The sequence below is a fragment of the Dysidea avara genome, chromosome 5, assembly GCF_963678975.1.
Source record: "Dysidea avara chromosome 5, odDysAvar1.4, whole genome shotgun sequence".
Taxonomy (NCBI): Eukaryota; Metazoa; Porifera; class Demospongiae; order Dictyoceratida; family Dysideidae; genus Dysidea; species Dysidea avara.
The window spans coordinates 8,447,738-8,591,916 of record NC_089276.1 but is presented as its reverse complement, the minus strand read 5'-3'; the positions used below and the strand labels follow the sequence as shown (position 1 = coordinate 8,591,916).

General features: G+C 38.3%; 6 protein-coding genes and 3 long non-coding RNA genes across 10 annotated transcripts in view; 3 read left to right on the top strand and 6 right to left on the bottom strand.

Annotated features, from left to right (window-relative positions):
* Positions 1 to 2,887, bottom strand: part of LOC136255649 (uncharacterized) — a 10,863-nt gene extending 7,976 nt beyond the window's left edge. The window contains exon 1 of the long non-coding RNA XR_010701028.1: positions 2,754 to 2,887. This is a non-coding gene — a long non-coding RNA (uncharacterized lncRNA). The remainder of the gene's footprint in view (positions 1 to 2,753) is intronic.
* Positions 2,888 to 7,017: 4,130 nt separating this feature from the next.
* LOC136254972 (uncharacterized) lies at positions 7,018 to 8,664 on the bottom strand. Its single transcript, XM_066047692.1, has 3 exons — positions 8,518 to 8,664; positions 8,378 to 8,463; positions 7,018 to 8,218 (listed from the first exon to the last, which is right to left on the bottom strand). Exons 1-3 carry the CDS (start codon positions 8,662 to 8,664, stop codon positions 7,018 to 7,020), a joined length of 1,434 nt encoding a protein of 477 aa, XP_065903764.1.
* A 4,159-nt stretch (positions 8,665 to 12,823) lies between these two features.
* On the bottom strand, positions 12,824 to 15,026 carry LOC136255635 (uncharacterized). The gene is made up of 5 exons (XM_066048452.1): positions 14,916 to 15,026; positions 14,716 to 14,842; positions 13,390 to 13,447; positions 13,002 to 13,057; positions 12,824 to 12,946 (listed from the first exon to the last, which is right to left on the bottom strand). Exons 1-5 carry the CDS (start codon positions 14,978 to 14,980, stop codon positions 12,851 to 12,853), a joined length of 402 nt encoding a protein of 133 aa, XP_065904524.1. The 5' UTR covers positions 14,981 to 15,026; the 3' UTR covers positions 12,824 to 12,850.
* Positions 15,027 to 31,821: 16,795 nt separating this feature from the next.
* Positions 31,822 to 50,139, bottom strand: LOC136254971 (protein sidekick-1-like). Its single transcript, XM_066047690.1, has 14 exons — positions 50,015 to 50,139; positions 44,341 to 44,640; positions 43,993 to 44,289; positions 41,137 to 41,421; positions 40,798 to 41,085; positions 39,582 to 39,971; positions 39,247 to 39,528; positions 38,846 to 39,196; positions 38,682 to 38,788; positions 35,948 to 36,173; positions 35,303 to 35,402; positions 33,962 to 34,250; positions 32,186 to 32,225; positions 31,822 to 31,886 (listed from the first exon to the last, which is right to left on the bottom strand). The coding sequence occupies exons 1-14, from the start codon at positions 50,067 to 50,069 to the stop codon at positions 31,822 to 31,824; spliced, it is 3,075 nt and encodes a 1,024-aa protein (XP_065903762.1). The 5' UTR covers positions 50,070 to 50,139.
* Positions 50,140 to 73,838: 23,699 nt separating this feature from the next.
* On the top strand, positions 73,839 to 75,653 carry LOC136255614 (uncharacterized). The gene is made up of 7 exons (XM_066048419.1): positions 73,839 to 74,009; positions 74,055 to 74,139; positions 74,207 to 74,341; positions 74,393 to 74,550; positions 74,595 to 74,703; positions 74,768 to 75,011; positions 75,062 to 75,653. The coding sequence occupies exons 1-7, from the start codon at positions 73,887 to 73,889 to the stop codon at positions 75,540 to 75,542; spliced, it is 1,335 nt and encodes a 444-aa protein (XP_065904491.1). The 5' UTR covers positions 73,839 to 73,886; the 3' UTR covers positions 75,543 to 75,653.
* Positions 75,654 to 77,793: 2,140 nt separating this feature from the next.
* LOC136255616 (phosphatidylinositol phosphatase PTPRQ-like) lies at positions 77,794 to 101,027 on the bottom strand. 2 transcript variants are annotated; one of them, XM_066048423.1, is made up of 9 exons: positions 100,777 to 101,027; positions 100,154 to 100,375; positions 98,944 to 99,294; positions 98,789 to 98,895; positions 98,496 to 98,721; positions 95,930 to 96,026; positions 94,421 to 94,709; positions 82,481 to 82,517; positions 77,794 to 78,023 (listed from the first exon to the last, which is right to left on the bottom strand). In XM_066048423.1, exons 2-9 carry the CDS (start codon positions 100,161 to 100,163, stop codon positions 77,914 to 77,916), a joined length of 1,227 nt encoding a protein of 408 aa, XP_065904495.1. In that variant the 5' UTR covers positions 100,164 to 100,375; positions 100,777 to 101,027; the 3' UTR covers positions 77,794 to 77,913. The 2 variants fall into 2 exon arrangements, with proteins under 2 accessions (XP_065904495.1, XP_065904494.1); XM_066048422.1 differs by lacking the exons at positions 100,154 to 100,375; positions 100,777 to 101,027 and having other exon boundaries at positions 98,944 to 99,390.
* LOC136255642 (uncharacterized) lies at positions 84,367 to 87,617 on the bottom strand. The gene is made up of 3 exons (XR_010701016.1): positions 86,533 to 87,617; positions 85,185 to 85,256; positions 84,367 to 84,670 (listed from the first exon to the last, which is right to left on the bottom strand). It is a non-coding gene; the product is annotated as an uncharacterized lncRNA (long non-coding RNA).
* A 21,503-nt stretch (positions 101,028 to 122,530) lies between the features above and the next one.
* LOC136255639 (uncharacterized) lies at positions 122,531 to 122,885 on the top strand. The gene is made up of 2 exons (XR_010701011.1): positions 122,531 to 122,664; positions 122,718 to 122,885. It is a non-coding gene; the product is annotated as an uncharacterized lncRNA (long non-coding RNA).
* Positions 122,886 to 133,904: 11,019 nt separating this feature from the next.
* LOC136254970 (uncharacterized) lies at positions 133,905 to 134,691 on the top strand. Its single transcript, XM_066047689.1, has 2 exons — positions 133,905 to 134,252; positions 134,329 to 134,691. The coding sequence occupies exons 1-2, from the start codon at positions 133,905 to 133,907 to the stop codon at positions 134,689 to 134,691; spliced, it is 711 nt and encodes a 236-aa protein (XP_065903761.1).
* The last annotated feature ends 9,488 nt before the right edge of the window (positions 134,692 to 144,179 follow it).

Sequence of the window (144,179 nt, the reverse complement as noted above, 5' to 3'; positions counted from 1 at the left end):
CCATCAAAACTGCTGAAAGACATCTAGTTAAGGAGTAGTGTGACTATTACAAGAAACAATGCTAGGACAGCAGAACCAAAATAAAGGCATTATTCATGGATAGAGAAGAATTCAGACCAACACCTGTCATCATGCAATCTCTTCCTATGTCAAGAAGCCTAACAGCTCACTACAACTTTGACATAGCCCAGCAAGTAAGGAAAACTTAATGCCGTCATATCTATGCTGAATTCGGAAGACAAATTTGGACAGGCATGTTCCATTACAATGTTTTTCATTTTTAAGGTTTGTCTTATACATGTAAATGATGACATCACTTAGTCTCACATGGCCAGACCACCTTTCACCTTCACAGTGCATATCGATTGAGTTCCTACTCTGAAAAAAAGGTCTGGGGAAACTCAATGTAAAAAAAAAACATCACTCGAATTTGAGTGCCACCGATCAAATTGCTTCATGCCAAATAGATGATAATATTGATGCCAACCAATATGAATGATTCTATGTGTTTGTCACTTGTTTACAATGAAATACATTGTTCCAGAGTTCTTAAATTGATTGTCCGAGAACTAGAATATAACCAGTGACTTCCATATGCCAACAAACCGCCGTGGTCCAGCGGCTGTACCAGAGTAGAATTTGCTTTCTGGCACAAGAGAAGTGTTAAGTTGAAGAACAAGATGTTGAAGAACAAGATGATAATAGGCATTAAGTTGAAGAACAAGATGCTTTACAGGCTTTTAAGTCTTTCACAGGCTCTTCACCTTCTTAGTATTCTTCACATATTTACAATCGATAATAAGTATATGTTGGTGTGAGGTCACTGATTACATTCCAGTGTGCATCTTACTGCATTGAGTTTTCCCACACCTTTAAAGTTGGGCACTAAGAGACTAGGTCTGCAAATACAGTGTACTGCAAGGCACACTGAATACACTTACGAAGATAATGGCATGTGTGGAAATCTATACCATTGTTTGTATTGCGCCTTGCAGTACATGGTAGTGAAGCAACCCCAACCTGCATGGAACTGCACCCTAAACATTAAGCTATAAGACCTGGCTTTGAAAACACTCAGAAGATGAATATTGAATGTTTGTGGGCTCAGTTGTGAGTGTTTGTGGGTTCAGCTATCATCTCCTAAATTAAGTGGCCTTTGTAGGGTCGGGATCGATCGACACGCTTGAGTATGTGTGTGTGTGTGTGTGTGTGTGTGTGTGTGTGTGTGTGTGTGTGTGTGTGTGTGTGAGTGTGTGTGTGTGTGTGTGTGTGTGTGTGTGTGTGTGTGTGTGTGTGTGTGTGTGTGTGTGTGTGTGTGTGTGTGTGTGTGTGTGTGAGTGTGTGTGTGTGTGTGTGTGTGTGTGTGTGTGTGTGTGTGTGTGTGTGTGTGTGTGTGTGTGTGTGTGTGTGTGTGTGTGTGTGTGTGTGTGTGTGTGTGTGTGTGTGCAGGTGACAAGCTATTTGCTGTTGTTGGGATTTTATGCGTTGCCTAACAAAAAAATATATATCCCTTTACAATTCTGGTTTGGAGATGATAGCTAGGCAAGTCAGCATTTAATTTAAAAAAATAAAGCACTCTGTTATTATCTTTCATTCCATTGTTTAGGTTAACTGACAGTTACAAGGGCTCTATAATTTGGGATTTCCTATAGGGCTGCAGTACAGTTGCTAATGAATCTGTTAACACTGGTGCAGTCAAAGGTTAGCTTTGACTTTATGGGCTTTACCATGTGGGTTTTTCTTTTGTCATCTTTCTGGTCAGCAAATGTATAATTATACCAACATCAAATGGCTTAGATCAGCCTGTACTAACACACTCACAAGTACACTATATGTAAAAATCAGGGGAATCGTGCCTTAAGTTGGTAATGACACTTCAGGCAGCTCTTATCAGGCTAACTGAGGTTGCCCACTGGCTACCTGAAAATGGACAGCTACCACCTAAAAGATAATACGCCCATGTCTAGCAGTGTGCATTTCAAGCTGCATCATAAAATTATGAACAGACCTGTTAAGTAGCTATAGCTTATTTGTCTGCTGTCAAACCGTTTTCACTACCAGAGAAACTGGCCATGGAATAAGCATGGTTATTCCATGAATTTCTAAATGACCCACGGAAATGTGCAATGGAAATCATGACAGTTTCATGGCATGGCCCATGGAAATTGCTATGAAATGCCCATGAAAAAAATGATTATATAAAACCATGAAAATTCCATTCTACGGGATAAGTAAAATTTTCATGGCCCATTTACACTGTTGGTTTAGAAATTCATGAAATACCCATGCATATCCATGTCTTTGGTAGCTTTGATATTGTATAAAACACACACACACAAATCAAAAAATAAAATAAAAAATAGCAAAGCCTTTGGCTGCCATGTTGCCACAATCATGCCTACCCAGTGACTAGCAATGGGACACCTGTGCGCTACTCAGGCACTAGAGACGGCGCTGGAAAATCTTCCTGGGGTATGACTAGTAACCCACAGAAAGCTGTACCATGCCTCACAGGTGAGGGTGTGAGCACACAAAGTCCCACATGAGCCTTCACCTGTTATGTGAGTCATGGACAGTTGGCATTTGCTTCCCCAGTAAACACCATGCAGGTACCCATTGATGTTACAGCTGCTGCTTGCCCAGTTGACACCAGGTCACAAGGCTCCTATTTAACAGCTGGGTATACTGGAGCAATGTGAGTAAAGCTTCTTGCTCAAGGAAGCAACAACATCACCAAAATAATTGGGCCTTACCCGGCATTGAAACTGAAACCTTTTGATTACTAGGCCAACGCTCTAGTCCATTTTCAGGTAGTCAGTCGGCGACCTAAGACAACATTGATAAGAGCAGTCTGAAGTGTCATTACAAACTTAAGGCATGATTCCCCTGGTTCTTACATATAGTGTACTTATGAGTGTGTTAGTGCAGGCTGATCTAAGCCATTTGATGTTGGTATAATTATGTATTTGCTGACCAAATAGATGACAAAAGAAAAAACCCACATGGTAAAGCCCATAATGTCAAAACTAACCTTTGACTGCACCATTGTTAACAGATTAGTTACCAACTGTACTGCAGCCCTATAGGAAATCTCAAATTATAGAGCCCTTGTAACTGTCAGTTAACCTAAACAATGGAATGAAAGTAAACAATGCAATGGTCAGATCTTTACTAAACACTAACCTAGTTATAATCTCCAATCCTGAATTGTGCAATTAAGAATTCTATAATTTGGGATTTCCTATGGGGCTGCAGTACAGTTGCTAATGAACCTGTTAAGACTGGTACAGTCTCAAAGGTTATAGCTTTCACATTACAGACTTTACATGTGGTTAAGTTTTTTTTCTCTACCTAGCATAAGATTGGCTTATTCTGCATGCACACACACACACAAGAAGTAAACAGCACTAGGGAATCATTTCATACGAGTAGTGATGATGATTTTGTGTGTTTATATGTGTAACTGCATATTTGAGGTCAGTCAGATTCTGCGGTGGCTAACTGAAAGACAGATGAAAGTTTTATGTGCTGTCTATCTTTCGCTGTAGATATACAACCATTTCATAATGATGTTAACATAGATCATCAACCTGCCAGTATGTTGACCCTAAAAAGGTGGAAACTGTCTCTAATTACCTTATCCCAAAAGACTTGAAGGAACTCAATCACTTTCTTGGCTTTACTAGCTATCGCCGTTTTATAAAAGGTTATGGAAAAATTGCAATTCCATTGCATAAGCTAAGACAAAAAGACAACAACTTTTGTTGGAATGACAATTGTAAATAGAAGTTGAAACAGTGATTAGTGAGCTCCCCAATTCTGTCTTATCCAGACATTTCACTACCATTTATCATATCAGCTGATGCATCGGATGCAGCTGTAGGTGCAGTTTTAAGCCAAGTCAAGGATGGTAGAGAGTGCATAGTAGCCTACTGGAGTCACCAGCTTCAAAAAGTAGAATGTAATTGTTCAACCACTGAAAGAGAAGTGTTAGCTATAGTAAGTGCAATCAAGGAATTTTACCCTTATTTATACAGGTTCCGTTTTACCCTGGTTACAGATCACAACCCCTTGACAACTTTAAAAGGTGTAAAGACTATGGAGGTAGGCTAACACGTTGGATGTGATTCTTACAACAATTCAACTATGATATTGTGTACAGACCTGGTAAAGCTCACAGCAATGCAGACACTTTATCTCATATCCCTGCACCATAGCTGTAGTTCAAGATGTGTGTCCACTAGACAAAATTCAGCAAGAACAAGCTAAGGACAAACAGCTGCAACCACTATTACTTGCTCTGGAGAATCAACAGCCTTTGCCTGCTTCTCTGGCCCCTGGGTTGAAACAGGTATTCCTCCTTAATAGAGTAATTTTCCACCACTTTGGTAATTCAAGTGCATCATCCATTCGAGAAAATTTCTTTGGACATAATGGGTCTCCTACCAGTTACTAATGATGGTAACAAGTATATTTTAGTTGCTACAGACGTGTTCACAAAATGAGTTGAAGCATTTCCACTAAAAGAAACATTGACTGTCACTTTGTCTAATGTTATGTATGGTTGATGAAGTTGTGTGCTGTTTTGGAGTTCCAACAAGCATCCATAGTGACCAGGATGCAAACTTCTGCAGTGAAATCATACCATGTGTAAAAGTTGGGTATTGAATGCTCACAAACATCCGCCTATCACCCTCAAGGGAATGGACAGGTGGAGAGGTATAATAGAACCACGGAAGCAATGTTAGGAAAAGTTGTGCAGGCTAATAGTCAGAAGAACTAGGATAAACAATTGCCAAAAGTACAAATTGCTTACATAACAGCAGTTCATGAATCAACTAAATTCACACCGTTGCACCTAATCTATGATCACACTCCCAAATTACGTTTACATGGAAAACAATCAAGTTTAAATGCTGGATCTAGTATTAGACCACTACAAAGCCTGCAGCTGCGACATGATAGCCCATTACAATGTCACGTGTGTAACGGAGCCTCCATAACTAACAATATTCATATTGTATTTTAACCAATCATATTATATCTTGTGTAGAATTTACTGGTAACTTGAAGGCACTCCTATTAAATTTTATATTAGGAGGCATTACTGAGATATTAGAGGAAATAAAGATTATATTGGAGTGTCGGACAATGTTTGCCTTGACATTTTCCCTACATGGAGTGGTTTGACAAAGGGAACAGCAACTGGGAGGCAAGCAGTAAAGCAAGCTCAACGGAGGAGCTACTTGTGGAGGAGGAATTCCCTGAGGGAAGGACTTACCCCCTAAATTCGAAGCGACTAGCAGTTGCAGGTGCTGGCAAAGAAACTGGCAGTGAAGTTACCAAGTGGAGCATCAATAGAAGAGACACAGAAGTTGATAGAAGGGAGGCTCCGTTGGAGCGGGAGCCTCGGAACGTCCAAGTGGTAGTTGGCGACAATGAACGAATCTTCCTTGTTGGTGGCAAGGGAGTAATTGTCTCTACAGAGCATGTGAGCAATAAATGTACATCGCACTTGCATGTGAGAGATATTGTTGAAGATCCCATGGGTAATAATTTTAATAATAATTTAATATTGAGTCAGAACGTTACCGGTAACAAGGTCTCAAATAAAGTAGAAAGCTTATGCAGTGCACAGCACGAGTCGCACCTAGAGAATAAGCACTTGAGTCAAAGTTAGACAAGCAGTCTGTATTGCTGCACCAATGCACTGAACAGCTAGAACTGATGAAGTTTGCTAATGAACAATTTCAGCGGTGACTTTTAGAACTGCAGGTGAGAACTGTAGATGGTGCTCACGTGAAGAAATTGGAAGAGCGGTTAAGAGCAGGAGCTAGCAAATTGAAATGCTTGTGGTTCCAGAAGTGTAAGCAGCTACTTAGATACAAGATGGAGATAGAAAAGAGAGACACGAAAATCACTAGACTGCAAAAGAAATTAGGAGAGGTAACTGAGCACAGCGCTGAGACAAGACAGATAGCGAAGCTGAGCCAATGGCAATTAGATCCACCCGTTCAGATTTGGTCCGAGGTTACCTGTAGAATCCCGGAGCTCATCTGCACAGTCAAGCGTCAACTTTGTAAGAAGACATCATGGCAAAGCACCACCTATTGACTATTTCACTGGAGAAGACCCAGGAATCATGTTGAGGGAGTGGCTACCATCACTGCGACGAGCTGCTGATTGGAATGAATGGAGTAATGAAGAAACTTTTATTCAGTTGGCAAGGCACCTTAAGGGTAGAGTGCTACAAGAGTGGGAGCTACTAGATGATGAGTATAGCCATGACTGGCGTGAGGCAGTGAAGATACTGCAGAACAGATTGGAACATGGTCAGACTCCATGGCAGCACAGGAATTTTGACATTTAAGACAAGGAATAAATGAGAGTGTAAGTGAATTTATTGTTAAACTAGAAATAACCTTGCTTACGGCAAGAGTGGAATGTCCTTGGAGAGTAAAGAAGAACTGTTACATGGACAAATGCAAGAAGACCTATTGCTAAAGCTCGTGGAGAATCCTGCAGTATCTGCTGCGTTAGACATATATATTATCACCAATAGACAGAGCAACTGGAGTTCTAAACTGTTTCAAATGAAACTTAACTGTTCCGGCTAACAAATATGAGCTACAGATAATCCCAAACGGAACACGGCAAAATCTGTACACATCATATTCTGACACTCTCACATCATCATCTTCAAACCATAAGAACCTTGTCACATCTCTGTCTGGTCCCTGAATGCCCACTTGCAAAAAAGCCTTCTCGATATCTGCAAGTACTGCTATGGGATGAAGTCGTAGTTGAATAAAATTCCACAAAGATCTGGTAGAAGTACTGGTCTACGATACAAACACTCATTGAGGCTTTTAGCTCCTTTCTTGGACTTCACTGATGTATCACACACCACACGTAATTTCGTAGTGTTCTTAGTAGGTGTCAAAATTGGGTGGTGAGGCAGATAATGTTTTAAAGTTTCTTTCTTATCTTCAACTGCTCTTTCCACCACTCCTTGTTCTATCTGACTTTGAATAACTTCATTAAAAGATCTTTATCCCTTTCAAAACATTTTGCTAAAGACCTCATCCTACTCATAGCAACATAAAAATTTTCTGGAAGATCAGGATACTCGCACTTCCAAGGCCAAGTAACATAGTATCTTCCATTTTCACAACAAATTGACTTGTTAAACTGTTCCAGGGCTCTATCATCATTGGTAATATCCAACAACTCTACAATACCAATTGTTTCCAAGTTCCAGAGATCCTCAACATTAGGATTCCCAGTGACTGGGCTATCAGCAGATGACAAAAAATTCATTGCTGGTACAACACAGTTAACTTGTGTCATAACAAGACATGATGATACAGGTATCCCCTTCTGACAGCTCATGGGATCCAGGTAACTTCCAGTTAAAATATAGCCAATCTTAGATGATATAAGGAACAGCCCTGATGGTAACACTATCTTCTCCATACCAACAACTGACCAACAATAATCCAAACCTATCAATAGATCCACAGCATATTGTTCTGAGTTTCCTACAGTAGGAATAGAATCAGCTAATCTATCAGTTGAAATGGACCTCAGAAAATCCATGTCTGCAGGTTGTAGAGGTCCTCTTTGAATTGGTCCTGTTATTTGTTCAATGACATTGGCGTGAAAATGCATACAACATTTGTCCTTTGTTATTACATTAAACTCAACAACATATGTACTCACATCTTGTGGCTTTCTAGCAGCAAAGGTTGAAACTGATAATGACTCCTTGTACTGTGGGATTAACTGTATTTGTTTTGTAAACTCTTCAGTCATAAAGGAGCGATGGCTGGCACTATCAAAAAGTACCTTGACTAAGATAGTCTTCCTTTTATCACTTGACTGCACTAGGACTATAGCAGTCTGAAGTAAAACCCGCTCACCAGAAATGACCAATGTCTGGGTTTGAACACTTGTGGAGATTAAGACTTCCACTTTCTCTGTTTCATCATCGTCCAGTTGAGTAGGTGTTACAACTACATTTTCACTCTTTGGTTGAGGTTGAGCCGAATTTCCAAACCTCTGCGGGCAAATAGCCCGATTGTGATGTCTCTTCTTCCCACAGTAATAACATCCACTCTTCTGGACAAATGAACAATCTCTAAACACATGGCCAGTCTTCAAACAAAGAAAACATTGTCCTTGGCTGAGCAATCTTTGCTTACGATCAGGCAACTCTCTATATTGATCACACTCATCATTAAAATGCTCACCTTGACAAAATACACAAGGATTATACACAAATTTACCTCTCCTTTGAACATTAGCTGCAAAGGTTCCCACAGAAACTGAGGATGGTTTTATACCCCTGTTATGATCATTCGGGTATCAATTATACCTCTGATGATAACCTTGACGACTTTCACCATCCCTTACTCCAGTTACATATCCTTTAACGTTAGCAAAGTGTCTCTGAGCATTCTCCTGTGTTTCCACATACTGACTTAGTAACTTTTGCAACAGTTCCATTGTTCACACTTGGCCAAATGTTTTGGTATCCTCTAACTTCAAAATAACATCAAGAGGAAACTTAATAAGAATCTGATGAATCAATATCTTCTGGCCATTAACATTCTCTCCCTGTGATTCCAATTGCCAAAGAAGCCTCTCAATATTTTCATACATTCTCTTAATATCATTTTATCTCTGTGACGCTGTTGATATATGCTGAAGCTTAGAATAAAGCATCTCAATAATAGAATCCGGTCTTCCAAACTTTTGCTTCAATAGAGTAACAACCACATCATAATTATCATTAGTGAATGTAATTTCCAAAATAGCTGTAAAGGCTGCTCCACATCCCCTCAAATAACTAAACATTGACACTTTGGCAATATTTTGCCTGTCCACGGACGATTCAAAAACATCCCAAAACTCAGGCCATTTCAAAATATTTCCATCAAGGTTTGGCAGGTGAAGTTTCGGAAGACGCATTGCTGTATCAGCTGATAAGGATGTATCTAAAGTTCGAGGGGTCAACTGTGTTAATGACAAACTCTCTTGAACTGCTGCACATGATGCTTGTACTGCTATGTGTTCAATCATGCCTGCCTGAGAAGAGGTCAAGGTCGATACACGACTGGCTTCCAGGTTAACCTTGTCACGTCTTCAAGAAATAAATGTTATTCTAGCTTTCAGTCTGGCAACTACTTCATTTCCAGTGATGATAGCTTCAATAAATCCTTCATCTCCTTCAGCAGCACACGCATATTCCTTTTCATTGGTAGCTTTTGCTTCGCCTTTCAAGTCCTTCATTATTCTGGTCCAGTCTTTGTTGCATCTCTCCAGCATTGATACGTTAAGTGTCAACCTGTTCATTAAGGTTTCTGCGTCCATTTCGCCCTTATCCAGGTCTTCTCCATCAAGTCCAGTTTGTAGAAGAATGTTTGCTTCTTCAATAGCTCGTTGTGCCTGGGACTTCAATGGTCCTGTAAGCTTTCAAATGGGTCCTGACATCGTGAATGTACCCCGCTCGCAGCGCCACTTTGTCACAAAGACAAGCCAAAAGTTCACTGTAACAACTGTGATTATTATTGTCGGGACCAAAGAATTGTACAGAGACACAACTTTTATAGGGTACATCACATGAGCTTAATTACATTACATCATTACAATTATAATTAGCTGATACAATAAAATAATCAAATAGTTAAGTCCAGCTTAGTGCAGAATCTTGATGACAATTTATGTACCTGAATTTTATTTTTTTTCATATTGGGATTGCGAACCTAATAAAATTTACTGAATTTAGCGGAATTCCGCATATCTACAGACATGGTAAGGTCAAAACGCACAAGAAACCCACTAAATATTGGCTTGGGAAACATGGTGTCTGTTTATATATGCCTACAGAAACTAAAACAAAGCCATTCTAAACTAAGTTACTCATGCAGCACTATTCTCGAAGCGGCTCTCCTTAACTCTTGTCTTTAAACTGAATGGCCCGCTCTAGGGTAACAACTCTTCGTACAACTCCCTCGAATTACTGAAGTATTATTCATGTACACAATGTTCCAGACCATTTTTTGTGTTTAAACTAATTAGTTTAAGGTGAATTCCCATAGTCTTGGTAACAGGTGAATCCCACAACACATTACACACTGGGCAAAATGACAAACCGGGTTCAGAAACTGTGCTGGGCCCACGTATCCGCTGCAGCTACAGCCATGAAAATAAATACGGTGGAGTATTCCTTAGAGGTATGTAATTAGCAGATCGCTTTTAGTGGGTACCACTACGTAATATTGTCAGTGGGCGCTTCAAAAATACACGAACATCACTGTTTTTACACCATTTTAAGCATTTTACGTACTATTGGGACGTGTCTCTTAGATGACTTAGTATAAAGTTTGGAAATATTATAGTCAGTAGCTAACCGAACAGCAACTTACGTTTGAGGCTCCACACCAGAAGCCCCAATATGAGGTAGCCTGAGTGCAGTTTCATCCCTCTGAATTTGTCTAGCTCTCGAGTGTCTTGCTGCTTCCTCTTAGTAGGCGAACGAAGTGTACGTGATTAGTAATAACCGCAGCATGCGTCGGTACCACCCAGAGGTAGTCTCGCGTGGCCAGACCGCTTTTTTTTCCTTTTTTGAGTGATGGTCCGCCAGACCGCTTTTTTTCCTTTTTTGAGTGATGGTCCGCCGACCATCACTCAAAAAAGGAAAAAAAGCGGTCTGGCCACGCGAGACTAGGAAGGGATAACGTTTCGAGATGTTCCACGTGAAGAAAGCATGAGAAAACTCTGGTGAGGCTTATTAACTATCTTACTATGTAGGGGCACGAATTTTCGTACTTCTCGAGTAGTCCTAAGGTCTGCTTTTGGTTTCTTCCCAATGGCTCTCTGTACAAAAGGCTCCCACACTTTTCGCCATTTTTGCGTCGTGACGTAATTGCGATAAGGCTCATTGCTTGTGTTTTGTAGACTAAAGTTTGAATTTGCAGAAATTTCTGCTGTAGACTATTTACTGAGATTTTATATGAACTCGCAAATCAAGACACACGGTAGTGTGTCGTGCAGTGGCGTAGCCAGACTTTTCACCATGCCTGGGCAATGGGTGGGCAAGCCATTTCCCATGCAACACACGTACACATGCCCATCTTCATATGGACATCAATATAACATTTTTAAAATGCATTATGTATCATCCTACACTACTGTATGCAAGATGACTAATATCAACCTAATAGAAGCGAACGCCTAGCTAGCTATTGGCCTTCTAACATATTACATACATCTAGCTACATGTGTCTTAATACCACACTACAAAGATTCTTGAATTAAAGCACGAGGCGCTCTATCACGTGATGACTATGCTCTGCCACTACAGTTGTTAGCCTAGAAAAGTGGAAACAAAAAGAAAAGAATTGCTGACTGAACAAGTACTCCATACCGTTTGAACTGAGCAGTATCCACACGGATAGATGGGTGCTAATTTCACAAATATCTCTAGACTGCTTTGCCTCCCGAGTTTTGACCACACCAATAGCTACCGTGATCACTTAATCCAAATGTAAACCGTCCAGCCCACTATAGTGAAACCAATTCTTTGTCCTTCACTCCTTGCCACAATGCTGCGCGGTTTTTTGTAATCATGTGATCTTGCTTCTATTTATTGCCTCCTCTATTTGTGCACAATCACATTACTCGTAGGGAAAATCCCTTGGATAACCCCATCTCTGTTTAGCCAAAAAGAAGGAAACTATTGGCGAAAATGGCACGGTGAGTATTGTATAAGTTGTGCAGTGACTATAGTTAAGTAACTTTAGCAAAATCTCGAGCTATCCAGCCCACGTCTTTATAATTACTCTAGGAGCTGATGGTGGGGCAAAGAAGTCTGACGCCCGGGCAATGCCCTGGCTTGCCCGGGTTTGGCTACGCCACTGGTGTCGTGCGGCCCAAGAAGCTGGCGCGTAACACCCGTGAGTATATTGACAGGAAGAAAGAAAACGCAATTTTCGCACCTCCGTAGCTCTGTACTGCCTTGATGAAACAAGACGATTTTTGCTGTGAACACTTCCTCCACCTTCAGCACTCCACATTCCAAATTAGAGCGAAATCGCTTCAAGCGTTCCCGAGATATGCGACTTTAACAATTGGCTTAGTTTCTTCGTTTTTTTTCTTCCTCTTTTCGCACACTTACAAAAACTGCTATAAAACGCGAACGCTATATCCGATTTCCTTGAAATTTGGCCGTCACTAAAATGCGGACTGGACTGGACCAGCGGACTGGACTGGCGACCAAGTCCATTCGGACCTGCGGACTGATCATCAGGATGACTTGATGGCTCAGAGGACTTTTCGGCTGGTTTACACGCCTGACACAGCTATAGGAATCGGCCATTCAGGCTACTAATCGAGAGTATGCTTTAGCGAGATGCCTACATCTATAGTCTTGTGTGCTATACATGAATCAATTGCATGGTCTGTCATCATAGCAAGTTATTTCGGCTAGCTGTAGTCATCAAGACCCATCTGGGAAGTAAAAACCATAGATATTAAAGAATCCCAACTGCATCGGTAGCTACTTTCAACTATGTAATAGAAAGTTCTGAAACTTTTTCAGAATGAAACCACATACATTAGAGCCTATATGGTCCTGTAGGCTCTAATATCTATGATGGAACATGTTAGCTACGTATATGTCAGTCTTAGCTAGCTGGTTGTTTATGTGTACTTTTGTCATATAACTATACATGCAATTATTATAATATAATACTGCACTTCCTTATTTGTTTAACTTGAAAAACGACAATCTTACAATGTATAAGGGAGAGTATATACTATCACAAGTCAAATAACATGGCATCCACTAGAGACGGGTGCAGGTACAACAGAGGAAGTTGTCAGATATGACTTCATTTACACATTCAGTGTGTTGCCAGCATTGGCATTGTGTACACTTGACCTGTAAGTGGTTTACACATGTACAAATTAAGAATGTGATATTACATTTGACCTACCCAATTATCATACAAATCGGCAGACCCACACATCACACACAGGTCAGAAAGATCCACTAAAAAAACAAATGTATTTGTGACTGGGCCTGCAAAAATAGGGCATGTGGACACATGAATTTTGCCTACGTTTTCAAACTTCCAACACTCTTCATGCCACCATTCTATGGCAATGCAATTTTCAGCTCTTAGAGTAAGCATTTAATTGGCTTTATGATACAAGTTGCAGAATGAAAATATTCTGTTCCAGTACTGCAATATTACTTGTTGTGTGACAGGGTGTAGTTTGTGCCCACATTCCCTGTTTTCGCAGGCCAGGTCACATTTTGACACCACAAGGGCACCATAAACTGGCTATACATGGAACACTATGAAGTGAATATATTCTAACCTGACTGTTGAAGCAACTCTATTCCAATTTCACTACGGGTCTCCTTCAAATTCAGTTTCTTTAATAAAGATTCATTGATTGTGTTGGTAAAGCATAACTGTTCTGCTAACTAGAGAAAATACAGGTATATAATAATAGATATACCACTTTGACACCTCAGATCAAAGGAAATCACAGGGTTATATATCACATATTTCCCTGACCACAGGACAATATCTAGATATTGCCCTGTGGTTAGGGCAATATCATGATATAGCCCTGACCACAACTGCCTTTGATGCTGAGGCAGCTACAAAGCATCAGTTCCCTTTGATTATTTATATAGAGATGCTTAAAGTTTTGCATTGTGGGTTTGAATTAGAGCTGCTTAAAGTTTTGCATTGTGGGTTTGAATTAAACATGTTGATTTAGTCAGGGGCATTGTTGTGAAGTAAAAAGAAATGAGTGAGTCAGCATTGCATAGTTCAGTTACTAAGCATCACTAAATAATCATTTTTGCAATGTGGATTGTTTTTCTACAGAGTACATTTCAACTGTACGAAAAGATGCCTCAAACATTCACAACCTATATGTCTAAGTGTTTATTTTAGTACCTTAGGTAACTTTATTCATCCACAAAGTGATTATTTGGTTTAAAATGGTATCACTACAACCAGTGAAACCCACAATCATTTCTTTTTTGTGCCCACAATTTAAACCCACAATCGATTTTTGCAAACCTCTGTATAAAAGTAATGTGGTGAATGCAGGTTTTTCTTCCTTCACCTATTAGGTGAGCATGCCAGAGTGGTATATATTACTTATACCATGGCCACTCTGGATTTGCCTGATATATATGCCCGTGCCCTTGGGCCCTCGGGCTTGGGCATATATATCAGGCAAATCCCTCTTGGCCATGGTATAACTATTAAATTTATACCATGGCTGTGAGAGATTTTGCTGATATATACATCCAAAGCATGAAGGCCTGTGGCCCTCATGCTTTGCAAATGACCAAACCTAAATATAAATCTTTCATTGCTTTGACTTTTATCAAGTTATAAATGTTGTTTATTTATACATTAAGTAGCAACTAGGAACTTTACTTGTTCACTTCCTATCAATGTATTACTACATGCGTTATGCCTATACTGACCACTTTGGCGTGGGCGTTCAAAGGCGCCGCTTAGGGTTTAACTCACTTATTACCTGGGTAATATCATGCAGGAATGTGGCTTGCTCTTGGCTTTGATGCCTGCTTTGTTTACCACAAAATAATATATATCACTTATACCATGACTGCGTCAGGTAAGCACTGTTTCTTTGCAGTATGTGTAGCATGTATACCTTCAGTGAAAGAACTCCACAATTATAATCATCATATTGTATCCTGGACTTGATCTGAATTATCTTGTAATCATCAAGGAGCAAGCTATCATCAATTCCCTTTTCTTGGCGCAAAACAAAATAATCTCTGCAGGTTATACATACACAAACATTTATAATAAAAGCCGGTGACAATAAGCTATGGTAACACCACTTCTCACCTAAAGCTAGCAAGTGCGTTACTTGCTAAATCAGAATGTTTCAAAGGATCCAGAAAGTAAAACATCTTATTTGGTATATCAATTGCCTACATAACAAATCATGTATATCCTTATATAATATAAATCTGTGAAAACAGGGCATGCATGTGGGCACAAACTCCACCCCATACACACAACAGGACAGTACCGAAACACACCATTTGTATTCTGTAACGTTTACGTATCATGTAGTCTATTAAATGCTTAATTATTTGTGAACTTGCATGACTATACGTAGCACAGTGGCATAAAAAGTTATGAGTCATGAAAGTTTGAAAAATTTGTCAAATTTTGTGTGCTCATATGCCCTGTTTCGCAGGTCTTGTCTCAAATGACTACTTTGTTTACCACAAATATCCAGTGCTCGAAGTGTACAACTTGATTGTACATTCCAATAAGTAAACTTTGAGAGGCAAATTTAACCTGCAATCACTAGATTTCATTACACATGATGATCATGAAAATTATTACTTTGCAGAAGAGATTTCTTGGGACTCGATCTGTTCTGTCAATAATGGCTGTTGTGAGTTGGGACGATATGACAAACGTGTCATTCCTTGTTTTGTTCCTAGTTTCTGCTAGGACACTTAAGAATCCATTAACAATCTATAAACATATATGAAGGTAACAGCAAACAAATAACCAGATAGATATACGTAGCTGTACTCCACTTACTTCATCATTCAGATACTGAACTCCCTTCAACGTATGGAAACTGCTTTCATGTATCTTATATTCCACATATTTTTCATCTTGCGCTGTAAGAATGTCGTAGGCTGCTTCCCACGTTAATTCCTCTGCTTGGTTCAGTATGATAGGATGAGCTGTTAAGGACATTCTCGCCTAGCTATAGCTGCAGCTGCTATCCATAGTAACGAAATTAGGCATCATGCATCGTAATTTCTCCGTGTTTCGGCCTTCCCCAGCAATGTAAGGAGAAACAATAACAAAAACTTCTAATTACAAGCTTCACAGGTTAGCCTGCCTAAATGTTAATTAAGAAATCAATAGCCAAGTATTAAGGCGATATATCAGTCGCGCTGTGGTTAGTCCGCAAATTAGTCACAAGCTTCTAAAATGCGGACTGGACTCCATGGAGTGCGCTGGAGTATTGGTCCACTGGTCCAGTCCAGTCCGCAAATTAGTGACTACCTCTAAAATGCGGACTGGACTCCGTGGAGTGCGCTGGAGTATTGGTCCAGTCCAGTCCGCAAATTAGTGACTACCTGAAATTTGGCTCACAGAAGGGGGGTATAAAGGCGCATCTCTGTACCAACTTTGGCTGGAATTCGATAAACAGGAAAAGAGTTATGATCGATTATTCACGAAAAATAACACCAATATGTTGTCACGCCTACAGGGTAAACCGCGTATGGGAAGAAGCTAAAAATCGGTGGATGAATAGGTTAACTATTGAACCTCAAACCTTTTGTGGTTTGAAAGAAATCGAGCTAAAAACCAGGAAGATACAGCGAAAAAACCAACAGTGTGTAACAATTATGCAATCGAGATTAGCTAATAAAAAACGACTACTTGGCACGCCTACCAGATAAACCGCTAGGGGGAATGCTTTGACAATCGCTGTATAGAAGGAGCAAACATCTTAGAAAGGCTCTTCAATGGTGTAGAAGAATCAGACTTAAAGCCACGGAGTTATAACACGAAATCCAACTTGGAGCAGCAAGTGCGAGATCGAGATACTCTAATAGAGCAGTCATCCTAATAGAGCAGTCATCCTGAAGAGAATTCAAGAGATCAGCTAGAAACAAGTAACCTGTATAGAGATAAGCTAGAAACAATTCACCCTGTAGAAAGATCAGCTAGAAGAAATTACCTTGTAGAGAGTTCAGCTGCAAAGAAACCATCATGTAGAGAGTTCAGCTGCAAACAAAACACCTGTAGAGAGTTCAGCTACAAACAAATCTCCCTGTAGAGAGATCAGCTAGAAGAAGTTTCCTTGTAGAGAGTTCTGCTACAAACAAATCACCCTGTAGAAAGATAAGCTAGAAGGAGTCACCTTGTAGAGAGTTCAGTTACAAAGAAACCATCATGTAGAGAATTCAGCTGCAAACAAATCTCCCTGTAGAAAGATCAGCTAGAAGAAATCACCTTGTAGAGAGTTTAGTTACAAAGAAACCATCATGTAGAGAGTTCAGCTGCAAACAAATCTCCCTGTAGAAAGATCAGCTAGAAGAAGTCACCTTGTAGAGAGTTCAGCTACAAAGAACCATCATGTAGAGAGTTCAACTGCAAACAAATCTCCCTGTAGAAAGATCAGCTAGAAGAAGTTACCTTGTAGAGAGTTCAGCTACAAAGAACCATCATGTAGAGAGTTCAACTGCAAACAAATCACCTGTAGAGAGTTCAGCTACAAATAAATCTCCCTGTAGAGAGATCAGCTAGAAGAAGTATCCTTGTAGAGGGTTCAGCTACAAACAAATCTCCCTGTAGAAAGATCAGCTAGAAGAAGTTACCTTGTAGAGAGTTCAGCTACAAAGAACCATCATGTAGAGAGTTCAGCTGCAAACAGATCACCTGTAGAGAGTTAAGCTACAAACAAATCTCCCTGTAGAGAGATCAGATAGAAGAAGTTACCTTGTGGAGAGTTCAGCTACAAAGAAACCATCATGTAGAGAGTTCAGCTGCAACGAAATCACCTGTAAAGAGTTCAGCTACAAACAAATCACCCTGTAGAGAGATCAGCCAGAAGAAATTACCTTGTAGAGAGTTCAGTTACAAAGAAACCACCATGTGGAGAGTTCAGCTTCAAAGAAATCACCCTGTAGAAAATTCAGCCACAAACAAATTGCCCTGTAGAAAGATCAGTTAGAAGAAGTTACCTTGTAGAGAGTTCAGCTACAAAGAAACCATTCTGTAAAGAGCTCAACTGCAAACAAATCACCTGCACAGAATTCAGCTACAAGCAAATCACCCTGTAGAGAGATCAGCTAGAAGAAATTACCTTGTAGATAGTTCAACTACAAACAAATCACCCTGTAGAGAGATCAGCTAGAAGAAGTTACCTTGTAGATTGTTCAGCTACTAACAATTCACCCTGTAGAGAGGGCAGCAAGAAGAAGTCACCTTGTAGAGTGATCAGTTACAAAGAAACCACCATGGAGAGTTCTGTAATAAATATATGTATTATATATATAATTTGTACATTTACTGATAAAATCAGAAATATTTAAAGTACATCTGCTTCATCTTTTCTTCTTCCTGTGGTAGAGAAAAAAAAGACAGGTTAAAAAAGTCCCAAAGCCGGTCTATTTGTGCATGGTATACAAATACAAAAAGAAATGAAATCTAATCCAAAACAGCCAAGCTGTAAAAAAAGAGTGCGGCCCTGAGAAAGGCTATGGTGAAAAAAGATGTGAAATCCAAGGTGGCGGCCAAGAAATGGCTGTGATGGTAGGTTAATGGTAAAAATTTTAATAACGGCAATTTAGGTGAATTTTTTGCCAAGACCAAGCAGCACAAAAATTCAGCTGAATTGTCGTTATTAAAATTTTTACCATTAACCTACCATCACAGCCCTTTCTTGGCCACCACCTTGGATTTCACATCTTTTTTCACCATAGCCTTTTTGAGGGCCACACTGTTTTTTTACAGCTTGGCTGTTTTGGATTAGATATATAGTATCACTAATGTTTAGTATCTATCACTGAAGGATATTTGAAACCACCCTATACAATAGCAACTCCGTATATTAGTGCATATCATACTAGCATTGTTCTTATTATATTTTTAAAGCTACTACTGTGAAACCTCTAATTCAACACCTGTTTCTAATCCAGAATATCTCTGTAATCAGACACCGTTTGCTGAATCTGACTTTGTCTGTTTGATATTGCTTGATAATCCAACATCCCCACACAGGTTTTTGAGCAAAATAATGGGTGATATGGTAACTGATATATAGCTAATAGGAAAATTCTACACCGGTAACTAAACTAAGTAGAATTGATTTATTGCTCATACATACCAGCGTTGAAACCGGGTCACTACTGCTGACCCGGATGACCCACTGACCCGCATGTTTTATTTATTTATTTATTTATTTATTTATGCTTTATAGTACACACATACAAGCATGAGCTTAGGTACACACACAGATACAAGAATTGACAATACACATGGTGTACTAAAGGTCTGTAGGCTTGTTCCTACAGCCAAAAGTAGTAATTATAAAATAATAAAAGAACACATGATAAATTGTCTAAAACAGTGTGTAGTTAATCGAGAAATGATCAGTAACACACCGACTACAGGGACAGTGGTAGTGCAGTGTATGGGGGTTGAGGGGGTCAAAGTTATGAATGAAATGATTCCAGAAGTGGGACTTGACTCTGTTCCTGATAGTGTCAATAGACAGATTAATGTCAATTAATGGAAGCGCATTCCATAAGCGACAGATCCTTACAAAGTAAAAGTGTCGTTGCTTGTTAGTGGTGGAGGGATTGTGATGTAATTTGAAGCCTCCTGATCTGGCACTGGTAGAGAAGAAAATGAAATGGTGAATGTTGAAACTACTGGTTGGATTTTTGATAGATTTGATGAAAAACATGATGTCTGAAAGTTCATAGCTGTACATTAATGGGAGAAGCTCTAGTTTGAGAAGTCTAGTTTTATAGTCGGAAATGTAATCGTTCAAAATATACTTTGTGGCTCGTCTCTGAAGATGTTCTAGGTTACTGATGTCTTTCACTAAATATGGATGCCAGATAGGGGAGCAGTACATGAGCTGATTATGATTATGATTATGATTAAATACGGGTAAAGGCACAGCCTGCATACCTGATCAATGCAGTAATTATACAAAAATAACTCTTGAATCAATTAAATAACTTCTACAAAAATAAATCTTGAATCAATTAAATGACTATCTAATAATGATTTAAAAGTGTTAATCGAAGAACTATGTACAACATAATTAGGCAAACTATTCCAATTGTTGGTGACTCTATTGATAAAGTAATTAGATCTACACAATAGTCTTGAGCGTTCCTTAAACAATTTGAATTGATGCCCCCTGGTAATAGATCTTGAGTACGTATATATATCAGTAAAATCGGTGGTGAAATAATTGTTAAGAATTTTGAAAAGAAATATTAGATCACCTCTCAATCGTCTATAATGAAAAGATGGCAAATCTAGTTGTGTCAACCTCTCTGAGTAAGATTTGTCTTGAAGTTGTGGGATGAGACGAGTAGCCCTTCGTTGTATCTTCTCTACCTTTCTGTTGTCTAGAATGTAATGAGGCCCCCAAATAGGATTATTGTATTCCAAGATAGGTCGAACTAATGTATTGGACAAACAAGTTAGCATGGTAGAGTCAAGGTATTCAAATGATTTGAGACCTGATTAGAGATACGTATAGCTTAACTTTAGTCAGTGGTGGTATAGATGAACTGAAGGTTCTTCATACAAGACCCAATGTCTTATAAGCTTTACTTAAAATAATGTCATGATGAGTTTTCCATTCAAGATTATCACTTAATGTAACTCCGAGATCTTTATGTGATTGTTTAGTAATGATTATGTTACCACTAATAGTATATGATGTAGGAGACTTCCGATAAATGGCAGCTTTTAGATGAGTTAAAATGTAAATTAGAGGATGTACTCCAGCTAAAGAGGTTGTCAATGTCACGTTGTAACAGTTGTTCGCCAGGAGGTGTCTTAATGTGCCTGAAACATCTGACCGGTCACCCGGATTAATTAAAGCCGAGGCGTGCGATAAGAGATATGTTTCGGCTAGTCTCGAGCGAGCGAGACTACGTTTTGAGCGTTTGATTCGTGTTGAGTAAACAGGGGCGGATCCAGACTTTTAGAATTACAACTTCGGCCTAGCAAAGACCAAAAAAAAAAAAAAAAAGGTCATCACCTACTAACAATAGCTAACCATCACCATAAATACCCTCAGTTTCGTGCTACATACTGCAATTACTAATAAATGGGCGTGGTTGAGCGTATGTTTGTAATGCGATAAGTGGGCGTGACTGACGAAAGAGCTACGCGATAGCATTTATAAGTTTCCACATCGTCAAACGAACAATTTCGTTTCTCACGTGATCCAATCCGGGTCAGACCAGGATAAATTATAAACCGGGTCAGACCCGGATGACCCGGATGACCCGACCCGGTTTCAACGCTGCTACTTATGCCTGCTAAATTAATAAAATGGTTAAACCTTTACACAGTGATAGGGTTTCCACTCAAAATACGAAAGTGCTCATTTATATTATTTGTAGCGATTTTCACATAGGCCAACATTTAAGATATAACAAACAAGTGTTAATTTGTTGTTAAAATATCTTTAGCGCTTGGTAACAGCATAGTTTTAGAATGCGTAAATGCTCAAAAAGTGGTCACGTGACCAAAGATCCCACAATAGTTCGAGTTACACACTTTGTGCATGCTACGGAACTACAAGATGTAGAAAATGTTACTGAGGTAAGAAACATGACAATTGTGTCCTAGTTCACCCTATGAACTGGCTTTAGCCATAATTATTGTTTTAATATCGCCTATTGAATTGCTGGTCACGTGACCACTTTTTGAGTATTTACGCATGCTAAAAACTACACTAATACCAAGTGCTAAAGCATTTTAACAACAAATAAATGGTTGTTTGTTATATCTTAAAGGTCAGCCTGTGTGAAAATCGCCAAAAACAACAAAAAGAGACACTTTCATATTTTGAGTTGGAAACCCTAACAGTGTGATACTATTGTGATGGATGAAACAGTCTGTATCAACTCTTGGTACTGCCAATGATTGTAGATAGCTAGCTCAGTACACGTAATTTTGCACGAAGCGCTAAATATGGACAACATAAGCTTTCATTTTTTGCGACTAGCTAAATGCGATTGAAGTGATACAGTTTCCTGGTTGCCACTATATTCCCCATCAAAAAAGTTATGTCTAATGAATCAGTAGCTAGAGTTGATGTTACAAATTCAGCGTAAAATACAAATCTGTACATAATTATACACAACACATGATCCTAGCTAGCTACATATTTATGTTTCATCCGTGAGATACTTCATTACCATTGTAGCAATAACTTCCATTCTCAATCACAGTTTTACTGGACCTTCTGCACCAAATGACAGTAGAAAAGTATGCACGTATGTATTGACTGGAGTCACTGGACCCTATAAGGGTAGACTGCATGTGAATAATTATACGTAATACAGGAGCCAGCAGTCCTTGGGTATTGTGTGGCAATTGATGTTCACAAATGTGGAGATTTTACAGTGAACTTACTTCAGAACAGATTCCACATCAAGTATAAACCTCAAGGTTAAGATGACTCAGATCTCAGAAACAGGTCCTATACCATCTTCTGATCCACATGCATGCAATACAAGCATATCAGTGTGGGACTGTGGGACACACATTTCTAGTTTGTATGAGCTACCCTGTACTGATAATCTAACAACAGCTAATAGCTATACCTACAGATTTCATTGTGAGGGACTTTAAAATTGAAATTGGCAATTGACAAAAGAACAAAGTTTCTTTAGAGCACACCTTTGTGTAAAGCATAACATAATATTTCATTGTGAGGGACTTTAAAATTGAAATTGGCAATTGACAAAAGAACAAAGTTTCTTTAGAGCACACCTTTGTGCAAAGCATAACATAATAACATAACAATTAGCTGGGTAAAATGTAGTCAAATAGCCATTATATAGCTACTGTATATATTTGTTATTAAATCAGCTGTATATATTTGTTATTAAATCAGATAAATTTAAATTTGCTTTTTCAAAATACCACTACATATGGTCAAAGGTAGTTAGCTTATTTCACACAACCTGAATGAGGTGGTTTACCTGTTATTAAGCAAAGAATCCGTACAACCCAAAATAATATTGGACAGCTGTCAGTTTAAGTCTAGCTAGCTACATCTTATGAAATAAATCAAATACACATACATCAAGACACACGGTAGTGTGTCGTGCGGCCCAAGAAGTCGGCGCGCCACACCGTGAGTATATTGACAGGAAGAACGAAAACGTCATTTTCACACCATTGTATCTCGGTGATCACCTATCCGATTGGAACCAAATTTGCTACACAGTTGCCCGCCAGCCAGGGGAGTCTATATACATTCCAAATTTGAAGGAAATCGCTCCAGCCATTTCCGAGATACAAGCTGCCAAAGTTTCGTTTTTTTTTCTTCGTGTTTTCGCACACTTGCAATAATTACTATAAAAAAAATAAAAAAATAAAAAAATTACTATAACAAGCAAACGCATACTCCGATCGCCTTGAAATTTGGCACACAGAAAGGGAGTCCAAAGGCGAATCCTAGCATCAAATTTAGTGCAACTCCGATGAATGGTTCAGGAGTTATGACCGATTATTCGCGTAAAACAAGATCGATATGTTGTCACGCCTACAGGGTAAACCGCTTCATGGAATGAGTTGAAAATTGCTATGTAGATGGAGTAACCATCGTAGGAGTGCCTTTTGGTGGTTTGAAAGGAATCGAGATAAAGACCATGGAGATATGACACAAAACCCAACCTGTGTCACAATTACGCAATCGATTTTTATGAATTTAAAAAGTATTAGTTTTCACGCCTACTAGGCAAACCGCTTAGAGCAATGAGCTGAAAATCGGTGTATTGCTGGAATAATCTTCATAGAAAGTCCTTGCAGTAGTACAGAAGAATCGGATTACAAACCACTGAGTTATGATTCGAAAGCCAACTCCGTGTAGCAAATACGAGATTGAGATACTCTAATAGAACAGTCACCCTAATAGAGCATTCGGCTAATTTATTTACTCCATTATAGAATTTTATTACATTAAAAGTTATTCTGTAGGGAGTTCAGCTGCAAACAGTTAATCTTATAGACAGTTCAGCAAGAAGCAAGTCACCATGTGGAGAGTTAAGCAAATATATTACTACAGAGATTCAAAACATTACAAGTCACACTGAAGAAAGTTCAGCTATAAACAATTCATGCACCCTGTAGAGATTCAGCTACAATTAAGTCACTCTCTAGAGAATTCAGCTACACAGAATTCAGCTACACACAAGTCACTGTGGAGAGAGTTCAGCTACAAACAAATTACCCTGTAGAGAGATCAACTACAAACAAAACACTTTGCAAAGTGTTCAGTTACAACAAATCAACCTTTAGAGCGATCAGCAATGAACAAATCAACACAAATCTACCTGTAGAGAGATAAGCTAGAAACAAATCACCCTGTAGAGAGTTCAGCTACAAAAAATCACCCTGTAGAGACACCAGCTAGAAACTAGACACAATGTAAGGAGTTCAGCTACAAGCAATCACCCTGTAGAGAGTTCAGCTAAAACAAATCAACCTGCAGAGAGATCAGCTACAAACAAATCACCTTATAGAGAGTTCAGCTACAAACAAATTACCTTGTAGAGAGATCGGCTACAAACAAATCAACCTGCAGAGAGATCAGCTACACACAAATCAACTTGTAGAGAGATCAACTACAAACAAAACACTTTGCAGAGAGTTCAGCTACAAACAAATCAACCTTTAGAGCAATCAGCAACAAACAAATCAACCTGTAGAGAGATCATCTAGAAACAAATTAACCTGCAGAGAGATCAGCTACAAACAAATCAGTTTGTAGAGAGATCAGTTACACACAAATCAACCTGTAGAGAGATAAGCTAGAAACAAATCACCCTGTAGAGAGTTCAGCTAAAACAAATCAATCTGCAGAGAGATCAGCTACAAACAAATCACCTTATAGATAGTTCAGCTACAAACAAATTACCTTGTAGAGAGATCGGCTACAAACAAATCACCCTGCAGAGAGATCAGCTACACACAAATCAACTTGTATAGAGATCAGCTACAAACAAATCACTCTGTAGAGAGATCAGCTACAAACTAGACACAATGTAAGGAGTTCAGCTACAAGCAAATTACCCTGTAGATAGTTCATCTACAAACAAATCAACCTGTAGAGCAATCAGCTAGAAACAAATCACCCTGAAGAGAGGTCAGCTACAAAAAATCACCCTGTAGAGAGATCAGCTAGAAACAAATCACCCTGAAGAGAGGTCAGCTACAAAAAATCACCCTGTAGAGAGATCAGCTAGAAACAAATCACCCTGAAGAGAGGTCAGCTACGAACAAAACACTTTGCAGAGAGTTCAGCTACAAACAAATCAACTTTTAGAGCGATCAGCAACAAACAAATCAACTTGTAGAGAGATCAGCTAGAAGCAAATCAACCTGCAGAGAGATCAGCTACAAACAAATCAGCTTGTAGAGAGATCGGTTACACACAAATCAACTTGTAGAGAGATAAGCTAGAAACAAATCACCCTGTAGAGAGTTCAGCTACAAGCAAAACACCCTGTAGAGAGTTCAGCAACAAAGAAACCACCATGTAGAGAGTTCAGCTGCAAACAAATCACCTTATAGAGAGTTCAGCTACAAACAAATTACCCTGTAGAAAGATCGGCTACAAACAAATCAACCTGTAGAGAGATCAGCTGGAAACTAGACACAATGTAAGGAGTTCAGCTACAAGTAAATCACCCTGTAGAGAGTTCAGCTAAAACAAATCAACCTGCAGAGAGATCAGCTACAAACAAATCACCTTATAGACAGTTCAGCTACAAACAAATTACCCTGTAGAGAGATTGGCTACAAATTTATCAACCTGCAGAGAGATCAGTTACACTCAAATCAACTTGTAGAGAGATTAGCTACAAACAAATCACCCTGTAGAGAGATCAGCTAGAAACTAGACACAATGTAAGGAGTTCAGCTACAAGCAAATCACCCTTTAGTGAGCTCAGCTACAAACAAATTAACCTGCAGTGAGATCACCTACAAAAAAGCACCTTGTACAGAGTTCAGCTATATACAAATAAATTACCCTGTAGAGAGATCGGCTACAAACAAATCAACCTGTAGAAAGATCAGCTACACACAAATCAACTTGTAGAGAGATCAGCTACAAACAAATCACCCTGTAGAGAGATCAGCTAGAAACTAGACACAATGTAAGGAGTTCAGCTACAAGTAAATCACCCTGTAGAGAGTTCAGCTAAAACAAATCAACCTGCAGAGAGATCAGCTACAAACAAATCACCTTATAGACAGTTCAGCTACAAACAAATTACACTGTAGAGAGATCGGCTACAAATGAATCAACCTGCAGAGAGATCAGCTACACACAAATCAACTTGTAGAGAGATCAGCTATAAACAAATCACCCTGTAGAGAGATCAGCTAGAAACTAGACACAATGCAAGGAGTTCAGCTACAAGCAAATCACCCAATAGTGAGTTCAGCTACAAACAAATCAACCTGCAGCCACAAAAACGCACCTTGTACAGAGTTCAGTTACAAACAAATTACCCTGTAGAGAGATCAGGTAGAAGAATTCACCTTGTATATAGAGAGTTCAGCAACAAAGAAACCACCATGTAGAGAGTTCAGCTGCAAACAAATCACCCAGTAGAAAGATCAGCTAGAAGAAGTTACCTTGTAGAGAGTTCAGCTACCAAGAAACCATCATATAGAGAGTTCAGCTACAAAGAAATTACCCCGTAGAGAGTTCAGATAGAAGAAGTCACCTTGTAAAGAGTTCAGCTACAAAGAAACCATCATGTAGAGAGTTCAGCTACAAAGAAACCACCATGTAGAGTGTTTAGCTGCAAAAAATCACCTGTAGAGAGTTCAGCTAGAAACAAATCACCCTGTAGAGAGATCAGCTAGAAGAGGTCACCTTGTAGAGAGTTCAGCTGCAAAGAAACCACCACATAAAGAGTTCAGCTGCAAATAAATCACTTGTAGAGAGTTCAGCTACAAATAAATCCCCCTTTAGAGGGATCAGCTAGAAGAAGTCACCTTGTAGAGAGTTCAGCTACAAAGAAACCATCATGTAGAGAGTTCAGTTACAAACAAGTCACCCTGTAGAGAGATCAGCTAGAAGAAGTTACCTTGTAGATAGTTCAGCTACAAACAATTCACCCTGTAGAAAGATCAGCTAGATGAAGTTACCTTGTAGAGTGTTCAGTTACAAAGAAACCATCATGTAGAGAGTTCAGCTGCAAACAAATCACTCTGTAGAGAGTTCAGCTACAAAGAAACCATCATGTAGATAGTTCAGCTACAAACAATTCACCCTGTAGAAAGATCAGCTAGAAGAAGTTACCTTGTAGAGTGTTCAGTTACAAAGAAACCGCCATGTAGAGAGTTCAGCCTCAAACAAACCACCTTGTAGAGAATTCAACTACAACAAATCACCCTGTAGAGAAGAAGTTACCTTGTAGAGAGTTCAGCTACAAAGAAACCATGGAGTTCAGCTACAAAGAAACCACCATGTAGAAAGTTTAGCTGCAAACAAATCACCTGTAGAGAGTTCAGCTAGAAACAAATCATCCCGTAGAGAGATCAGCTGGAAGAAGTCACCTTGTAGAGAGTTCAGCTACAAAGAAACCATCATGTAGAGAGTTCAGCTGCAAAGAAATCACCGTGTAAAGAGTTCAGCTACAAAAAAATCACCCTGTAGAGAATTCAGCTAGACGAAGTCACCTTATAGAGAATTCAGCTACAAAGAAACCATCATGTAGAGAGTTCAGCTACAAAGAAACCACCACGTAGAGAGTTTAGCTGCAAACAAATCACCTGTAGAGAGTTCAGCTACACAGAAACCATCCTGTATATAGTTCAGCTACATTTCAAGTCACCCAGTAGAGAGATCAGCTGCAAAATAATATCCTGTGGGGAATAATGGGCATGTAATAAATATATGTATATAATTTGTATAATTACTAATAAAATCAAAAATAATTGAAGTATTAAAAATCTTTTTTAAGTTCTTTTGTTCTTCCTGTGGTAAAGAAAAAAACAAATGGGTTAAAAAAGCCCCAAAGCCAGCCATAGGCCGGCTTTGCAGTATACAAATACAAAAAGAAGTGATATCTAATCAAAAACAGCCAAGCTGTAAAAAAAGGTGCGGCCCCCACAAAGGCCATGGTGAAAAAAGATGTGAAATCCAAGGTGGCGGCCAAGAAATGGCTGTGATGGTAGGTTAATGGTTACATTTTAATAACGACAATTCAGGTGAATTTTGTGCCGCTTGGTCTTGGCACCAAATTCACCTGAATTGTCGTTATTAAAATGTAACCATTAACCTACCATCACAGCCATTTCTTGGCCGCCACCTTGGATTTCACATCTTTTTTCACCATGGCCTTTTTGGTGGCCGCACCTTTTTTTACAGCTTGGCTGCTTTTGATTAGATATAATATGTAGTAGTGTGCGCAGGTAACTTATACGTAGTAGAGACACTAGATAGCCTCGGAGTCACAGCATTTATTAACGTAGGAGCTTTCATGTCGGCACTTGTAGTGGCTATGTATCTCATTTTCCCAGCACTGATAGTTTATTTTCTTCACCAATTGACCATCCCTAAAGCATCATTTTTTGCATATTACAATTAGTGTTGTTCCAGTTCTCAGTACTGGAACTAAAATAATTCCAGTTTCTGCCCTTTTTATTCCAGTTCCAGTTCTAGAACTAGAACTAGAACTGGAACAATAATTTTGCTTTTCGTAAGTCTGGAACTGGAACTAGAACTATAATTTTACTTTCTTCAAGACTTGAACTAGAACTAGAAAGAAATTTTATCAAGTACTGGAACTAATACTGGAACTGGAATTGGTCATAACCATACAGCTTTTGCCAATGAGATTTTATGTTCTTATAAGACCAGAATTTATCTGCAGACAAAAGCACTTAATGTAGTATATAACTTCATACAAGATGTATGTATTACAACCACGCATACATCAATGTGCTAAAAACTGCTTGAAACAACTGATTAGCTATAATATTAGAACAGAATGCAAAATGCTGGCTCAGTCACATGTTATGTCTGGTTCAGTGTTTGATAATTACATGTAGCTACAAGTCTTTTAGTACCACCCTATAGAGTGTTAGGGTTATAGTTGTTAGTGTAATAATGCTGATAACTACTATACAGTATTGGCTACATACTATACAGTATTAGCTACATATATGAAACAAGTAAACCTGTAGCATATTAGCTTATATAACTTAATAGTGACTCTCCATATTTCATTATGGGCTTTTGGTAATACTTAAGTTAAAATAAGTGTTGTTCTAGAATATCAAGTAAATGTCATGGCTCCTGAACTGGAACTAGAACTGTAATTCTAAAAATTATGGTTCCAGAACTGGAACTAGAACCGTAATTCTAAAGATTATGGTTCCAGAACTGGAACTAGAACTGTAATTTTAAGATTATGGTTCCAAAACTGGAACTAGAACTGTAATAACTAGCTGATACTGGAACAACACTAATTACAATGTGCCAGGTTATGTTGTTGTAAGTTGGTTAAGTTTATCTGGACACACGCTGCAAAGAACTCTCACCAAATTACCATTGCTGTACAGTATACCCATTAAGTACAGTATGCTGACATCTCAACATATTCTCCTACCATTAGAAGTTTCACAGCAGCAAATATATTTTACATTTAGTGTAGCTAATTGCAGGAAGCTTTTGGAGCTACAGTACGTAACTTATAGGCCAAGTGTATGCAAGATGTATTACAGTACGTATGTATTATACAAAGTGTCAACAACAAGCTATGTTAAAATGGTAGCTATCTATTCTAGTAGCACCGTGTGACTTGTGTCTAGTTCAATACATTCTATGAGATACAGAACATGTTCAAATGTATTAACACCATATACATGCAGAACTATAGCTTGAAAACTTAGCACTAATGATTAAGCATCTGCTTCACAGTATTTCATATAACTATTGATGCTAGGAATAGTCTGGAAGGGTTTACATGTTTGTATACAAAAACTTTTTTACAATTTCCTAAACTCTAACAGAAGCATGCAGTCAAGTTTGGTTGTTCACGCTAACAAGCCATCTACATCCAATTCAACAAAAGGAATACAAAATGATTATATGGAGTTTCATTTGTTAAACAAGTCAGAAAACAATTGCATGTGAATGCAACAGCCAACATACATGAAGGAGTAATTAATGCTAGGTGTACACACTGGCTGAAAAAGGCTGTATGATTGTGGACCATGTATACCTTTTCAAAATGTCTATCGGGTTACAATAGTGTATGCCATAAATGATGAAAGTTTGGAGTGACTAAAGTTTGGCAAATTTGGTGAATTGAGGAATTTGCCAAACTTTATTCGCCAATCAGCTATTCAGGATATAATTCCATATTAGCTGCATGGTATATTCACCAAACTTTTAGTCCACCAGCCTGCTTCGCATGCTGACTCTCCAAAATTAAGTCTTGCCAAACTTTTGTCGTTTATGGTATATATATATATATACAGAGTCAATTATTACTGCCTGGCATAGGCCATTTGTCAGGCAAATGTCATGTATGGCCGACCATAATGGAACCTGCCTGACAAAATGTCAGATCAAAATAGAAGGAAATTGTAGAGTTTTTATAGTGAAACATTGTCAATAATGGCAAATGCAATTTGACAACAACGAGTGTATTATTATAGGTTGAGTCACTCTATTCTATCAATGTATCGTAAGGATTTCCCTATTATGATGAATTGTGGAAAACAATAGCACATCAATGTCAGGTAATGCTTTAGGTTGCCTGACATTTTCACTGGGATTTGGAAAAAAATATAATTGTCTCTGACAGCTGCCTGTAGATACTGTGTGTAGTATGCTAGTATGTTAGCTACAACAAGAACAATTTGTACATATAACTGAGGAGAACATTAAGGCTAGATGGCCTATCACATACTATATGATTAAAATACATACATGAAGGTTTAGTCTCTAGTAATCTAAAGTTTGGTCAAAACAACAGCACACATAGAAATACTCTTGCAACTCTCTGATCAATTATTGTTTATGGTTTGTTGTCATTTATAACTTCATAGACAGAGTTTTCTTGAAGTTTCACAAACTCTGCTTTGCCTGCTGTTGGCTTGTTGTCCGAAGTACACAGCGATGGTACCTCATATTCATCTTCAATAGAAGAAAATTGCTTTTTATCATACCTTGACTGCAACTCTACATTATCATATTCATGGCGAGTCCTATCCCTGTCTCATAAAACATTACAATGACTATTCTAACTGAGTATAGCTTACATGTTTGGTGTAAAATTGTATGTTTTCTTATGTCTTATCACAAAGCACATATAGATGATCACAACAATCAGCAGAATGTTTACCACAAGTGCAACCACAAACAACACAATGAAAGCAATAAGGATGCCGCTGTCACTGTCTGATGATTCTGACATCACTACATATGAAAGTAGGAGACAAGTTAAAGTTACTGCCATCTATACCATTTGGAGACCACATTCATTATTTACAGAAAGTACAACATAGTGGGAAAAGGTGGCATCAAAGTCCTTCAATGACTGTCTTAGGATTAAACAAAAAAAATTTTTTTTTAATTTTATTTATTAAGGCCTTACAACACAAGTGCTGAAAGTCTGTAGGACACCTGGTCCTAAAGCCTGTTTAAAGTTGTTACAGAAAGTATGTTTGAAAAGTGAGGTGGAGAAAGAAGAAAATGTCCATAACTGCATGGACCTGGGCAGGCTTGAATCTGCAACCATCCGATTTAATGCTCAAATGCTTACAGGAGTCTGCTTTAAAATGGAAAGGAACATGTAAATGATATAGCCTTAGCTGTGGAAACTTTACAATTTACATAGCAGTAACAGTGACAGTGGTTAACGAATATATGTATGTACAATAATATTCCTTGTAGTCAGTGGTTGAATTACATATAATGTGATTGGTCTGGGAAATCAGGTCTTATTGTTCATGTTATAAATGTCCCACTTTAATTTGTTGGCTGCTTTTTCCACACCCCATAAGGGTGGCCTGGGGCATTGATGGAGAGACACTCTGAGGATGGATATATGTAGCGATACAGCTCTGTGGTGTTGTATAAAGTGCTTTGCCCAAAGTTTCCTACTTTTAGCCAGTTTTAGTCTTGAATATATAGCCCCTAACTTGGCCTGATCATCTCCACACATTCCTTTCATTTTGAAAACAATCCTTTGCCCTCCCCTAACCTAATACAGTTAACCTTGAGAAGAAACCATTTATTTTAAGGAGGAAACTTGGCTGATGATTACTTGTATAATGGATGCTCTGGAAGTGTACTGCAGCATACAACTGAACATTGATACTGTATCACTTACCTGTACCAGTATTAGCAGTCATAGCTGAACTTGTAGAGTACTGCAAAGAAATGAACAAAACAAAATAGCATTTGTACACCTGCACAGTAGAGGGATACAGTGTTTACAATTGAAATGTACATTTGAAATAACATTTTTTGCAACAAAATTATTATTTACCACTGGTGAATCAGTTCATATCATTTCAAAGGAAAAATGATTCCAAACATTTTTAAAAATTAATTGCGCATCTCAACATTCAACTCGTTAATCAATAATTGTTGAAAAGTGGCATGGTCACTTTGCTTCATTTTGCAGCTACATTCTGCCTGTTGTGCAGTGTTAAAACAAAGAACAGTAGAAAAAATCAACCCACTCACTTCAAATGTGGGCAGTGTGTAGCACAAATATTATAAACAATAAAATTAATGTGACAACTAGCACAAGAAGCCATAAATGTACTACCCACAAAATAGCTTCCGCTATTGAAGAAAGAACCAGCACACAAAGGTAAGTCCATGATGCATAGATTGTAGTTCTAAAGACCAAGTCCTGGGCCTAAACAACAAACAGTGAATTGATTGATTGATCTGTTTATACTCCAAATACTCAGCCATTGGCCATTCCTCCATACCGGAGTGTGCACAAAACAATACAACAGAAAACTGTAACTAGCCAAATACAACACACACACACACACACACACGCACACACAAATAAACAGCACAGCAACCTTACAAAAGAAACAAGTAACCTAACAACACAAAACACTAATAACAACTGCAGAAATTTAATCAAATCAAGTAACAGACTCTTGAAATAAATGAGTGAAGAGGCTACCATGAAACTCAGAGATGTCCTGAAACAAGTTTGCAGTTTGCAGGCAAAAGAAACAAGTTTGTGAAGAAACAAGGGTTTAATTTAGTGGGGTGGAGTGGACATTTGTCCGTTATCCCCTCCTCCTTGTTTGTCCTCCTCTTAAAATTTAAGGATTTTTACTTTTACAATTTTCTCATTTTACAGTCAGTTATTTGATCAAATAGACCTAACCTAATCTTGTTCTGATTAGTTTTTAAATTGGCTAAAATTGCTACCAAATTCAACACTGTAATATATGTATTTAAATTTCTTTTTTTCAGTGCATTTCATTATTAAAGTCCAAACCCATGATAGCTCCCTTTCAAAACTTTTCTCTTCAATGGCTGAAATAGAAAACTGCTTACCGATCCCATCTCATGATAGTTGTTTTAAAATTTGTCACCACTATTTGATTAAAGTTGCCTACAGATCCTATAGCACATTATCTACAATTTTCCATTAAAATTGGTTCCAGAACCAAATGTATGATGGATATTTTAAAATTTCCTGGGGGGGGTATGCTCCCAGACCCTCCTAGCTAGAGCATGCTACACAGTCATGATGAGTGCACTCTATTGAAACTCCTTCAACCTGTATCAAACAAAGTAGATTGCTAATTTTCATGACTGGTTGTATGCCTCCTCTTGACATTATTTAGTCAGTTAGTTAGTCAGTCAAATGAAATTTCTATAATTGTGTAGTAGAGACATATCAAAATTATTTCAGGTCAAACTGAATGCACATTTGGACTAGGTTATACCTGACCAATACTACTGTATCGTAAAGGAGAGATGAGAGAGAAACCTTTGTGATACTATCCAGTATTGCACAGTATAAGTTAATAAACTAAAGGTTTACAACAAGCAATGGAGCTAGAAGAAACAAATAACACTATCAATTTGCTGCACAAAATCACATTTTACAATCTATTTCACTTACCAGGTCATCAGTAGTATGTGCTCTGACCAGTAGAGCATACATCGTGTTAGATCGCAATCGAACATTCTCATAATTTACTCCACTAATATTTGACCTACTCTCATCTCCCACCATGTAAGGATAAGGATAGTCACTGATATCATTAGTCTCTACTATGCCAGTAATATAGGTGTAAGGTTGACCATTACTGTTAGCTGCACTAGCTTGCTCCTTATTAAATGGACCAATATCCTCCACATCTATGCTACTGGTTTCATCTCCACCACTCACCACAATAACAGAATAATATCTACAGAGAACAAAATGGGCACAATGATTAGTTTTACAGAATCATTTGCTACTATTTGTGACCAGATCTGAGATAACCCAACTCACACAGACACACATGTACACTCACACGTGCACACACACGCACGCACGCACACACACACACACACACAAACACTCTCAAACCCATATTTTTTATCACAACTGGACTGCTGCACTTATAGACTAACAAATATATTTACCCTATCCTTTCTTTAGAACCAGTGGGTCTCAGGGGCAGATTCAGGGGGGGTTCAAAGGGTTCCATGGAACCCCCCTTTTGAGAGAGCCTCTCTTACTCGAGATACTCTAATAGAGCAGTCAAATCAAGATACTCTAATAGAGCAGTCACAGTAGTCTTTTGAGGAGCGGTGTAGCAAGCTATGTATCTATTTATAAACAAGGAAATATAGTTGGTGAGGGCATCTATGGTGAGGGGCAGCTATTGTCAGTAGGTGATGACCTTTTCTTTTTCTTTTTTTTTGTCTTCAACCTACAGCTAGACTGAAGTTGCAATTCCAAAGTGGAACCCCCCTTTTTAAAAGCCTGGATCCGCCCCTGGGTCTGGATTCTGCTTAAACCATGAGTGGAAGTATGGCATCGTTCAATGGCCATGGTATTGTTGGAATATTGCATCTTGTAAAGCCCTGTTGAGCCAGTTAGTCTCTATCTTTTCTCTCTCCTTTTGGTTGGGAGGTTTGGACAAAGTTACAGTCTGTAGGGAACCAAGAGTTGGTTTCTGGCCTTCACTTGTCTTCTTACAGATGCTTTACTCCTATAAGTTGTCCCCCTATCACCCCTATGTCTATTTTGTGGAATATTACTATATATACCCACACAAAAAGTAGGACAAGTTTTGGCATCAAAACTTTATACGTACATGTATACAGTGATAGCTAATTATATATGTAGGTGAAGATAATCTACTTGGTATGAAATTGTTTGCATATAGCCTTAACCATTGCAAAGTTGTAATACAATACTGCACTAATGTATCTACAGTACAATGAAATAAAATAAATGTAAGTCACTTACATGATAGGGCCATTAACATCAGATGATCGCTGTATTTCTATTTCAATATTAGAAGGACCAGCGCATCTTAACAGTTGTGGAGTTTTGGGTGTAGGAGGAGCTGAAATGATTACAGCAGTAAGTGCATGGAAGAGTTAGCTCTTACAAATAATCAAAACATACAAAAGCATGTCGTGTAGCCAAGAAAAGCCAGTGCAGGGACAGGTGTGCAATAATTCAGGACGTGAATTTATTTTTATTTTTCATGCATTTATAACTAGGTAGTACAGTTAGTACCAACATTTTGCTGTGGTTCCTCCCTCAGGGTGACCTACTATATTTCAAACTTGAGCTGAATCAATACAGCCATCACTAAAATACGCACTTTAAAACCCTTCTCTGGTTATTTCTTCACATTTTCATAGTAATCTTATTTGCAACATTTTATGAAGTGTACAAATACATAATGAAATAATATGTATGAGGTTGCCTGGTTCTGCAACAAAGTAAAAAATATATATATATAAGCTTCAAAACCAATGTGCAGTCAGCTTTGGGGAATTGGTATCTTACTGTGAAAATATTTACTGTGAAAATAATATTTTGACAGTAATTAATACATCTTACACGTAATTATCAAATATGTATTTAAATATTTGTGTTTACCATCAGGTAGTGTAGACACTGAGATCATTGCTTCAGGTCCTGGTCCCACATTGGTATAAGCCACAATGGTGAACTGGTACTTTGTACCAGGTCTCAGACTAGCTAGATTTAATGAGGCCGATATTTTATCATCGCTGAGCTCAACACTAGTAAAATTATTGACAGTAAATGTATCCATTTGACCAGTATCTTGGTTGAAGTGTGTTTCCATAGCATTATATGACACCTACAAGAAATATGAACCACTACTACAAAACATGATATAGTCATATTATTATACTGTGATTTAGACTTCAATTAGTTTAATACTGAGATTTGATTGAATGAAAAAGTGGGCTATAATCCCCTAGTGCCATACTCATGTCCTATAGAGACCACACTCTGAGAACGCAGCAATTACGTGCTTGTAACTTTGTCAGCAGTTAAATGGATAAAAACAGCTGTGCTGAATTGGAGGGAGGTGTAATGTGCTTGTTTCCACTAATTGTTGCCACATTTCTTATTTACAAGCAGCTTCCAATGAGTTGAAGTCTGGATTGGTTAGACTTTGAAACACAGGGTTCTACAAAATGTAGTAACCCTCAGGCCCTGTGTTTCAAAGTCTAACTATTATTTAGTATTGATCAATTTTTGTTTATAAACTTAGCTAAATAATCTACATATAATTTCATTCAGTACAGTAATCATCATATAGTACGACAGCATACTGTACAGTAGGGACCACAAAAGAGTAGGCGTGGCCCACAAAATAACATCACCCAAAAACCAGCCTCAATTTTCCCTGACGACAATGAGGCAGTATTGGTTAGGAAAAACTAAGCCCAACAAGCAGTCAAGATCGACCTGAAATGCTTTAAACAGTTACTATAAAAGTTTTTATTAATCATTTAACAGAATTTTCTAATGACTAAGTAACTGAGTGATGCCTTCAGACAAGCATAACTCAATAACAGCTAAGGCTACGGGCTTGGTTTTTTGCTGTTCGATGTTGCTTCAGCCTAAGAGGTGCCTTTTGGCATACCACAATACATACAATGCATTCTTCATGGACTTGCCAGTGTGTCCCTTTCATATTTGCTGACAGCAAAAAGTGTCAATTTGGCAGCAGCACATGACAGCTTCCCTTCGTAACAGAAATCGTCCATATTTTTCATAGTGACCACTTTGATTGCAGAGGTGTTTTTTGAACAGTTCTTGATTCATACTGCTGTGTAACGGGTTGAACATAGCCGACTGCAAGGCATAATGAATACTTCACTTTTCAGACGATAATTGATATAACTGGGCACCATTTCTTTCTTTCTTTTGGTATGCGTGGATTGCAGAGGTGCTTTTCGAACAGTTCTTGATTCGAAATGCTGTGTAACGGGTTGAACATAGCTGACAACGGATACTTCACATTTCAGATGATAATTTATATAGCTAGGGTGCACGGCACCATTTCAGATGCAGTATGTGTGGGTTCACTAGTCATAATAATTATTTACAAAAAAAGTTAACAAGCAAGTACACAAAAAATAATTGGAATTTTCAATTAGAGTGGGGACCATAACACATTGATAAAAAGTACTGAAGCAAGCTGGAGTAGTGCACGATATTAAATCACAGTAAAACAATAAGAAGTGTTATATCCCTACCGTGAATTTCCGTTATGGTATTTTGGAGCACAGTACGGATATAACACTTCTTATTGTTTTACTGTGATTTAATATCATGCACTATTCCAACTTGTTTCAGTACTTTTTATTGATGTGCTATGGTCCCTACTCTAGTTGAAAATTCCAATTTTTGTACTTGTAGTATAAGAAAGATTTCAATTTCTAACAAAAATATATTATTAGCAAAATAAACTAGCTTTTCCTATCTTTCATGACATTTGGCAGTATTGGTGAAATGTAATCAACCATCAGAACAATTCAAAAAAGTTTCTATGCAGTTTTTGAATTAAAATTTCTACTGGCTGGCTTAATTATATACTATACACTGTAGCTTATTGATGCCTACAGACAAGCACAACTCAATGGTTAAAGTAGATGGAGATATATTTTCACTGAGATAAATATGCATCCCAAGAATTGCATCACTCACTCACTGATTAATTCTCACACTTCATTGACAAACAACACTATGAACTTCAATATGGCTTTAGCCCACAATGCCTCTTTGCCAATCACGCATGCTTTTTGCCAATAGCAGAAGCTACAGTGCTATGGACATACTCAACAATGACTTACCTTTGTTCTCCTTTTTCTTTTTGCCTGCTGAAAAAGGTCTCAAGTGGTATGATAGCACATCAATGCTTTTGTCACAATAAAATGGCATAACTTTGTACCACGTCTTGTTTTTGCCTTATCTGCTTTACTAGTTAGGTAATGGAGGGCGAACACTGGAGGCAGAGCCTGTATGAGGTGTTCACCATGAGCCAAGGAACCTAAGCAAAAACCTTTAACTAAAGTGAAACGGGACAAAAGCTTAGAAGGGTTTTAAAAATCCAACCCCAATCTACAGTCCACCTTGCAAGCACCAAACTTGGTGGTCAAACCAGGGAGGCCAGCTAAGTAAGGGACTGTACCAGTTAGAACTGGAGGGTGAACACCGAAGTCTAAAATACACAGACAGGTTCCAGGTGAGCTTCTTTCATATTACAGTGTATTTATATAGTATCAATTACATACAATTGGTGAGCTAAAAGCAAAATTCTGGGCTATAAGTATTTTACTAAACAACCACTAACTGTGAAGTTGGTGATCAGTCCATTAGGAGGATCAGGTCTCTGCCATGTGAGGGATATACTTGATTGTGTTACATTAGTAGCAACAATATCACGAGGCTCAGTGGGAGCTATACAACAATAACAAGAAATTATTATAAATACAAACTGATATTTAAATAACTCACTTCCTTCAGATGTAGTAATCATTTCAGGGATTGATCGACTTCCCAATAGCTCCTCTCCATTGTACAGTGCAACAGCTGACACTTGAATCCTGTATGTCACTGACCCATTAAGATTAGTTAGTGTACCAGAAGTTCCAGTAAAGCCCATAGCAAACTCTCCATCTTGTGCTAGTTGTCTCTTCCTCCTATTACTAGTCATAATAGGACCATAGGGACCACTCACTGGCAGGTAGAACACCATGTAGTGAGTAATAACACCATTTGGTGCATCAGGCTCCATCCAGCTTATTGTTAACATAGAGGATGATATGGATTGTGCAGGTATAGTAATGCCAGCAACAGAAGCAGGAGCTAGAGAAGAATGATTAGTGTATAGAATACATATATGTATTACAACTTACGTTCTGGTAAAGTCATTACAGTTATACTGTCACTAAATGGTCCTGCTCCCACTCTAGTATATGCTCTTATTTGTATAGTATATATTGTAACAGGTAATAATCCTTCAACAGTACCCATCAGTGTATCAGTGAATTGTTCAAGTGATGTTGTACTGTTAACACTATACTGTGCTTCATATTGTATGATGATCCCATTAGGAGTATCAGGTGGCATCCATGACAATGTCAAAAGTCTTGGCAAGATAACGGCTGTGGTTAGCAAACGTGGAGCAGTACCGGGTACTGAAAAATTAAAGATAACTAACTTGTAAAAAGCTCTTATATAATTCACTCACTATCTTGTCCAGATAATCCATACACAACATCACTGAATGGTCCAGTTCCATTGACGTTGACAGCAGCCACTTCTACTGAATAGTTGGTAAAAGCCACTAATCCTGGTATGTTTTCTACATGGAGTCCTGTACTACTACCAGCACTAACAGTTATCAATGGTGATGCACCACTACCTACACCACTACCACCACTACCAACAGGTGATACATCACTATAGTCACTATCAACAGTTACCATTTGCGATACATTACTACCCACTCTGGCAAATTTAATCACATATCTAGTCACATCACCATTACGTAACCTTTCTTCTGGTGGTATATATGTTACTGACAACATTGCTGGATCAGTATCCATTAATGTGATATCACGTGGTGGACCATCTGGAACTAAAATTAAAATAGAATGATATCACAATTTGAATCCTAAAATTTGGATACAGTGGATCCTCACTAATCCAAACACTCACTAATCCGAACAGTACAAATGACTGTTCTATTAGAGTATTTTGCATACAAGCGTATGTTCTATTAGAGTAATTGAACTTTGTTCTGTATAATATATAATCAATGGGTTCACTAATCCAAACAAATTCACTAATTTAAACAGACTTTGAGAACAGAGCTGTTCGGATTAGTGAGAATTCACAGTATTGTGTAGGGTATGGTGGAGACTCCATTTAGTTGATTGTAATTTAGTCATTTCTACAAGCAAAAATGGTGTACACAAGCGACACCACCAAGAGTGTCAACCTTTATACCTTTATGACACTGTGTCATAGTAACACCTACTAAATAAATGTTGATGTGACACCCTGGCAGGGTGTTCTAATTTTCTGAAGCTTCCATGGGGTGAATCCCTAATCATCCTCTCTTCATTATTATGGCTTATTTAGGAAACACATGTGACTTGTTAACAGCATTGCAATTGCACTTACTTGTTTGTCTTTATGAAAGTTTAAAATTTCTTTTTAAAATACAACTACCAAAGAAAGTTTTAATTGTAGAATTCATTTATAATTAGTTCAAGTCAAGTCAGTTCAAGTCATGAAGGTATTGGTAGGCTGGTTTCTGTTCAATAATTTTTTGAGACCTTCATGATCCCTAATATACAGTACTATCATACTATGATACACTGAAGTCAGACTCAAATGTTTTTGCACTTATTATAATATTCTGGTAGTATATCCATGACTACTTGTAATACTTTACTTACCATCTGGCAAAGTCATCACCCTCACTGCACTGGTAGTAGGAACGTTAGCTGTATTGTACATTGCTTGTACTGTGATATCATAGCTGACAAACTCTTCTAATTCATCAATAGTAGCCCTAGTTGGTGATCTACTAACTGTTTCACTGGCATCATCAGCAAAATCCTCCACACCATCATATGATATGATGTAGCCAATGACATCATCAGCATTCGCTACTGGTGGATCCCATGTGACCTCAATACTACGAGGTGACAATGTGACAGCATTAACATTAGTAGGAGGACCATCTATAGGACACTGTCTCATGATAATGATAACTTGTATCATATGTGACTTACAAGTCCTGCCCCTAACTTCATTAGTCCATGGACCAGGTCCTAATGATATAACAGTATATGCTCTCACTCTAAAGCAGTACTCAGTGTTAACAGCTAGTCCAGTTACTGTATGTGTAGCTTCATTGTTCAATGGTTGCAGTGTAGTATAACTTCCACCAGCACATCTTCTATATCGTAATTCATATTGAGTAATTATCCCATTAGGTGGATCAGGTGTCATCCATGACAGAGTCAATGTAGCATTAGTAACGCTATCCACCATCAGTGATCTTGGTAAAGTGGGCCCTGAAAAATATATTAAATTAAAAAGAGTTAATAATTACGCATATGGCAGAGAATGTATCAACACTATGTTGGTCTGGACAAAATGAATCTGTACTGTTCAAGGGCTTCATAATGGCTTTTCAATATGAATACTATCAAACAGTATTCAGTGGCAAAGGCTTTAACTGAAAGGTGCTGAGCAATGAATTTAGTTAACATGTGGGTAGTTACCAGTTATGGTAATAGGAGCCCTTTGACTTATTTATACTGGCCTATGCAGCAGACACTTTCCCTACCATAATTAATTAATTAAACTCTCTAAAGCCATAGTAAAGGAAACTGATGCACTGCACCAGTGTGATAATTATTAATAAGAAATGCAATGATGTGCTTTTCATGTGTAAGTAGTCTTACCACATGCAAGGTAACAGTTAATGTTTACAGCCAAGTTGCCCACCAAGTAAGCATGCAAAACACAAACCAAATTTCAGCAAAGCACCCCCAAGATTGCTGAATCAAAGTTCAACCTTCATCTTCACTTGAATCTTGTTTTACATAAACCATAATAAAACCCCAGTACATTATCCAATTGTGTTGAAATTCATGTACGTGAAGATAGGCAATCCAAATTTAAAGACAAGGTCAATACTAAGCACTTGCAAACTGGCTACTAATCACACATTTTTAAAAAAAACATGAATATTTGGTCATGTAGGTGTACTACTGCATAAAAGAATAAATGTGAACAGATTAACTAAACCAATCCAAATCACACATCGGGTAAAATCAAACTAACCACCACCAGTGGATAGCTACACTATCGTACAACTAGTTTTGACTCTCAGTACTACTTGAGGCTGGTTTTAACAGATGTCTTGTCTGGGTGGTGTAGAGAGCTCGAATGGCAGTTTCAGGCCTTGTGAAGGACCTGGAATCAGTGGTTTATTGGCGGGTGGCCTGATAATGTTGGCCTGACATTTTTTCTGTTGATTTTGCTACATATCAGCCACTAAGAAGCCAGCACAGCCCTGTAATCTCATGTCTGGACTCCAATCGTGGTCTGCCTCCATTTTGAAGTCTACTCTTGCCCAACCCACCACCCTCCACCACTTTGTGAGCACTCATGATACTACTTCCCTTGTCCAAATGATCAGATTTTTTATCATAATTATTTAGCAGGAAACTTTACAAGCAGCTACAAATACTGGACGTGGTCTGAAAGGTAATAGAGTGCTGCATTGTTTGCGTAAACTTCATGTGTGCTTGCTATCCTTGGCAAGTTATGCTGACTTGAAATCTTTAAAACTGCCGAAACTTCTAATAGCAATTTGGATCATTTTTCCAAAATCTAGTCACAAATTGAAAATTGGCCTGCACATGATCATTGAATAAGTGGTTCCAAAGAAATCAGAATAATTGTGATGGATTTACAGTTGATTTCACATGCATTCAACACTGACTATTTTACATTCAATCTGCTTGCAAATGTTCTAGCACAAAAACAGCAGCAAGTAACTTTAACCTCAACAAAGGATAGTATGTAAGTGTTCCATTAAGCTACTGAACGTGTTCAATTGCATGTGCAAATAACTGAAAGATGCAAAAACCAGATACATGTACCAAGTTTTGAGAATAAAAATTGTATGTTATTACACCAACCAGTAACTCACGATATTAGCAATAAGCTAATTGTTGTATAGATAGATTAATTATCATAGAAGAGTCTTTTGATTCAGTGCTTTAAAAGAAATGCATTCAAAGCCATTGAGTTTCAACACAAACATCTAAACTTGTCTCAAAATAAACAATTGAAATACTCTAATACTGCAGTCACGCTAATAGAACATTCAGTAAATGCAATCACGGATGCAAAACAGTTTTAAATGTCAACAAAAAGCTAGCCACATCAAAAATATTTGTGACTGGATTTTGGAAAAACAATCCAAATAGCACATTAGAAGTTTCAAGATAAACGGATTAAAAGAATTGAAGCAAGCATAACTCTCCAAGGATAGCAAGTACGCGTATGAAATTTACACAAAAGATGCATCAATCTGTTACCTTTCAGGCCACGTCCAGTACTTGTAGCTGCTTGTAGAGTTTCCCGCCAAATAAGATAGAAAATCTAAGCAGTTGGACAAGCGAAGTAGTATCACGAGTGTTCACAAAGGGGTGGAGGATGGGGGGTGGCAGGGAGGGCAAGAGATAGACCTCAAAATGGAGGCAAATCATGATTGGAGTCCAGACATGAGATTACAGGGCTGTGCTGGTTCCTTAGTGGCTGATATGTAGCAAAATCAACAGAGAAAACGTCTGGCCAACATTATAAGGCTGTCCACCAGTAAACCACTGATTCTTGCCAAGCCAAGTCCTTCACAAGGCCTGAAACCACCATTTGAGCACTCCACACCACCCAGAAAAGATGTCTGTTAAAACCAGCCTCGAGTAGTTTGAGTAGTACTGAGGGTCAAAACTAGTAGTACAATAGTCTAGCTATTCACTGGTGGTGTTAGTTTGATTTTGTCTGATATGCGATTTGCATCGGTTTTGTAAAATCTAGTCACATTTAGTATAGATAATAAGGTAACTTACTATCTTGTCCTGAAGTTTGTACTACTGGAGGATCATTCAATGGTCCAGTTCCATCAACAGTCATAGCAGCAACTGTTATTGAGTAGTCAACAAAAGGAACTAGTCCTGATGTTGCGATTGTAGTTCCAAAGAGAAGAGTGTCACTCACCATATCACGTGATCCAACCCTGGTATAATTTATTGCATAACCAATTATTACTCCATTATGGTCAATTTCTGGTGGTGGTTGCCATGAAACCCTCAGTGATGATGGGTTAACACTTGTTACCATCACATTCTGTGGTGGTGAACTAGGAACTGTGGAGTTATAACATGAGCTTCTCTCACATCATATTATGTGTCACTTACCATCTGTCCATGTTGTTACTGACACTACATCACTATTACCACTAAGTGTACCACTACTAACAGTTTGTACAGTGATGGTATAGGGAGTGTCCTCCTCCAGATTGGTGAGGATAACACTTGTAGTACTACGACCAGTCACCATCACACTTCCACTCCTACTACTAATACTGATATATGAAGCAGTAGTAGTGTATGAGATGAGGTAGCCAGTAACATTAGCTGATGGTAATTGGTCCCATGTGACCTCAACACTATGAGGTGAGGTCACTGTAGCTCTGATATTACCAGGAGGACCAGCAGCTACAAGGAAGACCCACATGCATTATTAAACATATTGTACATTTATGCTATGCACACAAACCGCATTATAGTGAAACCTCAATAACTAGGCCACATACACTGTAAAAATATATATACAGTAGAGTTTGAAACATACAACAGACATCTGGGAACATTGTAGAAGATGTAATAATTATTTTTATTGCATTGCAATTATGTTACAGCTAAATTAAATCTATATCAAAGCAGCAAAGCTATGAAAAAAGGATGTGGCCCTCCAAAAAGGCCAGGGTGAAAAAGTTAGGAAATCAAAGATGGGAATGGCTGCAATGATGCATCATTGTGGCTATCAGGGTGACTTGTTACACAACTGGACCCTGTACAGGGGAGTTAGGTACATATAGTTGAATTATCTGTCTACAGCATGTTTTTACAAGGCTGAACACTCTACAGTGTAGCTCCCCACATGGTGACTTGATTGAAAAAAGAAGAAAATACAAAGAAAATAACAAACTTTGAAGACACGTACCTCAATGATGGCAGGGACGATTCAACTCAAATTTGGAATGGGAGCTAGGTGCTCTATCCTGAAGACATTTCCACAGCAAAAATGGTTAATTACAATTTAAAGACTATCAAACTATAAACACCTGAAAATGGCATTTTCTTGGTTCTGTAAAATGAGTCTGTCATACCAGCATGTACTGGCTGTACTTGTTGCACAACACACTATTGTGTGTCTTGATATACTATAGAGCACACATTTTTCCTCACAGACAAAGCTAGCATGAGATGTTTCTTAGGAAAAGCTAGTCACAAACCTAGCATGTCAGCTACAACAGCTCTATTAAGAGACCTCTGAAAACCAATGTGCGCATTCACAGCTTTGATCTCTGTACCACTACACTACATTTACCAGGACAATTTTTAGCAATGATCAGCATAACACTGACTACTCCATGGACACTTCTACACATGCTACTTTATTAAAGACAGTCATTAGACCAACACCTGTTCGACAATAACAACAAAGATCAACAGATGTGAGTGAAGATTTAACTCTGTGTTCCTTTGTTTTTGTCAGACATGATGGAGCGAAGCATACACTACAAACACCATATGATGGACCACACCAGGTTTTGAAGTGTTCTGCTAAACGTTAAACTGTGGACATCAAAAATTGTATCGTTAGACTGACTTAAGCCTGCATGGTGTATATTAGGGATTATCAACCACTTAATTTTCAATCACCTGTAACTTTATCATACAGTATCATAAATCTGCATGTTTTTCTTCAGGCTGTAGCACAGTTCACCATCCAGGTTCATACCAAAAATCAGTTCCACAATTGATAATATCAACAGGCCCAAAGTTGTTACACATGACATGGTAGTTCCAGTTATTATCGACCATCACTACCATATAGCCAGAAATTTTCGAGGGACAAAACTTTGCGAATTTCACAAGTGATAATAGCTTGTGAAAATATAATCGTAAAATATTTCAGTTTATACACATATCTATTACCCACTTTCTAGATTTTCATGAATTTAAAAACGTGAAAATCATATTTAGCACAGTTTCGTGAAAGTTTCATACCTCAAAAATTAATTATCAACTTTCATGTCATGTAAACATTGTCCAATTGTTCAGAAGTTAGAACTAACCAATATAAACACTCTACCCACACAGTCTAATTACATTTCCACAAAAATTTTGAAAATGATCTAGCACTCTATGCTGAAGTAATGCAAGTACATAATGTAAGTACATAATGTATAAAACTCTACTGCTAGCTACCGTATTGCCTTGAATTACAGCCAGTCTCGTATAAACGCCTGGTCCCATTTAGTCGCTGGGCATACACAACATCATAACAAAAATAAATTCCTGGTCTCAAATAAACATCATTATTTTTAACAATTCTGGGCATTGTTATAAACAATGAAGTGAAGAACATTAAAAGAGTTCCTTTTTAAGCTTGAATCTGTGAAAAATGCTGAGGAAAACATCAAGGAGAGTCCAGGAGAGTACAACACCAAGGTATGAAGTTGACTCATCAATGCTGATCAGGTATATAAATGCTAATCTCCTATAGTGGCCGGTTTCATTTAGTAGCTGGGGTAAAATGTTGTATGAAAGAAATGAACACCTGGGCTGTAATTCGAGATAATACAGTAAATTGTACAGCACACAGTCCACAGCTATTCAATCCATCCTTCATCTCTAGACAGTACATAAGCATGCATTCATTTCTTACATCTTGGATTAGTACATTTAACTCAATCAGTTAGTAATTACTAGTAGATGACAGATCATCTTGATATCTTGATATAAGCCAAGGCAAATAGCACACTCATCATTTTGATATGTGGATTCCATCTTCATCATCACTTTCCTGAAAATTCCCTGAATCTGAAAGTGGATTAACTGGTGGTATTAAAGTGTTTGATCACTTAGTCTCTTTAGATGTTTTCTTCAATGCATTCTCTTGCTGCTTCTTCATCATCTCAGCCTTCTTTCCTTTCTTTTCCATTCTCAATCTTTTTTTCTCTTTTGCCTTTATTTCTTCCTCTTCTTTTTCTTCTTTTCTTTTTCAATGGATAATGAAAGAGATTGTGCACTATCTAGCTGTTGATTTTGTACCTTTGGACTTTGGGGCTGGACTAGGTCAATTTAAAATTTTGACAGTTCAGATACCAAAACTATGGTTTTCAATAATCCACTGGTTTTACTTGGCCCATTTTACATACTATCAAAAATGTCACAAGTTCCTCCTCTTCACCTGATGAAAAAGATTTTGGGCCTGAATTTCTGCCATGTTGTACCTTTCCCAACAGCCTCAGATATTTCAAACTAGTCTTGGCACACCATATTCCTTGGCTGTTCTATTCACTCCCAATCTACCACTGAGACTTCGTGGCTTCCATAGCCTGCACTATGGACTCATTATCCCACAACTTTCAGTGCTTCATCGAGGTGTTGTTTACAGCTTTTTTTCTTGTCACAGGCTCTTTTCTTCCATCCCTTCCTAACAGCAGCTTATGCTCCTTTATGCTTGGGCATTGTGACAGATGAAATGGTTGATACACGTGTCGTTAAAATTTTTTGATTATTGTCCAATATGGTTGGTCAGTAATATATTTCTAAACTGGTCAGTAATATATGGTGGTCGATAATCCGTGCATGGACAAGACAGCGCGTCCTAATAACTCACCTACTTTGCCTACTTTCTTTCAGCCACCAGCAAGCTCTCTCCCCCAACCATCATCAACTATTGGGTTGCTATGTTCACTTTCATAAGATAGATAGATAGATAGATAGATAGATAGATAGATAGATAGATAGATAGATAGATAGATAGATAGATAGATATAGATAGATAGATAGATAGATAGATAGATATTTTTAGCTCCACACAATCGGCTAAAGCTGTTCTTCCTTACAGGAGACATTACAATACATACATACAATACTGAAAACAAACACTACAGTTAGCCACAGTTATAAACAAGACAATACATACACAAAATAATCATTACAAAAACTATTAAAATGACATCTGTTAATGTATTGTGGAGGGAAGCTGGTACTCTGTTCCACCAATGGGATGCTTTGTATCTAAAGAACCGTTGCAAGAAGGTAAAATTGTATTGATAAGGAGGCACAAAAAATGGCTTAACCCTTGTATTATAATGCGTTTGGGTGCTACCAAAGTGAATGGGTGGCTCGAAGGGAATACATCTACTATAGTGGTACTGGTGGAACAATACACAAACAGAATGAAATATTGAAATGGCAGCCACTGCAAATGTTGGTAATACTGCGATAAATGATCATGATCTTGGAGATTTAAGAAACTTTCAGACTACTAACTGTTCACCTAACAGTGCAGAGTAGCCATTGTAGCAGCATACACAGAAGCCATTATGTAGCTACACAAACATCTACTCATCATGCATACACGTTAATTAACTTGTAGTTACATTTTAGTAGTTAACCTTTTCACTATTTTTAAATTGTATTCATGTTCTTGTAATTATGTACATAACCACATCCTTTTTACTAGCCATCCCATTGGTATTGTATTCTCTTGTGTATTTGTATGTTGTACTATCATGATCAGTGTTATCTATTAACTTGTGAGTTGGAGCGAATTCTCTTGGCTTTATCTTGGTGACTGAAAACTCTATAAATGCTATCTCACTAGGGACCTGTGCAACTCATACAAAATTTTCTCGCATTTTGTAATGGAAAGGATATGTGAAGGATACCCGTTCTGAATGTCAAGTATACAATAATTCATCATAACCATGTTTTTTTGTTTTTGTTTTTTAAAGGCATATTATATTATATGTTATAATTGTAGGACTCATCAGTATGTTACAATAGAAAGGCAAATTAAAACTACATACTACAAAATAAATTTACAATGTGATTTGATGTAACAGATACTTAGAAACGTGTCTACATTATTACAAATTATAACATCTTCAGGTACAGTAGATTGTTCCACAATCAAATCGTATTGGGGAAGAAACTGTAAGTATAAGCATCCACAGCCGGTTGAGCCTATCTCAATGAATTTAAATCTCTGTTCCGGGTATGTTTTGATCTACATGGTACATAATTAGGTAGTGTGACGTCAACATGATTGTTAATAATTTTGTGTAACATCTGTAGTTTAAAGCGAGCATCTGTAGTTTAAAGCGAGCTTCTATCGTATTTGTGTTCTTTTTTAAGCAGATTATTGGATACACTACTAGTTTGGAAATAGTCGTTCATCACGAAACGAGCTACATGTTTTTGTACAGACTCCAGTTTATTTATAGAGCGCCTACTGTGAAGAGCCCAAACTGCAGCTACATGTCCAGTCATGGATTTTTTTCTCCTTTCAGCAACTTTTCAAACACACCTTATGTAGCTAAAGTCTTTGAGCAGGCTGTAGGACCAGGTGTCCTACAGACCTTCAGCACTTGTGCTGTAAAGCATTAATAAATAAATAATAAATGTTCTAATACAGGCATTTATAACGCTTTTGCTGACCTCTCCGCTAGCAAAAACATTGTCAATTACAATGGAAACAAAGGATTATGAATTTAATTTATGTGGTTATCATGACGTAATATCGCATTTAGTGAGTGATATAGACAGACCATGCATAATCGAAGGGGGGCAGCCGCGCCAAACACGCTGATCGTTCTTCCATGTGTCTTTGCAGCCACATATAACCAAATCCTTTCTTATTTATACATAAAAGTTATCTGATAGATCTTCATAGTTATAGCTAAAATAGTGCAATAGCTTAAATGATCGAGTCAGTCTCGGTATCGTTGCTCCTCTATCGCGTTCGAAAGCGTCTCTACAATTAACACACAACTACACAGTTACTCACAACTAAAGCTCCATGTCAGAAACCCCAATATGAAGTAGAACAATACCGGTTTCATCTCTCCTCTAGCTCGTCTGAATCAAGGCGGGGTGTCACGTATTATATATCTATATATCTGCGACCGCGCCGGATCAAAATCTTGACTCGCTGTGCCGGACCTTTTGACTCGACTAAGCCTTAGCCTTTTTGACTTAGTTAAGCGGTTTTTGCCCTTGACCGTTGACTTAGCATGAATTTGGTGGCCTTGACCCTTGACATAGAATTTGACCGCGGTCGCAGATCTATACCTTCAGCCAGTGCCTGTGTATCACCCCCTTTCCCTTGTAAACTATAAATTATAGGATCGCGAGATCTGATATACATGCATCCTCTCAGTCAACATATTCCGGTAGAAATTTATTGTGGAAATAGCCAGCTAACTTTATTTTATTATTATTATTAGCTAGCTAACTAGTTAGCCCTACAGTGTGAGTGGCAGGCCTGGTGAGTGGTTAACATGTGTTTATAATTAACTATTATTCATGCAATATTATCCGGCGCGAAGGCTGGCGCCTACGAGGTCTGGGCGCAGGTAAATATTCCCCTCCAGCTGTGCATGTTGCTGTTACATAATTAAATTATAAGGTTTCTTGCCCATGCATATATATGTTCACTGTCACATTATATATGTTATTGGCTTTATAATGTAGTACACCAAATGCTATTGATTACTGCTACTTGTACCAACATGCAGCCATGAAGCCATAGTACTAAACATAATTAATACACACATTACAGCTAAGTGTTCAAGTTTGATATGGGTGGTTTAGCTTGGTGAAATCTTGATCACAAACATAATGATATGCAATGTTATGTGCATATTGTTCTCATCAAAGTTCCTCAGGAAATTTCAGTTTAGATTTCAACACACAATAGCATAGCATTCCAAATGGTGAAACTAAGAATGTCGTGAGATACTATTATGTAATTTACTAGATGTCGCGAGCTAATGAAGGTTTGCTGCTGTGTAGCACCTGATCTATAATATTAAGCAGAGTTGAAACTGCCACTATTAAAGTGATTGGCTAGTTGGTAATTTAATAGGCTTGATAGTAAATAGTGGTTTTGTACGACTTCAGAATAGGGATAGTTTTCAAAAACATATAGCTAGCTAATGCTGTCATTATACAGATATGTAACATAACACAAAATGAAACCCATTACACTGGAGCTATACAGCTATAGCAATAGCTAGATGTTTATGAATATATAAAGGTAAATGGAATGAAAACAATAACAAAAAGATATTTGAAATGCAATGAAGGAACGGGTGTTCTATAAGGAGTAGTAGTGATAGTTGAGGATAGGATAGGATAGAACTCGTGGTTACAGCCCACGTAGTTACAGTTGATCCTCAGTTTAGTCAGTTATCCAAACCCCTTGGGACCAGGGTTGGTCCATAAGTCTAAAAAGTCCACACATTAAAATAGCATAAAGAAAAATATTTGTATTTTCTACCCCTCATACATAGAACAGTCACTACTCTAATAGAGCAGTCATTTCCATAATTTAGTTAACCAAGAATGGGGATAAGTGAGGTCTGGTTAACTGAGGGTCCACTAGTCATCACATTTGGAATCATTCTGTTGCACAAAATAATTATTGTGCATCAACAGATAATAAAAAGATTTTCTGGAGACAGCTCCAATATATGCCAGTTCAACTTTGAATATGGCATATTATGTGTAGATGTCCAGTGTTGCTTGCAAACATTTTCTTCAATGATTGAATTGACATGATAAAAATCAGTAGTTTATTTTTGTCAAACTCAAACTTTTTATGTTAGCATTGCATGTGATACAATGTACATGTTGTTCTGTAACAATGATGTCATGAATGATGAATAAGTTACCAGAAAATATAAAATGTTGGGACCACCTAGGTGATTGTTCATCACTAAACCTTTACTTTGCTACTATATATTGCTAGCCTGTAGTCATAATAAATACTGAGGCATATAATTATACTCTTTGTACTGATAGTGAATTTAGTATACTTCCAAGTCACATGCATGCAAACTTTCTGTTAGAATAGAATAGGGTTCGGCTTTTTGTTTCCTTATTGCTAATGAATGTTCATAGTTATAAACAATATCGGTAGACATATATGTCATTGTGAAGGAACTATGATCCTAACTCAAATATAAAATTGCAATTTTTTCTTTGTCCTTGCTAAATGTTTGCAATCACTGAGCCCGCACATACTGCATCACAGGAAAGAACGGAACTAAACATACCATAAAACTAATTAATACACATCAGTCCTGATAAATCACTGAAAATGAAGTGACCATTCCACTTTGTTTTCAGCTATGTTCCACCTGTCACACAATGCTACAAACTAAGGACAATACAAGAAGCACCTCTGAAATCTATCCAATTGATATCACTACAGAAATTATATTATGGATGGTCTATTAAATCAGTCATTACGCACTACCCATGAATCTATACACCTATATAATAATATATGTAGTAAAGAAATTGGACACAAAGAAGGACAATAGTGAGTCCATAATGTATATCCATTGTACTATAGCTGGAAAAATGGCATATCCCGGGCCTATATAAGTAATGTGTTGAACAGTGAAGAAATCAAGTGAGTAATGCTTGGCTGAAGGCATCAGCTACTTACTTAGCAGAAAATTCAGTTTATAAAATTAATTTCATAGAGCTTGGTGGAAGTGTTTGGAGTTGCTCTGGAGGTACATTTTAGTTTGGCTAGCCTAACCAATACTGAAAAGCTGTCATGAAAGAAAGTGAGTTTGGGATGACATTTAAGGGCAAAGAAGTTTAAACCTTCATAATCTCTACCATACAGTACTACTATACTTTTTCAAATTCATTTATTAAGGCTTTTTACAGCCAAGTGCTGATGGTCTTAGGACACCTAGTCCTACATACAGCCTGTTTAAAGATATTATATTAAGTATGTTTTAAAAGAGAGAAAGAAGAAAACATCCAGTACTGCCATACTGCATGATGCTAGATCAACACAGTCAACAGTATATTGCATTCAAGTTTTGACTGTCACTCACAATATTGCACAGAACTTCTACTGTACGTATTTTCTTCACTTACATAGGTTACTTCCCTGTAACCATAGATATTACAAATCCACAGTTAAAATAACATTAGAAATTACAGTAATTGGTCATTATCAGACAAAACAATGAAACCATCAAAATAAGTGAACTACTGTTGTAAACAAGATTGCTGTAGTTAATGGTATGTGGCCAATAGCTATGAGAAACTAACCACTGTGACAACAGTGACATATATGTACAACTAACCTGTTCAACAAGTCTCCATTATCTTTGTCCAGTAACAACAATTTGTTATCCAGTGTGGATACCAGTATACAGTAACCATTATGTGAGAAACTGACACATGTTACTGGTTCTGTGTGGGTACTGTATATAGCAGTACCTTGTAGTTTAGAAACCTAGCACAAGGATATTCATAGAATATAAAAATCAAGGCAAAGCCGAGGTTTTAAAACACAAAAATCCAAGGGCATGGTCTCTAACCGACTTAGAAAATGGGGATGTTTTATACTATGTACATACAGCAGGTGGAGTATTTGTCACTTTTACAATCATCACACTGTCAAAATAAATCCAGAAGACTGGACATTGAAGAGCTATAGAAATCAAAGTTCGTACCTTATTGCTGCTTCCTCATTCCTCAAGACAGACTTGGGTTGCAGTAGGAAAACACGTTATAATGCAGATAATACCAACAAGGATATTAGTTTTTACCAGAACCATACAGTGTTAAGAACAGGCCTAGATATATAAAAAAGTTCAAAGAGGTGGCTTGAGTGGATTACAATGGTGATGAATTGTCTAAAGCTTAATACTTGGGCACCACATGTACAGCAGTATGAAGGAAGACCAGGCAGGATTTAATATGGAGTATACACACATTACAGACAATGTACCATACTATAAGACAGCTTCCATTTAGGTATTTGCAAGTCCACCTATAGTTTAGTAGAAGCCAAAATAGGCTTGAACACTCTAAAAAAACAGATGGGCACTAAACAGAATTTTCTGTCATACCTGCCAAGTGTGGACTATATAGTCTATTCATCATAACAAAAGTAACTACAATGGTCGACTCTACCCTTTAGATAAAGCTATACATATATATTTTTTCTTTTAAGTTTCTATTCTTAGAGAACAAATTAATAATAATGTACCTGTATTATACAAACTGTACTGATCTATATGACAATCTAATATATATTTTTAACACTGCCGAAAGCTAGAACCAAATCTAGAGTAGATTCCTAACTATCTAAACAAGGTATTGAGAACTGACTGTTTGCCAGTGGTAGTATCAAAACAATTGATCTCCAGCAAGCAAAATTATATCAAACATCATATCACCATAGCTGATTACAAGTGCAATTTGAAACAATCACGTGCACGTACCCTGTATGATTCAATCTAGCTAGTGTCTGGATAGTTGCAACTGTCCTCAACTTCATCCATCATTTGAACTGGATGACCTAGTTAAACGAATATTCTGTATGTAAGAAGCTAATACAACACCCTCTTACTGTCCACAGAGTACAGTTAAAAGTATTTTGTTACTGTGGTTGTTACAAAACTGAAAATTGATTTCTTTAGGTTGGAAGAGGACGTACACCATGTATATATGTATATTTTATCCATTTGGTAGAGTGTAGGCTGTGCCAAAAACAGCTCAGCTGTGAAAAAGGCGAGGCCAAGAATGCACAAGTACATGTTCATGGAGAAACTACAACCAAAAGACATGATATCAAAATCTGGCCAAGAAAGCATTTAGAGTATAGGCCCTATCACTTTTGTGCATTCATTTTCTATATGCTTCACATTATCACATCCAGCTAGCTGTACATGTGTGCTTGCAATATAAACAATACTACTGAGATGATAAAACATGATTACACTGCATTGTTACCAAAATTAATTTAAAAATTTACAATTGGTTCCTACTTGGCCATCTTTTTGCACTGTATATTAAAATAAAAAGATGGCCAAGTAGAAACTAATTGTAAATTTTTAGTTAAATTAATTTTGGTAAAAATGCAGTGTAGTAATGTTTTATCGTCTCAGTAGTATTGTTTATATTGCAAGCACACATGTACAGCTAGCTGGGTGTGATAATGTGAAGCATATAGAAAATAAATGCACAAAAGTGCCTATACTGTAAATGCTTTCTTGGCCAGATTTTGATATCATGTCTTTTGGTTGTAGTTACTCCATGAACATGTACTTGTGCATTCTTGGCCTCGCCTTTTTTACAGCTGGGCTGTTTTTGGCACAGGATATCACTACGTTTTGTTGAATGGAGAACATACAGTTACTGAAGATTGCCAGGCTATTATATTACATAGGAGACACTGCATGCATGCATGCATGCATAATAACAGCTTCAGTATCAGCTAAATCAGTAGCAAAAGCTTCAAGGTCAGTGTTTAGAAGCATTAAGAGAAAACTCGTTCAAACCGTTCAAATTTCCCTCAAGGACTCACGTGATATTTTGCGTGATGTTTCACATGAAAATAAGAACGGGGGATAGTGACAAAGTCGAGGCTACCATCTTAATGGTTCTTCTTGAAGTGGTGGGTTGGTGATATAACTAGTCTCTGTGCTTAACAAGTGGAGGCGAATCGGCTGCGAGTTGTTTTTTTGTTTTGTTTTTTTTCCCGGGGTATCCAGCACCCCTTGCCACCACCCCTTGCCCTAGCACTAGATGTTGAAGTGCTAGCCAAAGAAAGACTAAAAAATTTATTAGATTAAGGGAAAGGCACCTGACCTTCTATCAGAGCAAGGTCAAGAGCCCTATGGCTGGCCTGGCAGCCATTGTGGGAGCGTGCTCCCCTGAGACAGGCTGCGAGTTGTTGCTGAATGTATGCCGGGGTCTCGGAATGGACATGAAGGTGCTGAATGCATCACACTATTCTCCCAGCGAATTGCCGAGTAAGTTCGTGTATAAATCATTGTAAACAGATATATAACTACTGTCGTAATTTTAGACAGGAATGTCCCATGCCATAGTAGCTTCCTGGGATTATATATCTATGCTTTTGTAGGCCAGATCCTAGTAGCTGGCTTGTTCTAGCAGCTGTGTGGGTCAGACCACGAACAAGTTGGGCTGAACCCTAGTGAGAAAGCAGCTAAAAATGAAAGATTTTTTCTCAACATTTCAACCAACCATCTTTCGTTGTCAAGAGCAAACAAATGCTTCCATCAACAGTTCAGGAAAGGCTATGTACTTTTATGGCATGTATGGTGAAATCTTTGGCTATAAATAATGTGTCAGGCATTTGAATGATTAGCAAGTAAGTCAATGCTACAAAACTAATAAGTTAATATTTTTGAGGGCTCAGCTCAATGCGTACATACAGTATACCATAATTACTATGTATCAGTCAATTGATGTGATGATAATATGTGCAGGTCTGAGACAACTGTGGACCATATATAGTAACTGGGCAGATATATAAAGTTATGTATACTCTGATATAATTGTTGAGTGCATGTTGTAGTTTGTCAATGGTCAAAGCTAAATTAACCATTTTAGATAGCTTTTTGTGATGTTGAAGGTGTCAGGTAAACTCCAGTTAGGGGCAGGCAATAAAAGATTATTTTTCAAAGCAGGAGAGGAACATGCTTAAGCCCGCAAGGTACAGGCTTAATCTACTTACCCCAGTAGATGTACCATATTATATATAATGCACATATCAATGTATTGCCCTACTAACCCCCTCCCTTCAGGCATATATAGGGCTATAGTGGGCACAACCAAATGTTAAATGTCCCATGGTAGGACAAACCTATTGTGTCAAATCCCCACCATTGGCTCCAGTTGCAACGTGGGGGATTTGACATAGTGTAGAAAAAAAATACTTGGGTGCTTAATGAATGATTGTCAAATGCCCCATAGTGAAGCAGCAGTTTCATGTCAATTCACCTTGTAAAGCCCCACTTACAGGCTTTACATCCAAGGGGGTGGTGGGGTAACACATTGGTAGGTGCATAATGAGTTTGCATCATAAACCTTGTGTTGAAATTTAGTCTATCTTGCTTTTTTCATGCTTATAGCAGCTAATGTGCTTATCCTCAAACAATCAGGACTGGAAAAACTACAAATTGTCTTCTACTTTTATCTATCAACTATGCAATCACTGCTAGTTTATTAAAATTTCCTTTGCTGTTGTAACTTGTTTACCATTATGCTATAACCATTAGTCCCTCCTAGTTTATATGTCTCCTAGCAACAAAAATTGTTATGTCAACAATGTACATGAGGACCACAAAAGAAGTCAAGTAATATACTCCAAAATTGGTCATCAACTGCTGCAGTATGCTGAATACATCTTGGGAATGACTATGTTGGATGCTCACTTTAACAATAATCATAATAGTGGAAGTGTTTGTTGACATGTTAGTCTGACTATGGTTACATGTTTTTAGTTAGCTGTGCCTTACCATACTGTATCCCTTTCTGTATGTGCAGGGTGGATACTGATGTTGTGACTGTTGGCGTGTGAGTTTATGGTCAATGGGCAAATCACGCAAATGGTGAAGAAAAAATAATATGTGGTACCAAGACCCCACTACTATATTATGAACTCTTGGTGGTACTTTATAGCCAAACATTAGTGTATCTGGCTTCTTGTGCTATTGTAGTAATTTTTTTTAAATTTTATGGGATCATCACAATGTAAATGTTTACTATTACAATATATCATGCTATCATTAAAGAGTTTCTATAACGGTGGTTGCATGAGGGTCTACAAAGTGCTGTGACTGAAAAGTGATGTGCTGATGCTGAAGTTTCACAAGCACTGAAGGGCTGGGACGGGGTTAGAGACGTACATGGATAATGTAGCAGTAAATTACTTCAACTGCATCACTACAGCGGGTATGAAACAGCTGGCTATAGTTATGTATGGCCCTGAGTCAGTGGAGGCATACCATGGCAAAATTAAAACAAACTGATCAGTGACTGCTCACAATTAAACCAAGAGTTGACAGCACAGTGTCTATCAAATCAGCCAGCTTGCTATGGCTAATGACCTTGCCCACTTCCACACTATTTGGGCTTGAGAATTGAGGCGGGTGCCACACACCTCGACGTCATGGTGGCAAGTTTGAATCTTCAAAGAGCACAAAAGCGATCTCATAAACTAACAAACAACTTTTAGTTAGCAAAATTAAATGTACAGATACATTGTGTAAAAAGCCCCTGATAGCCGCAGCCTTTTTACAATACAACTTCATGGTTGAAAGAAAATCACTTCAATGGGATGCGATGACGAAGAAAATGAAAAAAAGAACAATGCACATTTGAATAAATAATTTAATTAATGCATGGTAAATGGGTGGGCGATGGAACAAACCACTACAACAATTTGCCTGACTTTACGTGTGGTAGTTACTCATTATACAAAGGTTACATTCCCCTGGTTTTGAGGTGGAATCTATTAGTAAGCCTGAGATTTCACCATGCGGATTTTAAAAAATTGCAAAATCGATCCCTCATGTAAATGACTCACATTAGTGGTTGCGTGTTTATTATATTGTTGGCACGCGCTTTGTGCTTCTTGGCCTCGTGACTCACTACCGTGAGTCTTGATATTGTGGGGAAAATAATTGAATATCCATAATTATTATGTTATAACTGCACACATGCCCTTTCACCCCTTTGACAACAATGTTGTACAGATAGGTCTAGGTATGCATGTCTCATGACAAATCTGTTGTGGTATGGCTAATGGCTGATAGATGCGTAGTATACATGGGATATGCTGTATTCTTTTAATTTTGCAGAAATTTAATTGCCCAATAGTTCCTCCTTCTACCAAATCCAAGGAAGTAATGCAATAATTCAGCTAATATTGTCATTAAATTTTTGCGTACCATCACAACCGTGCATTTCTTGGTTGCTACTTTTTTGATTTTGCAACTGGCATTTTTGGAGGCTACACCCTTTTTTACAACTTGGTAGTTTTGGTTTAGCTGATATATAGAACAGACATCAATTAACTCTATTACTGTTATACCTTTCTCTATTAAGAAACAGCTAGAATTCTCCATTAATGCAGTTGTATAATCCTATAGCTACCACTAAAAGTTTCACAATTAATATTGTCCTTCATCTTAATGTGATTGTTAGGGATGCGTCGATTTCGCCAGCAAAATTATTGGAATAATAGGAATACAAGAGCAACAAGCAAAATGCTGGCAAAATAGGAGCAAAATCGAGCAAAATAGGAGCAAAATCGAGCAAAATAGGCGCAAAATAAGCAAAATTTGTTAATCTCAGATCTGTTTCAGACAGTGTGAATGTAACTGCATAACTAACACAAGTAACAACTTACCATAGCTACGTTTAACACTCGTACGTTAAATGAGTATGGCTCTAGCTGAACTTTGACCCGAAGGCGAACCCACAATACATGTTAGCGAATAATCACGTGTGAAATAGTGTCTACAATGGATGTGATAGAACGCATTGACTACAGTTCAAGTGCTGAAAGCGATGTTAGTGAAGTAGATGACAGTCTTAGCATTGTTAGTAATGATGATGACCGTGAATCGTCTCGCGAGTCAGATGTTACAACAACTTCGACTAGTACAACTTCGAGGACTCGTTCTACCGGAAGTGCCAGCAACTCAACGACGCCAACGTCTAGTGGAGTGTCCTTGCTTAGTGTGCTAAAGGCACCAAGTGCATCTGACTTCTCTCGTAAGAGAAAAATTGCCAAAAATCCACCAGCTGGCAGGAAGAGAGCATTACATTCGAATTCGCAGAGCAACCCAAAAACGATCAAGCCCCAGCAAAGAGTAACCGAATATTCCAAGGAACCCTTTACTGTAGCTACTGGAAAGCTTTTTTGCCAAGGATGCCGGGAAGAGTTACCCCTCAAAAAGAGCAGTATTGAGTATCACTTAAAATCTACTAAACATGCTAATGGAAAGAAAAAGCTGCAACAAAGGAATGTTAAAGACTCAGACATTGCACAATCTCTGCAAAGGTATAATGCAGAAGCTCATGGGCGAGGTGAGACTCTTCCGGAACAACAGCAGGTTTTCCGAGTCAAAGTGGTCAAAACATTTCTTCAAGCGGGTGTACCACTAAGTAAGGTTGACCAGTTTCGTAGTCTTTTTGAGGAGACAGGCTATCGCCTTACAGATCGCAGATTTATGTTTGACCTTATTCCTTTTATTTTAGAAGAAGAAAAGGCACGTATTAAGCAATCACTCCAGGGTCAGTTCTTGAGTGTCATTTTTGATGGTACCTCTCATAGTGGAGAGGCATTAGCAGTCTTAGTGCGCTTTGTAAATGATTCTTTTGAAATTCAACAGCAGCTTCTAGCCATCCAACTGCTTTCAAAATCTCTCACTGGGGAAGAAATTGCACACGAATTGGTACAAGTGCTTTCAGTGTTCTACAGCATTTCTTCCAGCCATCTTATTGCTGCTATGCGAGATAGAGCATCTGTTAACAGTGTAGCAATGAGGACATTGAAAATTGTTTACCCTAATGTAATAGATATTGGATGCTTCAGCCATGCTTTTGATCGTGTTGGAGAGCACTTCAAAGTACCAACCCTGACTGAGTTTATTGGTAATTGGCTAGCACTTTTTTCACATAGCATTAAAGCCAAATTTCTATGGAAACAACAAACAGGAAAGGCAATGGCATCGTATAGTGCTACCAGGTGGTGGAGCAAATGGGAAATTTTTAAGCAAATAATGCTCCAGTTTGGTGATATCGAACCATTCCTAAGTGAAAATACAGACTTAGGCCCTGCATCTCGTCCAAAGTTACTAGCTATTTTAACTGACCGTGAAAAGCTTGAACACTTAAAGCTTGAGCTTGCTGCTGTTATTGATTGGGGGGAGGTGTTTGTTAAGGCTACATATAACCTTGAAGGAGATGGGCCACTGAGTTTCACAGCTTATGAAATAGTACAGACTGTTGTTGCAGCAGTCAGGGCAGCTCATACTCCAAACACTGAAGCTGTTATTCGCAGTATCACTACTCAATCAACTGCACAGCAGAGGCATCGCAGCTATGCTCGAAGCTGTATGCAACCAGCTCTAGATTACTTTCAAGAACTGCTAGATTCTTCCTTAAAGGAGCAAATTTTAGTTTTTAAGGCTGTGAGAGTTTTCAATCCGCACAAGATAGTAATGCTTAAGCCAGATGTTTCTCATGTAAATGCATTGCAGGTTGTTCCCTTCTTTAAGGATGACGAGCTTGAAAATTTGAAGGCTGAACTTCCTTCTTATGTAGCTAAGGCGGATGGTATTAGTGATGAACTTGCTGCTCTGGAATGGTGGAAGCTCAATGCAACTGATTTGCCTTTATGGTCAAATGCTGTAAAGAAGGTCTTGACCATACAGCCCTCCTCGGCTGCTGCAGAAAGGGTGTTCTCACTATTGAATTCAGGATTTGGTGACCTACAAGGAAATTCACTAAAGGATTATATGGAGGCATCAATCATGCTAAGATACAATCACTAATATCTAAACACCATAGTGTATGTAAACAGTGCTTATTGATTATTACATGTAATTATTATTATTACATTGTACACCAACTATGGAGCAAAATAGATTGTTGACAAGCAAAATATTGAGCAAAATAGGTAGGTAAAAAAAGAATTGCTGGAAAGAAAAATAGGTGAGAAAAAAAGCAAAATAGACTCATCCCTAGTGATTGTTGTGTAGCTGCAGGAAGCACGTGGAAGGCCAACTAGTTCAAAGTGTACTATACATACACTCTATGAGATACAGAACTTGTTCAAATCCAAATACATGAGCACTCAGTATGGCTTTAATGTTACCACACATGCATATGTAATTGTTATTTTGTTTAATTATTTTTTAATAATTATCCCTTTGTGGACCAAATTAATTTTCAAGTATGGAGGAACGCATAACTTTGTGTTATAAGGAAGGCAGAGTGGTCTTCTGTAAAACGAAGACGGATTATTGTTTGGCAGTGACTCAATGGTAATTTCATACTCAACAATAATATCATAACAGTTTTGTCCTACACAAGATGGTACTTTTGTGATATCAGGCGATGTCATCTCCACTGAACGTCCGCTTCGTTATTTCTTTATCGCGAATTCATGAGGTAGTCATTGTATACAAATTGAATTTCCATTACGTGCTGAGTCTGATGGCGTTTACGCTAGGACTAAGTACCAACGAGATATGGCCGATTAAAGTAACAGGTGTAGGGTAATGGCGGACAATAATGAAAGAACTACTTTTTTGGCAGCCTAGCAGTGGTTATAACGGCTATACCAGCCCATGTACTTGCATCCAATATATTGGACTTTGATCTTCGAAGGGTTAATATTCAATTTTTTTGTTCCATTTGTTGAAATTTTCTATTATGGGTATAGCTACATGGAATGTTGGCATGAACAACTGAACTGGAGTGTTCTATTAGAGTACTTTGATCTTTTTGCCTTGTAAAAGTTTATTATGTGACTGGATTTGTGAAAAAGTATCTATTTCACGCAAATTTGACCCATATTTTGAACCTTGAATCTTCATAACCTTTTTATCATTGCATATAGTATAACTGTCTGTAATTTACAGAATCTAGATATAATTATTTGATACAAAAGCAGTGTAAGGAGTCAATTGTTGCAACATTTTGTTTGCTCATGCACATGTAAAACGTGTGGAAAAGGTACCTTTTCGCAAATCCAGTCACATACAAAAATCCTTCTAGACTAATATTATTATATCCCCAGAATCAATCATAATAATACACTGTACAGTACATGTTTAGTCATATTGACAAGTCTTAAAGCTGTTGTATTATGAGTAACAATGGTGGCTATTATATATAGCTAGGTAAACAAACTGGCTGAGAAGGGGACAGAGGATCATGAACCATTTGCCTTTTCAAAATGTATTGCATGTTACTGGGTTACAATAGCTAAGTATAATTGTGACCGGGTTTGCAAAAAGGGGTTTTCTACACACATCCAATTCTATGAACTAGGAAAACCATATCTTAACTAAATGAATGAAATTGTAAGGAGAATAGGGATTGCTGAAATTTGCTCCATCCACTAAGCTATGTTGGCACTCACCACTAGCCAAATTCCAAGTCAATAGCATTTTCCAATCTGAAGTTATTAGTCGTCAAATTTGATATATTGGTTGTGTGTGGAACACCCCTTTTTGCAAATCCGGTCCTTTTGGATCACACTTATGGACAGCCAACCCTCCTCTGCTTCTAAACCATCTCTGGCATGAGAACACATGCATGCACGCACATACACAATGCATGCATGCACACATAGTCACATATATAGATAAATTTAGTACATGTGTAATGGGGACTACAACCATAGTAAGAAATAAGGACAAAATCATTAGGGAAAGGTAGTCTAGATTGAGACACCATTGCATAGTGTACTAATAGTTCTTTCGCTGTACTTATTGAACTTTGAATATAAAGTGCTGTACATGTAGTCAAAACAACAGCATACACACTAACTGTATTGTGCAACTCTTCATTGTTATGGTCTGTTGTAATCGGTAACTTGATAGGCAGGATTTGCTTGAAGTTTCACAAAATCTGCTTTAATTTCCTCCTGTTGGTTTTGTGTCCATACCACCAGTTGATGGTATCTCATATTCAGTTTCAGAAGAAGATGGCTTTTTATCATCCTTAGACTTAATTAGTTCCACTTTATCATACTCAAGTTTATTCCTGTCTCATAAATATATGTTGCAATCACTATTCAAACTAAGTGATGATTAGGCCCGAGTCAAATATGCTCAAAAAATTTTGCCCAAAATATTTTACAGAGACAATTATAATGATAGATCACCAGACATTTGTCAGGCTAATTGGCCTAGCTGTTTGGCAGCCCATCAGTATTGTCCGGTCATTAGTCTTGGCTTGTGTAGGAAGTCTTTCCTAACTCCATTATAGCCAAACCCATAATATGAACTCTTAAGTTTATTCATTGGGCTACTTGGGAAGGTGTTTAACCACTGAAATAACACTCACTCACTCACTTCCTTAAAGAAAGGAGTCTGACATTTTCTGGTTTTTCTTGTACTCTAATGCGTAAATCTCTAATCATTATATTGAGATGGCAAGTAGGGAGCACAGTTTCTCTGGAACAGAATCATCTGCAAGTTCAACGAAAGACTCTCAAGGACTACTTCTGACAAGTGGAAGAGGGAAAATGAAGTACAATGACATAGCTATGCTGTGAGCTCGAGAGGGACTAAGCAACACATACACTCGTGAAGGAACTTCTCCCTTACTGGCTAATGTACACACACCCCTGTAATTGACCATGCCACAAACACAAGGCTGCTATGTCAAAACTGAAGATGATCAGGCAAGAAAAGTGGCTCATCTGTAGCATTAAGTGAAAAAGTTTGATATTAATGCTATTAAGATGGCTAAGGAAAGTATCTAAAATTGACTGGCTGATTATTTATAATATTCCTAAAAAATTAAACTTGAAAAACATCAATCTTACAGTAGTCATTTTCAAAAAATTTTTTGGGGGAATGCCCCCAAACCCCCCTATAAAATGCATGCTTTGCACCTCCCCTGTCATGTCTGACCATGATAATATGTCAGATCAAATTTTTGTATGGACTGACACAGTATCAGACCACTTCAAAATAATTATAATTGTCTATGTTTTAGTATTAGTATTAATTCATGGATATGTAGTACAAGAACAATAAAATATAGTGTTAGGCTAAAAGCCTTTGTTCATATCCATATCCTGTTTCCCAGTACTTCCAGGAATTCCCCAAAATTTTCACCTATTATGCTCAGCGTTCCCATTATGCTTGCATTATGCTCCTAGCTCAGCAACATTTCTTATAGTTATCTTAGAACATTTTAATTAATCAGTGAATGTTCTATTAGAATACAAAGTGACTGTTCTATTAGAGAGTATTGATCTAAGGAGGTATGTACAATTCATACTTTGAGTGCTATATTGCAATTAATTTTGCAGTTTACACTTACAGTTCTATTAGAGAGTATCAATCAGATTTCATGTTAAGCTCCATAGTTTGAAACATCCACCTAATATACTACCACTATGCTGGCATAGCACCCTAGCCTATTATGCCTTTTATTATGCTGGCATATTTGATGCAGGCCTAGTGATGATAGCTTAAGTGTTCAGTGAGTAACTGAATTTCTTCTGTCTTATCACAAAGTACATGTAGATTATCACAACAATTGTTATACTTGTTTGTTATTTGGAGAGAGTGCACACCTCAGACGGTAGCTATATAGCACTTCTCAGAAGCTAAAAACATAATTAATGAAATTGTTACAACAATACATACATGATGCATTACACAATATAGTTATAATGTATTACATAATGTACATGTGATCTATTACATAATGTTATGTTACTAAAAAAATTATTCAAGATTAACTACACTCCTCGGGTATGTTCACCTATTGTGAAAACCATTAGCTACTTACAAAAATAATTACAAAAAGTGTTCAAGAAAATGTTATGGTCCAAGAATCATTCAATGGATGTCTTGATTTCCAGTGGAATCAAATGCTGAATGCTACGCCACAAAGTAGAAGTTGAACCTTTCCCATTGGGTACCTTCACTTTGACAGCTCGAATCTTCCCATCTCTTCCAGGGAGTAGCTCATCTACTATTGCAAGCTTCCAGAAAACGCGTTTAGCCATATCGTCTTTCAAAATCACCAACTGGCCTACTTCAATCATGGGACATGACTCTTTCTCTACTGAGTTGTAAATTGGTTCAACAGTTGTTTATGGCTCTTCCACTTCTTTGTTAGGGTCTGAAATATGCTGACAATCTCAAAGTGTTGGGAGTATGGCATATCCTTCTTCCATAGAGGAGGTGGGCAGAGCAAAGGGTGTAACTGATGCCTTCAGTGTCATCATGAATGTATGTCAACGGACAAGCATTAACTATGCCTTCTACTTCTACAAGCAATGTTCTTAATTGTTCAAATCTCAAAATATTACAGCCAATAACTTCGCGTAAACACTGCTTCACACTTTGTTTCAATCACTCCCAGAACCCACCCCACCAGGGAGCTCTTTCAACTATAAACGTCCAGGTGATCTGGTTGTCAATCAGGTAATGTGCAACTTCAGTTGAACGCTGAACCTTGGCAATCTGTGCGGAAGAAGCTTTAAATGTTTTAGCATTATCTGATATTAGTGTTGCAGGAACACCTCGTCGACTAGTGAATCGTCGGAATGCCATCAGAAACTCCTCTACATCCAATCCCTGGGTTAGTTCTAAGTGTATGCCTCTGGTGGACGCACATGTAAATAAACAAATGTATGCTTTCTCCTTTACACAGCTGTCATGGGCACTGGAGTTAGACTGGAAAGACAAGGGTCCAGCAAAATCAAGACCCGTGTGTGTAAAGGGTGGATCATCTGACACACATATTTCTGGCAGATCTGGTGATGGAATGGATGGATAGAAGGCCCCTTCATACCTTTGGCAAATCACACAAGAGCGAGTAACAAAATGGACAGCTTGACGACCCCTCAATATCTCTCACGAAGTTGTACCAGAGTATCCCTCACTCCACTATGCATCAATTTGATGTGTGCACGTTGAAGAAGTTTGACAAGGTGGTGGTGATGAGGCAACAAAATTGGATTCTTATAACGTTTGTTGGTAAGGAGTTGTTGATTCGTCCTCGACACCTAATAACATGATCTGATTCATCATAAAATAAACCAAATTGACTGACAAGCAAACGCTTTTGTTGGTCATTGGCATTGTTGTTACAAATAAATTTAATTTCTAAAGCAAATGCCTTTGATTGAATGATTTGTCAACTCTGCTTCATTCATCTCAGCTGCCTTTATAGGACCAGGTTCTAAATTATCATCTCTCTTGATTCGTGCCTTCAAAATTTAACAAAACGGACAACATTCGCAGTAACACGAAGCAAATGATGGATGTTACTGTATTTTGTGTAATCAATAACTTCATCAACTGATGATTGTGTTATACAGTAAGTGTTTGTTACCTTTGACAATGTGATTGGGGGAGAATGCTTCAACATCTCAGTGTTAACTTCATCAGTACTCTCACACACTCCTTGATGTGGCCACAATTGCTCCTCTTGCTGCAAAAACAGAGGACCTGTCCACCACAATTTACTGTTGACTAATTCATGAGCTGTGATGCCACATGATGGCAAATCAGCAGGGTTTAAACTACCAGGACAAAGCTTCCAATCAGATCTTATTGTTATCCTTCTTATCTCTTCCACTCAATGGTAAACACACTGCTTCCATACTTTGCTATTTCTGATCCAATAAAGAGTAGTCATAGAATCAGTCCAGAGAAAACATTCTGCCACAAACTGGATATAAGGCTTAACAACATTGGTCAACCTGGCTAAAATTAAGGCTCCTAACAATTCCAAACGTGGTATTGATTGACGTTTAACAGGTGCTATCTTGGTCTTAGAAGCAACCAATCTCATTTCAATAGTTCCATCAGCATACAGAGAGCGGACATAAATAACGACAGCATAAGCATCCTTGGAAGCATCACAAATCCCATGTAACTGTACCTGGACTGGGTCCTGTTGTTTGAAATAGTACCTTTGTACAGTGATATGGTTAAGGAGAATAAATTCTTCAATGATAGTCTTCCATTTCCTAGTAGCTCTCCTTCTAACGGTTCATCCCAACTCTGTTTGCTGGTACAAAGTAACTGAAAAATTATCCTAAGCCTCACCATAAAGTGATTCAGGAAACCCAAAGGGTCGAACACTCCAGTTGAAACACGTAATATAGATCGTTTACACAAAGGTAAATTCTGGGCAAAGTTCTGCAATTCAATGAAGTCAAATCGAAAGATATCTGTCTCACTATCCCACTGCACTCCAAGTAGTTTGGCTTCATCATCAACCACCTCAGATGTGAAAGTCTCACCAGGTTTAGGCACATGTTCAACAGCAGCACCCTCATGATCTTCAGTTTTACTTTTCAATGTAGTGGGATTGCTGTTCCATTTTCTCAGATTGAATCCTCCCTCTTTCATCAATGTCTTACAGTTCAAGTAAAGATTGAATGCCTCATCTACTGAATCTGCACCAGCAACAAGATCATCAACATATAACGATTCTTCAAGGAGGCCTGCTGCTTTAGGATACATTTCATGGTACTTCTCAACATGATGTGCAATTACTGCCCCTAACACAGCAGGAGATGGTTTTAGTCCAAAAACCAAACGTGTAAACCTTAGATGCATCACCTCACTCTCTCTATCTTTTGGGTGTTTGAGCCACAGAAAACGCAGATAATCTCGGTCACTTTCATTGATTCCAATCATCAGAAATGCCTTTTCAATGTCAGCTGTCAAGGTGATGGCATGGCTTCTAAACTTGATCAAGATATTAAACAGTTTTGGAATAAGATTGGGACCCTTTTGAAGACAATCATTAAGAGACAAGGAATTAACCACTTTTACTGATCCATCGTACACCATCCTTACCTTTGTGATTTTCTTGTCCTCACGAATAACTGGGTGGTGTGGCATATAATGACCAGCTTGTACCACTTGTGCTGTTACATCAACTAACTCAATAATTTTCCTATCAATTAAATGACATGTTGGTTTCTGCCATTAGCACAGGCTTACAGAGTAATTTATGTTGCAATGATCTTAAACGATTGTAGCACAGCTGATGATGGGTAGGCAAGACTGATTTATCACGGTTCCAGGGTAAATTCACTTGATAATGGCCATTGGCCATCCACAAACTGAAATCCTGGCAAGAAATCTTCATGTGTACAATCAACACTAGATTCAGGGTGTGTTCCATAAGAATCTGTCTCCCAGAAGCAATTCAGAATTGAATGCAGTTTATCATCTCAGGTCCAGTTAACACTTCTGGATGGATTGTACTGATAACAAGGTTTGAATGGGTGACAACCTCAGTTGTACATGCATCTGTTGGTCCAGACAATAGCCATCCCAGTTTGCTGTTCACTTCTACCAGCCCCATTTCTGTTTTCATGACTTCACCTGTGACTATAGACCAATAGTATAGTCACTGCCCACAAGTATATCAATGACATGATGTGATGTGGAGCTTGAATAGTCAGCCAAGTTCAGGTTTTGTAATGTTGAAAGTTTTAACAAATCTACATGGCTAGGTGGAGAACATATTGTGGGAAAATTCAAAGCCTCAATTGGAATTTCTACATTGCTCCCTGGTTTACACAAACACAACCTAACTATGTCACAGTTCTGTGTCTTAAATCGACCCTCTCCAAAAGTGTTAAGATTTAACCATTCTATCTTGATGGTATTCAATTTAAGCCTGATTTTCAAAATGTTGGTAACATACGACCTTTGGCTGCCACTGTCAAACAAAATATGAACTTCCTGGGAGTACCTTTCCTCTCAGTTTACAGCTGTCACTCTAGCAGTCTGTAAAAGAATCAGCTGTTTGTTCTTAACATTGGAACAAGTGTTGATAGCTGCAGCCTGAGTGGTTGGTACAGGTAGAACTGGTTCTTGAGTTTCAGTGGACTGACTCTCACAAATAGATTGGTAATGGCGGCGTTGGCAGAAACAGCATTTCTTCATTTGATCACAATCTTGAGCTCAGTGGTTCGGTTTGAGACAGTTGAAGCATCGCCCTGAATGCATCAATATAGCTTTATGTTCCTTTATATCCTTGACTGTGGAACAGGATGCAGAAAAATGATTTCCAGTACAGTACACACATTTGACTGATTGATGTTGTGCTACAAGGGAACTGGCTGATGGATCATGATGTGGAATCCATGGAGGGATATTATGTGGCTTTGATGACAGACTAAAACGAGTTCCTTCACTTGATTCCCTAGCTTCCACCTCTAGTTGTATCACCTTCAATAATTCTGTAATGTCCCACAATTCTTGGTTCTGTTCTCTAGCTACACGTATTCGAACATCCGCAGGCAATTTTGACATAAACACTGGAATTAAAATGCTACCATACTGTTGAGCTTCTATACCGCACAAGTTTAAGCCCCTAGTATGCACCATAACTTTGTCGTACAGGAAACATAGAGAAGAGGCGTGGTCATTGCTGCAGTTAGGCAACTTAAAAATCTCCTCACAGTGGGCAGCAACAATTTGCTGTGGATTACTGAACCGTCTCTGAAGAAATTCAACTGCCGTGTCGTAATTATCTTCCGTTAAACTAAGACCTTTAATTGTTCGTAAGGCCATGCCCTCTAACAATGAATTCAGGTAATTAAATTTGTCTACCTTTGTTCTGGTGGATAGCTGATTTATCAGCAAGTTTTATCATTACTTGTCTTGAAGGCAATGGACATAAATTATGTTTTGAGTTTCAGCCTCAGAAGTGTATATCTCTGAACTTCAATGGTCACCGCATGATTTCCTCCACACTGTTCTCAATGGCAGATGGGAATAAGATTAATATTTGTAATGTGGACTGCACCAAGTTTCTGGGCCGCACTATTGGTGTTTCTCCTAATATTGCTCAAAAGACTGCTTCTGCCAACATGAAACAACAAATCTTGCAGTTCTTACAATGCATTGATAATTGTTCTATCCGGGGTGAATATAAGATATGGATTTTGAAGAACTGTGTCTTCTGTTCTACATTTTCATTTGGCTGTTCAGAGGCTTACTGTGTCATTGATTACTTCAACACAGTCATTAATATTGAAATTTGTGAACAGTCGGTTGAACCTCTCCCGAAATTACACTCCTGGAACTGTTTTTCACCCAGATGAGTTGAATCTCCCCCTTTTACCTCATTTGAAGCAGTCAGCTAAGCTGTCATATGTTCTGGCTGTTGAGCAGTCAGTTGACCAACTGATTGTAGAGCTGCGATATTCTGTTCTAGTCAATAGTCCAGATGTCTCTCCAACTGTCCTTAACTATCTATCTGCTGTTAAGGCTTCAGTTGCCAACGTTCACTCTACTACATATGCACGTCATGATTTATGTCATACTCATGTTGATTATTGGGAGTCAAAGTTTGAGACATTAGCTGTTCAGAATAAATTATTAGACATTGTCACTCTGGAGCAAGCTTGTCCTTTATGGAAGAGATTGATTTACGGCCTCCCTGAGAAACAGCTGTCCTTCTTGCTACGTGCTGGTTGTGATACTTTGCCAACTCCTATGAACCCGGCTAGGTGGAACATCATTACTAGCCCTAAATGTGCCCTTTTCCTAGCTACCCAGCCCACAACAAACCATAATCTTGACTGGATGTCCTGTTGCTCTTGATCAAGGCAGGTATACCTGGAAACATGATTCAGTCCTACAGGTTCTCGTTCATGGACTCCAACAGCACTTGCCTGACAGTTTTAAACTCCATGCTGACCTTCCAGGATATCTTGCTAGTGTCTGCCCTCCCTGCACTATTCCAACCAATCTTTCCTCCACCCTTAGCAGACCTGACTTGGTTTTAGTTTCCAATAATTCCATCTGTTTGTTTGAACTAGACCAGTATAGCTGTTTACAATATGATCTTCAGCTTTCTGGCTTATCTGTCAATCTCATTTCCATTGAGATTGGTTGTTTAGGCCATTTTATACCAGACAAAATTGCCCAAGTAGCCAATGCTTGTGAAGTGGCAAAGAAGACCATAAGATCCACGTTTGAGCAGGCTGCCTGCATTGCTGTCTCCTGCTCATACAGAATATTTAATTCTAGAGCCTCCCCGGACTGGGATCTATCGGTTTGCCTAAACTGAACTCTTCTGCATGTTAAGTTTGTATTGTAATTTAATAGTGTAAGTCTTTCCAGGGCTCCTGTACCGTCCATCCAGTGCTTGGTACCCCTGAGTCTAGACTCCTGTCATTATATATGTTGTATTTTGTCTTAACAAAACAAGACATCTCTCTCCTTTTCTCCATATACGTCCCAACCCAATTTGTTACCTCTCCCCGGAACTTAGCAATCGTAAGACGAGTCCTTGCAAGTGTAGCAGGGGGAGTCACGAGAGGCAAAACACTTGTGGTTGCAACAGTTGGCATGTGGGTTGAGGAGGCTGCAGACAGATCCCTTACAACTGCAGATATACGGCGCTTGTACTCCATCACTTCATCAAGAACGGCTTCTGACTCATCTACTTCCCCTGGTACGTCACACTTTCAGAGCAATAATATTTGACGATCGATTTCATTTAACAGTTTTAACTTATGTTCCAGCAAATCAAACGTAACATTTAAACAAGTAATTTTCTCACTTGCTACGGGTTCCTCTGCTAGCAAAGTGTCCACTTCTTTAGTCAGCTTCGTAACCATACCACGGTTTGCCCTCCTGGCAGCTCTCTGCTTCTCCAGTTCTTCCGCCATCCCTGGCACAGACGAACAATAACTCTGGAAGGTTGCTATGAATAAACGAAGGAGCACAGACGATCACACACGGTTGAACTTCACCTTTACGCAGGGGCGGATCCAAGAGCTGGTAGGGGGAGGGGCACAAACAAGTTGAGTTGTAGGCAGTGGCGTATCTACACCAGACATACCAAGTCTCACGCAATAGGCGTGAGTCTCACACATTTGGACATGATCTCACGCTCACACGCATGCAGCAGAGAATCTCACTCATATGAAAACAATCAGTAACATCATCCACCAGTCCTTACTCCGACCACATAGCTCACAGTATAACTAGAAGCTAAAGTATGATCAGATCAAGGATCGCATCCACTGATCCAACTTGGAAAAATAATTCTTGACACGTTTATAACTTGGGGACAAAAATAGTACCATTGGGCGCCCCAAATATGATTAAATTTCAATGGCTTTCATAGGCTATTTTATCGTGCGGGAGCCTACCAATTGCGCGGGAATATCGCAGCGTGTTGTGGATTGTTCGTCGTGTAGCAGTATAAATACAGCCACGAATCTTGTCATGGAGGATGGTGCGGACCAGAATGATTCATTCAAAGTGACGCAGAGAGTGATTCTGATAGTGAAGACCGTGAGTTTGGAACTCCCCCCAAGGAAAAGAGACCCAGAGCAATGTGCGGTGCAGCTGTTTACGGAACTAAGTACAACTGTGACTGGGAATCCAATTTCCCATTTATATCACGTGGGAAGCATGATAAAACTTATAGTTTTTATTGCAAAGTATGCCACAAGGATGTAAGCTGTAGACACCAGGGTATTTCTGATGTCAAGAGGCACGAGAAGAGCAGTAATCATGTTACTAGTGTGAAATCACTGGAAGGAAGTAGTAGGTTGGACAGTATGGGATTTGTTCCACTGCGTTCTGCAATAAGCACACAGGTGCGCTGTACCTATAGCTATTGCATTATTATAACACTTGTCTTTACAGATAAAGCGAGCAGAAGTGAAAACAGCTGTTTTCATAGCTCATCATAATATTCCTCTGAGTGCAATGGATCATCTTTCTCCACTTTTTCGAGATATATTTCCGGACTCTGATATTGCTAAAGGATTCTCCTCGGCTAGAACAAAAACGATGTGCATTCTCAACAAAGCCTTACAGCCACACTTTGAAAGCTTATTGGTGGCGCAGATGAAGAATGAGCCATTTTCATTGGCAGTAGATGGATCGAATGACACTGGGTTGCACAAGATGAATCCGGTCACTGTGCGGACATATGATTCTATCACCAGCTTTGTGACTACCAGGCTACTGGATATGTGTTTAACATCAGGAACCAGCTCTGGAACTGCAGCCAACATTTTTAGTGTAATGGACTCAGCACTTGTTTCACGTGGAATCGTTTGGTCCAATTGTATTTGCGTGTCTGTTGACAATACATCAGTGAATATGGGAAGGCACAACAGTATTAGTACAAGGGCGACTGCGAAATATCCTAAGGTGTATATGATGGGCTGTCCATGTCACATTATTCACAATACAGCACAAAAGGCTAGCCAAATATTTGCGGAGGTATGATTATACATTGGTAATGCAAAAATAATATAATATGTATAGGGTGTTGGATTTAATGTTGATGATTTTTTGGTTGATCTGTTTTACTACTTTGACCACAGTACAAAGAGGAAGGCTGAACTTGCAGGTATTTATAATTATATCCTACTAATTTGTGCAAAATTGTATTGATTTATCAACCTGTGTATATATAGATTTTGCGGAGTTTTGCAATGTGGCATACAGGAAAGCTATTAAACACATTAGTGTGAGATGGCTTAGTTTACAGACAGCTGTGGAAAGAGCGCTTCTACAATATTCTGCATTGAAGTCTTATTTTCTTTCCAAAGGTACGTACAATGAACATGCAATTTTGACTTTAATCAAATAATATTTTATAGATGAGAGTTCTGTACGGTTTAAACGGCTGCAAAAAGCATTTAGTGATGAAATGACTGAAGTTTACCTATTCTTTTACAACCACGTACTGGAATATTTTGGAAGATTAAACCGTCTACTTCAACGTGATGATCCAATTATTGTGATTGCACACGATAAGGTAGAAATGATTCCTTTTAGTATTGTTGCGAGTGGTGTTTTTAGATGAAAGAGTTTGTTCTGCTGCTAATGTCAAAATTTGTGAAAGTGCTGGCTTTAAAGGATAAAAGGCTGAATGAAGTAAACTTTACAAATTTCACTAATCAACTAGAAGGTGTGAATTTTATTTGTCTACAATATGTGTGGCCAACCAAATGTGGCTTTCGCTTTTTGTATAGATTCCGACTTACAGATTGGGTATGTGACTCACCGGAAAGTTAAGCAGCTCATTGATAATGGATCCATCCCTGAGACAACTCGTAGAAAATTCTACACAGCAGTAAGGCAGTTTTTCAAAAGAGCAGTAGCTTATAGTCTTGAACATCTTCCACTTGATGATGAATTACTTAAGAGTGCTTCATTTGTAAATTTTGAGAAAAGGCTCGAATCCAATCCAATTCAAGCTGAATATTTTGTGACTAGGTATGACATATATTGACATAGCAGAATGTTTTAATACTGGAAAATTTTAGGTATGATAACCTTTTACCATTTTCAACACCCACACAAATATCAAGGCTTGGGGAAGAATTTGTACAGTACCAGCTGTTGAATCCAGAAGACATCCCACAGATAGTTTGGCAGAAAGCACTGATAGTAAACGATGATGAAGAAGAGCACAGGCATTACCGTATGGATGTAATATGGCATCATATTGCTACAATTAAATCTGCAGATGGTCGCTTGAAATTCAACATGCTATCCAAAATTGCCAAACTGGTATTGTGTATTGCACATTCAAATGCTGGAGAGGAAAGGGTGTTTTCAATGATAAGGAAAAACAAGACACCTTTTCGACCAAACCTTGCTCTAGACAAAACATTACCAAGCTTGCTTTCTGTAAAGTTGGCAACAGATGAGCCTTGTCACAGGTATAATCCTCCAGCTTCTGTTGTTCAAAGAGCAGGAAAGGTGACGTGGGAGTATAACAAAGAGCATACCAGACCTAAGTGACAAATTTAGCTTGGATTCAGTGTTAACGACATACAATTAGCTCACAACAGGAAGTAGCTAATATTGATTTTTTTTCAGTGTATTTGAGTAATGTATAAAATGCACACATCGTACAGGGTTGATACAGATCCCACCTATTTATAATGTGTGGACTTGTGTATCACTGTCGCTAATGCATGATTGCAGCAGCACTGAGGTATATACATCTATGTAGATACTAGTAGATACCCAGTGATTGTCTCACTCCTAGGCTTCATCAAACCTTGGCATCTCTGATCTACACCTGGGCCCTAGTTAATTTGAATCGTGCCCGGGTAAATGCTATTCATCATCAATGTTGAGTAACCATTTATAGCAACGATGATTGTAAAGAAAAACTAGCACAACTTACGTAGCTCTAATCCATGTCAACTAAAGCCTGTTTTCCAGAGGAGAACGGTGATCTTGCATCGGTTTCGATTGTGGTATTTCCAATGTAAGGCACTTAATAGAAGGAAGATCACATGACTACCAACTGCAACATTGTGACAGACTAAATGAATGTGTGGTGAATAGTGCCCATTCAAGACGAAGATATGAACAGACAAGAGCAACTTTTGAGATGTGGCTGTGTGAAACTTCAGTTTCCTCCAGCATACTGTGTGTGAAGAAGACGATAGTACTAACGTTTGTATCAAGTAGGGTGTTATTAGTTATCCTGCATGCAGTTAACAGTGGCGGACTTAGATGGGTTTCGACAGACACCCCCTTTTAAATTTAGCTTAGTGGCATTCTCAATACATAAACATTATTGTATTGACAATTTGTCATAGCAAACAACTATATACCAGCAGCATGCATGCAGTTGCACTTAACTAACACCATTTATAGCTATTAAACCCTCAGCAACACTTCACTTTTCATCTCCCACTGCATTAAAAACGATTGAGATACTCTAATAGAGCAATCAAAGCTACAGCTTGTCCATATTTGCCCAATAGTTAGCTATATATACTTAGTAACTATTTACAGTTTAAAGCATTGAATGTATTGTAATTGCTAACCAAAAATAGCTTAAAATCCCTCTCAGAGCTTCTAAAATCTCCGGAGAATTGCCATCAGATGCCTTATTTAGCTATACCAATTTTCAGAAACCCCCTTTTAAGAATCCTAGATCCGCCACTGGTTAATGTAGGTATAGCACATAGATAGTGATACACAACATATTTTAGACGCTATATTGATGTCCATATGAAGATGGACATGTGTATGTGTGTTGCTTGGCTGAGTGGCGTGCCCACCCAGTGCCCAAGTAAAGTAAAATGTCTAGATACGCCACTGGTTGTAGGTGGGTGGGGAAAGCCAGATTCTCTTGTTAGTTGCTGCATTTTTGAAGCAGCAAATAATCACCACTTAGTTGTGTCTTACTGTTGATTTTTGACATTTTGGCTTTTGCAGAGTCTTAAAAGCTGTGTAAAAGTCTATGAATCTCTTAAACAACAGCAACACGATAATTATTTTTAGAGGCGCTTAGTAGACACAAAGGTGCTGGGGGAAATTTCATAGCTAGTTTGACTTTGGTTTGCTTTGATTTCAGGTTAGAGCTGAGCGATAGTGCAACTATCACAATTTGATAGTAACTTTATATCACAATAACGATAGTATCACGATAGTACTACTAGTTATCAAAGACACTCAACTTCACATAAATGACACACAAATAATCCAATTACACACCATCTGGTTTTCTAACGCTATATTGGTAAATTGTTATGTATTACAGTTGTAATCTTTGTTGTGCATGCTCAACTGGACTTTCACAGTTTCCTCAACTTCAACACTATCATGTTTGCTGCTGTTATTCATGTTTGTGAGAGATGTTTTGATATATCACGATAGTATGATAGCATACTATCATTATCACGATTGTTACTCACTATCACGATAATCGATAGATCGCAACTATCGCTCAGCTCTATTTCAGGTGAATTTGTAATAAATGCTACTAAAATTTACATGAGTTAATTGATCTAGCCCTGACAAAGTTTAGTATTTTAATCAGCAGTATGGTTCCTCAAAAAGGTGAGGAGGGGCATTTACCCCAAATGCCGCATCCTGGATCTGCCATTGTTACAGGTGCCTTTTATTGCCCGGCACCAAGGATTGTAGGTTTAGATGACGAGATCAGAGTTTGAGCCCCACGTTGGGTGCCACTTGTTCGTTATTTGGAGGGATGGCTCACCTCAGATGGTAGCTAGCACTTCTCAGAAGCTCAAAACGTTATTAATGAAATTGTTACAACAATACACACGTGATGCATTACACAATATAGTTATAATGTATTACATAATATACACGTGATCTATTACATAATGCTATGTTACTACAAAAATTATTCAAGTTTCACTACAATAATGTTTACCACAAATGAGATCACAAGCAAAACGATGAGAATAATATAATTGCTGCTACTGCTGTCACTGTCTGATGATCCTGATGTCCCTATAAGAGTAAGGTGCAAAATCAGTAACTTTTGTTGACAGATGATCTAAATATTTTCACTGACTATTTTAGGATTCCCATGTTACAGTATCTTTTTATGCTATACTACTGAATGAAAATACAACAAAAAATAATAACTAAGAGACAAAATGTTGGTGTTTTGAAACAAGTACCAGGAGCGGATCCAGGACTTGGCAAGGGGAGGGGCACAAACAGGCAAGTTGTAGGTGGTTAGGGAGAGCCAGATCCTCTTGTTAGTTGCTGCATTTTTGAAGCAGCAAATAATACATCTCTTAGTAGTATCTCACTTCTGATTTTTACCATTTTGGCCTTTGCAGATGGTTGTGAAGTCTTTAAGGCTGTTTAAAAGGCTCTGAATGTCTTAAACAGCAACACAATAATTTTTTTAGAGGTGCTTAGTACGTACGAAGGTGCTGGGTGATATTTTCATACTTTGGTTTGTGGTAAATTCGTAATAAATGCTAGTAAAAAATGTGCATAATATTTTCATGAGTTTTATAAGCTGAACTTGGCTTGGCATAAAGTTTAGTATTTTAATCAGAAGATGGCTCCTCCACAAGGTCGGGGGGGGGGGGCATTTGCCCCAAATGCCCCATCCTGGATCCACCATTGAGTACTTAGGTACACAGTGTGAGAATAAAGATGAAATAAAAAGCAGTATGAAATAATAACAAATAAATGCTGTATCAAAAAACGGTGCAGAATAGGAGAAAGCATCCGTATAAAAGATACACATAGCAGCACCTAAAAAGGTTGCCCAAGTGTAAAAGGGGTAGTGGTAAAACCAGGAACGGAGAAATAGGAAACGGGAAACGAGAAATGAGTGGAAATGGAATTCCTTCACTGCAGAACACTCTTCATTTGTAATTGAAGGGGTAGCAGACCACAGATTTTCTCACGATTTTGGTAGCTGAAGTAGCGGTGACTGCTGTATTAGTGTTTTACAACTCAATTGCTATAAAATCATAAGCATATAACTGTACTAACAGAATGGCAATTGTATAATGTCTTGGGGTCAAATTTCTGATGGTGGATTTAATGCAGATCATCCTGGCGGTATCAGTGGCTCAAGCTAAAGTGACTGCTTTAATTATAGTCAGCTAGCAAATGCACTACCACTATATGACATTAAGGATCCTGGCTGGCATGTATAACGCTATTAAAATTCTCAGAAGCTCGTAATGATGTTAAACTCGGTTGTAATAATACTTCATATTGTGATACAGCAGTCACTTCAACTTAAGCTATTGATACCACCAAGGATACCACCAGGGTGATATCCATTATCCACCATCAGAAATTTTACTACTATTATAATTACTGTGTAAAACCTCTAAAAGAGTTTACACACACACACAGATAATCATACAGGGGGCGTGGGATATAAGTAGAGTTCAAGTTTTGCATAAAATCATCAACAACATTAGTGATTGAGGTAGATTATTCCATAATTTTACTGCTAAAGGCAAGAAAGAATGTAAACATGTTTCAGTTGAGTTGGTGGACTGATAGCATGATGACGAGAGTGGCCACAAGTACATGAGGTTAAGGGAGTTAGAGTAATCGATGAGACTTCAACAAGACCATGAATCAATGTAAAGAGCATAAGTAGCTTAAGACATTTTCTTCTTTTGTGCCAGGTCAGCATACTGGTCACACTACTGAATCGAGAAAAGTCACTCATAAAGAAATAAGCTGTACTCCTCTGGAATTTATCTAATTGATAGATTTGACATTGTACCAAGACACACAATTGCCATTCTGTTAGTACAGTTGTATGTTTATCTTATGATCTTTTTAGCAATCGAATTGCAAAACACTCTAATACAGCAGTCACCGCTACTTCGACTGCCAAAGTCGTGAGAAAATCTGTGGCCTGCTACCCCTTCAATTACAAATGAAGAGTGTTCTGCAGCAATGGAATTCTATTTCCACCCATTTCTCGTTTCCTATTTCTCCGTTCCTGGTTTTACCATTACCCGTGTAAAAGAAGGTGTGCCAACAAGAAACCAAACCTATTGCCTCACATGCAATTAAAAACACATTCCGTAACCATACTGTACACCAAACACAGTTTAGAGGTCCTTAAACACCTACATGTATAATATATATATAACTTTTAAAGTACATGTAATAGTTGTAACACGGGCATGAGGGTTTTGCCTGATATGTATGCCCACAGGCCCGAGGGCATAGGGCATACATATAAGGCAAAGCCCAAATGCCCTGTGTTACAGCTAATATGTAACACTTATTAGGCTAATAGCCTGTACAAGGCGATCAATCACCCAAGCCAATACGAGTGCAGCTAATGGATGTATTATATACGCATATCTAAAATTTTCGATTATGGGTCAGCAGCTAGTACATTTTGGTCACGTTCGATTATGATAAACAGACATATCCTAGAGATATCATGGAGAATTTCAGTTACATGAGTTTAATGTTTTAATCAGTGCTATTGAATCGTTTATGGAAAAGGTACAGAGTTCACTAAAGGCCAAGATAGGTAAGCTTGCTTGTAGAGTGGTTACTCCATGCAGAGTGGTAGCTTTGCGATGGGGGCGTCTCCATATTAAAAGCATGTAGAAATGATCAATGAATATGCTATAGCACTCATATTCACCTTATCCCAACATTTTTCAACATGTAGGATGGTGAGGATAACAAACTACTCTCCATCTGAGTAGTTTTCATGGCAATATCCAAGTCGTGCATCCTAATCACGTGAGTATTAATCAATCCCCACAATCAATTTCGGCCTCGACATCTTTATAATCACTGCCCAGTTGTAGCCTGACTATATTTTGTATGTAGCACAGGCGGCTTCTTTGATCTGAGGTGTGAAAGTGTTACACAATATCTTATGCCACCCTTAACATTATTAGAGTAAAAGGATGTGTGTAGTGTTAGCAAAACGGTTAAATATAAAGCTGAATAACTGCCTGTCATGCAGATTCACATCATTATTTACTTAAGTAGAAAGAACAAAGCCAGCCTCAGGAATGATGTAATCAAAATCCTAGCTCTGTCTCAGTGAATCTTACATCATTCCAGTTACAAAATCTCATAGTTTACATGGAAGTTTGCATGACAGTGCACACTATGCACATTACTGTATACTGTACATAAGTGCATGTGTAGTAAAAAGTGTAAGCATTAATCTTGTGAAAGTTTCACCTACGATAATACAATACATGGGACAGACACAAAGACTGACATGACAAACACATAATATTTTATTGCTCTAGCATGCCCCACTCACAAACATGCTAAACAGTTTTATAAGATCACCTATATTGTAAGGTAGTTTATGTGCATGAGTGCTAAAAACTGTAATCATGTAATTTAAACAAGTGAACAAGTATGATTAGAAAGAAAAAATAATAATAGCCATCAACCAGATTTGTACCCACAAGCTCATGTGCACAAGTCACATGCTCTATACCAGTTGAACACTTTGCACTGTGGTTCCAGTGAAACTTATTCTACCTCAAGATTTCTCTACACCATGACCTTCAAAGCAGTGCTATGGATTTTTTTTTAATTAAGACTTTACAAGGTCTGTAGGACACCTGGTCCTACAGCCTGTTTAAAGTTGTTACATTAAAGTGTGTTCAAAAAGGTGGAGAAAGGAGAAAAGATCCATGACTGGACCTAGGCAGCCTCGAACCTGCAGCCATCCATTTAACACTAAAATACTTACAGGAGTCTGCCAGGTGGTCAGGGTGATTTCTCCTTGTCAATTTCAGGTATATAATATCCATAGGAACTCTAGAGAGCGACTTATTATCTCAAAGTACCCCATGTGGAACCAAATGGATGAATGGAAGCATGCAGAAGTAGGGCTGGGAGATTATATCAATTGTGGGATTAATCATGATTGTCTCTGAACATTGTGATGGCAATATGTATTATACATAGTCATGATGTTGTGAGATCACATGCAAATGTAAGTGGCACATACTATCAAAATTGTAGTGTGTATAACATCGTGATAGTTATCATAGTCGTGATATGTTGCCACCTACAATCGTGAAAGTAAAAATTGGAAGTGGCCGGATGAATTAGCACTTCTTATTTGATTGTATTAATACTCACCAAGACTGGAGAGTAAGCAGCATGATGAAAGACAAATGGATGGCTATATTTATACTGATATCAACATTAAGAAATTCATTCTTAGTCTAATCTGGGAAACCTACATCCACATAAAGTTTGCATTGAACTAAGTTCGTATAGAATAAAAATTATAATAGGATTTACAGAATACGCATTTGTTTTGTAAAACATTTATTTTAGATAGCTCATAGATTTTGAACAACTTATGAACATGCAAACTACTGGTTTTCATGGAAGGAAATCAGTAATGTACATACATAATAACTAAAATTCTAAACTATACAGTTAAACATTTGAACTATTCTGCTACTTACCTGCAGTAGTGACAGTCTGAGCTGCACTTGTAGAGAACTGTATGGAAATGTACAAAACAATGTCATAATTGTTGTACATCCACACAATGGGTTATCAATAAGTATGATGGTAGGGAACCCCTAAAGCAAAATTGTATCCCTGAAAATGCATCATTAAGTTGATCGTAGAAATCTTTTATACATTCATGGAAGAGGCTACGATCGTTTCACTTGACCATAAGTTCAGTTATTATGTATCATACAGTACAATAGTAACTGTATAGTAGGGACCACAAAGGAGTGGGTGTGGCCCACGAAATAATATCACCCAGAAACCAGCCTTGATTTTCCCTTACGACGATGAGGTTGTATTGGTGAGGTAAAACTAAGCCCAAACAAGCTTTCAGATTGACCCGAAATGTTTTCAACAAGTTGCTATGGAATTTTAAATTTTTTTTATTTAATGGAATTTTCTACTGACTGAGTAACTGACTGACTGATGCCTTCAGACAAGCGTAACTCTATAACGGCTAATGCTACAGGCTTGATTTTTTCACTATTCGATGTCGCTTCGGCCCAACAGGTGCCTTTTGGCATACCGCAGTACGTACAATGCATTCTTCATGGGCTTACCAGTGTCCTCCTTTGTATCCCATTCATCTTTGCTGACAGGGAAAGTTGTCGATTTGGCGCAAGCACGTGATGGCTTCCCTTGGAAACGGAAATCGTCCGTATTTTTCATTGTGGCTATTTTGATATCAGAGGTGCTTTTCAAACAGTTCGTGATTCATACTGCTGTGTAACGGGTTGAACATAGCCTACAGCGAAGCATAATGGATACTTCACTTTTCAGACGATAATTAATATGATTGGTGTGGTACTCACGAGACTAACTGATTCTTATTATTTCACAGCATACAAGTATCAAGACTCACGGTAGTGAGTCGCGCGGCCAGTAAAGCAGAAACGCGCGCCGCAGACAATAAATGACGCGACCACTACGTGAGGATTTTACAAGAACGAACGTTCTCAAATTTGGCCTTCCTGTAATCCACCCGTCACTTACGCTATCCCTCTGAAACTCTGGAGTTGAACTCATCGTGTCACTAGTAACTACCACACAAGCAGTGAAGCAAATCCATGCCGATTGTTTCGTGATCGAGATTGCCGACATGAAAGGGGACGTTTCATTTTTTTTTTTATTTTTTTTTTTTTATCGCATGCGGTTAGACGCAACCGCAGGTGTATGCCTTGCGTTCCTTTGTGCATTCCGAACATTGATCGCCCTGTTATCGCTTCAGTATTCACTCAATCACCTCAAGATTCACATCATCGATTTCACCATACATGATTACCCTACAGTCGTGATTTCAGCACCAAACGAAGTTTCAGTCGTCCTCAGTCGACCTAGAGGCCAAATACAAATCCCAGATTTTTGTTTTCCGCAATACTCGCTTGGCATGTAGGGCAATGTGTCTTTAAACTGTTCTGAAAGTTTCGTTCAGATTGAAACATTTGTTTTCGAGAATGGCTAGTTTGAAATTTGAATTTAGTCGCCCCCACGTCATTTGCTCTCTAAGAATTTTACTCGGAATTTAAAGAATGACGCAGAGCACAACTGCGGTCTCTGGGTATTGATAAACTGGCGCTCTATGTAGTTAATCAGTACATATAGCCACCAAGAAGTGTGCTGCCATAGATTATAGTCCATAGATATAGCTAATCTATGGTGCTGCATACCATCCTTCGTTTTGAAATTAGTCGCCCCCACATAATTTGTCCTCTAAGGGCGCGGCTTAAAGAATGACACAAGAGTACAACTGCGGTTACCAGTTGTTGACACAAGCTGTGAGTAATTAGCACATGTAGCTAGCTTAAAAGGAAGTGTGCAAAATCGCCTAATACAATTGTCACCATGCATTATTGCATTTTATAGCACCCCCACACAAAATTACACATGTAATTACAACATACAGAGGAGACACATGAATACCAAACACTTTTCACAACAATAATGTAAGAATTGTACAATAATGACTGTAATATAACTGCTATGCAAATGTTTTCCAGTGGCCCGCCATGGTAGCAAGTCTCACATGACGGCATGTATATTCATCCAAACACAATGGGAGTAACGAGTGAGTATGATGACAACAAGTTGGTATGACTCCATTTGTAGAATCCAGATGAGTGGGTGTGGCTCCAGTATGTCTAAACGGTTAACAAACATTCCTGTTATAAATACGTGCTAGAGTTGCAATATAATAGTATAGTATTTAAATGCAATAATACATAGTCTCCATTGCATCACTATCAAACGACACTAAGTGGAGGATATTGTTGCATCTCTAGTATGTACACTCTATCAGTACAACCTATCTTAATGGCCACTAGTATAGAAAGACAACCACTCTTGAAAAGCCAATTCCAATTGAGAATTTATACACTGTTACCTGCTGAATGAGTGAAGGTGGCAATAAACAAGTTCCACCGTAATTTATACACGTGATCTGATCCTGTATATTCTGTCAGTGGATGAGATCCACTTGGCCAGGACAAAATGTGACTCAAGTGCCCTGGATGATCCATACTCAACCAACTTATGACCCAGTGGCACAATGGAACTGACTATTTATAGAGAATACAATTACATTTATTTCTAAGATGTGTGGATGTGTGGACACATTACAACACATTACATGTACATACAAGACACGCTACGTACTGTTTTAGCATTTCAAGTCACCACATTATACACGTACCAGTCAACAATGCTTCATAGTGCCCATCAGTAAACCTGAAGAAAAGTTACGAAAAATAAAAATTCACATAAGTACAATGAAACCTCATTAATATGGCAGGCTGTGGGACCAAAAAATTTGGCCTGAATAACAAGGTGGCCTTATTAATGAGGTCATAAGTAATGCTTAGCTATATTTGGGACCTACTAGAGGTGGCCAATATAATGAGGTGGTCTTATTAAAGAGGTGGCCACTAAGTGAGGTTTCACTGTACATATAGTTCACAATATTGTGAACAATATTAATGGTTAACAATATACACTGAAACCTGCAGGTCACTTCTTGTGGAAGATTGCTCTCTACACAAAATGACACATTCAGAGATTGTATTTAGATGGATGATACAGTAACGCATTGTGACTTCAATACTCGTGATGTGTCACTGCTAGGCAGCAACCATATACACGGCACTGCCACATCGCACTTGCTCGCACACACAATTTTGCTAACGATTTTACAAATTGATAATTAAGGGGTGTGGCAACTAGCTGTTTCCCTTCTGTACAAGTGGCCACCAAGACAGGTCCACTGTGGATGAAAGCCAGGCATTAGATATTTGGTATTTCATGTGTTGAAGACATTCCAGGGCTTCTGGTAGTCTCAAATCTCACCACAGTTTAACTCAGGCAGTGTTGTGGTCACCACTAAACTACTGGAATGCTGTGTTATGTTCATCTTATGCTTGGCTACTATATTGTAGAACTGAAATGGATACTCTGAAAAATATATCCTATGGATAATGACTTCATCACTTTCTTCATCAGGAGCTTATAAGGACCAACAGTGAAACTTTTTACACTTGGGGCTGACAGTCAACTGCCTATGTCTGAAGCAGTGCTTTTAGTGCTCTAACAGATTGGCTGCCCCCTTGCTGCCAGCACTCACTGTCTCATACGCTGTCATACACTAAATCCATCTCTATAGCCAGTTAGAACAGCATGCTCCTTACCTTTTTTTAAGGCCGCATAATGCAGCCACCTCTTTAAAAGGCAAGGTTAGAAAATTTTGTCCCTACGGCCTGAATAATGACCAGTTTTCACTGTACTATTAGTGATTAGTGATCATGGGGGATTATTTATTAAGATACTAAGATATACAAACGCTACAACCTCTAAATATAGCAGTAAATTTTTTACCCTGGTCCAATGTCTCATAATAATCGTGACTTCGTGAGAGACTCTACTGTGACAAATACATGTTTATCATGATATGTGCTAATCGCCTTTTTACAATTAAGTTTTACAACACAAATACATGTATAGTTAAACTCACCAATTGCGACTAAATCCCTTCAACACGAAAAGACAAATAATGAGACAACCTTGGAGACAACAGCCACACAAGCCTATTCTGGTGCGTTTATTTAGTAGTAATATAAATTTTAAAGGCGTTTATTTACAACAGGACATAATTACGCGCCCCTCTATTGTCTCTGTACATACTTGCCTTTTCTCATTTCATTTCACAAGATCTCTTGGCAGGGGCGTAGCTTCTTCACTTGAATTAGTCAATGCTTGAAGTAGATCGAGATACTCTAATAAAACAGTCACATTTCTACAAGTGCCATATTTTTATATTGTAAAGTCTGTAAGTAGCTAGTAATTTAAACTATACAATCCGATGCTAAGCAGAAGTTGTAACTATGCTAAATATTGATTGCTGTGTTCAGCGGTGGAGCAAGTAGTTGATATGAGGGGGGCTGGGCTGACCCAGACTTATTTCTATAGTTTAGTAAGGTGAGACCAAAAAAAAAAAAAAAAAAAAAAAAAAAAAGGTCGCAACCAACTGACAAGAGCTTCCACCTCACCAGCTACCATTTCTAGCTGATAAACTACATAAAAATCCTTACATAGCTCGCTACACACTGAATACTTTATTAGAGTGACTGCTCTATTAGAGTATCTCGATCTTTATCACGGTTTTCAGCCCCACTCCAAGAAAGATAATTTCGGTGTGATATCATTCTGAGGGGGGGCTAAGCCCCCCCCCTTTCCGCCGCCTATGGCTGTGTTACAGCTGTTTTGTGACTGCTCTAATAGAGTATCTTGATCGTTTCAATGCAGTACAAGATGAAAGGCAAAGTGTTGTTAAGGGTTTACTAGTTAAAATGGGTGTTAGTTGACTGCAGTTGCATGCCACTAACAGGGCCGTCCAGAGAAATTAGAGGGCCCAGGGAAAAGAGTTAAAGAGGGGCCCAGGGGCAAGGAAGGGTCTAGATCCTGACTGCTCTATTAGAGTATATCGATCTTTCTTTAAACAGGTATTCAAGTGGCCCCTTTCAGGCTGTGGTAGGGGGAAAAATACCCCAGTTACCCCCAATGTGGGCGGCCCTGGCCACTAAAATTACAGTTATATTTTAATATTCTATCACTGTAATCTGGGGTTTCTGTCAAAACCATGGAAACTACTGACTCACCTACTGTTATCAACAGTGCATTGCTTATTCTAACAAAAAGTATTGAAATCCCATCCAAAAACAGCTTATAGCTGTAAAAAAAGTGCGCGTCCAAGTAAAGCAGAGTTAACTGCGACAAAAAGTAATGATATCATAATGCGGCCATGTGCGAGGTGTGCAAGTTGTAATATTAGCTAATCAGATAATACAATGTTATTGTTAAAGTGTTAATGAGAACTATGTGATGCTGCTAGTTTTGAAGTGTGTGAGCATCTTCATAAATGCCACATAAATTTAATTCTCAATAAAGCAATGTGTATAGATTCTCTGATAGTAATAAATAGTTTGAGTTTGGCCGCCTTTCCTGTATACAGCAATGCTACGAACAAAGGAAAGGTGGCCAAACTCAAACTATTTATTACTATCAGAGAATCTATACACATTGCTTTATTGAGAATTAAATTTATGTGGCATTTATGAAGATGCTCACGCACTTCAAAACTAGCAGCATCACATAGTTCTCATTAACACTTTAACAATAACATTGTATTATCTGATTAGCTAATATTACAACTTGCACACCTCGCACATGGCCGCATTATGATATCATTACTTTTTGTCGCAGTTAACTCTGCTTTACTTGGACGCGCACTTTTTTTACAGCTATAAGCTGTTTTTGGATGGGATACAATATGCCACATTCCCCTTACTAGATGTAATACAAAACATCAAATAAGTAAATTACAGTGGCTGCCTAATTTGCACAAATCAAATATATTAATCAAGTAAATTACAAACTGCCTAAATCACACAGATCAAATAAAGAAGTGTTAAGTTCTTAAATGACTACATACCTCTGGGGTGTTAAAATTTGCTGACTCTATATACCTCTGGGGTGGGTTGATGGGTCTGCCATATCGGGAAACACGTGATGGACCTTCAGTTGGCAGATGTTCCTCACTACTTGGCAGTTATTCAATCACTTGTTGACGTTCATGAACATCACAGTCATGATCATGTGTATCACAGTCATCATTGTCATAAAAGAAACGTTGCATTGTGTTCTGTGGGGTCCTTCTTAGATGGCGACAGTTTCTACGTATGGTATGATTGCTTTCATTTTTTATGAAGTATAATCTAGGAGCTTCTGAGCATCTGTTGATTACAACAGCTGGTCGCCATGTATTGCCATCCTATATTGAACAGTATCTCCTTCTGATAATGGTGGCAAAGGTCTTGCACCTCTGTTATAATACACTTGCTGCTTCTCTTGTCGATCTTTTAACTGCTTAGTAACACCTTTGTTGATTGTTGGTGTTAACAGAGAGTGTGTCATCGGTAGAGTGGATCGTAATCTGCTCATGAGCAGCTGTGCTGGAGAAAGGTCCATCCCAGAGATGGGAGTGTTTCTGTACTCTAGTAATGCAAGATCAATGCTGGTGTTACCCTCTATTACCTTCTTATACAGTCTTTTGAAGGTCTGGACATTGCGTTCAATTAAGCCGTTTGATTGAGGGTAATTGGGGCTAGTGGTAATAATAGTGAAATGCCATTGTTTAGCAAACTTTCGAAACTCTGAACTGTTGAATGGCATGTTGTCTGCAATTACAGTGTTAAGTATCCGATGTCTTGAGAATGTCACTTGCATAGCTTTGATTATTGCTACCGCAGTCTTGGAAGGCATTGAGATGACCTCCGGGTACTTAGAGTAAGTCAACTATGAGCTTGAAGTCTTTGCTGTGGATAGTGAAATAATCCACTCCTACCTTCTCCCATGGGCGAGATGGAACTTCATGAGGAATCATTGGTTCCTTGCGAATTGTTGGGGCAAACGTGTTGTACACTTCACAGCCATTGACAAGAGTTTCAATGTCAGCATTCATTGAAGGCCAATATAAACACGATCTGGCTCGTTGCTTGCACTTTTCAATTCCCATGTGACCCTCATGTATGACTTGTAGTGCAACTTTGTTCATGACCTGAGGGACTACCAGCATTTCTCCTGCAAAAATAAGACCATCAGTAATATGTAACTCATCACGTACCTTCCAAAAGGGTCTTGCTGATTCTGGAACATTGTTGAGGTTTGTAGGCCACCCTTCATTTGTGAGCTTCTTGACATGTTGCAATGACACATCTGATTCAGTAGCTGATCTAAATTCAGCCTTCCTGGAGTCCGATACAGGCAAGTTTTCAGTCAGTGTGTGTACTGCCAATTCCATCTCTTCAGAGTCACGATCTTCAATGACATCCAAGTGGGCCAGTGAGAGTGCATCAGCAACATGCATGTCCTTGCCTCTAGTGAACTTGATATTAAGTGTGTACCTCTGTAACTTTAGCAGCATGCGTTGGAGTCTCGGTGACACTTGACCAAGAGGCTTGTGGACAATTTGCTCAAGTGGCCTGTGGTCAGACTGTACATCTGTGGGAAAAACATATATGTAATGGTGGAACTTGTTGCAAGCGAAAACAATGGCCAACAATTCTTTTTCGATTTGTGGATAGTTGCATTCGGTGTCACTTAGACGCCGTGAAACATAAGCAATTGGTTAGCCCCTTTGTAAAAGGCACGTCCCAAGCCCGTGTTGGCTGGCATCTGCTTCAATTACACTTCGTACCGAGGGATAAAAGTATTGAAGTATGGGCGAGTCAGAAAGGAGAGCCTTCAGCTTCTCAAATGCACTGTTGTGTTCATGGGTCCACAGAAAATGAGTGTCCAACTTGAGTAGAGCCCGAAGAGGTGCTGTGATTGTTGCCAGATTAGGGATGTGACTGGTAAGGAAATTTACCATCCCAAGCAGCCGTCGTAGAGCAGCTTTGTCAGTAGGCACTGGCATGTTCACAATGGCACTGACCTTGCAGGGTCTGGCTTAATTCCTTCATCACTAACAATGGTGCCCAAGTATTTGACTGAGTTGACACGTAACTGAAGTTTGTCGAAGTTGAACTTCACATTGCGATCTCGAGCCCTGGCTAAAACCTGTCGGAGGATCATGTCATGTTCTTCTACATTGGCTGCAGCAATAATAATATCATCTGCCACAATGTGAACACCATCGATCCCATCAAAAGCAGCTTCATTTTTCTTCTGAAACACTTAGCTGGCTGATGCCAAGCCAAATGGCATACGAGTGAAGCGATAGCGACCAAAAGGAGTGCTGAAGGTGCATAACATTGAACTGTAATCGTCAAGTTCAACCTGCCAGTACCCATCTTTCAGGTCAAATGTAGAAAAGACCTTTTTTCCAGCAAGTTTGCTTGATATTTCTTGTGCAGTAGGCATTCTGTAGTGCTCTCTTTTGATCACTTTATTGAGATCTCGGGGATCAAGGCAAAGGCGGAGTGTCCCATTCTTCTTTTCTACAATAACCAAGTTGTGCACCCAGTCGGTGGGCTCATCAACTTTCTGCAGCACACCACATTTCAAGTTGGCATCAAGGGAGTGCTTTAACTTGTCCCGTAGCGAATGTGGTACTCTTCTAGCGTGGTGTATTACTGGGATGGCATTCTCTTTTAGGGTAATGCGATATTTTCCAATGTTTCCAAGGCCTTTGAATATGTCTGGAAATTCGACTTGAATCGTCTCCTTTGATAAATCAGGGACCTGAATGGTATGTACCCTCTGAACCAGACCTAAACTAGTACAGTCCTTGAGCCCTAATATGGGTTGAACTTTTTTAGAGACGACAAAAAATCTAACAGCAGAAGTAGCAAGCTTCCCTCTACATTCAAGGACACATGTGCCAATTGGTGTGAGTACAGAGCCTCCATAAGCAGATAGTTTTGTTGTTGTGTTAGTAAGCATAGTCTTATCTCTCAGACGGTTAAATACCTTCAGTGGAAGTACACTAGCTTCTGTATCCGTGTCCAGCTTGAATGTGATCTTATTTTCAAGGACACTGGTTGTTGAAAGCCAAATGGATTCTGAGATTCCGTGAACTTTAAATGCATCAGTGACTTGTAGTCGCTCGCCATCTGAGTCCTCAGTATCAGTTGATTTCTGACTTTCAACTATAGCATGTAATTTCTTTTTTTGACTTTGTTTGAGGAGTGGCCTTTAGTCTAGATGGAGGAGTCTGATTTCTGCTGCGGCAGACACGAGCAAAGTGATTATACTTGTTACATATGGAGCATCGTTGGCCATAGGCTGGACACTCTCTAGGCTTGTGTTTACGTCCACATTGACCACAAGACACTTGCACTGTGTCAGTTGATTTGTTGTTGGATCCACTGTCAATCATTTCTCTTATGTGTCGCTGTGAAGATTCCATCCTCTGGGCTAATGCGACAATTTTGCCTAAAGAGATGTCGGCCTCACACAGTAAACGCTCTTTGAGATTATCGTCTCGTAGGCCAAATACAAACTTGTCTCGTACCATTTCATTCTTGACAGCAGCTGGCCATCCTTCCTTGTCATAATCACAATAGTCAGCTTGCAACCTGAGTCTTGTGATATAGGCATCAACTGTTTCACCTTTGTCTTGCTGTAGATTCCAGAATTTATGACGTTCATACAGGACATTCTTCCGTGGCTGGCAATAATCACGAAACGCCTTTTGGACTTTGTCGAATTTCATTTTATCTCCGTCTTCCACCCACTGAAGTGTTTTATAAATTTCTCTAGCGTACTTGCCAGCATGAGTGAGCATAATGCCAATCTTCACCGCGTCAGATTTCTCGCCACATTCGGATCCCTCAATAAACCACTTTAATTGTTCTTCAAATTCCTGCCAATTTCGTGCGGCGTTTCCATCGAAAGAAACTGGGTCCGGTGGTTTGCATAAGCTGCCTGCCATGCCGTTGCGTAACAGTTTCAAAAGAAAATGAACAAATAACACAGCGTTAACTTCGCTAAAATAACAGAGACATCAAGCACTTCTGACACCATGTGGTACTCATGAGACTAACTGATTCTTATTATTTCACATCATACAAGTATACAATATGCCACAATTGGGGCGCACGGCATGATTTCTTTCTTTTGGTATGTGTGGATTGTAGAGGTGCTTTTCGAACAATTCTTGATTTGAAATGCTGTGTAACGGGTTGAACATAGCTGACAACGAAGCGTAATGGATACTTCACTTTTCAGACGATAATTGATATAGCTGGTAATTGATACTTGGGGCGCAAGTTCAGGCAAAAAAAACAAGCCTGCATGGTACCATTCTTTCCATTCTAATGTGTATGCATGGTTCACCAGTCATAAATGTTACAAAAAAATAAACGAACAAGTATAAAATAAAATTAAGAATTTTAAATAAAATTAGGGATCATAGAAACAAAAAGTAGTGAAACAAGAAAGGTCACCTACACGGACATTTAATCCCTAATTCAGTCATGGTTATAGGCTGAAGTAGGGATTAACAATGTCCACTAGTATATCTTCAGGTGAAGGCCACCTACCTTGTTTCACTACTTTTTATTTCTATGATCCCTGATCATTTACTTCTGTGATTCCTGATTAAGCTTAAAATTTTTACACTTGTTAGTTAATAGTTTTACATACTACACACACGTGGCTGGGATAAAGTAGGTTAGACTTGAATGACCCTGACAAAATGTGATCCAGTTGACCCAGATTACCAGGGTGACCTGACCCAATTCAGTCCATAGAAACTTCATTTAAACCACAGGCCAGCTGAGGGAGTGCACCTGGTTTCCTGAAACAGTTTTCTGAAAATCATGTATGTGAATGTTTCTATGTCTGTCTACACCCACACTTGCTTGGTAAACATGCTGTATGCAAAAACAGCCAGTGTGAGCACTCTGTATTAAACTTACAGGTAGGTAAGGTTTACTCTCTATAATTATATGACCAAACCTGCAAGAAGCCCATATGTTCATGCATCATTCAAATTCCATTATATTACATTTTCTTTATCTAGAAAGCCATAGGAATAGTCAATCAAAGTTTCACCTCTAGGAAGTCAAAAACTTTCAATGCTACAGCCTACGAAGTGGTAACAACAGAACGATTGATATGCACAGTGATACTATGAAAAATAAACTACAGCCGTTTAATTAAACAGTTATAACTTATGAATGCAACTATTACCATCACGTTCTCCATCAACTGGCAAATCCACAACTTAGTAAGTTATGTCTTTCTTATGGGCAAAGCAAAGGCAAAATCTCAGAAAATATAACCCAGCTGTTGAAGGTTAAAAATGACTATACCAGGATATAAATGGTACCTTGATATCATTAAACAAAGAATTTTCTGAAGAATACCATATCCAAAATCCTCTAAAATCGTCTTTGGGGAAAATAAGTTATGAATGTGTGAAGTTTCATACTAGTAGCTAATTGCATTCTCTGGATAAATTGAGTTCACATCTGTCAAAATAACATGGCTCCTTCATGGAAATGTAACTATATAACAATTATGTAAACTGCATTAATGACCTCCTGCGTGGTTATTAGGACATGCATCACTATTCAAATATTTGATCATTTAGTAAGAATACTCAGCATCCTTTTTATCATGGAACAAGAGAAACCTTTATAATATATATAAGGCACACAGATACTTTTGCAAGTACTTTTGTCATTACTAGGATAAAATACACAAGGAATGATTCATATGGTCAACATGATCAAAAGACTACAACGATCACAAAGTTTACAACAAATTTTATTTGTACTTAGTGAGAATGAATTTTATTATAGCTGTTTTACAAAATGATGGAAAGTTACATGTATGAAACACTGTATGTACATAATCTGCTCCCCATATTTACATAGTACAATACATCCACTCACCTGATCATCAGTAGTATGTGCTCTGACCAGTACAGCATACATTGTGTTAGATTGCAATCGAACATTCTCGTAATTTACTCCACCAATAATTGTCCTACTCTCATCCCCCACTATGTAAGGATAAGGATAGTCACTGATATCATTAGTCTCTACTATGCCAGTAATATAGGTGTAAGGTTGACCATTACTGTTAGCTGTATCAGCTTCCTCCTCATTAAAAGGACCAATATCCTCCACATTTGTACTACTGGTTTCATCTCCACCAGTCACCACAATAACAGCATAATATCTAGTAATGGGATAAAATGAGTACAATGATCAAATCTGCAGAATTTCTACAAGACTATAATCAATTTGTATTAGCTAGGACTATTTTGGTACGGAATGAGAAAATTAGCTCATCATTCTCTACCACTTGGCCACCATTTTATTTGTCAGAGAATTCAGGTGGCCTTTTAAAGTACAGTATTTTGTCTTTAGTATTTTCTCTGGTTATTGTGTTGGCAAATTATGAAATAGCATGTGACTTCTTGATATTGTACCCAATCACCATGGAACTTTGGGCAATCATTCACTATGATACCTACTGTATATTCTTAAGTTTTCCTCCAAATGAAGCATGCATGAATTATGCTGGGTGTAAAAGGAACTGTTTTGAGCAAAACCGTGTAGCTATGTATATGGATAGAAGCTACAACTAAACGCAGATGGATTGATTAATCACAACTCCAGTTCCAGTATCAGCTGAGCCCTTCTCTTTTCATACTCACATACAACTCTTTATACACACGTGCTTCATATCCAAAATTAGAGGGTTTGAAACAAAACAATAATCTATCCATTCACCATGCCTGGCCTGGGAGGCAACGGTAACAAATGACTTCGTCCATTTTTCATCAGTCTACCATAAATAAAACTACTATTCCAGTACTAAATTGCAGCACACTTCAGCATACTATCAACTCTTGACCACTTCAAAATTTCAAATTATGATCATATGACAGTGGCATATAATTAATAGAAGTTTTATTGATGAAAGATTTTTGGTGAACTTGAGTAGGCAATTTCCTATAAAGCAATTGTTCCACACAAAATACTCCAAGAAAAGTGAAAGTATGTGCTATTAGATTTTTTTCTTGGCAGGTGCCACCCTTACCAAGCTTGCTGCTCAGGCAGGCCCAGGGTTGCTAAACAACCTATAGCATTTACCCTACATACAGAAGAACCTCAGTTATCCAAACCCCTTGGGACCAGAGGTAGTCTATAAGTCTGAAAAGTCTGTATCTCTGAAACTGTGTATAAATAACCTCAACATAACATAAAGAATTTTTTAGAAATATCAGTATTTTAGAACAGTCACTACTCTAACAGAGCAGTCATTTCTGTAGTTTGGTTAACCAGATAGGCGAGGTCCGGATAACTGAGGCTACATTATAAATGTTTTTAAGACCACAATTCTTTTGATATTATTTGGCATTAATAAGGGAAGCAAATGCAAAAGTCACTTACATGATAGGACCATTCACATCAGAATCTTGCTGTATTTCTATTCCTATAGTAGTAGTAGTAGTTCTTGATATTTGTGGAGTGAGAGGTGTAGGAGGAGCTACAGCATACAATATACATCAATAAATGCATAAAATTTACAAAAGTAAACTTAACACAGAAATATTTATCCAACAATACAGTATTAAAACCACTTTAATTTCAAAAGATCCTCAAAACTGGATTTTTGGTCTGCATGCCTGCCAGCCTGAACAGTCACAATACTAGAGGCCAAATGAAGTTAGCGCACATAACAAACTGCCACCATAACAAACTGCCACCATAACAAACTCATGTATGGCATGTGCCTTTGCTGGTTCTGATGAGTGTCTGCCTTCTACTTTTTTGCCTTTCCTTTAATCTTTAAATACATGGTTGACTTCTTCATGCAAGGAAATGATACCAAGCTGACAATTTCCCATATCAATACACTAGCATATTTAGGAGCTATTTGAAGCACCTACGATACTATAAAAGGGAGCACATAATATAGCTGTAGCTGCACTTGTAAAACAATTGCATGGTGACCAGCTTAAATGATCAGAACATGCTGCCATGCCATTAGTGATCAGAGAGCAGCAACGATGCTCCTTTAATGATCTAGCTCCAATCAGCTCCAGAATGGCACCCAGTCTACTGTGTAGATAAGTGCAAGATTGACATACTCCAATAAGCAGTCATAGCTACACATGCATATCATACGTACATAGTACTGTATGCTAAAACAAAAAAAATCAACAAAATATTGCAATTAAAAGCTTTAAAATGAAGCACAGTTCCAGCAATAAAAGTGGTAAAACAAGATAATTATATGAATGCTAGTAGTAACTACAACACTATGTAGGAAAAACCCTACTTAGGCATTTACTAAACATGCCAATTCCCACACAGCTATATTGTAATAGCTGCCATCATTGATATCTCATTTCACTACTTTTTTGCTTCATTTTAAATTTATTGCACTAGTTCACCTTTACATCACATAGAGCTTAAAATGAATAAGGATACCTTTAAAACTTTTCTGAATAGTGAATGCTTGTAAAGAAATACTGAATTGTACTCACAATATGATCTGAAAGTTTTAAACACAATGGGTATTGATCTCAACCTCAAACCACTTCATGGTATACCGAGTACTAGTGCCATGTACATCTTTTATGCTTAAATTCTGCTTGTGAAATGTAAAGAGCAAATAAATAGGTGCATAGCAAACCTTAAAACACTGTTTTGAGTGTTTTCTTTAGTTATCTTTTACCAAGTATATGAAAAAAATTTTCAGTCAAAAGCTACTAACAACTCTGCTAACGCTTAAAAGATTTGCAAGTTTGTAGGGGAATTTTAGATATAAAAGGCTCCAATGTGATTGTCTATATACAACTACCTTAATGTTTCGCTCTATGCTAAGCTAATGCAAACTAGTGCTGCCATTATTGTTATATCAATGTAAACAATAGCAACATAATTATGTAAATTAAACTTGTATGTATTGATACAACATGGTTGCACTGTCTTGTAGTAAGCTGGGACAGAGACCAGACAGCAAAACAAGCCATGCTTACCTCACAACAAAAAGACAGAATTAGTGTACTTAACAATGTTACATACATATACATCCATGCATGACAAAGTCCACTTTCTCCTTAGACCTCATTTCTGGCCTGGATTTGTACAAGCATGTGTGATAATCTGATTCATTTATTTATTTCTTCATTTATTTATTAATAAGACAGAACTCTGTGAAGCAGGGAATCAGAAACTTTAGTCAAAAACTATGCTTAATACAGAAAACCCCCAAACAAGGTGATGATCTATACTCAGACAGCTTGCAGTCGATGCAAGTTCCTGAGAAGCCACACAGCCTGGGATACAGAATTTCCTCTGCATTCTGCCAGTACTTTAACATCATTTCTTCTTATTTTTTCATTAAGGGTAACTACAAAGCCCTCTAGGGGCCTGCAAGAAGGCTACAGAAAACCTGTGAAACAGGTTGTCAAAGCTTGAAACTGAAACTATGTACACAGAATGCAGAAAAACAAGCTGTGTTCACCACACAGCAAACACTGATACTACAGTACTAAAATTAATGTTAATACATCCATGTACAACATAGTCTGCTTTCCCTCATTCTTGCTCAGGCTACCTTTTTGGCTTAGGTTTAGCCTCTGTGTGAAGGTGGTGATAGCATGAAACTTTCTGTGAAGGTGTAGAACTACTTGTAGTTGATTTCAAGCCTTTTGTATGGTCTGTGACATAATATGTCAACTTTTGGCTTTCCATTGTATTCCTAATCCATTTTTGTGCTCAGCTATATATCAACCCTGCCCTTAACCACTACGAGAGCACTTGTGGTATAGCAACCCAACTAAAATACATATACCGGTATAAGTTTAGACAATCATAAATACTTCTACTATACTTGTAGCATGAATTTCACAAGCCATTAGGTAACTCAAATTAAAAGCTTTGAATCATGATTTCTACATGCTACTTTGCTTATCACGATTAATTTTTATAAACTATCAATTATTACCATCAGGTAGTGTGGACACCGAGATCATTGCTTCAGGTCCTGGTCCAACATTGGTGTAAGCCACAATAGTGAACTGGTACTCTGTACCAAGTCTCAGATCAGTAAGGTTAAATGACACTGAAATAATGTCATCACTGAGTTCAACACTAGTAAAATTATAGAAAACAAAAGCTTCCATTTGACCAGTCACTTGATTGAAGTATGTTACCGTAGCATTATATGACACCTATACCAGAAACATGAAAATATGAATGTATACAACTACTACAAAACATGTTATTATCATTACTTACTGTGAAGTTAGTGATCAGTCCATTAGGAGGATCAGGTCTCTGCCATGTGAGGGATATACTTGATTGTGTTACATTAGTAGCAACAATATCACGAGGTTCAGTGGGAGCTATACAAGAAATCATAATGAATACAAGTTGATATTTAAATAACTCACTTCCTTCAGATGTAGTTATCATTTTTGAGGTTGATCGATCTCCAAATAGCTCCTCTCCATTGTACAGTGCAACAGCTGACACTTGAATCCTGTATGTCACTGATCCATTAAGATTAGTTAGTGTACCAGAAGTTCCAGTAAAGTTCATAGCAAACTCTCCATCTTGTGCTAGTTGTCTCTTCCTCCTATTACTAGTCATAATAGGACCATAGGGACCACTCACTGGCAGGTAGAACACTGTGTAGTGAGTAATAACACCATTTGGTACATCAGGCTCCATCCAGTTTATTGTTAACATAGAGGATGTTATGGATTGTGCAGGTGCAGTAATCCCAGCAACAGGAGCAAGAGCTACAGTAAAAAGAAGACTGAATAGTGTATCCATAATCATAATAAAGAAAGTATACTACAGTTTACATTCTACTAAAGTTGTAGTTATACTAAATGGTCCTTCTCCCACTCTAGTATCCATCCATCATGAAATTTGTAAAACTTCATTCCACCCCAAGTATACAAAAGTTAACGTTAATTACCGGGAACATTAATGTATAATGATTTTCACAAATCTCTATGATGTTTCAGGGCCTCCTACGTTCATTAACAGCTGTTCTCAACCACTAATAAGCTAGGTCATGATTTGCAGCAATCATGAATCCAATAATGCAGTTATATCATTTAAAAATTATTAATTTAAATGAAGTAGGTATTTAAGTGATAAAAACTAGTGAGACAAGAGATGAACGATGGCATCACAGCATAACTCTGTGGTAAAATCCCTACATTGGCATGTCACAACAACTATTTTGTGCAATGCTAAAGTAGGTTTTTCCCACAGAGCTACATTGTAATACCACCATTCATCTTCTGTCTTACTAGTTTTTATTGCTTAGAACCCTAGCTACTACAATTTGCTTAGATTTTTGTGTGCACCCCATTCTAGAAGCAACCCATTTCCTGATAGCAAGTGGCATCTCATCTACAACAAGAACAGTTCACCATGAGAACATGTGTATTCCAGTATGTTGGTGCTATTACATTCATGTACACCCAGAAATGGGAGCTATACTGTGCTTGCTACGGTAGGAAGGATAAAAGTAAGACAATAGCGCATATATTGTATGGCTACCAATATGCCAAAGGCAGTGAATTTGAAGTGTTTCTGTGAAAGAAGTAGTGCCATAGCTTTACACAACTTTTCTGCTACACTCACATCTGTCCATGTTGTTACTGACACTACATCACTATTAACACTAAGTGTACCACTACTATCAGTTTGTACAGTGATGGTATAGGGAGTGTTCTCCTCCAGATTGTTAAGGGTACTACTTATAGTACTATGACCAGTCAATATCACCGTTCTACTCCTACTGCCAAGATTGGTCACTACGAGATGTTCTCATTGTAACTCTGACATCAGTAGGAGGACCAGTAACTACACAATGAATACCCATAAGTAAAATCATCAAACATTTTGTATATCTACACTATGCGCATTTGTTACACACAAACAGTATACAGTAGCTATAGTGGAATATCATCAGCAGGTTAATCATTTAATCAAACATATAGTCTCACAGAAGTAGCCATTGTTTGGGATCTTTTTGAGATAGCAACTACAACATAATAGCCTTATAGGAAATGGTTATTAAGTGAATGTATAGTAGAGATCTTTCACCAAAAAAATAATTCAGCTGTCAATAAAAGTATTTTTATTATGATAAAAAGTACCATATCTAACATCATTACGCATAGGGAAAACCTTTAGAGAAACAACAGTATATTTTTTTTTCATTCCCCAAAATCTAAATTTTGTTTGTTTGCCTGCCTGCCTACCTGCCAGCTTACGTGTTCTTTCAAGTGGTGTAACCTGTAGGCACATAGAGGTCCACATCAACCACTCTTAGTCACTTTTGGTTAATGCCTTTCTACTTCCACATATCACTACTGTAGTCAGCTCGGCACACCATGAGTACATTGGTAGGAAGAAAGAAAACAACATTTTCACTCATGCAATACTCCATGGCCTCTTCTCCAAAGCAAGTAATTTTGAATTATAGCTGTCCACCAGGTACAGTAAGCCACACAGCAATTTGATTAAATTCGCACCAGCAATTTGCAAGATAAGGGTGTTCAAAGTTTCGATTTGATTTCTTTTTTTTTCTTTTTTCTTAAGCTGTAGAGAGGTACAGGGCTTTGATATTTTCCCATACAGTTTGCAAAAATTGATATAAACTCAAATGTGTAACTCGATTTTCCTTGACCTTTGGGACAAATGAAGAGCATAGAAAGGTGAATTGATGTACCAAGTTTGCTATGACGCTTGGAGTTATAGAGTTACAGCTACTGTAATTACCTCTATAGAGTTACAATATATTAGAGTAGAGTAACTCTATGTAATAGTTGAAGACCTACCACGAGGATCTTTGTGATTTAAAAATCTAAGGTAAAGCCGACGTTTTTTAAAGTCATGAATATCTGAGTGGGTGGTCTCTAGCTGACTTACAACTTCAAAAGTAATAGAGTTACAGCTACAAAGTTATAAAGCAAAAACCAAACAAGTGCAAAATCACGGGATTAAGATACTCTAATAGAGCAATCACCAGGGGGTAAAAAAGGTGCACAAAAAATGTCAAAAAAAACTTACCACAGTCCATTGCAGCTGCTATCTTGGCTGATAACTTCACTTAATTTCTAACAGCCAAGCTGTGAAAAATGGAAAAGCCTAGGTGAAAAAGTTGTGAAATCAAAGGTGGCAGCCAAGAAATGGCTGTAATGATATAAATTTCAGTAAAGCACAACATCATTGCAGCCATTTCTTGGATGTCACTTTTGATTTCACAACTTTTTTTCATCCAGGCTTTTTTAAGGCTGTACCATTTTTTACAGCTTGATTTTTTTTGTGTGGATAAGTAAATACAATAAAAAATAGGGCATTATAATACTGTCTTTGTTTTTATTTATTTATTTTTAATACATGTATGTGAGTGCATGTGTGCATGTGTGTGTATGTATGGAGTCTTCACTGCATAGAGCTACTGCTACTAAATACTGTATCAATATAATAAATTTTACAGCTATATTGTTAATGGTCACCTGGACAAACTGTAGATAGCAATTTCTGGTCATTTTATACAACTGTATCTATATAATTATAGCATGGAAGAGGGAGGTTAGTATCGCATGGTAAAGTGGGACATAAGGACACACTATGTAGCTGAGGAAAGCCTATGCATTCGGGTGTGACAGACAAGTGTGTATTTTACAGGAACCAAGAAAATGCAATTTTCACACATTCGTACATCAGTAACAGCTAAATGTAAAATTAATAGCTCTTTTCTGTGAAACATTCCTCAAAGTGGAACATCTTCCATACCAAATTTGAGCTAAATTGGTTTAGCCATTTTTCAATTTGCATCTTCATATTTTTCTTCACCTTTTCTTTTCTCACCACTTACAAAATAACTCGCACTAACCTAACTGAATTATTTTCAAATTAGAGGTTATGTTATAGTTAAACCCCACCACAAGTAGGATATCGTTATCAACCCAAGGCAAAGAGAGGTGTTGATAACTAGATATCCAACGAGTGCAGGTGGGGTGTAAGTTATAGTTATATCCCGGTACGAGGGTGATATCATTGTTATTACACGAGTCCGAGGCAGAGCCGAGGACGAGTGTAATAACAATGATATCATCCGAGTATACGGGATATAACTGTTTTATATCCCAGTGCACGGGAGTGCGCAGAAGTTTACGGATAGTAAATTAAGTTCCGGTTTGAGTTCCTGTCACTGTGCTCAAGATTTCGTCCGAATTGTGTGGAGATTCTACTTCGTAGCTACAAGAGAGACCTTACATACTGCCTACAAACTGTAGCGAAGGGCGGTGTTATGAAGCAGCGGTTCCAGGTACGATTCGCCTTCGTCAGAAATTGGTATGGTGGTGTCGCGTGGTGTGCAAGAGAAAAATAAAGACCAACAAGTGGCTACCATAGTCCAAGATAGAACGATGAAGCTAGAGGAAGTTAGTTCTTCACCATAGTGACCGTTGGGAGTGATTGCTGGAGCGAAAATCGTCACGGACTATTCTTGACATTTGTTAAACTAGCTATCACGGTATTGGTAACTTGTAGTGTTATTGTGTAAAGGATTAACAGTTTTCTTGTAAGATTTAGCTAGTTTTAAGTGCTGTATTGGTGTGTTTTGTATCAATATTTCCTTATTTGGCTCTTTGTTCCATCGATAAACAATGCCATTCGCGGTTATTATGATGTCACGAAAGAGACTGAGTGGCTCCGCAACAGGGTGATAAGTTAGTTATCACTGGGTGATAACTAATATATCGTACAGTAGCAGCGCCGCTCTGTCTAGCTGTATGGTAGTTATAACCCAGCGCGGCGCTTTGATACTCCCACGCACTGGGGTTTAACTAGCTTCTATCCCACACTTGGAAGTAATCAAGTTCATAAACAATGTGTTAATAAGCATGTCAGTTGTGCATGGCTTAATTGTTTGCTGAATATGTAGTTTTTGTAATGGTAAGGCTTCAATTTTTGCTAAAATGTAGTTTTATAGTGTGTATGGCTTCAAATTTTGCTGAACTTGTAGATTTTATAGTGTGTATGACTTCAGTTTGCTTTGATTGCACTTCTTTTAATGTGTAATTTCCATAATATGTACTGGGTTTTAACTACCATACACTCCTAGTTGTTTACTTTGATATATGGCTTCTGTGGGATAGAAAACTTGCATATTATATAGCACATGTACCTTCTAATTTGTGTGTAGATTTGTAAAAGTGGTGTGCAAAGTTACGAACAATTTTTAAAATTACAAGTACAATTTTGTCATGCCTGCAGGATAAACTACTGACAGAAACAAGTTAGAAATCGGTATTCAAATAGGCTGACCATCATAGTGCGACCTTTATGATTTAAAAGTACTTGGCTAAAGAGACAAAAATACCAAACAAGCGAAATAAGTGTGATTGAGATACTCTAATAGAACAGTCACCAAGAAATAAAAATAATAACATGCAATTGAAAAATAGTTCAAGGTTTCAACCAGGGACCTCAACACCTATATGCTAAACCCTTTACCACTATGCTACTGCTGTCAGTTGTTCACCTATACTAGCATAAAATTTCATAGATCTATCCATGGAAACTCTAGAAAATTCTATGTGCAGTTGTACCACAAAACTGTTTTTTTTTTTTTAAATAAACAGTCAGGCTTTATACCAAACATACATAAGTCACATCATCGAGATACTCTAATAGAGCAGTCGGCCTTGCTGTGATTTGTTGTCACCAAACCTTTAGCAATGTAATAGAAATCTGTATAAATATATATATCAATGAATTCTAACATGAGAACCAACTATACATGCGTATACCAAGCATGTTATGAGATCCCTTTAGCTTTTGAGCATGCAGTAATATACATGTGACACTCAGCAACTAAAGTAATACAAAAATTTATTTTAAAAGAGTACAAAAGTTGGTCTAGTTCTTCTGTTTACCCGTAGGAAAAAAAGTCAACATAGCTTTACAAATATGAAAAGAAAATTAGACAACTACCCCTCTAGGGACCTGCAAGGAGGCTAACAAAAGCCTGTGAAGCAGGGAGTCAGAAACCTGTAACTGATATTATGTCATTAAATAAATTTGTTACTAGTATTTTAAAAATTGTTAATTTAAAAATGAGGTAGGGATCTATGCAATAAAAAGTAGTGAAACAAGAGATGAATGATGGTATTACAGCATAGCTCAATGGGAAAGTCCCTACTTTGGCAATGAGCAAAATTATAGCTAATGTGCCAAAGTAGGGACTTTCCCATCAAGCTATGCTGTAATGCCATCATTCATCTCTTGTTTCACTACTTTTTATTGCAAAGATTCCTACTTCATTTTAAATTAACAATTTTTAAAAATACTAGTTTGTTTAGTTTTTGTTGTAGCACAGCTAGCTAGTTACAGTTTATTAAAGTACGTACTGTGCCAAAATTGGAAGCACATAGGCGGCTAAGGATCTGCCTATTATGCTCAAAATTTTACCTATTATGCTATGCTGCACTGCCCTAAAATTTTACCTATTATTCCCAAGTTATGCTCAAGCTTTATGCCTCATATTTCCCATATTTAAATTTGCAGTTATGGGTACATAATAAGTGGCTGAAGCACACCTTTGCTCCTCAAAATACATGTGACAGAAAAAGATCGATATACTCTAATAGAACAGTCAGCTACCTGATTGTTCTATTAGAGTTATTGACTGTTCTATTAGAGTATATGATATGTATTTTAATCATCAAGCCATATGGTTCAAATATTCTTTCTATTATGCTAGCGTTATGCTCAATGCTTTCAGGCACCTATTATGCACATAATTATGCCAGCATAATTGGAGGGTCCCTACATAGGCCCGTATTAGCATGCATAGCTTACCTTTGAACGTAGTAGCAGTGGTGCTCAGACCTATGACCTGTCTCAGTACGATGATCCACGTTCTATTCACCCCAGCCGGAAATTGTTCAAACGAACAGGCCCTTTTAGTTGTCTGGAGTTTAGTCTCAACTAACAGGATGAAGTAATACAATTTCCACTCGAGTACTATCCAATTAAATGAATCACTGACTCGCTGATCTCGCCATCCGGCACTGAGTGGCTGAGTTAGTGTGTTCAGAGGAACAAGCCGTCAAGTAACAAATCTCTTCGTCAATTGCAGTCCAGGCGTTGGCAAAAAAAGTCGAAGTGACAACTCAGCAGCCTTAACGTTTCATGTGCAACACTTTAAGCACTCCGCTCTTTCAGCAGCATAAGCACTTTCTGAAATAATTTGGTGGCGTCTACAGAAAAGTGTTGATATGGAAAATTAAAGCTTTGGTATGGTTTCGATGCTTGAAGAAGAAGACAACCAACCTTATTGAAGATAAAAGGAAAGACAAGGTGCACAGAGCGTACACTCATCAGAATCCCAAAAGGCACATCCCACCGGTGAGTTTGTTATTGTGACGTAAAATGGTGACTGTGCGCTGCTTTGTTTAGGCTCTAGGCTTGTAACTGTGGTCAGGCAGTGAGTGAGGCAGTGAGACTAAAATTGGAGTTTTTGGTAATTTTTAAAATTTTATATCCGGCCACCTGTAAGTGTTTTGTTGTATTTAATGCTGTTTTATGAAATATATGGTCTAGTACTATTCTGTAAAGGTGATTTTCACCACATAAAATGTATGTAGGATGATTTTTAAAGGGGTACGACAGTACCATTTGATGTTTCAAGTCAAGTGACAGTATATTATTGCAGCCATTTCCCTTTGATATCACATTTTTTTATACCAGCTTATGATTAATTTGGAAGGCTGCACCCTTTTTCACAGATTGGATTACACACAGGGTAACCAGACAATCATTTTAACTCAAGGACTAACAGAGGTAAGTGATTGAGCACACGAGGTAAACTAAACTGTTGAGTCCATTGAAATTTTATGGTCATCAATTTATAGTCATACACTGGCCAATGGCCAACCTCATAACACCATTTTATCGCTCAATGATTTCAATAACCACATAGCCTGCGATACCTATGAGATTAACTTCTGTATTGTTGTAATGTTGATGCACCACCACATGTTACACAACCTTTTTCCTTTATCATGCTTATGTGTTGCTTATATGTAAATGGTTATACACTTGCATACATATAGTGACACACATCTATGTGTATACCTTATGCAATTACAAGAGGAAGTGATGTTTAAACCACAGCAACTGAGCTGTGAAAAAAGGGTGTGACCCTCAAGGAGAAAAAAGTGAAATCAAAGGTGGCTGCCAATGAAATGGCTGCAAATGAAGGTATTAACATTATTGCAGCCATATCTTGGCCGCCACCTTTAATTTCATATTTTTCACCATGGAGGCTGCACCCTTTTTCACAGCTTGGCTGTTTGGTTTAGATCATACTATACAGTTGCAAAATTATACACAAAAATAGGTTAAATAGACACAAACAGAACTCCCTCAACTATCCGACTCTCTTGGTACCGAGACACGTGTTCAGATGATCAAAAAGTTTAGATAATTGAAGGGCATTCATTATATATACAGAGCCCTGTTCAATTACTCTAATAGAATGCACACTTTAGACACAAAGACATTCTAATACAACAGCCATTTAATCGCTTGGATAACCAAGTGTTCGAATAATCCAAGGTCGGATAATTAAGGGAGCACTGTAGTCACATACATATCTTTCTCTTGTTCCTGTAGTAAAGGGAAAAAAAGATAAATAAGTAGAAAACACCATAGTATGGCTTTGATGGTTGCAATTGCAACAAGAAGTGTTAAGCACCTATACCAAAATAGCCAAACTGTGAAAAATGATGTAGCATCCAACACAGCCAGGGTGAAAAAGTTAAAGGTGGTGGCCAAGAAATGGCTGCAACAATGTTAATGCCAATGATCATTAAATGATTGTCATTAGCATCATTGCAGCTATTTAATTGGCTGCCACCTTTGATTAAAAACCTGGCCTTTTGGGTGTCACTAACATTGTTGCAACCATTTCTTGGTCACCACCATTTCACAGCCTTTTCACCCTAATTTTTTTAGGGCCGCACCCTTCACAGCTTGATTGTTTTGGTAAAGTCTCAAAGTGTTATGCACACACCTGGTATACGAAGTGTTAATGGTTCACTATTATAGTCAACACCACCAATGGTTGCAGTACAAGTAATGGTACCAGCATCCTCTGCAGTTAGATCATTACCAGTTACACTTTGTGTTGTCTGACCAGTAGGAAAACATGTTGGAGTAGTATGACGATCATTAGTAAAACATCCCATAGTGTTCCACTGGTAGGTAGCATCAGCTGATGGCAAGGGGTCCACCATACATGTCAGAGTGACACTACTCAATATGGGATAGTCAAATGTGTTAAGAGATCCATCAACTGGTGTACCAGCTGGATTACTGACTATGGTGACTGTGTACTGACCATCAACACCTAAGATCACATATCAACATGGTTAATCTGCGTTTTCATACTTGATGGTATGTATTATTACTCTTCCATATATTTATGTTACACTATAGTGAAACATGAATAGTAATGAAAGAGTAATAAATAGGGCTTAGTGATATTGCCATTTTAGTATCACGATCAATGCTAAAGCCACTATTCATGATACTGAATAGTTCACGATACTTACAAATAAGTCAATCATAGCTGATGCTACATAGTGTATTGCTCGGAATTCCTGCAGGAAGTCTTTAAAGGTAGCATCAAACTAGCCACTATCATCCTTGTTTACAGTAACAGTTATTGTAACACATACTATGAGGTTATGTTATAGTGTTCACACCTCTGCAAGGGTAACCAGATTATGACTTACAAGGATTCTTAGCCTAGTACTGCATAACAAATGGATTTTAATAACAATAATGTACAAGCATGGTATCATGATAGTTAATAACAAAATATCGATACTTTCAAAATGTTGCGATGTATCGTTAAAACAATATTATCGCTCAACCCTAGTAATAAAAATTATTAAGTATTAAGTAGCAATCCAAGTAATAAAAAGTTGTGAAACAAGATACATGCATCATGATATTACAACATATCTATATTGGAAGTACTCCCTATGTAAGCATGTCATTACATTAAAAAGTAGGGATTCATCCACACAACTATAATACCACCATCCATTGTATCTTGCTTCACAACCTTTTATCCACTTTATTAACTTAATAATAATATTTTAGTATAATAGTTTGTTATATACTCTTTTGCTATATAGTTACAAAGTACAGTGTTATAGTTACTTTTGGTAACACCCCAGGAAAAAATTTAATGCTCTGACATTGCAAATAATAGGTATTTTGACTCCTTCAGCAGCCATGCATTGCATCATTGTTAAGCCAAACATATAATGAATTTATAATAACAACAAAAATTAGGAATTTTACAGGGATCAAAGAAAAAAAAGTAGTGAAAGAAGGGAAACAAAGAAGGTTGCCTATACCTCCAGATATACTAGTGGACATTAAATCCCTAAATTTTGGTCTATACCCTTGACTGAAGGGATTAAATGTTCACTACTATATCTGCAGGTATAGGCAACCTTCCTTTTTTTAGTTAGCTTCACTACTTTTTCTTTGATCCCTAATCCAACTTAAATTCCTAATTTTGTCCTTCTACTTTGTTTTCTTTTTTACAAAATAATTATGACAAATGAACTGCATTACAAAAAGAATGGTACCAGGCATGTCATAAAATGAATTTTGAGTCAGAACTTATACATCCCAACAATCGATTACATAACAGAAGGGAGGTTGCAAATGAGCTTTGTTTTCAGCTATGCTCTGCCTGTTACACAGCATTACAAATGAAAAACAGTATGAGAAGTGTCTCTGTGATCAATCCAGTTGCTATGGAAAATATGGGCGATAAACATGCATAATAGCCAACACAGCCACAGGGAAGCCACATTGTGCTATTGTGAATCAACACCTTGCGCTGTCAGTGAAAAGAACTGGAACACAAAGGAGGACAAAGGAAAGTACATGATGCAAGTATTGTACATACTGTGGTTGGCAAAAAGGCACATCTCAGGACAAAGTGACATCGAACAGTGAAGAAACCAGGCCCATAGCCTTATCCATTGTCAAGCTATGCTTGGCTAGAGTCGGTCAACATAAAATTGTTAAATTTTTTTTTTTCAAATTCCATAGAAACTTTTTGGAAGGGTTTGGGGTTGTGTACGTGTATGTATAGGTGTATACGTGTATGTATAGGTGTATACGTGTATGTATAGGTGTGCGCGTGTGTGCGTGGTGTGTGTGTGTGTGTGTGTGTGCATACATGTGGTGCCTGATGGGCAATGGCTTTGCTAGCTAACATAACTGGTGCACAGTGTTTTTCTTGTGGTGTCTCGTTCTGACTTGTCAGTACCCACTCAAAGAGCTCTATATTTTGTACTATTGCGGTTTTTCAAGCCCTTAGTGTGTAACTTTCCTGCACGAGTAGCTGAGTTGATGACAGTTGGTTGTTTGAAAGCTGCTGGTTGTTTCTAGACTATGAAGATTATTGACTCAGTCTGCCATGAGGCAGAAAGACATCGATCCCTGTTTGAGCAGGCTGTTCGCATCGCTGTCTCCTGCTCATGCAGGATTTTTAATTCTAGAACCTCCCCAGACTGGGATCTATCGGTTTGCCCAAACTGAACTTTTCTGCATGCTATAATTATTACTATTGCATTGTAATTTTGATAGTGTAAGTCTTTCCAGGGCTCCTGTACTGTCCACCCAGTGCATGGTACCCCTGAGTCTAGACCCCTGTACTTATGTTGTAATTATCTTAACAAAATAAGAGTCAACTAAAAGCCATGCAGGATAATCAGAAGAGAAAAAAGTCATACAGACCACATTTTCAACAGAATAACCACCGAGGGAGAGGGTATGGAGGAATAAGACCAACCTATTGGACATGCCAAGAAGAGGGACATTTTCAAGCTGACTGTCCTTTAAACTACAATAGGCCAGTTGGACCAGTGGCCAACTGGCCAAGGGACAAGAGTTAAGCCACTGGACTCCCCAACCATATACCTATTGAAGTAAGTACAGGTAGTTTTAATGTTTTCACTATATTTTATGTACGTGGGCAAATGGGTGACATGTCTGTCCAGTTCCTTATAGACACTGGGGCAGCAGTATTGGTGGTACGCTGTGATACATTGAGTGAGTTATTGCAACTGCAGGTTACCCCTATACGTGTGGCCACATTTGGAGCCAATAGCTCACCCTTAGATGTAGTTGGCCAAATAGTAGTGTATATTGTGATCGGTGAGCACAAATATAGCCAGATTTTCACAGTAGTTAAACAGTTGTCAGTTGCTGACATTAGGTGCAGATTCTTTTAGTCTAGCACAGTGCTTTGATAGACTGTAGGAACAGTAGCTTACTACTAGCTGATCGACAGGTAGCAGTCCCTATTAAAACTATTGGCACTTCTCAAGCACAGCCAGTGGTGACTACTGTCAATGCATTGATTATGCAAGAGATCCCTCAAAAGCCATTCAATGTAAACTTAAGAGTTGTGATGTGCTGAGTGCAGAGGGACTCATGGAACCCCTGCAGCATGGAACCCCCTTCCTAAACACATCTCAGTTGGCCGATCTGTGAATGTCGTCACAGAAGCTCATGATACCTGTTGTAAATTTGGGACCTTATCCAATTAAAATTTATAAAGACACTCATTGGCATCATTCACACCAAGACACAAGGTGTACATTGTAGAGCAAGAAGATGTTTAGCCTCAGGAACCATCTTTGCAATGCCAGAGTCCTGATGTCAATCGACACATCTTACAGAGGATCAGAGTGACCAGCTACAGTCCTTGCTTTCTGAATTTACTGATGTATTTTCTGCTCCAGAAGAACCTATCCACTCCCCAGAATCAACAAAACTTTAGATTCATTATCTGGTGCCACCTACTTTACTACCTTAGATTTGGCATCTGAGTATTGGCAAGTGGAAATGACAGAACGCGACAAAAAAACACCCTTTTCTACTCCATATGGCCACTACAACTTTAATGTGATGCCTTTCAGGCTTACTAATGCGCCCCCTACATTCCAACACCTAATTTAATGTGTCCTTTCAGGTCTGACGCTTAACAAGCGCCTAATCTATCTAGATGATATTACTATTTTCTAGCACAACCTTTGATGAACATGTTACTCAGTTAAGGAATGCGCTGCAGTGACTTTGAAATGCCTTCTTAAAATTAAAATCAAGCAAGTGTTGCTTTGCTCAGAGTTCTGTCAGGTATTTAGGGCACATATAGTCTCTGGAAGGGGTGTTCATGTTGACCCTAAAAAGGTGGAAACTGTCTCTAATTACCTTATCCCAAAAGACTTAAAGGAACTCAATCACTTTCTTGGTTTAACTAGCTATCGCCGTTTTATAAAAGGTTATGGAAAAATTGCAATTCCACTGCATAAGTTAAGACAAAAAGACAACAACTGTTGTTGGAATGACAATTGTGAATAGAAGTTGAAACAGTGATTAGTGAGCTCCCCAATTCTGTCTTATTAGTCCAGTCATTTTATGGAAAATAAGGGGTCAACCTTTAACTAATTGCAACACAAGCTTTCTTAACAGTTCCTAGCACAGAAAATTGTACTCTATAACATATCAAAAGTCCTAAGGAATCCCATGACGGGAAAGTGACCTTTTAGTGACCTTTTACAGCCAATTTTTGGCAAAAATTGAGAATTTTGCCTATATTTCATCCAAATATCAACCAAATTGGTCAAATGTGGTATCAAATGAATGGTCTCACTGAAAGGAACAATGTGATACTTATTTGAAGTCAATAGCTCATTTCGTTCAGAAGTTAGAGCCATTTAACTGATCAAAAAATTGGCCGCCCACGCACTTAATTAAATTTAAGGTTTTCACTATAGTAGTGTTCTTTTCTTGACTGGAAGCACACTTTAAGCTGTGGTAAAAGACAAAAAATGACAAAGGAGATTTGTGGCACTTCAGGACTTGACTGTTACCATGGAAACCAGTCTGTACTATTGTTAGCTTGAAGCAGTTACACACTGTATATAGGCCTAACACACAGATCCACCAATTATATTGCAAACTGTACAATTTTGAATTTGCTATGCAAAGGTGGCTAGTATATGGGAAGAAACCATGCTGATGTAATGTATCGATGAGGAAGCGTGATGCATACTGGTGATGCAGTTGCACACCCAAACCAACTTGTAAAGGTACCAATAAAACTCTGGGACGAGCTGCCTGCATTATAGCTTGCCCAATTGAAGCAATTTTCATCTGGTTTTCTTTTCTTGTAATTAAACCTGTAAGAAACAATCTCAGAGACTCTGGTAAAAAGTTGATACATACATCAGATCCTAGATTTTCAAAGCCTGGGTAAACAGAGTTAGATGTTTTCACTGCTTTAATGTCTTCCCTGATTAATTTGGCTGCGGTTTCTATTATCCTCATCTTTTCCTTTTCAGAATCAGTATCATGATGGCAATAAAATTCATGGAGGATTGTCTTGGCTTTATTTCTAAAAGTAACAACATTTGGTTTACCATTGATCTCCGTCTCAATAATTCTATCTCCAAAATGTTCTTTGAGCTTTTGCTGCATATATTGATAACTGTAAGCACCTAGCTCGCTGTCAACCATACACTCTTCCATGTGTTGGATCAAATCATAAATAGTAATCTGTTCATCATCATTTTCTTCAAGGAATTTGGTAGTCTCAAGAAATGCATCTGATTGTTGCTTCTCTTGTGGTCGACCTAACTTCACCTTTTTTGAAGTATTCCCTTCTGATCCATGAGCCAAGGGCATGTTTTTCATGGTGCGAAAATTGACACTGCACACTCTATGATAGACTGCATCAGCTGCGTGTAGATCATGAACTTGTAATACTCTAGCCTGTACTGCATTTGCCCAATCATCCCCCCTGTCATGACACACTGCTAGAATTGTGGCTCTCATTTCAACTGTTCTTGCAGTTACAACTTCTGAAGTTTTTCTTTTTTTGTCAACAATTGCTGGTTCACCACAAAAGAAGCAGTCAGTGCCAAAATTAAATTCCCTCTGTGTTGACCTAAGCATATGCTTACCAGTGTTTGTAGCTGTTGCTGTACCTGGTTGTTCTTCTTTCACTCTTAAAGTTTTAGCTATTTGATCTGGTTTACAATATTGGCGGCGACATTCCTGGTGTACCAACTGTCCAGGTACGCAATGCACAGTGTCTCTTCTTTCTTCACTTGCCTTATTGATGCTTGCACATCCCTTTTCTCCTAGGGTAACTTTGGATAATGCTTCTATGGGTAGATTGCAAATGACACACTCTTCTAGTACCTCCATGTCTTATCCATTGAGATCAGAGGATAGCACTCTAGCTATTCAATTGTCTTATAAAGCTTGCTAAATAATAGAATAAGAAAATTTAATGTGCAAGGATTGCATGAAGAATAAAACCTAAAAAAACAAATTAATGGCCATGCACAACAATGTCCAAGTAAATTAAAAGGCATATATAGCAGCCTTAATGATTAAATAAAAATATATGGCTACTATGACTAAAATGTTTGAATTCTTGATTTCACAAATCTTATTAACACAAATACAAAAAGGTTGGCAGCAGTCACTAGTTGGCAGAAAAATACAGTATTGATTTTGATTCTCATACCTGAAATCTATTGCTTTAGTCTCTAATATTCTACAGCAATCAAAAGAAAGACACTGTTTTGCTTCTTTTTAATGCCAAGTAAACAACACCATTAGTTATCATGGCAACAGTTATTGGAGCATAATAATCCCAGCTGTGTGATAGTGATAGTTTTCTACCTCTATACTACAAGAAAATTAGCTGACATTGCTCTGCAATTAGTTGGACACTAATAATTAATATATGCTGAAACCTTTAAAGCTGAGCATTTTGCTGACAGCTGAATGTGATTTGTTGACATAAATGTGCTATATAAATTTTATTTGAACTTCCCATATACTAGCCCCCTTTGCATAGCAAATTCAAAATTGTACAGTTTGCAATATAATTGGTGGATCTGTGTGTTAGGCCTATATACAGTGTGTAACTGCTTCAAGCTAACAATAGTACAGACTGGTTTCCATGGTAACAGTCAAGTCCTGAAGTGCCACAAATCTCCTTTGTCATTTTTTGTCTTTTACCACAGCTTAAAGTGTGCTTCCAGTCAAGAAAAGAACACTACTATAGTGAAAACCTTAAATTTAATTAAGTGCGTGGGCGGCCAATTTTTTGATCAGTTAAATGGCTCTAACTTCTGAACGAAATGAGCTATTGACTTCACATAAGTATCACATTGTTCCTTTCAGTGAGACCATTCATTTGATACCACATTTGACCAATTTGGTTGATATTTGGATGAAATATAGGCAAAATTCTCAATTTTTGCCAAAAATTGGCTGTAAAAGGTCACTAAAAGGTCACTTTCCCGTCATGGGATTCCTTAGGACTTTTGATATGTTATAGAGTACAATTTTCTGTGCTAGAAACTGTTAAGAAAGCTTGTGTTGCAATTAGTTAAAGGTTAAATCATAAAATGACAGGACTATATCCAGACTTTTCACTACCATTTATCATATCAGCTGACGCATCGGATGCAGCTGTAGGCGCAGTTTTAAGCCAAGTCAAGGATGGTAGGGAGTGTGTAGTAGCCTACTGAGTCACCAGCTTCAAAAAGCAGAATGTAATTGTTCAACCACTGAAAAAGAAGTGTTAGCTATAGTAAGTGCAATCAAGGAATTTTACCCTTATTTATACAGGTTCCGTTTTACCCTGGTTACAGATCACAACCCCTTGACAACTTTAAAAGGTGTCAAAGACTATGGAGATAGGCTAACACGTTGGATGTCATTTTTACAACAATTCACGTATGACATTGTGTACAGACCTGGTAAAGCTCACAGCAATGTAGACACTTTATCTCACATCAGCTGTAGTTCAAGATGTGTGTCCACTAGACAAAATTCAGCCAGAACAAGCTAAGAACAAACAGCTGCAACCACTATTACTTGCTCTGGAGAATCAACAGCCTTTGCCTGCTTCTCTGGCCCCTGGGTTGAAACAAGTATTCCTCCTTAATGGAGTAATTTGTCACCACTTTGGCAATTCAAGTGCATCATCCATTACAGAAATTTCTTTGGACATAATGGGTCTCCTACCAGTTATTAATGGTGGTAACAAGTATATTTTAGTTGCTACAGACCTGTTCACAAAATGAGTTGAAGCATTTCCAATAAAAGAAACATTGACTGTCGCTTTGTCTAATGTTATGTATGGTTGATGAAGTTGTGTGCTGTTTTGGAGTTCCGACAAGCATCCATAGTGACCAGGATGCAAACTTCTGCAGTGAAATCATTGATACCATGTGTAAATGTTGGGTATTGAATGCTCACAAACATCTGCCTACCACCCTCAAGGGAATGGACAGGTGGAGAGGTATAATAGAACCACGGAAGCAATGTTAGGAAAAGTTGTGCAGGCTAATAATCAGAAGAACTGGGACAAACAATTGCCAAAAGTACAATTTGCTTACAGAACAGCAGTTCATGAATCAACTAAATTCACACCGTTTCACCTAATCTATGATCACTCTCCCAAATTACGTTTACATGGAAAACAATCAAGTTTAAACGTTGGATCTAGTATTAGACCACTACAAAGCCTGCAGCTGTAACATGATAGCCCATTAAAATGTCACATGTGTAACGGAGCCTCCGTAACTAACAATATTCATATTGTATTTTAACCAATCATATTGTATCTTGTGTAGAATTTACTGATAACTTGAAGGCACTCCTATTAAATTTTATAGGCATTACCGAGATATTAGAGGAAATAAAGATTATATTGGAGTGTCGGACAATGTTTGCCTTGACATTTTCCCTACATGGAGTGGTTTGACAAAGGAAACAGCAACTCGGAGGCAAGCAGTAAAGCAAGCTCAACGGAGGAGCTACTTGTGGAGGAAGAATTTCCTGAGGGAAGGACTTACCCCCTAAATTCGAAGCAACTAGTCTTCGACCAGTTGCAGGTGCTGGCAAAGAAACTGGCAGTGGAGTTGCCAAGTGGAGTGTCGATAGAAGAGACGCGAAAGTTGATAGAAGGGAGGCTGTTGGAGTTGGAGCGGGAGCCTCGGAACGTCCAAGTGGTAGTTGGCAACAATGAACGAATCTTCCTTGTTGGTGGCGAGGGAGTAATTGTCTCTACAGAGCATGTGAGCAATAAATGTACATCGCACTTGCACGTGAGAGATATTGTTGAAGATCACATGGATAATAATTTTAATAATAATTTAATATTGAGTCAGAACGTTACTGGTAACGAGGTCTCGAATGAAGTAGAAAGCTTACGCAGTGCACTGCGCGAGTCGCACCTAGAGAATGAGCACTTGAGTCAAAGTTAGACAAGCAGTCTGCATTGCTGCACCAATGCACTGAACAGCTAGAACTGATGAAGTTTGCTAATGAACAATTTCAGCAGTGACTTTTAGAACTGCAGGTGAGAACTGTGGATGGTGCTCACATGAAGAAATTGGAAGAGCGGTTAAGAGCAGAAGCTAGCAAATTGAAACGCTTGTGGTTCCAGAAGTGTGAGCAGCTACTTAGATACAAGATGGATATAGAAGAGAGAGACACGAAAATCGTTAGACTGCAAAAGACATTAGAAGAGGTAACTGAGCACAGCGCTGAGACAAGACAGACAGCGAAGCTGAGCCAATGGCAAGTAGATCCACCCATTCAGATTTGGTCCGAGGCTACCTGTAGAATCCCAGAGCTCATCTGCACGGTCAAGTGTCAACTCTGTAAGAGAACATCATGGCAAAGCACCACCTATTGACTACTTCACTGGAGAAGACCCAGGCATTATGTTGAGGGAGTGGCTACCATCACTGCGATGAGCTGCTGATTGGAATGAATGGAGTAATGAAGAAACTTTTATTCAGTTGGCAAGGCACCTTAAAGGTAGAGCGCTACAAGGGTGGGAGCTACTAGATGATGAGTATAGCCATGACTGGCGTGAGGCAGTGAAGATACTGCAGAACAGATTGGAACATGGTCAGTACTCCATGGCAGCACAGGAATTTTGACATTTAAGACAAGGAATAAATGAGAGTGTGAGTGAATTTATTGTTAAACTAGAAATAACCTTGCTTATGGCAAGAGTGGAATGTCCTTGGAGAGTAAAGAAGAACTGTTACATGGACAAATGCAAAAAGGCCTATTGCTAAAGCTCATGGAGAATCCTGCTTTATCTGCTGCATTAGACATATATATTATCATCAATAGACTGAGCAACTGGAGTTCTAAACTGTTTCAAATAAAACTTAACTGTTCCAGCTAACAAATATGGGCTACAGATAATCCCAAATGGAACACGGCAAAATCTGTACACATCATATTCTGACACTCTCACATCATCATCTTTAAACCATAAGAACCTTGTCACATCTCTGTCTGGTTCCTGAATGCCCACTTGCAAAAAAGCCTTCTCGATATCCGCAAGTACTGCTATGGGATGAAGTCATAGTCGAAATAAAATTCCACAAAGATCTGGTAGAAGTACTGGTCCACGATACAAACACTCATTGAGGCTTTTAGCTCCTTTCTTGGACTTCACTGATGCATCACACACCACACATAATTTCGTAGTGTTCTTAGTAGATGTCAAAATTGGGTGGTGAGGCAGATAATGTTTAAAGTTTCTTTCTTATCTTCAACTACTCTTTCCACCACTCCTTGTTCTATCTGACTTTGAATAACTTCATCGTACCTCATTAAAAGATCTATATCCCTTTCAAAACGTTTTGCTAAAGACCTCATCCTACTCATAGCAACATAAAAATTTTCTGGAAGATCAGGATACTCACACTTCCAAGGCCAAGTAACATAGTATCTTCCATTTTCACAACAAATTGACTTGTTAAACTGTTCCAGGGCTCTATCATCATTGGTAATATCCAACGACTCTACAATACCAATTGTTTCCAAGTTCCAGAGATCCTCAACATTAGGATTCCCAGTGACTGGGCTATCAGCAGATGACAAAAAATTCATTGCTGGTACAACACAGTTAACTTGTGTCATTACAAGACATGATGATACAGGTATCCCCTTCTGACAGCTCTTGGGATCCAGGTAACTTCCAGTTAAAATATAGCCAATCTTAGATGATATAAGGAACAGTCCTGATGGTAACACTGTCTTCTCCGTACCAACAACTGACCAACAATAATCCGAACCTATCAATAGATCCACAGCATATTGTTCTGAGTTTCCTACAGTAGGAATAGAATCAGCTAATCTATCAGTTGAAATGGACCTCAGAAAATCCATGTCTGCAGGTTGTAGAGGTCCTCTTTGAATTGGTCCTGTTATTTGTTCAATGACATTGGCGTGAAAATGCATACAACATTTGTCCTTTGTTATTACATTAAACTCAACAACATATGTACTCACATCTTGTGGCTTTCTAGCAGCAAAGGTTGAAACTGATAATGACTCCTTGTACTGTGGGGTTAACTGTATTTGTTTTGTAAACTTTTCAGTCATAAAGGAGCGATGGCTGGCACTATCAAAAAGTACCTTGACTAAGATAGTCTTCCTTTTATCACTTGACTGCACTAGGACTATAGCAGTCTGAAGTAAAACCCGCTCACCAGAAATGACCAATGTCTGGGTTTGAACACTTGTGGAGATTAAGACTTCCACTTTCTCTGTTTCATCATCGTCCAGTTGAGTAGGTGTTACAACTACATTTTCACTCTTTGGTTGAGGTTGAGCCGAATTTCCAAACCTCTGCGGGCAAATAGCCCGATTGTGATGTCTCTTCTTCCCACAGTAATAACATCCATTCTTCTGGACAAATGAACAATCTCTAAACACATGGCCAGTCTTCAAACAAAGAAAACATTGTCCTTGGCTGAGCAATCTTTGCTTACGATCAGGCAACTCTCTATATTGATCACACTCATCATTAAAATGCTCACCTTGACAAAATACACAAGGATTATACACAAATTTACCTCTCCTTTGAACATTAGCTGCAAAGGTTCCCACAGAAACTGAGGATGGTTTTATACCCCTGTTATGATCATTCGGGTATCAATTATACCTCTGATGATAACCTTGACGACTTTCACCATCCCTTACTCCAGTTACATATCCTTTAACGTTAGCAAAGTGTCTCTGAGCATTCTCCTGTGTTTCCACATACTGACTTAGTAACTTTTGCAACAGTTCCATTGTCCACACTTGGCCAAATGTTTTGGTATCCTCTAACGTCAAAATAACATCAAGAGGAAACTTAATAAGAATCTGATGAATCAATATCTTCTGGCCATTAACATTCTCTCCCTGTGATTCCAATTGCCGAAGAAGCCTCTCAATATTTTCATACATTCTCTTAATATCATTAAATCTCTGTGACGCTGTTGATATATGCTGAAGCTAAGAATAAAGCATCTCAATAATAGAATCCGGTCTTCCAAACTTCTGCTTCAATAGAGTAACAGCCACATCATAATTATCATTAGTGAGTGCAATTTCCAAAATAGCTGTAAAGGCTGCTCCACATCCCCTCAAATAACTAAACATTGACACTTTGGCAATATTTTGCCTGTCCACGGATGATTCAAAAACATCCCAAAACTCAGGCCATTTCAAAATATTTCCATCAAGGTTTGGCAGGTGAAGTTTCGGAAGACGCATTGCTGTATCAGCTGATAAGGATGTATCTAAAGTTCGAGGGGTCAACTGTGTTAATGACAAACTCTCTTGAACTGCTGCACATGATGCTTGTACTGCTGTGTGTTCAATCATGCCTGCCTGAGAAGAGGTCAAGGTCGATACACGACTGGCTTCCAAGTTAACCTTGTCACGTTTTCAAGAAATAAATGTTATTCTAGCTTTCAGTCTGGCAACTACTTCATTTTAGTGTTGCACCGATATCCAAATTAGCCGATTATTCCGATAACCGATATTAAGCAACAGAATTAGCCGATACCGATAACCGATCCGATATACACTAATAACACTAACACTCATCCTCATCATTATTATTAAATGGCTCATATTAGTGACATAACCATTGATATACAGCTCATTCTAGGCTAAAATGTAAAGCTAGATGTATACCACAAGTAAAAGATACTCATGGTAAACAGGTTTTAAGTACATTTTACTACTGCTATACAGTTGAGACAAGTGGCTGGTACTACATAGAAACCTAAAAACCTCAGTTTATTGTTGGGCATGGCCTAAACCCTGACAGTTTATTATGGGCATGGCTTGTAATCACTGCTAAACCATTAACACATAACTTGATTAAAATGCCAAATAACTTATGTCTAGCCTCCCCCACATCATTATACTACACAGCGCAGTGGAGATTAACATCGGCCTTGATTTAATCAAAACCGATCAATCGGCTAGTAGCCAATATCGGCCGATACCGATTATTGAACCGATTATCGGTGCAACACTACTTCATTTCCAGCGATGATAGCTTCAATAAATCCTTCATCTCCTTCAGCAGCACACGCATATTCCTTTTCATTGGTAGCTTTTGCTTCGCCTTTCAAGTCCTTCATTATTCTAGTCCAGTCTTTGTTGCATCTCTCCAGCATTGATACGATAAGTGTCAACCTGTTCATTAAGGTTTCTGCATCCATTTCGCCCTTATCCAGGTCTTCTCCATCAAGTCCAGTTTGTAGAAGAATGTTTGCTTCTTCAATAGCTCGTTGTGCCTGGGACTTTGTGGTCCTGTAAGCTTTCAAATGGGTCCTGACATCGCGAATGTACCCCGCTCGCAGCGCCACTTTGTCACAAAGACAAGCCAAAAGTTCACTGTAACAACTGTGATTATTATTGTCAGGACCAAAGAATTGTACAGATACAACTTTTATAGGGTATATCACATGAGCTTAATTACACTACATCATTACAATTATAATTAGCTGATACAATAAAATAATCAAATAGTTAAGTCCAGCTTAGTGCAGAATCTTGATGACAATTTATGTACCTGAATTTTTTTTTTTTTTTTCATATTGGAAATAGCCATTGGGATTGCGAACCTAATAAAATTTACTGAATTTAGCGGAATTCCGCATATCTACAGACATGGTAAGGTCAAAACGCACAAGAAACCCACTAAATATTGGCTTGGGAAACATGGTGTCTGTATATGCCTACAGAAACTAGAACAAAGCCATTCTAAACTAAGTTACTCACGCAGCACTATTCTCGAAGCGACTCTCCTTAACTCTTGTCTTTAAACTGAATGGCCCGCTCTAGGGTAACAACTCTTCGTACAACTCCCTCGAATTACTGAAGTATTATTCATGTACACAATGTTCCAGACCATTTTTTGTGTTTAAACTAATTAGTTTAAGGTGAATTCCCATAGTCTTGGTAACAGGTGAATCCCACAATACATTACACACTGGGCAAAATGACAAACCGGGTTCAGAAACTGTGCTGGGCCCACGTATCCGCTGCAGCTACAGCCATGAAAATAAATACGGTGGAGTATTCCTTAGAGGTATGTAATTAGCAGATCGCTTTTTGTGGGTACCACTACGTAATATTGTCAGTGGGCGCTTCAAAAATACACGAACATCACTGTTTTTACACCATTTTAAGCATTTTACGTACTATTGGGGCGTGTCTCTTAGATGACTTAGTATAAAGTTTGGAAATATTATAGTCAGTAGCTAACCGAACAGCAACTTACGTTTGAGGCTCCACACCAGAAGCCCCAAGATGAGGTAGCCTGAGTGCAGTTTCATCCCTTTGAATTTGTCTAGCTCTCGAGTGTCTAGCTGCTTCCTCTTAGTAGGCGAACGAAATGAATTAAGTGTACGTGATCAGTAATAACCGCAGCATGCGTCGGTACCACCCAGAGGAGGGTGGAAGCGCTGCTCGAAAATATTACGTTAATTGCATCACGGATACTATACCTTACAAAGGATTGGCAACGCGCGATCAAAACAATAGTGACGTCATATCCAATCCTCGTTGTGGTCTTTACGCGCCCTCTGCCCGGTTACTAGACGCACAAGATTCTTAGTTTCTTCTTCCGTAGCACGGGTAGTTATCTCTATTGACGTACAACCTTCTTCAAAAGAGCCCAGCACTACTAGGTGAGTAACTGATAAAGGAAAATAGCGTAACACACCCTAAAACATCAACCTAGCGTGTAAAGAAGTTCCAAAACTCATGGCTATTCACACTTGTGGAGTTTTTACAAAGAAACACAACCGCTTTGTTGAACACAATTTATAAGAGAATACTTGAAACCATTAGTAAAGTGTACTGCTTTGTTTCATAGAGGCTAAAATTATTTCCTAAGTTGTGATTTGAAGCTCATTTTGAAGTCATTTCGTTATGTTGATTTGTGGAGTTTTGTCGTAGTAGTGGGAGAAGAAACAGCAAGTTACTATACAGCAAAAGAGAGCTTAATGTTATGGTAATGTAATGCAAACATGCATGAGCTCAAATTCAGATGTGGCATTAGCCATCAACGCATGTGATCCAGCAGCTCAATGTATTGCCCTGAAGTCACAGTCACTGGTGTATAGCCATCCACCACTTGGTTGAGATGGTCATTTTATCTAGACGCAGTGAGGGAGACAGTAGTGGAAGCAAAATGAAGCTGCTAGTAGTGAAGCACACTATATGTGAGACATCAACGTAGTTTATATTGGCATACAGTAGTCAATCAAGAGCCTACATTGATATAGTTGGTCCACTGGATATCGAATTGATGTACCCATGTCACACTGAAGGTAGCATACAAACCTGGTGTCGCCAGTATCAATCATGAACAAAACGTATACACACACCATACATTATAGACAAATACAATAACTGTTATTTAGTAGCCATGAACCGAAATGAGTTTGCCTGATACTACCTCGGCACATCATGTTCAGTATTGTCCACTGCAGTTCAGACTCTGTATCAGTACAAAATAAGCACAGTATACTGAATAGCACAACCACATACCAACTATTGTTGATAGCATGTTTCCACCCTTTTGTAGACGGTAAAAAATGCTACAAAAGTGACAAACAGTGGTTATATATTGTTGTAACAATAATACAAATTGCTGTTTAAGATGCTGTTACTCTGTTATGAAACCTGACATATTATTCAGATCAATATAGCCACGTACTCTTAAGGAACAGCCATGAAATGTAGACAAGTCATAGATGGATTTGTTGAATTCCCTCTTAGAATTGATTTCATAGTTACAGAAAAATCACTAGTTCGGGAGGATAATGAAATTGACACAGCATTACAATCGCATCTATCACAGCTTGTGTGATCAGTTGCAACTACTCAGTGCTGAGGGGTCAACAACAAGCTCTAAATCTTGTACATCAATTCTTGAAATCTGAAATCTTTCACTCCAGCTAATTACTTGGTTGCTGACCTCTCAACCAAGGCAGACACATACTCTATCTAGTGTATGTAGTTAATGCACTATACCAGAGCACTACACCATGAAATGCTTATGACAGCCATGCTATCAAAGTTAAATCATGAATGTAATATGAAAGTCATTTCATGATTTGTTTCATAGGCCATGAAATGCATATGCACATTAGAATTTCATGGCACTAGAGATTTCGTGGGTGCAGTACCCATGAAAAATGGGGAAAACCATGGGATCTTTCACAAGTAGAGGCACAACAACTTCATATGCCCATCTGATAGTGTTCAATAGGAAATAGACTGCAGGGAATCAAAACTTTGAGTATGCAAGAATACAAGTGATACAGGCAGATTGATCGATTTTACCTCGATGTTTACTCCATACAACCGCCGGGTGCACTATCATGGTTTATTAGTAGTACATCATCATATTGATATCACATACCAGCAGTAGTATAATCCATTCGTTGACCTTTCAGGTGAGATTCCAGCTCGGATACAACAGTACTAGTGTTAATTCCACCGTCACAACTCAGCTGCAGCCGAGTCACCGGATCTCTTGTATAAATCCATTGGCGATGACGAAATGGACCTGCGGTCGTAACTCGCTACAATAATCTTTTGCAAGAGTAGTTCCCCTCTCGTAGACAACGAATAACAGCACTGGGAACGGCTGTCGTCTCAGCCGTATCTATGACAATAGACGCGCTCACTTACGTAACAACTCACGTGACCATAACGAGGATTGTCGAACGGTTGTTACAGGGCAAATTATAATTACCGGAATAGAAACCAGAAACGAAACGAAACGGAACGAAACCGGTACCCACGTGATTATCCTATTGTTAGTGACAAAAGTTTTGTTCGGCCACGTGGAAATGTCATTGTCAAAGTTTCTCAAAACTGATAGTAGCAGTGACTCCGAAGACTTGGAAAAGTTATTTGAAAGAAAGCCAACAAAAAGACGACTAAGGTTTCGCAGCTGTGACTCTTCTACTGATGAGGACAGTGGCGCTCCCACAAAAGTACAGGTATTAACTCGCAATGTAGCTACAAAGCTTGGAGGGGGTTCGGGTAAATCTCTTTGTGCCTAAGATACTTTTTATAATGTTCAGCCAGGCCCTAGCAGCTGGTGCATACTTGTAATGTTGTCAATGTATTGCTGACACTTTTGTAACAAGCCTGGTCTGTTCATCTAATTATTATTATTAAACAATGGGCTATCGTTGCTGTTCCTGTTGCTATTCTTGGTGCACCTTCAAGCACTTAGGGTTTTTAAAACCTATAGTCTCAGACCAGACCGCTTGTATTTGGGTGGGAGCATAGATCCTTTACATCCCCGGGATTGGAATCTTCTGTTTTTAACACCTCCACACCTTTCTACAAAGATCTATGAATTGATGCATCAGTACGACTTTAGCGTATTAATTCTCTGTTTAGTGGTAATGAGTTTACTTACCAAAGGATGGATGATAAGTAACAAACCAAGCTGTACGTTAAGTTTCAGGTGGGTAAAGCTAGCCAAAATTTGTCGCCACCATTCAAGCGGAAAGATTTGAACACAGAAACATGGACTAATGACTTTGCTGGTTTGAGTCCTTATCCCAAGTTATACTTACGGACTGAATTTGACGCTCATAGAGTGAACAATTCGAGGCTTACAGCTAGCTAAAGTTTTAATTGTTTGGGTCTGTCAGTGAGTGTTGTCACTGTTTTTTTGCATCCACAATCACCTTTCCACCTTATTCGAAGTAAAGAACAAGATCACTGTATCAAACAACATGGAATTCACTACAGAACAATGGATCAGACTTTTCTCCTCCCAGTTAACACCAATTAATTAACAGTGCAGATAGTCCAGCACACAAATATGCGGAGATTCCTATCCCAGGGTGTAAAGGATCTATGATGGGAGAAAGAGTCTGGTGTAGCTCCCAACAGCCATTTGTGGCAAGCAAAGTAAAACTGTAATGTTTTGTGTTTCATACACCTGTTGCAGAAATCATGCATGGACAAGAAGACATCTTGTTTGCAGCTTGTTTAATTTGCCACAATCGACAGAATTGGGGATTGGCTGTTGGGGTTATGTACACACCACTCTTTTATTCCCCACCCAAATAAAAAGGGGAAAAGCAGTCTGTGTACGATACTAGACTGAAATGGCCTATCTATACATGTAACTCCACAATACAATGATGCCAAAGCTGCAAGGTAAGTAGAATGTGAGAACTCTTAATCACAAACCAACCTCAGCCCCTTAGTAAATTACTATAGTGTTTAAAGCACATTATATTACTTTATTACTGCATTAAGTAAAAATATTACATACCATATACTCTGGTTATTAGGCGCATGCGCTTATAAATTATGGTAAGGAATTTCTGCTAGGAGGGAATTAGTTGTGCCCACTACAGTTTTCAAGCGATTTGAACACTATATTGCTTCAGTCGTGGAAACGGAAATCTTTAAAACTCAGGTAGTAGTTACAGCTTATCGTTATCACAGACAGCGGTATCTGCTAGACACAGGCCCGGTGAGGCATCGAGTGTGCTGTGACATATCTGATTCGTTCTGACAACAATTCTATGTAGTACAAGGTGGCAGAGGTGATTCCAACCATATGCGCTTAACAAACAGGGGTCTAGCACAAGTCTACCATATGCACTTAACAGGCAATATGTGCTTAATAACCATGTGTGCCTAATAACTGGAGTCTATGGTAACGTGTTACGCCCAACACTGTATGCGTGTTGTACAATATCACTACCCTGTTTATGTACACATTGCAATTGGCTTAGTATTATCATACATGTGCATAATTCTTATTTGCAAAATAGAATGATCTAGTTGAGAAAAGGCACCAGGGAGGCATTTCAAATAACATGAAATTTCAATAGAGAAACTAATTAATATCACCAATATCATAGCTAATGCAATAACCTTAAGTGGGAGATGTCACACTCACATTCAAGCAGTTATGACTAAAACAAGTGTGTGAAAAAGTGTAACAGCTAAAGTACCTAACAAAATTGTTGAAAAATGCAATCAAAACAAACAAAAAAACAACAACAAAAAAAAAACAACCAAACAATAGTCCATTAGTCACTCCAGCAGTCCAGTCCAGTGTTTGTACCCTTTGCTGCTGCATATGGGTTGGGTTGGTCACCACTAAATCATCAACAAATTACCTAATTACATGCCAGCAAATTTGACACTAGCCCTCCAGCAGTTTTACAGCTGCATAACAGGCCACAGCCCATTACAAATGAGGTAAAAACAGATTTCAATCAACAGTTCTTCAATAAATCCTGTATTGTCAATTACACTAACTATGATGTTTGACCTTCAACTTCCTAGAGTCCTTGTTTTGAGTTGTAATTTCCAGCTTTGACTGAGGAAAAAGATTTTGTGGGGAGTACACCAAACCATACAAGCACTAAAGCCTGGTAAGTGCATGGAGTTACTTGCACAGGTGTAATTACAGTAACTGATACAGATTCATTTCAACATGTAGGTAATCCTCTGACACTGTCTTTTTGTAAATTTAGCAGTTGATCCAGAATATTTCTCTTTAATACTGCTTACATTTGGAGATCAAACATGGACATAAAATTTACTATCAAATGCATGCATTCAACTTAACACAGGGCATGTTATATATGCAAGTAGTCTGCAGTAGGATGCTTTGGTGGAGAACTGAATGTACCAAGTAGGCATGTCTTTTCCACAAATGCAGCAACAAACACAACCCTGCATGTACCCTGGAATGTAAAAAAATGAAATTAAAAACCATCCAATCCAGTCCACTGTTTGTACCTTTCCTCATGGGTTGGAGTCCTTCCTGACATGCATTTACCTGACATAAACACAATGTAACAAAGTATAAGCAATTGGTAAATCCTTGAAAAAGGTGACAATAGGTACAACACTGATATATTGTATCAGGAGCTTATGAGCTGCCGAAGGCGGCGAAGGAGCATGAAACTCGGTTCCATCACAATCCAAATAACGTCACGTTTTTTGAATAAATTGCTATGAGTGTCGCACACAATTAGTATACGGAGTCGATTAATGATACGGAGTCGATTAATGATATTTTACTTTCCTTATATGGAAACTAATTACTAATGAATTTGGATTTTGATGGCACCCTGCAGGCTATGTAAGTTTCATGCTCCTTCGGCAGCTCATAAGCTCCTAATTGTATATGTGACTGAATTTTGGAAAATCACCCATATGGGCGTGCGTGAAATAATTAGAATTTTTATGTTTAGTGTGTTGCTAATAAGAGCAGGGAACAAATTTTAAATATTTCAAGAATTTTCTTGTAATTCAAGGTATTGAGAATGCCTTAAAACCATCAACAAGCAGATTTGCACTATATTGTTTGTGATTTGATCATTAAATATTTTAGGTGTCAAATGCGCCCATATGGGTGATTTTCTAAAATTTGGTCACATATTTGATTAATGTAACAACAATTTCTGTTAATGTTGATTTTCCTAGCAAAAACTTTTAATTAGGTTTCTGACATTATATATTTTCATCTCACGTAGGCAAAGAGTCATCTTCAACATGTAGTAAGCAGTGAGCAAGAAGATATAATTGAACTGAACAGCAGTAGTGATAGTGATAGTGAATCCAGTGGCATTAACTCATGTATTATTGTTGAAACGTTTTCTCCAATAAAGGCCAGTGCTGTTGCTTCTAACAGCATCATACAAATACCTAACATGTGTGATGAAGATTATCATGATCCAGAAACACGCAAAGTACCAATTTTGGCAAGGCCCACACATGGCCTTTCAGTTACACAGCTGTTCCAACTCATGGTGGGTATTATACCCGACAATTGTGTCTGCTATCAAAAGCCAAGTGGTGTTACATACAGTAGTGTCTTTGTTGTAGACTTGTCTTGTGTAAGCTGTTTGGAAGACCTCAAAGCTGATGATAACGGTGTGTGGGTACATGGAGGGAAACCACGTCATAACTACCATGTAGAGTTTGATGATGAGACAAATGCAGTATTAGATGCCAAAAAGGTGTCAGACTCATCAACCAAAGACACAAATGTTTTCACTCTTGTAAGACTATATCATACCCATAAAAGCACACCTCAATTTCGCAGAAGAATTTCATATGTACTTGACTCTTGTGGTCATATGGTACAGTTTGTAGTTATTCAGTATCTATTTGATCGTGGAATAGAAGTTCCAGTTGTTTTACCTCCACATGGGAATGCTAAGAACCAAGTTACTCCATTTCGTCGCACACAAAAGACAACTCTCGATATGTTAAAGCAGAAAAGTGGAAAGCCTAAATGGGTGCTTGATGCTGTGCATAATGAAGTTGGAGGGAGTTTTGGTGCAACTAGTGCAAGTGAGTTACCCCGTGATCGACGTCAAATCTACAATGTTCGTCAGCGTACATATCACAGTGGACAAGCACAGACATCTGGAAGACCTGATCCTTTCTTTGATCTAATAAAAACTTGTAAGGAAGATAATCTGCCAGGTGGTAGAGCATTTATAAGATCTGTCAATGTAGATTCTAGTCCAAGTTGTGTGCTTGCACTAGATTCACAGCTTCACAATTTAAAAAGGTTCTGCACCGACCCATCTGCCTTTTGTGTACTTGGGATTGATCCCACGTTTAATCTTGGGAAGTTCTATGTCACCATAACAACATACATTTGTCTTCTTTTGCAGAACAAGGTCACAGGTGTTTCTCCTACCTTTTTTGGTCCCATATATGTCCACACAGAAAAAACCTATGAAGCCTATTACCAGTTTTTTTCTACTCTTCTCAAGTTGGAACCAAAGCTTAGTGCAATACATGCTGTTGGTACTGATGGTGAACAGGCATTGGTCAGCGCTTTAATTGCTGTGTTTCCTGAAGGTCTTATCCATCTGCGATGCTTTCTTCATATGAAAGACAACATTTGTAGAAAACTAACTGAAATGGCAATTCCAGAGTCCAACAGAGAAGTAATAGTGAAGGACATTTTCGGTGTACAGCAAGGCACAGTGTATGTGAAAGGCCTCCTAGATGCAGTTGATGTACATGAATTTGATTACAAGTTATCTCTTTTAGAGGACAAGTGGAATGGTATTGAACAATCACTTTACCCACACAGAGATCCGTGCTTTTACGATTGGCTAGTGAAAAATGAGGTTGCAGTAATGAAGACTTCGATGATAGCTGGAGTACGACAAGATGCTGGCTTGGGATGTCCTCCTGATCATTATACCACCAACCGGAATGAAAGTATGAATAGGGTTGCCCAAGAATATGCAAATTATTCTCCTTCTTCATGGGTTCAGTTAGCTAATAATATGTATGAATTAATCATGAATCAGACAAAGGAAGCTGAGAAAGCCATTTATGGTATGGGTGAATTCAGGCTTAGACCCAAGTACAGACATCTTGAAGTTGAAAGCAATCAGTGGTTTAGAATGACAGCAGACCAGCGGCGAAAAGCTGTCACTAAAGCATTTAAAGAAAATTCTCTTCCATATGGTTCGCCTATTGACCGGCCATGCTCATCAACTAGTCAACAACCCACCAATTTTCATTTGTCAGTACAGCCAGATCAGTCAGGGATTACCAGTTTACCTGCTGATATGATACTGCTTTTGTGGAAGAAAGCAGAAAGATTGCTTACTATTTCAAATGGTGTGTGTAATGCTCCAGGAATGACCAATGCGAAATGTGTGGCAAGTGAATCAGGAGAGAAACCACATATTGTTGTCCAAAGCAAACATAAGCAAGGGGTTATTAATTGCGACAATGCCTGTTTAGGATGGAAGGCACAAAGAATTTGTGCCCATGTGCTTGCAGCTGCAGAATCGATGGGATGTTTGGATGCCTTTTTGAAAGGATACAACAAAGGGAATAAAGCTCAGCCAAACTACACAGCTGCAGTCACACATGGATTGTCTAAAGCAGTAGGAACTAAGCCAGGTAAACCAAAACGTAAAGGCTCTACAACTTCACGGAAAGCAGAAATTGATTCTATTGTTGATCCACTTATCAATGAGCCTGTTGGCACCAATATAACTGCTGATAGTACTGCTAGTGCTGGCAATTTACCAAGCTGTGGTAGTGGTGTTTGTGGTTTGCTAGGAACTAGCAGTAGTAATTCTATTGATGATGTTCAACCAAGTTCAAGAAGTGATGGCTGTGGTGTACTGGGAACTAGCAGTGCTGATACTATTCAATCACGAAATAGTGCTCAAGTGATCTCAACCAATCAGATTTTGCAGTTAAATATGAATCCAAGTACAGCACTTTCTACTGTTACCATGCAACATCCAGATTCTGTGTTACCAACTGAAGTTGTGTCACCTTCAAACAGTCAGCCGATCATCGATAATGCTGGGCCATTTCAGCTCAAGTTCCTAACTCCATTAGTTAGGGTATGTGCTGGATGTAGAGGAGGATATAGTAGAGCCCCAGATGGCAAGTCACCACCTGCACCACCGATGGATATTATTTTAGTCCGGAAAGAGCAACATTTATATTACAACAATGTGACAGGACGGCAGCAATTATCTGCTCCATCCAATGTACACTACCATGCAAATTTGTCATGTCCCCGTCAGAGATGTCTTAACTTCAACCCTAACCAGGTTGAAGTGCCAGATAATGTCCAGGTAAAACTTCTACCTGTACATTGGCTTTTTTTAGTCCAAACATTTGGAATAACACTGAACTAATTAACACTATGTACTTGTAACATTATCTAACACAGCTTGTAAAAAAGCATTTCTTGTACTCATGATGTAAAAACCTTTAGTGATCGACAGAAAAGATGTTATACTTAATCTGTTTACTTGTAACACTGTTAATTACACTGTTTGTAACAGTAGCATTTCTTGTATTCCCATGATGTAATAATGGTCAAAATAATTTGAGACATTATGCTTTATCGTTTTCACTCACTTTGTAGGTGGGCAAGAAATTTTGTTGGTTTTAAATTCTCGTGCATTGCCAAAAATGCAGAAAATTTCTCCATACAATTTGTTGCAAGAATTAAATTTCGTGAATAAGATGTCCACGAAATTCGTATCCCACAAAGTTATAGGCCCCATTCCAAGTGTGATCAAGTTATTAAAAATCTTTATTTGCAAATAGAGTAGTGACTACCCCTTGTAATCAGCAGGGGTGGATCTAGGATTTTCAGAAGGGAGGTGCTAACATGGACATTTATATATGTGGCAGAAAGGTGATCATGATACAACTAGTATGTGAAGCACACTCCACATGCTCTATCTAGGAGGGTCTGGGGGCATGCCCCCACAAGAAAATTTTGCAAATTTGGCCTACTGAAATTGAATTTGGTTGTTTATGTGATACCATTATTCCCCTACAGTTTGTTAATATAACTATAAAGGGCACAACCAGTAGCTAAAATTCAATCTTAGACTAACATCTTAAAGAACTAGTAGTAGAAACATATGGGTATCAGCTGCACATGATCAAATTTAGTGTTTTGAAGTATAGCATAATTTACAGTCTTGTGGCTCAAACTACACTAGTTATCCAAATTAATTAACAGCAGAGATGAGTGGAGATGGCAAATAGACTCACCAGTGTGTGGAATGCATGTGCACTTAGCATGTATAGAATTCTCCAGCTAGGCAGCTCTGGTGGCATACTCCCCTGGAGATTTTTGGCAAATTTCTATCACTAGATTGAATCTAGAAGCTATTTTTAACCAAATATGGGTACAAGATGAATGTGTTCAGTTGGAAGTAATTTAATTAAAAAACAGAACTATACACTGTAATTGTTATTGGATTTTAAGAAATTGTATAAATCTTTTACCTAAAGTGATTGGTATATGGTAGGATGTTTGGTACAGTGGTGAGAGTAGCAGTGCACAGGTCTAAAAAAATAGGTTTAATTTCAGTTTACACTCTGGTAACTTCTTGAAAATTATAGTTTTACTGATGGATGTTCTATTAGAGTAGTTGACTGGTCTATTAGAGTATTTCGATTTTAGCAGCTAAGACTTACTCCAAAAGTATAATTTTGAACCCATCTTGTAATTCTTGGATAAGATAGCTATTCCCCTTGCTCTTTCCATCTTTTCACTGCCCATACATGTGTATAAAATGCAACTGCACCTGTACTACAGCTTCTAGAAGCTTCCTAGCTTGCTCATTGTAAAAATTTGAAGGAAGGGGGGAGTGCTTCAGCCCCCCAATCATCCCCCCCAAGCATCCCCCCCCAAATCCGCCCTTGATCAGTGGCCCTGCATGTGGTGCTGCATGATGTAGATTCATTGCCTACCCGAGGCCGGGCTGGGTCTGTGCTAGTCCTGTGCCCCCGACCCTATTTTCTACGTGCCTATATAAGCGCCTAAGCGCGAGACTAGGTCTGTGCGATTATCGATTTTTGTCGAAACGAAACCAGTGTATGTATAGCATCTACCTCACTGAAGTTGCACTTGTCTCTGTAAGGGGAGAACGATTGCAGGCTGTGCCTTTTATGTAACCCCTGACAAAAGACAAGGGTTACATAAAGGCACAGCCTGCAATCGCTCTCCCCTTACAGAGACAAGTGCAACCTCAGTGAGGTAGATGCTATAATACATACACTGGTTTCGTTTCGTTTCGTTTCCGGTTTCTATTCCGGTAATTATAACTTGCCGTTGTTACAGTGTATTTCAGGTTGGTTGTCCACGAGTGCAAAATGCAAAAATATCACGTGAAGCGATTCAAGCCAATGAGAAACCAATAATTGTTGAAGATGCATGCCGTTACCACTGTCCGAAGATCTCAGGTGGAGAATTGTAATGTTGTATCAGTACAGACAATACAGTATCAGTGAAATAGCCAGCTTTCTGGTTGTAAGCGAAAAGTCTGTTCAGCGCATTCTAACTAGATTCAATAACACTGCTGGTGTAGGGGCTACAAAGCAACGTCATGGGCCTGAAATGATGTTGGGTTCGTTTGAGGAGATGATCCTTGTTCAGTTCTTAATGGAGCATCCAGGTGCATACCTCGACGAGCTACAAACTGAGCTTTACCAACGTGTTGGTATACAGTGTAGCATGACGACGCTGTGTCGAACCTTTTCCAGACTTGGACTAACTAGAAAAAAGCTACGCCATGTTGTTATGAAGCGTTCAGAAGAATCCCGTGGCGAGTTTAAAGAAGAAATGGCTAGTGTGCATGCTGACATGATAGTCTGGATTGACGAAACAGGAACGGATAGCAGAGACTGTCATCGTCGCTGCGGCTACCATATTCGGGGAACGACACCCGTTAATCACATTCTGAATGTTAGCCGGAGGGAAAAGAATTTCAGTTATCACAGCTATGTCTACTCGTGGCATAGAAAACATTCATGTGGTACAGAACACAGTGGATGGTGACACTTTTTTACATTTTGTACAAAACTGTTTAGTACCCATCCTTCAGCCATTCGATGGGACCAATCCTCGATCAGTTGTTGTAATGGATAATGCCAGTATCCATCACATCGACAGAGTTATCAAGGCCATCTATCAAACTGGAGCAATTGTCCGATTTTTACCTCCTTACAGCCCTGATCTACAACCCTTGGAAGAAGTCTTTAGCAAAGTTAAATCATTTTTAAAGAGAAATGAAATAGTTTATGATTCTTCTGACACCCCCAGCCTAATTGTGACCTTAGCTTTCACCACAGTAACTACTGGAGATTGTATCAATATCATTAAACATGCTGAGTACCACACTTAACTGTAAAGAACACAAACACTCAATATAGTGCACACATCTTACAGTACAACATTCCACAGTAGCTAACTGAATTAAGAACATAAAACACTTGAGTACACCTGCATGTATACAAATTTAGACCTGCAAAAAAAATCATGTATATATCACAAAATCACCATGTGGCAGAGTTCACTTAATCATCTAATTTCTCCAGCTGCTTCATAATAGATACCCTGCGTATCTCAAATTGCTCTGTAGTAATTGCTCCTCGTTCAAACATATTATGTATGAGCTCTAACTGTTGAAGAAGTTTACCTTGCATGTCGATCTTTCGCCCTGGTGAAATACCAACTACAGGACTCACTGCCTTCTCAGGTGTTGAAGGTGAATTAGAAATAGACTTCATGGCTGTGGCAATTTTAACAACCATTTCACCAACAGACTTAATCACATTATCTGTTAATTCTGTTTTAGTACCTTTGGGTTCTTTGGGTTTTCCCCAAATAAACCCAGCAGGAGGAGTATCCCAACTCTGGTGCCGTTTATTCAGCAATGTTTCTGCCCAAAACTTGTACTGTACCATGTTATAATGGTGCCCATGCTTTTCCTTAAGTTTATCAGCCATATCTGCAATTTTGGCATTTCTCTCTCAGGCCCGTAGCCAGGAATTTTGAAAGGGGGGTTCTTTTTGACCAAAAGTGGACCTTTACTTGCATGATGATTAATAAAGGTACTGAGACTGGGTGTGCGAAGCACACCCAATCTAGGGGGGTCTGGGGGCATGCCCCCCCAGAAAATTTTTTGAAAACAGATACTAAAAGGTTGAATCTAGTGGCATTTCAGTCAATAAAAATAACAATTTTTTTAGGTAAGCTGAAGACCAGCTGTATGAATGATATCTGGAAAAATATCTCTACTGCTACTGTAATTATACCATCTGCACATGCATGTGTCTAAATATAATATATTGGAATGTTACAATGAATAAGAATGGGAAAGATTGAGCACTCTGCCATGATCAACAGGGGCAGTGTAGCAGAACAAAGGGTGTCTTAAACAATGAAATTTACACATTGCATGGAGTTGAAGCATGGATGCTATTCGTGGGCTCTGCATGGAGGGGCTTGTCCACCAAAATCTTATACTTTAATGAAAGCTCGGTTTAGACAATCTACAAGTAAATTAAATAGCTTTTAAAAGAAAATGTAATTGTGACTGTTCTATTAGAGTGATTGTTCTATTAGAGTGGTTGACTGCTCTATTAGAGTATCTCGATCTTGCATTGCATTTAATGCAAGCACTGAATGAGTTACTCGGAGCACTTATTTTAGCTTCTTATTATAGTGGTATCTAGTAAACTGTAGCTAATGGACTTTTGCTCCTGAAAATTTGGACTTGTATACTAAAATTGTGGACCTTTTTGCTAAAATTGTGGACCTTTTACTGAAATTGTGGACCTTTTTTCCAAGAGGGCGGTTCTTCAGAACCCCCCGAACCCCCCCTGGCTACGGGCCTGTCTCTTCAAGTGAACTCATCTTTGACTTCTTCTTATGTTTTATATCGTTGTCATCTTTTTCATCATCGCTTGCAACATTTATAACACCAGGGTTGGATCGCTTCCTTGAGTCGATGCCTTCACACCACAGCTTAAACCCTTTACTCACAACCTTTTGCATCGTCTCACCCATAGCATCTGTTTCACTAAAACTTATTTTCTGTGCACCCATCATGTATCCAATATCAAACTTCAAATCAAAGCACACCACACCCTTTCCTAACTGCTCTAACACTTCTTCCTTCAGCGACCTCAGGGTGAAGGAACTGAGGTGCTGCAAACGCAAGTTAAAATTTTATATTCTCGTTTACAGTTGGGGTTAATCACTTTAATCATCACCTGAACTCCTGGAGCCTCCTGATGAACTGGGGAACAAGCATTATTGGGTGTTGAACAACTAGTGGTTTGTGTCACTGACTGGCTGCTCAGACGGCTATCCTCACCACTACTACACTGGTTCACAACTGCATTGTTGGCCGACACAACAGACACTCGCGAGATGGTACTAGTACCAGGTTGTGTTGTCCCTTGTCCTGGGACTGTCTGTAGTTCTTTAACATAAGAGAACAGTTGTTTCTGTAATTGACTGAACAAGGCAGAAGCCTCAGCAGAAGCGGCTTTGTTATCCATCAGTGACTCCGCGCCAAAATCGATCACGCACTTGTAGTTAATCACGTGATAATTGTGTGTTTGTTTTGTGTTGGACAACCAACTGGAAATAGACTGTATGCTCGTTGCCAATCCTTTGTAAGTATAGACCTTATTCATTTAGAACAGTAAGCGCCCTCTGATGTCACGCGAAGCCATACAAGGCACTCTATTTGCCATGGTGATGGCCTTTCGGACGCCATTTTGAGTTCTAAAACTGGGCGAGCACAACGGTCACGGGTTGCTATCATGTTACCGTAGTTATGGTACTGCAAATGGCGAATTTGGCGGAGAATTGTGATGTTACTATGGTTTTGGTATTGCAAATGGCGAATATTGGCGGACAACTCCTTCGCAACGGGTTATAAGCGCTATGAAATTAATTCAGTGAATAAGGTCTATAGTATCTGTGATAGACCTTATTCACTGAATTAATTTCATAGCGCTTACAACCCGTTGCGAAGGAGTTGTCCGCCAATATTCGCCATTTGCAGTACCAAAACCATAGTAACATCACAATTCTCCGCCAAATTCGCCATTTGCAGTACCATAACTATGGTAACATGATTATTATTATTATTAAATACAGAGAAAAAGGCATTATGCCTGTGAGTCCTGCTCATTACAATAAACAATTACATTAAGAATAAAAGTTATCAATCAAAATTGTAAAGTTGTCAGTAGAATATCAGGGGCGGATCTAGGATTTATAAAAGGGGGGGGGGGCTAACTCAAGGTACTAATCTCTTGGGTAGAGATGTGTGAAGCACACAACTAGGGGGGTCTGGGGGCATGCCCCCCCAGGAAAATTTTTGAAAATAGATGCTAAAATACTGCAATTTGGAGACATTTCCACATAAAATTCATAATATTTTCTGCCTGTAGATATTTTATATACTGCCTTTAGATTGTAGGTATGGCTCTCTGAAGCATTTTGCTAATGGAAAAGTTTGGGTAGGTTACAGACAACCAAGTACATGATGCACCCCTCTCACAATTGTACAACACTGAATAGGTGAATGTTAGAATAACAATGTTGAAAGTGGAAAATTTTGAAACTTGAACAATACAAGATTGAATCTGAGAGCATTTTCAATGGAACTTGTGTACCTGAATTAAGTATTACCATACATACAAACTGCACAAGTAGATGAATGAAGCACTTTAAACAGACCAATGCACTTCATTGTATGCATAGGTGCAGGTAGATTTGGAAAAATTCCATAACAGAACTAACTACATGTTTCCAGTGAATGTTCTATTAGAGTAGTTAGCTGACTGCTCTATTAGAGTATCTCGATCTTGTACACCTCCAATGCTGATCCGAGTCCTTGTTGCATAAACTTTAGCATAAATCCACTGATAATACCTTGGAAAGATGTTTATAAGGTGGTTTTATGAGTATTTGTATTATTAGTGATCATACAATTATGCTAAGACAAAATTTCATTATAATACTAAGCATATTGATCAAGTAAAGCCTAAATATGAAGGGGGGGGCTTCAGCCCCCAAAGCCCCCCCCCTGGATCCGCCCCTGAATATGATAGCAACCGTTGTGCTCGCCCAGTTTTAGAACTCACAATGGCGTCCGAAAGACCATCACCATGGCAAATAGGGAGCTTTGTATGGCTTCGCATGACATCAGAGGGCGCTTACTGTTCTAAATTAACAAGGTCTATTTGGAATTTCACGTGAGCCTCAATAGTCGCAATACAAAACTAGCGAACAGTGGGGATCATTAGATATCAGTATTTAGATTGTACTTCGCGTAAGCATTACGATGGTGTCCTTTGTTTTGTAAAATCATTTAGTTTTCAGGGCAAAACTGATGAAACACTTTCGCGTAGTACGCTTGCACTAACCAGGTAGCTGTGTATATTCTTCAACAAGACAATGATGCCACACTTTGTTACACCATTCATACGATTTAGTTAATCGCAGAAAACGAGCGTTTAGCATTATTCAACGAGCGTTTAGCATTATTCATTTTTACGGCGCTTAAACAGTCACCTATAGACATTATTCACTGAATTAATTTCGTAGCGCTTATAACCCGTTGCGAAGGAGTTGTCCGCCAATGTTCGCCATTTGCAGTACCTAAACCATGGTAACATCACAATTCTCCGCCAAATTCGCCATTTGCAGTACCATAACTATGGTAACATGATAGCAACGGTCGTGCTCGCCCAGTTTTAGAACTCAAAATGGCGTCCAAAACTCTATCGTCATGGTGAATGTGGACCCTTGTATGGCTTTGCGTGACATCAGAGGGCGCTTACTGTTCTAAATAAATAAGGTCTATTATACAATTGGAGCAGTCAGAAAATCTGAGGGCCACGCCCAGGAATATTCACAATAAGACTATCAATATGTGAATTTTGTTGATTACAACGTTTAAATACTGATAATACATTGGCTGATCATTATATTAGAGTAATTGACTGCTCTATTAGAGTATTTCAATCTAGCTAATGTCCTGGACATTTTGAAGAGAAACTTTTGACATTTTTAAGACAGGGGATAGTCAAAACCCCATTTAAGTGGATTTGGATTGCGTATATGTGTGCTGGGTGCAGTAGCTAGGCTGCTACTGTCAGAGAGGCCTAAATGCAATGTAGCTATTTGGGCAAGAATCAAGGTGCGGTCATCGTGCATGTATCTATTTACTATTGAACGGTAGCTGATGCCCTCAATGTTCATAAAAATAGCTTTGAATTCGATATAGGTAATTATTTGGTTTGCACCGAGTTTCACATGTGGCCGAATTTAAGATTGCACGACAGAGGTGACTTTGGAGCTTTGTAATTCACAGCCAATAAGGAAGGACTAAGCCAAATATCTACATATATTTGGAGAGTATAAGAGTTGCTCTTACATATCAAGCACAGAAAGACTTGATCAGCGTTAAGCATTATGAGCAGTGCCACTCGACCGATAATACATATTTTTGTCCGAGAATTGAGAACATTCGGACAGGTCACTTTTGCAGCTCCTGCAGCCAAACGAAGAAAGCTGCAGGTCTGAAATTTTGCATGCAAGAGTTTATAGCCTAGACCTCTCCAAAGGCATAGCAAGAGCAGAAATTTTCTTTGCAGGTTAAAAGAAAAATCGCGTACGAACCGATGGTGGTTGAACATTGGTGGCTTATTCTAGTGTCATGTGACTTGTGAGGAAGAGCAGTACCAGCAGTTATGGCTTGATAGTGGTATCTCCAGTGTTGCAAGAGATGGATAATGCCTGGATTATTGTTTAAAAGCTGTTTCCACCTCAGTGCATGAGTCCAGTCCGCGGAATAAAGTAGGCCAGTAGAGATTGATAATGTTAACACTCTAAATCTTTATTTGTACATAGTCTAGCTGTTAACTAATCGCATACACTTCACAGGTTTGTACATTATAATAATAACATGCTTGGAAGAGCAAAACAAATCAATAATTGAAAGTGAGATCTGTAATGCTTTGAGTCTTTCTGCTAGCAGGTCTCTTAGTAGAATTTACCTATTATTTTAAAGATCAAGGCATGTTATGCATACCATTATCTAGGGATCAATTTTTCAGCTATGTTTTGCCCATTACCCAGATTCACAAGTGAAGAACAGCACAAGTGCCTTTGCAATTATTCCACTCACTGCAGAATTTATGGACAATTCCTGTGTATAACTAGCACAAGAAGTCATCAACACACTAGCTAGCTACCAACAAGTCAACATCCAGCTACCTGTACACAGTAGTAGAGAAAGAAATAGGACACAAAGAACATACACTGCAGTTGCTGCAGGAGGTCAAAAAACACATCTTGGGTCTAAGTGACATCAAACAGTGTAAGCTCTTAGCATTAATATGCTTGGCTGAAGACATCAGCCAAGCATAATTAATACTATGAATATTTAGTTTTAATTTTATTTTCAGGTAGCTCTCTGATAGTCAGGGTTGTAAGCCTTTAAAAAGGCCTTTTTGTGCACTTTGGATAATAGCATGAAACTTGGCAAAAAGTTTGTGTGTATGACAAAGATTACTTTTTGATAGGGAGCCACCTCAGATTTGACCTTTGGTGACCTTTACAGGCAATTTAATGTTCAAAAACTGTCAGTTTTGTCTCTATTTCATGTTTGTATAGCTTATTCTGTTCTAAAGTTGCAATGATTTTTGTGGTAAAATATTCCAGTATTGTCTCCTGCCCACACACAATTTTGAAATATGTACAGAAAGAAGGTTTACTTTTCAATACTTTTTAAATTTTTTATTAAGGCTTTACAACACAAGTGCTGAAGGTCTGTAGGACACCCGGTCCTACAGCCTGTTGAAATTTGTTGTGTTTGAAAAGGTGGAGAAAGGAGAAAAAATCCATGACTGAAATGACCTAGTCAGCTGCAGCCTCAAACCTGCAGCCATCCGATTAACACTCAAACACTTACAGGAGTCTGCCAGGCAGCCAAGATGTTCAATTTCATATATTTATTTATATATATCCATAGGTAGGGTCCGCAACGCGAAAAATCGATATCCTCCAATCAACTACCTAACTATTGTCATGTGTTAGGCTAAGTGTAACTTGAATAACACCAGCGTGGCAGCCAAGTTTGTCACTTTCTTCTGGTAGAAAACGATACAAATGTCTTAAAATCACGTGATTTTTCGTTCCAGCAGTTCATAGGGTTCTTCGTATGCCACAATATTCACTCTCAACATTGTTCAAGTGGTCTATCATCAACTCAAAGTATTGGTGGTTTGATTTTATTGGTCAGTTTCCGGTGGCAGCACGATCTGTGCAGTTTTTTGGCGACAGACAAAATGTTTCTTGCTCTGGAGCACAGGACAAGCAGAGCAGCAACTGCGCCGTGGGTCAGCAATGACCAGTACTAGGTAAAGTACTTGCATGCGGAGTATGGTTATAATTGAAGCTTGTTAGCCATCTGGCTGAGCCATCTATATGCTGAAATTCGGCCAAAATGACGCGATTTTTGCAAACAAATACCAGAATGGTTAGTGAGACAGTCTCCAACAGCAAGTATACGAAGCTTATAAACACCTAACAATACGGCTATCTCGCCCAGTAAACGCAAAGAACAATCCAACGCATCAAACTATTACCCTTAATGTACACATTTGAATTATTAGACATTCTATTTTTCATCAGATCATTAAAGTATCCTACTCCTAGTTTTAACATCTCCAATTATGTAACCTTCAATAATTCTAATACCAGATCATCAAATATCAAACTACATCACAAGATTTTAAGTAATTCAATATGTGCCAATTCTTATTTCTATAGATTTCCCAGATTATGGAATTCTCTGCCAGTAATTGACCTTACCCTCTCCTTCAACACAATTAAGCAACAGTTAAAGAGCTATTTATGGGAACATTTTTAAAGTAATTTTAATTCAAATAATAAATGTACTTTCCATTTCGCATGTCCTTGTTGTAATTGTGCTAAGCTCCCCAACCCTTGTAACTATCATTTATTGTAATAACTAGTTTCATAGGCTTTTGGTAATTAAGTTAAGTATAAGTAGTTAGTTTTATAGGCATCTGGCATTGATTGTCATTTGTCCTTCAGATCACCTTTCCAATCATACTGTCTTATTATTGTACCTACCATCCTTGTAATTTTGCTGTGTATCTGTAAAGCAATGAAATAAAATAAATAAATAAATGAAATAAGCACTCACGTGATCGATATTCAAATCTCGGAAAATACAATCATAATCTATTCCAATGACATTAAAATCACTTGGAATCAAGTGACAATCAGTTTGTGTGCATTAGGTTCAACATCTCGATTAGCCCAGCAGTCTGACACTCTCCCTATGATGCCATCACAGCATAAAACACACCCGCACTGGCCCAGACCACGCCTGAGTGAACAATTAACATAAATATTCACAAAAGGAGCACACTGCATGGTTCCTATTCAGAAATGAAAGTGTATTTTCGCGATTAAAATTTCGATCACGTGAGTGCCTATTTCATGCATTGGATTGCTCTTTGCGTTTACTGGGCGAGATAGCCGTATTGTTAGGTGTTTATAAGCTTCGTATACTTGCTGTTGGAGACTGTCTCACTGATGTATCAACCATTCTGGTATTTGTTTGCAAAAATCGCGTCATTTTGGCCGAATTTCAGCATATAGATGGCTCAGCCAGATGGCTAACAAGCTTCAATTATAACCATACTCCGCATGCAGGTACTTTACCTAGTACTAGTCATTGCTGACCCACGGCGCAGTTGCTGCTCTGCTTGTCCTGTGCTCCAGAGCAAGAAATATTTTGTCTGTCGCTAAAAAGCTGCACAGATCGTGCTGCCACCGGAAACTGACCAATAAAATCAAACCACCAATACTTTGAGTTGATGATAGACCACTTAAACAATGTTGAGAGTGAATATCGTGGCATACGAAGAACCCTACGAACTGCTAGAACGAAAAATCACGTGATTTTAAGACATTTGTATCGTTTTCTACCAGACGAAAGTGACAAACTTGGCTGCCACGCTGGTGTTATTCAAGTTACACTTAGCCTAACACATGACAATAGTTAGATAGTTGATTAGAGGATATCGATTTTTCGCGTTGCGGACCCTACCATAGGAACTCTAAAGAGTGACTTATTATCTCAAAGTACCCCAGGTGGAACCAAATGGACATTAGTATATTTATAACAGCACAAGTGCTGAAGGTCTGTAAGACACCTGATCCCACACCCTGTTTAAAGTTGTTACATAAAGTGTACTTATTCTGTATAACAATTTGACATGTTAAATAGGCATGATACTTAGGGATAGATCAATTGACTTTCATGGGTTACATGCCCATGCAGGTCATTATTCTGAATGGCGGGTTTATGTACAGCAGATGTTATTTCTGCACCAACCGTGCATGGCATTGTTTAAGAAGAATCTTGATGATTTATGGAGAACAACAAGATATGGGCACTCTCAAAGGCCTGCGGCCTAGATTGACAGTCTTGCACTGCCAAGCAATTTTTGTCCATTACTAATAATAATGATAATAATAATACAAGGTACAATTTGTGTAAATTTTGCAAATTCTTGACCCACTAAATTGTAGTTGCATGCTTTTGTATGAATTCACACATTTCGACTAAGCTTTCTGGATTCTACTTTTATTGAATCATCATAGTGAAGACAATGAGCCTTATCCGAAATTACGTCAAAACGCGAAAATAACGCAAAAATGGCGAAAAGTGTGGGGGCCAAGTGGAATACTTTGTATGGAAGGGATAACGTTTCGAGATGTTCCACGTGAAGAAAGCATGAGAAAACTCTGGTGAGGCTTATTAAC

Excerpts from the sequence above, each read along its gene's own strand:
- LOC136254970 (XM_066047689.1), top strand. The coding sequence starts at position 133,905 with ATGATGTTGGGTTCGTTTGAGGAGATGATCCTTGTTCAGTTCTTAATG. Across the intron at positions 134,253-134,328 it reads CCGTTAATCACATTCTGAAT|AACACAGTGGATGGTGACAC; the intron begins GTTAGCCGGAGG and ends CATGTGGTACAG.
- LOC136255616 (XM_066048422.1), bottom strand. The coding sequence starts at position 99,334 with ATGATTATGGATACACTATTCAGTCTTCTTTTTACTGTAGCTCTTGCT. Across the intron at positions 98,896-98,943 it reads GATAACTACATCTGAAGGAA|CTCCCACTGAACCTCGTGAT; the intron begins GTGAGTTATTTA and ends TTTCTTGTATAG. Across the intron at positions 82,518-94,420 it reads CACATACTACTGATGATCAG|TTCTCTACAAGTGCAGCTCA; the intron begins GTGAGTGGATGT and ends ATTTCCATACAG.
- LOC136255635 (XM_066048452.1), bottom strand. The coding sequence starts at position 14,980 with ATGTTTTACTTTCTGGATCCTTTGAAACATTCTGATTTAGCAAGTAAC. Across the intron at positions 13,448-14,715 it reads GTGGAGTTCTTTCACTGAAG|AAACTGAATTTGAAGGAGAC; the intron begins GTATACATGCTA and ends TCTTTATTAAAG. Across the intron at positions 13,058-13,389 it reads AGAGTTGCTTCAACAGTCAG|TGGATCTTTCTGACCTGTGT; the intron begins GTTAGAATATAT and ends TTGTTTTTTTAG.
- LOC136255614 (XM_066048419.1), top strand. The coding sequence starts at position 73,887 with ATGGGAAGGCACAACAGTATTAGTACAAGGGCGACTGCGAAATATCCT. Across the intron at positions 74,140-74,206 it reads GAGGAAGGCTGAACTTGCAG|ATTTTGCGGAGTTTTGCAAT; the intron begins GTATTTATAATT and ends GTGTATATATAG. Across the intron at positions 74,551-74,594 it reads TTGTGATTGCACACGATAAG|ATGAAAGAGTTTGTTCTGCT; the intron begins GTAGAAATGATT and ends TGGTGTTTTTAG.
- LOC136254972 (XM_066047692.1), bottom strand. The coding sequence starts at position 8,664 with ATGTATGAAAATATTGAGAGGCTTCTTTGGCAATTGGAATCACAGGGA. Across the intron at positions 8,464-8,517 it reads ATACCAAAACATTTGGCCAA|GAGAATGCTCAGAGACACTT; the intron begins GTGTGAACAATG and ends GTGGAAACACAG. Across the intron at positions 8,219-8,377 it reads CGTCAAGGTTATCATCAGAG|AGAGTTGCCTGATCGTAAGC; the intron begins GTATAATTGATA and ends TGATCAATATAG.
- LOC136254971 (XM_066047690.1), bottom strand. The coding sequence starts at position 50,069 with ATGAAACCGGTATTGTTCTACTTCATATTGGGGTTTCTGACATGGAGC. Across the intron at positions 39,529-39,581 it reads TGGATTATCTGGACAAGATA|TACCCGGTACTGCTCCACGT; the intron begins GTGAGTGAATTA and ends TTAATTTTTCAG. Across the intron at positions 38,789-38,845 it reads GATTACTACATCTGAAGGAA|CTCCCACTGAGCCTCGTGAT; the intron begins GTGAGTTATTTA and ends ATTGTTGTATAG.